The sequence below is a fragment of the Mus musculus genome, chromosome 6 (genome assembly GCF_000001635.26).
Source record: "Mus musculus strain C57BL/6J chromosome 6, GRCm38.p6 C57BL/6J".
Lineage (NCBI taxonomy): Eukaryota > Metazoa > Chordata > Mammalia > Rodentia > Muridae > Mus > Mus musculus.
In genome coordinates, this window is record NC_000072.6 from 113,365,872 (window position 1) to 113,500,938 (window position 135,067).

General features: G+C 49.7%; 10 protein-coding genes and 2 long non-coding RNA genes across 39 annotated transcripts in view; 7 read left to right on the forward strand and 5 right to left on the reverse strand.

Moving 5' to 3' along the window:
* Window positions 1-761: 761 nt before the first annotated feature.
* Tada3 (transcriptional adaptor 3) lies at window positions 762-11,967 on the reverse strand. Of its 3 annotated transcripts, none has more exons than NM_001372393.1 (10): window positions 11,619-11,967; window positions 11,021-11,074; window positions 9,969-10,193; window positions 9,138-9,388; window positions 8,908-9,013; window positions 6,594-6,735; window positions 6,407-6,510; window positions 5,068-5,177; window positions 4,351-4,536; window positions 762-1,309 (listed from the first exon to the last, which is right to left on the reverse strand). In NM_001372393.1, the coding sequence occupies exons 2-10, from the start codon at window positions 11,024-11,026 to the stop codon at window positions 1,117-1,119; spliced, it is 1,323 nt and encodes a 440-aa protein (NP_001359322.1). In that variant the 5' UTR covers window positions 11,027-11,074; window positions 11,619-11,967; the 3' UTR covers window positions 762-1,116. The 3 variants fall into 3 exon arrangements, with proteins under 3 accessions (NP_001359322.1, NP_001359321.1, NP_598693.1); NM_001372392.1 differs by having other exon boundaries at window positions 11,445-11,967; NM_133932.3 differs by lacking the exon at window positions 11,021-11,074 and having other exon boundaries at window positions 11,445-11,967.
* A 274-nt stretch (window positions 11,968-12,241) lies between these two features.
* Arpc4 (actin related protein 2/3 complex, subunit 4) lies at window positions 12,242-24,576 on the forward strand. 3 transcript variants are annotated; one of them, NM_026552.3, is made up of 6 exons: window positions 12,242-12,337; window positions 14,855-14,973; window positions 16,092-16,203; window positions 18,211-18,306; window positions 19,619-19,789; window positions 22,900-24,576. In NM_026552.3, the coding sequence occupies exons 1-6, from the start codon at window positions 12,335-12,337 to the stop codon at window positions 22,903-22,905; spliced, it is 507 nt and encodes a 168-aa protein (NP_080828.1). In that variant the 5' UTR covers window positions 12,242-12,334; the 3' UTR covers window positions 22,906-24,576. The 3 variants fall into 3 exon arrangements, with proteins under 3 accessions (NP_080828.1, NP_001163957.1, NP_001163956.1); NM_001170486.1 differs by lacking the exon at window positions 14,855-14,973; NM_001170485.1 differs by lacking the exons at window positions 14,855-14,973; window positions 16,092-16,203.
* Ttll3 (tubulin tyrosine ligase-like family, member 3) lies at window positions 23,389-48,721 on the forward strand. 2 transcript variants are annotated; one of them, NM_133923.7, is made up of 13 exons: window positions 26,592-27,025; window positions 27,232-27,323; window positions 28,821-28,989; window positions 29,127-29,224; window positions 32,059-32,187; window positions 32,899-33,013; window positions 33,796-33,900; window positions 35,431-35,626; window positions 39,428-39,576; window positions 41,305-41,548; window positions 43,034-43,469; window positions 46,918-47,188; window positions 47,992-48,721. In NM_133923.7, exons 1-13 carry the CDS (start codon window positions 26,626-26,628, stop codon window positions 48,369-48,371), a joined length of 2,784 nt encoding a protein of 927 aa, NP_598684.4. In that variant the 5' UTR covers window positions 26,592-26,625; the 3' UTR covers window positions 48,372-48,721. The 2 variants fall into 2 exon arrangements, with proteins under 2 accessions (NP_001136204.1, NP_598684.4); NM_001142732.1 differs by lacking the exons at window positions 26,592-27,025; window positions 33,796-33,900; window positions 35,431-35,626; ... (3 more) ...; window positions 46,918-47,188; window positions 47,992-48,721 and adding an exon at window positions 23,389-23,671 and having other exon boundaries at window positions 32,899-33,577.
* A 726-nt stretch (window positions 48,722-49,447) lies between these two features.
* Window positions 49,448-53,477, reverse strand: Rpusd3 (RNA pseudouridylate synthase domain containing 3). Of its 2 annotated transcripts, none has more exons than NM_001346511.1 (9): window positions 53,347-53,477; window positions 52,939-53,078; window positions 52,160-52,204; window positions 51,976-52,075; window positions 51,433-51,540; window positions 51,270-51,354; window positions 50,918-51,041; window positions 50,436-50,561; window positions 49,448-49,851 (listed from the first exon to the last, which is right to left on the reverse strand). In NM_001346511.1, exons 1-9 carry the CDS (start codon window positions 53,445-53,447, stop codon window positions 49,841-49,843), a joined length of 840 nt encoding a protein of 279 aa, NP_001333440.1. In that variant the 5' UTR covers window positions 53,448-53,477; the 3' UTR covers window positions 49,448-49,840. The 2 variants fall into 2 exon arrangements, with proteins under 2 accessions (NP_001333440.1, NP_001028376.1); NM_001033204.1 differs by having other exon boundaries at window positions 50,436-50,575; window positions 53,347-53,469.
* A 5,285-nt stretch (window positions 53,478-58,762) lies between these two features.
* Window positions 58,763-69,889, reverse strand: Cidec (cell death-inducing DFFA-like effector c). 3 transcript variants are annotated; one of them, NM_178373.4, is made up of 6 exons: window positions 69,854-69,889; window positions 68,564-68,641; window positions 67,189-67,342; window positions 62,524-62,682; window positions 62,250-62,440; window positions 58,763-59,853 (listed from the first exon to the last, which is right to left on the reverse strand). In NM_178373.4, exons 2-6 carry the CDS (start codon window positions 68,614-68,616, stop codon window positions 59,691-59,693), a joined length of 720 nt encoding a protein of 239 aa, NP_848460.1. In that variant the 5' UTR covers window positions 68,617-68,641; window positions 69,854-69,889; the 3' UTR covers window positions 58,763-59,690. The 3 variants fall into 3 exon arrangements, with proteins under 3 accessions (NP_848460.1, NP_001288224.1, NP_001359193.1); NM_001301295.1 differs by having other exon boundaries at window positions 69,843-69,889; NM_001372264.1 differs by lacking the exon at window positions 69,854-69,889 and adding an exon at window positions 68,859-68,893.
* On the forward strand, window positions 68,634-71,727 carry Gm52871. Its single transcript, XR_003956347.1, has 2 exons — window positions 68,634-69,259; window positions 71,160-71,727. It is a non-coding gene; the product is annotated as a predicted gene, 52871 (long non-coding RNA).
* A 4,918-nt stretch (window positions 71,728-76,645) lies between these two features.
* Window positions 76,646-82,358, forward strand: Jagn1 (jagunal homolog 1). 3 transcript variants are annotated; one of them, NM_001205025.1, is made up of 2 exons: window positions 76,646-76,758; window positions 81,387-82,358. In NM_001205025.1, exon 2 carries the CDS (start codon window positions 81,460-81,462, stop codon window positions 81,847-81,849), a length of 390 nt encoding a protein of 129 aa, NP_001191954.1. In that variant the 5' UTR covers window positions 76,646-76,758; window positions 81,387-81,459; the 3' UTR covers window positions 81,850-82,358. The 3 variants fall into 3 exon arrangements, with proteins under 3 accessions (NP_001191954.1, NP_001230668.1, NP_080641.1); NM_001243739.1 differs by having other exon boundaries at window positions 76,698-76,933; NM_026365.3 differs by having other exon boundaries at window positions 76,698-76,926.
* Window positions 82,359-92,827: 10,469 nt separating this feature from the next.
* Il17re (interleukin 17 receptor E) lies at window positions 92,828-104,887 on the forward strand. 6 transcript variants are annotated; one of them, XM_030255519.1, is made up of 16 exons: window positions 92,828-93,155; window positions 93,489-93,504; window positions 94,299-94,353; window positions 96,408-96,505; window positions 96,723-96,882; window positions 96,957-97,096; window positions 98,082-98,150; window positions 98,890-98,956; window positions 99,844-100,019; window positions 100,109-100,156; window positions 100,238-100,283; window positions 100,382-100,536; window positions 102,566-102,634; window positions 103,035-103,086; window positions 103,159-103,257; window positions 103,686-104,887. In XM_030255519.1, exons 7-16 carry the CDS (start codon window positions 98,139-98,141, stop codon window positions 104,270-104,272), a joined length of 1,311 nt encoding a protein of 436 aa, XP_030111379.1. In that variant the 5' UTR covers window positions 92,828-93,155; window positions 93,489-93,504; window positions 94,299-94,353; window positions 96,408-96,505; window positions 96,723-96,882; window positions 96,957-97,096; window positions 98,082-98,138; the 3' UTR covers window positions 104,273-104,887. The 6 variants fall into 6 exon arrangements, with proteins under 6 accessions (XP_030111379.1, NP_001029203.1, NP_665825.2 ...); NM_001034031.2 differs by having other exon boundaries at window positions 92,900-93,155; window positions 94,295-94,353; NM_145826.6 differs by lacking the exon at window positions 94,299-94,353 and having other exon boundaries at window positions 92,900-93,155.
* Window positions 102,082-103,733, reverse strand: Gm52872. Its single transcript, XR_003956348.1, has 2 exons — window positions 103,658-103,733; window positions 102,082-103,308 (listed from the first exon to the last, which is right to left on the reverse strand). It is a non-coding gene; the product is annotated as a predicted gene, 52872 (long non-coding RNA).
* Window positions 104,888-105,583: 696 nt separating the features above from the next.
* Window positions 105,584-117,292, forward strand: Il17rc (interleukin 17 receptor C). Of its 7 annotated transcripts, none has more exons than NM_178942.1 (18): window positions 105,584-105,916; window positions 106,200-106,221; window positions 106,360-106,512; window positions 106,756-106,818; window positions 106,907-107,016; window positions 108,290-108,401; window positions 108,682-108,726; window positions 110,528-110,667; window positions 110,864-110,923; window positions 112,993-113,047; window positions 113,118-113,299; window positions 113,380-113,430; window positions 114,259-114,304; window positions 114,435-114,556; window positions 114,887-114,946; window positions 115,313-115,364; window positions 116,412-116,507; window positions 116,626-117,292. In NM_178942.1, the coding sequence occupies exons 1-18, from the start codon at window positions 105,812-105,814 to the stop codon at window positions 117,246-117,248; spliced, it is 2,097 nt and encodes a 698-aa protein (NP_849273.1). In that variant the 5' UTR covers window positions 105,584-105,811; the 3' UTR covers window positions 117,249-117,292. The 7 variants fall into 7 exon arrangements, 6 of the variants coding, with proteins under 6 accessions (NP_849273.1, NP_598920.3, XP_006505728.1 ...); XR_001785101.1 differs by having other exon boundaries at window positions 105,589-105,916; window positions 114,230-114,304; window positions 116,626-116,885; XM_006505665.1 differs by having other exon boundaries at window positions 105,589-105,916; window positions 110,555-110,667; window positions 116,626-117,269.
* Window positions 117,293-117,484: 192 nt separating this feature from the next.
* Creld1 (cysteine-rich with EGF-like domains 1) lies at window positions 117,485-127,472 on the forward strand. Of its 2 annotated transcripts, none has more exons than NR_145485.1 (10): window positions 117,485-118,205; window positions 118,624-118,706; window positions 122,200-122,310; window positions 122,608-122,699; window positions 123,563-123,729; window positions 123,824-123,919; window positions 125,782-125,865; window positions 126,023-126,118; window positions 126,253-126,387; window positions 126,816-127,472. NR_145485.1 is itself a non-coding variant. In NM_133930.2 (10 exons), the coding sequence occupies exons 1-10, from the start codon at window positions 118,032-118,034 to the stop codon at window positions 127,028-127,030; spliced, it is 1,263 nt and encodes a 420-aa protein (NP_598691.1). In that variant the 5' UTR covers window positions 117,485-118,031; the 3' UTR covers window positions 127,031-127,472. The 2 variants fall into 2 exon arrangements, 1 of the variants encoding a protein (NP_598691.1); NM_133930.2 differs by having other exon boundaries at window positions 123,563-123,739.
* Window positions 127,473-127,766: 294 nt separating this feature from the next.
* The window catches only part of Prrt3 (proline-rich transmembrane protein 3), an 8,445-nt gene continuing 1,144 nt past the window's right edge, over window positions 127,767-135,067 (reverse strand). The window contains exons 2-4 of one of the 6 annotated variants that reach the window (XM_030255299.1): window positions 131,401-132,445; window positions 131,061-131,213; window positions 127,767-130,194 (exon numbers count right to left, since the gene is read on the reverse strand). In XM_030255299.1, coding sequence (XP_030111159.1) covers window positions 128,420-130,194; window positions 131,061-131,213; window positions 131,401-132,388 — 2,916 coding nt within the window. In that variant the 5' untranslated portion in view covers window positions 132,389-132,445 and the 3' untranslated portion in view covers window positions 127,767-128,419. Of the gene's footprint in view, window positions 130,195-131,060; window positions 131,217-131,400; window positions 132,525-135,067 lie in introns of all 6 variants that reach the window. The other 5 variants (XM_006505843.4, XM_011241275.1, NM_001289700.1 and 2 more) reach the window with 5 other exon arrangements.

Here is a 135,067-nt window from a genome sequence, read left to right on the forward strand (position 1 = left end):
TATTGGAGACTCCCAATCATAAAATGATTTTTTGTGGCTCCTTCATAACTGTTCCGGGTGAGTGGCCACAGCAGAGACCCCAAGCATGCCCCACTAAACCCTTCCACCTGCCTGTTCTTCCTACCCCACAAATAATAGATAGATACTAAACTTGCGGATGGTTTTTTTATAACTTTTTTTGTTTAAAAAATGAAACACAGCAGTCACTTTATTCTTAAGTTTGTACATTCATAACTGTAATTTTGCTACTGTCATGAATCACGATATAAATATCTGATGAGCGACTCCTGCGAAAGGGTTATTCTAGTCCCAAAAGGGTCATGACCCACAGGTTGACAACCACTGCAGTAAAAGATCCCTTAACCCAAGAGATTGTGCTAGCAATGCATAGGAGAGCCCCAATTTGGGCTTAGAAACGACACACAGGGACATCTGGGACAAGGCCATGGCCAGCTGGCTTTAGGTTTTCCTCAGTGACAGACCCTGTCTGCCACCCACAGCTGAAGAGACATCCCAGTGATAGCTGGCATGGAAGAAACACCTGAGGGAACAGGTCCTTGGTGGCCCCGTGCAGTAGCTCTGAATGCAATCCTGCCCCAGGAAACCAGGAACCCACCCTCCTACCACCAGACCCTCAGAAATTAGAGCTCAAAAATAAATGTTCCGGGTGAGTGGCCACAGCGGAGACCCCAAGCATGCCCCACTAAACCCTTCCACCTGCCTGTTCTTCCTACCCCACAAATAATAGATAGATACTAAACTTGCGGGTGGTTTTTTTATAACTTTTTTTTGTTTAAAAAATGAAACACAGCAGTCACTTTATTCTTAAGTTTGTACATTACAAAACCTCAAGGAAGAAGTCCCTGAGGAGAGGTGTGGAGACGGTAAGGGGGGAGGGGATGAGGAACAAGCCCGCTCATCTGGGGCATCAGGCGGATGCTAGGTCCAGGCAGGCGCAGTAGGGCCTTGCATACTGGCTGCACAAAGCTCAGCTGGGTGGCCTGAGAGTGTTTCAGCCCTGAGACTGTTGTCATTTGATAGGCAGCCTCTGGCCAAGGCTTCAAAGGATGTTGTGGACTTCTGCCAGGCCAGGGGGATAGCCAGCAGCAGGTCAGGCTACCCGTCTAGGAGCTTCAGGATGCTTTCCCGCTCCTTCAGGGTCTTCCAGGCCTGGTCCTTTTCCTTCTTTGTAGGGGTGCGCTTCTTCTGCCGGGCAGCCATGATCTTCCGGAAGGCATCCATGACTTCGTTGTCGGCCATGCGGACCCGCTGCCTTAGCTCCTGCCGGCTCACCTCCTCCTTTGCCAGCCTATGGGGACCGTATGTCATGGTTAAAGCCATCTCCAGGGTTTGTCCCTTCCTTTTTTTCCATACTGAGCCTCCTAATAATCCCAGTGGGGGCTGGCACTTCTTGGCCTGTTTGAATAATGACCAATGTGCATATAGATGCAGAGCCACACTGACTGCAAGGCATTATTTAAGTGCTCTGAAATGTTAATACTGCTTATAGCAGGGGCAGCATGTGGAGCACAGGGATAGCTCTATCTTCCTATCAATTTGTTCCTTTCAATTTTAGTAGTTCACTAAAACTACTCTAAAAAAATGTTTTTTTCTTTTCTTTTCTTTTTTTTTTTTTGAGAAAGTTTCAAACTGTAGCCCAGGCTGACCTGGAAATGACTCCAAAGCCTCCTCTGGCCCTGAACCTTGCCCCTGGAGGCTTCTCTTGCCTCTACCCCTCAATTGCTAAGACTGTAGGTGTGAACCTCTGACCCTAGCTTAAAAAATAAAACCTAGAAGCCAGGCATGGTGACACACACCTTTAATCCCATCACTCTGGAGGCTAAGGGAAGCAGATCTCTGATTTTCAGGCCAGCCTGGTTTATAGACCAGGACAGTCAGGGCTACACAGAGAAATACTGTCTCAAAAGAAAAAAAAAAAAAAAAAAAAAAAAAAAAAAACAACAACAACAACAAAAAAACCCAAAAACCAAAAAAACCCAAAAAAACAAAAAACCCCAAGCCCAACAACCAAACAGAAAACCCAGGAGATGGGAGAGCGCTCAGCTGTCAGTTAAGCTCATCTGTAAGACCCAGGCTTGGTTCTCAGTACTCACATGCTGGCTAACAACTCTCTCTAGTTCTGGTTCCAGAGGATTCAATGTCCTCTGTAGGTACCAGGCACTCACATGGGGTACAGACACACTTGCAGGCAAAACATCTACACACATAAAACAACAGCAACAACAACAAAAACCCCTTAAACAACGCATACACATGTACATCTAGCTAATTCTCACAACAATCTTGCAAAGGAAGATATGGTATTTCCATGAGACTGAGGCTCAAGTTGAGCATGGGTGAACAAAAGATCTGGAAAAACCAGCTTCAACTGGACCTCCAGCCCCCGCCCCCTGCATTAGCTCTTAGAATTACAGATGTGCACAGTGAACTTCAAATGGCTTTGAAAAGGTCTATCTTCAAAGGTGATCTGCCTGCTGGGCATGGATCTTAGTTTCACTGGCGGTGGAGCTGAAGGTATCCAGGAAATCGAGTTCTCCTTGCGGCTTGGGCCTAGAGTGACCCGCTCCCAGCACTGCAGCAGGGGCCATGGCTGAGCTGCAGCCTTTGGAGGGCCCCAAGCCATTCCTCGCCTCGCTCCTCATTTCTATAGCTGCACCACATCGCTCTTTCAGTTTGTCCCTAACTTTCCTGCCCTTCACATCTGTGGCTTTCTGCTTGCCCTTGAAAAGGAATATGAATTCCCTTGGACTAGCCTTGCCGCAAATCTCAGCTCAGCTCTCGATTGGATGTGACTTTCAACAAGGCTCCACTTCACTGCCTTTCATCCCTCATCTGGTAAATAGAGAGACCACCAATCACTGTCTGAGTTGTCTTTCAAATGGAAGACGGTGCAGGAGACTCTGGCACACAGAGGGTATTAAGCACACACTGCTTTCTTTATTCTCAGATGCCCTCAAAGCCCACCAGCTGCCTCTCCTTTAAATGGTGTGCCTCCTTTAGCCACCTACGAGAACACAAGTCTATTTCTCCTCCTCCTTTCTAGCCCTACTGGCACATCAGAGACCATAAGCGCTGGTCAAGTGACTGAGCTCTGCAGTGGAGGCTCTGTGGGGGCATCTGCCTGTGAGGGGCGAGGAGCCCTGCTTGAGCTCTAACAGGACAGCTCCCTGCCACCGTCCTTCACACATCACCTATACCTTGTCATCAGTACAGGGAGAGCTGAATGCGAGGTGATATAAAATGAAGTGTGATTGTTCTCTAAAACACAAGTAAGTGTGGGTGACTTAGCCAATCAAACGCACAGGTGGCCAACAACATTAGCAATTCATCTGTCGGAGCGGCAAGCATCCTGGTATTTATCATTTCCAATTTTCTCTGTGATGTGTTTTGTGTATGTTTTATGTGTACCTGTACATGTGTGTAGATGCATATGAAGGGTAGAGGTTGACACTAGATGTCTCTATCATGCTTCATCTTATTTATTTCTACTATAATCTGTCTTTCAGTCTGTCTATTGGGAGTCAGACATGCTATGGTGTGCATGTGGAGGCCAGAAGACAACGGGCAGGAGCTGGTCCCCTCTCTCTAACATCTGGATTCTAAGGACCGCACTCAGGTGCTCAGGCTTGGTGGTGAGGGCCTTCACCCACTGAGCAATCTTGCTGGCCCCTGCCTTCTCTTTTGAGACAGATCTCTCACTGGAATCTTAGGCAGACCTAGTCAGCAAGGCTGTCCAGCCAGCAAGCTCTGGGGATCCGCTTGCTCGTGCCCATCCAAGCTGGGGTTAGAGATGCGCTGTGCGGTGGCCCACTCTTAGGTGGGAGGGGAAAACTGACCTCAAGAGGTCAGCCTTGGTGGCAAGCATTTCCCCAGTGAGCTCTCTTCGATGAAATAATACCATAAAGAAAAACAAAGCACACACAAAGAGACAAAATCAGACAAAATGTGCCATGTGACCCAACACTGTGAATGTTACCAAACTATACTTAATGGGCTCAGTCACGGTTGGAGATGGCTCACTGGTTAGTGTATTACTCTCGCAGAGGGCTGGCGTTCAGTTCCCAGCACCCACGCTGGCCAGCAGCAAACACCCGTAACTCCAGCTCCAGGGCATCCTGCCACTACAGACACCTGTACTCGCACACTCAAAAGCACACACACATGATTAAAATGAAATAAATCTAAATCTGGAATCAAATCCATCCATCTGTCCATTGTGGGTGCTAGAGCCTCACCCCTGGACTTAGGATCTATCTGAGACACAACCTAGGGCACAGGACTGCTTGGTGACGTGGCGTGGCGTGGCGTGGTGTGGCACTCCTCACTCACCTCAGCAGGTCATGCTTCTTGGTGCGGTTGTGTGCACTGAGTGCTTTCAGCTCAGCTTGCCGTTTGCGCAGCTCAGCAAGGACCTCGTCCTCTGAGTCCTCCGCGGGCCGGTCCTCAGACTCCAGGAGGCCCTGGGCAATCAGCTCCTCCTTGATGCGGCTCTCCAGGGACTTGGTATGTGGCACACTGTAGATAAGGCCGGACCTGAGCTCGGAGGGCCAGCTGGCCCCCCTCAGAGGACCCCGGCTCTTCCTTTCACCTAGTGAAACCACTATAGCCACATGTGCTCCAGGCCTTGTGATATGTTGCAAACTGTGAGTTGTAATCTTTTCTATTCCCCAATTTTATGTAACTCGTAAGTATATTTTGAATACACATAGGATTACTCCTTTTCCATTTGGCATTCTGCTGTTTTCACTGTTTCATGGCACATATTTCTTGTAATGATTAACAGTTCCAAGTTATTGCACATGTAGTCTTGGCTCTTAGCCAGCGATCCCTTCAGGTGGGCACTCTGCTCAGCTCCAGTAGGAGCAGAGCTAGGGTGATCAGGTCTGGACAAAGCCTGCGTCCAGAAATGAGGCCAGCACTCCCACATGAGATCGCTGGGCTTGGTTAAAGGGTTCTCAGCGTTTCTGCTAACAAAGACACGTCTCCCCATGAAGAGACACGTGAAGCCGACAGACAAGCCTAGAGCACAGCTGGGATAGCACTCACCTGAAAGGCTTGTTCTGATTGCGCGGGGAGGTGCTCGCTCCATCTGCCCCTGACTCTTTCCCAGACATGTCAGGAATAGGGGAGTCCTCCATAGGGGAGATAATATTTTCCTGAAGAGCAGAGAGAAGTTAGGAGGAGAGTATCATAGCAGTCCTACTTCTCTGACAGGCACAGACAGTCTTCACAGGCTAGAGAGCAGCGTCTGTCATCTCTTTCATCCCACCCATGTTAAAAAGATTCCTCCAAAGCTTTGATCATTCCTTTCTGGGTTCTAGAAATTCCTCTTTTGGGGGGAGAGGCATATCTATATAAAAAGAGGGAGACACAGAAACAGTGATAGACTAGCTCAGGCTAGGAAGCCTCCACAGGCACCCAGCACTGTAGGAGCACGGTGCGGCCTGGGAGATATCCCAACACTGTGCCTTCCCCGCAGCAGCTGAGCTACACTACATTTCCCAGGCACCCCTGCAGTCAGAGGCACTTGTGGGACAGATTCTCCAAGGAGAGTGATGTCCACAGGGAAGAGTCACAGTCACATCCAGAAGGCTTCCTTCCCATACTCCTTACTCAGCTTCTGCGGGCCTGGCGCAGTCACAATACCCAGAGTGACCTTGGTCAGGATGAAAAGCCACATAAGACGGAGTCTCTGCGGGGCTAAGCCAGACTTCCCCTGGCCTCAGTCTACCCCAGGCTGTTCTCTGAGAGAAGAACTATCATAGTGTTAGAGACGAAAGAGGAAACCGAGGCTAGAGGATGTAAATGGTGTTTCTAAGCTCAGGCCTGGGCATTAAGGTGGAAACCCCAAGCGAGGCTTGAATCCGACCTTCACTTATTAGCTGTGGTCTTAAGAAAAAGTTAACTTTTCTGAACCTCAAGTTCCTCACAAGCACAGGCGTCCAGTCAGAGGAGGCATGGAATCAATCCCCTTACCCACTGCTCAGCAAAGGTGTCTGTGGAAGCCTTGTGTGGAGACTTACATCTGCTATTCCCGGCACAGGGGCATTGAGGCACGAGGACTAAAAGTTCTAGTCCATAGTGTGACTCTATCTCAAAAAGCAAAATAACAATAAAGTGCCAGCACACGAGCGCTCGTGTGTGTGTGTGTGTGTGTGTGTGTGTGTGTGTGTGTGTGTGTGTGTATGTGTGTGTGTGTGTGTGTGTATGCACGTGTGCGCATGCTCGCTCGAGCCTGTGTGTAAATGTTTTTTTGTTTTCTGAGACAGTCACATGTAACCAGATTGAACTTGAGCTAAGAGCCTCTGTCTCCCAAGTGCCACTGGGGTTACAAGCAGATGCCACCATGCCTAGCTTGTGGTTCCCAGTCAGATGGCCTGCTCACCTCCACTAGGGCCTGCAGCAGGCGCTGTGTCAGGGCTCCAAAGGGACACCCGTCTTCTGGCTGTTCATGCTGGGCCTCAGACTTCTTCAGCAGGGCATCCACATCTGGACAGGGAGAACAACAGCTGGAGGCCTGAAGCTCCGGGGCCTCAGATCCAGGCCTGGGCTGTGAGGAGGCTGAGGCTTACCTTTTGTGTCCAGTTCTGTCAGTGGTCCTATGAGGCCTTTCTTCTTGTCAGCCACAGCTGCTGCCCGAGCGCCGTCCTTCTGCTCCTCCAGCAGATCCTCCTGGGCCCAGCGCTGGGAGTAGTGTTTCCCTAGGGGGGGAATCTGCAGCAAAGAGCTCACTCAGCTCTGAGAGGTAAACACTGCCCATCTGAGACTGGAATGTGAGAGGATCTCCTGGCATGGGACTCGGTCAGGAAGCATCCGTTTATTCTTTCTTTCCTCACGGATTTGTTGCCCAAGGCCAAGGCTGGTGCCACGAAAGGCCAACAAGATCCAATCTCTCCACTCACACTCCAGTAAGGGAAACACGTATAGAAAGACTCAACACAGCTAGGCGTGGCGTACACACCTAGCCTATGATCATTCTGGAGGCTGACATAGGCTGATCAGGAGTCTGAGCCTGGGCTGAGACCCTATCTTTTCTCAAATAAACAAACAAACAAACAAGAACCAAAAATCAAAATACACCTAGAAGCTGATATGCATTAGCAAGATATAAAATAGAAGCCAGGCAGGATAGCACACCTTTAGTCCCAGTACTCGGGAGGCAGACAAACCAACCAACCAAAAACCCACAACCACCACTACCGACAACAAAAAGATACAAGGTATAAAATACTGTGTCTGTGGATCCTCTTGGTCAGCGGTAATTCCTCTAAAGAGAACTTGGGCCCAAAGCAGGGATAAGAAGAAATTATTTTCTTGTGTTCTTTAAACTTACTGCTGTCAGAATGGACTGCTTTTTCTCCACTTCTTTTATATAGGACAAGCTGACTCTGTGAGATTATAGGTGGTAGCAGTACTTTTGGTCAGGACTGAATCTGGGGCCTTGTCCATGCTAAGAAGTTGCTCTACCACTGAGCAATATGACTAACTACATCTCTGGTTGCAGATAAATGATTTTCAAATTCAGGTTAGTGCATTTAAAGCAGCCCGGGGACCATGAAAGCACCAAGTGAGACCATGTCCTTTGCTCTCCTTGGAGAAAGGACCTCAAACTTGTAAACCCATGCTGGCCTCAAACTTGCCTCAGCCTCCCGAGTGCAATGGGGGTGAGGCACTGGGCCCAGCTGCCCCTTTCTGCTGGAGAGTCTGCAGAGGCATCTTTGGGGCCTTGAGGAGTGAGGGAGTCTGCCAGGCTGAGAAGAGCTTGTGTGTAGACCCTGGTGTGAGGCCAGGGGGAGGGAACATGTCTGGTGTAGCTGATAAATGCAGCAGGAAAGAAAGATGTGGCCAAGGACAACTGGAGAGAACTGGGGTGTCACCCAGCACTGAAACACTTGGACTCCATCCTGTGGCAAACAGAAGTCAGGGGAGCCCTAGAAGTAGATCTGTGTCATACGTGCACCTGCGATGGCAGGTGTCCTGTGGTGGAGTCCCCGCCTCACAAGTTTGTCTACTTTCTTTTATGGAGCATATTTTATTTTTAAGATCAATAAAGCTAACTTGCTGGGGACAGATCTCCGCCAGTAGAGAGCTTGCTGGGAATGCAGAGAGCCCTGGCTTCTGTACCAGGACTGCATCAACTGGGCATGGTCATTACCTACCTGTAATCCCAGCACTAGGGAGTCAGAAGAAAAAGATCTTAAGTTCAGGGTAATTTGTTAGCTAACAAAGTTCAAGGCTAGCCTGGGATAAATGAAATCTAGTCTCAAAAACCAAAACCAAAACAAACAAACCAACAAAAACCAAAAAACAACAACAAACAAAATCCCCCAAAACCAAAAAAACCAACTTTTAACCCAGGTATGTTTGTGGTCCCAGACACCTGGGGGGGACCTGAAGGGCTGAGAGAGGACAATGGTTGAGTCCAGGGGTTCAAGGTCAGCCTGGGTACCATAGCAAATTCCAGTGTCTTAGAAAAGAAAACCAGAATTTAACTTTTTTTTTTTTTTCTCGAGACAGGGTTTCTCTGTGTAGCCCTGGCTGTCCTGGAACTCACTCTGTAGACCAGGCTGGCCTTGAACTCAAGAAATTTGCCTGCCTCTGCCTCCTGAGTGCTGGGATTAAAGGCGTGCGCCACCACGCCCAGCGGAACTTAACTTTTATAGTTAAAGAAAGTAAGTATCGCCCAAGTGTAAAAGCAAGGAGAGTGTTCAGAGGCTCTTTGGAGAAAGGCTAGAGGACAGAGAAAGCTGAGCCTCACTGTCTGCAGGGGTCATGGAGCAGGCAGGAGGCTGGGAAGAAAGTAGGTGATGGATGCAGGCTTTGCTGCCTAGGACCCTCAGGCGCCTTTGAGCCCTGTCGTACTGACTGTGCGGCTCAGGTTTCTACCTTATAATGTTCAGCTTCATCTTCTGGGGGCTTCAGGAGCTCCTCTAGTGTCCGTACCTCCTCACTGGTGATGTCGGCACAATAGGGCTCCACAGAGGCCCAGAACCTACAGGCAGAAGCAGACCCGGAGTGGGTGAGATGCTCCTTCAGCCTTAGCCCCGGGCCTTCCAAGCCTCCACCACAAGTCTCTGGGCCCCTCCAGCTCCCTGCTACGTGCTCAGGCCCAGAACCTGTTGGGAGCATCATTCTTGGGGATCCGAGGCACGTCGATTGGGTCATCAGTAAATTCATATTCCTGGATCTTGGGTTGGACGTTTTTGGATTTGGGTCGTCCCGGGCCAGGGCCTGGCCCATGTCCTGTCTTCCCTTCCAGTTTCTGCTTCTTGGGCTTTCCGTGTTTGGGGGGAGCACCGAGCTCGTGGTCGCGACCTAGCTTCAGGAATCGTCGGTCCCCTTTCTTATCCTGCCAGTCAGTAAGGATCTGAAACACACAAAGACAACCCCTGAGACGGAGAGAAGAGACAGGGCACTTCTTTCCCCGCCATGGATAACTGAGATCTAGAATTTGAGGTTATTAAGCAAACTACTCATATTTCAAAATGCCTGTTCTTCTCTGTGATTTTCTCACATGAATTTAACCGGAGGTCTACATTCTGATTCACTTCTGCTGCCGCCCAAGCTAGTCACAAACGGTTTGGCATGGTAGTCCTGGGGAAATCTGCTGCTGCTGGGTTTTTTGGTGGTGGTGAACAAGACTCCCAGCTAACCTTTATGTCACACTCCAAGGCACCCGGTGGTTCTGTCTATGCAACTGACTGTATCACAGTGCATCTCAGAAAGTTCCCAGGCAACTTCAGGGGCCACACGTGGGCGGTGTCCACCTACAGTCGGATAGCATCCTTGGCTAACGGTAAGCTGAACTGAGAGCTAACTATTCTGTCATGATTCCCATGTGGGTCTCTCTTCCCATCCATCCCTGGGCCTCAGCAGAGAGGGAACCTAAGGATCCATCCCATAACTTGACACAATGTCTCTAGTGGATGCCCCCCATGGACAATCACCTGGGTTTCAGCTTCCAGTACACGCAGTCTCCGGCTTGCAGAGGACAGCAGAGTCTCAAGCTCCAGCTGCAGGGTGTCCAGCTCCTCAATGCCAATGCCATCGTCCTCGGAGCGGGCCAGCACTGCCGTGTAGCGGGGACAGACCTTCAGGTGGTCCACAGACTTGAAGTCATGAAACTGCAGTGGACAGTCCTTCAGCTCGCTCATGGCCCAGGAGGTGGGACCCTGTAAAATTAGAGGGGAGAAGGCCATTGGATAGGAGACAAAGTAGCATGGGGAGAGAGACCCAACAGAGCCCTGACTGTACCCCAAGCTAGGTTGACTTCACTGAATTATGCACATAACCTTAAAAGGGGGGCCTTTTGCCATGCTTTTCATTCATTCATTCATTCATTCATTCATTCAACATAATTTCTCTGTATAACAACTCTGGCTGGCCTGGAATGAACTCTATAGACCAGGCTGGCCTTCAATTCAGAGATCACCTGCCTCTACTGGGATTAAAGGCGTGTGCCACCACTGCCTGGTTTCTTTCTTTTGACAAAGAAAGGAAAAAGACTCCAGAAGAGTATGTACACATGCCTAGACTCCTAACTGCAATTTATTGTCTTTTTTTGTTTTGGTAGCACTGAAGGGTCTCACACATCTCCAGACCCTACCTCACCCCCATTTTGGGGTGGGGGAGACAAAAATCTCATTATGTAGTCTTGAGTGGCCTGATACTCATTTGCTACATAGATCAGGATTCATAGAGCTCCCCCTCCCGACCCCCACCCCAGAAAGCACCTGCCTCTGAGTGCTGGGATAAAGATATGCACTCAGGTTGGTCTCAAACTAGCTATGTAGCCAAGGTTTTGTCTCCACCTCCCAAGAGATGGAATTTTAGGCATGTACCACACCTGATTTATACAAGCGCTTGTTCATTCTAGGCACAAATTCTCCAAACTTAATTATGTTACAGTTACATCCAGCCCCCCCCCCCTTTCATGAATTCCAGGCCTTGAACTTATGATCCACCTGCTTTAGCCTCCCAAGTCACTAGGTGTACAAACCTGCATGATTAGGCCGGCCTCCTAGTTGCAATTTGAACCGCAGAAGTCTGGAATCTGCAGCATTAAGGAAGAGGAGATACTAGTGTGCCCTGTCTTCCTATGTCCTCTGTTTCCCTACGTTGGGTCGTTTCTAGCATTCTATTTGACAGGGTTCTCCCTGCCTCCTCTTGTCTCACTCCATTCCACCTCTGCACCTTCTCTGTGTCCCTGGCTAGTTTGGAACACAGGCTGGTCAGGTGAACAGAACTAAGTTCCAGCCCATTTTCTTATGTGCGTTTCTAAACATGTTATTTAACCTGAATCTCCGGTTTTTGTTTGTTTGTTTGTTTGTTTTTCTTTTTTCCAGGACAAAAGATGATGCCTCAGTCTATTTCCCCATTAAGAAGTATAAATCTGTAAAATGGGGGCATCGAGAATTACCTACCTCCCTGGAATGTTCTGAGGATTAAGAGGTGATGCTCGTCAAGTGCCCAGTTCAGTGCCTGGCACAGAAGTGGGACTGCTTAATGGCTGGCTCCACCTGTGTGTCGCCCCAAGATCCCGCCTCCAGGGTCCTCGTCCTCTAGGGAGCCCCTAACACAACCCCCGCCTCTCCTACCTCCTCTCTGCGGCCTCCTACAGGCCCTGGGCCGCAGGAGGGGGCGGGGAGTTCAGGGCGATCGGAGCAACTGCTCCGGAACTGGCTATGGGCGGGCCCCCTGCAGTTGACGCGAGGGCGGGGACGGCCAGCCCAAGGTGGCCTGTAGGGCCGGGGTGGGGGTGGGGGTCTAAGGCCACCTACGAATCTCCGGGAGGTGGAATGCTAGGCCTGAGGAGTCCCGGGCTAGGAAGCAGCCCGGGGCTGGGGTGGGGCCCAGAGCCCAAATCTCAAGGGACTGGCTACCCGGCCGAACCCTACGGTTGCAAATGGGAGGAGCCCGGAGAGGATAGGGGAGCACCACCGGAAGAAACGTTTCTCCGGTTCGGCCTGTCCTAATTTGGTGCCCAACCTGAGGTCGGGCTGTACTATTGTCACACGGGGGGAGGCTACAACCAAAGCGACAAGCACTAAAGGCGCTGGCGGAATATGTGTAGCGATCCAAGGGGACTCGACCGCTACTGTCTCATAGCAGGTCTTCTACAAGTCCCAGAGGTCCCAGTGTGAAATCGCCCCGGAGATCTGAATATCTCTCGGCTCTCCCTCCCCGGTCCTACCCGAGATGGTCCAGCCCGGAAGTGCTGTCGGAGACTGCGGCTGCGCCTCTCTCGAAAGGGCAGGCGTCGCGGGTCCGGGCACTTCCGCACTTCCGCTTTCCGGCCCAGACAGCGCCCGCGATGGTGAGAGACCAGGGGTTGGGGTCCTCCCTGTGTTTTGCCTGTAGAGGCTGTGGGTCTGGGGGAGATGCTGCTTGCCGCTAGGGCTTGCGGCCCGAGGTTGCCCCGGGATGAGGAGGCACGGGGAGGATGGAGAGGCAAAGGGTGGGGCGAGGGCCGAGGCGAGGAGGAAGGGGCGAGCCAGGAGGCTCTCTGAGCAAGAGCAGGCCCGGAAGCTTCCAGGTTGGGAATCCCGGGCTAGAATGACCTCTCCCCGATGTTCGGAGGGGGCAGGAGACCGGGCTGCGAAGCCCGTGGTGGTGGCTTGCAGCTGAGGTAGGACCGCTCTGCGGGGCCTCCTCTCCGTCCACGGTAGAGGTTGGCTAAGTACAACCCCCTGTCCCTGCCTGCCTTCGCGGTCTCACGGGACCTCGAGGCAAGTGTCCACTTCATCTTCTTACTTCTTGGCGCTTCCTGGAAGCCTTGCCTTCCAGCTCCCAATGAAGGTTCTGTGTTGCTTGCCTGCATTCAGACTCCTTCCTAGATGTGCAGAACCGTGTTGACCTTAACGTGTGTAAATGTTGATGGCCGCTGGTCCTCCTCTTTCATGCTCGGGTTTGGGATCTGTGGGTGCTCCGTGCAGTTGTTCTCCGAAAGGTCCCAGGCTTCCCACTACTTTCTCTGGTCAGCCCTTGACGACCTGAGTTCTAAAGGCTGGACTGCTTGTTGCACGCCCGGGAATGCTCTCAGGGAAGAGACTTTGAAATTAGACCCTCTTTTTCAAAAGTCACTTTTTAAAGCTTGCTCCAGTGTTAGTCCTAACTGGTTTCATTCCTTAGCGTGAAAGCCATTTCCTGCTGACTGAGTTTTGACTTTGCGTTTTTAAGCATTCAAGTTTATTGTACAATTTCTTCAAGCCACTAAAGGGTAACTATCACAGGGCTGGTCATCTAAAATTTAGTTTTCTTTCAATGAACCTTGACAAAATAATCAGGTAGCCACAATCGAGGTAGAGAAAAGAATATTCTATCACTTTCCCAACGGTACTTGTCACCGCACACAACTAATTTTGCCTTTCCGGTTTTGCCTCTTCTTGGTTGACATAAGAGAATGCTGTGGTATGGAGCTAGAACCCACTGCTGAACTACATGACAGCTGTTTTTTAGCCTTTATCCCCTCTGTCTGATGTTTGTCTGTCCGTGATCCTGTGCTTGTCTCCGCTGCCCCACGCAGCCTGTGCCTCTTCTCTGCCACAAGTCTCACTTCCTTCTCCATCCCGTCCTCCAGAGAGCCTCTGTGCAGCGGTAGCCCTGTAACTTCCTTCTCAGAAAGTCCCAATGCTTCCTGCTACATTGAGAGAAAAACTCAGTGGAAAGCATTCTAGACTGTCTAGGGTTTTATCCCAGCCTGCCATTGCAGCCTGATCTGTGCAATTTAAAGCAGTTTTCACATACAGAAACCTTGCACTCGTTACCAGTTTGGAAAGTCTTAATGCTCTTGTGTAAATCTAGCCCTGCTTAAGTTAGTTCATTTGTTCATTTACTCTCCAGAAAATTGGTTTGACCTGATGTATAGGAGGTGCTGGGCTAGATACAACCTGACAACTGAATAGAAGTTGATGTCTGTAGACCACGAGAATTACAAACTGGTGAAGGAAAAATTTATTCCTAACGTTCTGTTGTGAATTTTATGTAAAGTGAACATACCATAAACTGTAAGAAATGCATTGAGGGGGAAGTCAAAAAGGCCACTTTGAGGAAGGAAGGGGCCTTCTCCACTGAGCTGAGCTCTGAGAGGCTGAGCTAAGCTGCGGGGAGGAAGGGCTGCAGGTGATGGATGCTCCAGCATGTGATAAGCCCTGGGGGGAGAGAAGCCTTGCCCGAGATAATGTAGCTGGTCATTGTAGCTGACCTTGTCCACTGAGAATGGACAGCTTTTACTTTTTCTCATTGTAGAACCGTCCTGATCCTGTATCTGGTCAAAACCAGTTTCTTTAGACAGTCTAGATTATTTTTAAGACTAGCTAGTTTTATATGTTGCCCTCTGTTAGCCCTTGTGATTCTCGCCCAGTTGAGCTGTTTGAGGGTAGAAGAGAGATCACTTCTGAATTCCCAGCAAGTTCAGGACATGGATTGATACACTTGTCAGTGCAGTCAGCAGATAGGGATATGGCTCCTTCTAGATCATCAGCCTTACCTAGCTCTGGCACTGGTGATGCTGTGTAATTCTGTTGTGCATGCCAGGATATTGCAGCATGTCTTGCCTGTGTGCACTTATATCTGTAGTATCCCTGTCCCCAGGCTATGACAGTCAACTATTTCTTCAAACTTTGTGAGATGCCAAGCTGGATTATCTGCTGCTGGGAACCACTCGAGATTTTGAGTGGACTGCATCTTGAAGACTGGCTGTAGTCTGTTCTGTGTGACAGCCCTGCAGGAAGCCTTCGGTACTGCCTGTTGTGTAGGAGCTGCAGTGAGGGACTGGCTTTGCTTGGCTGAGGCAGACTCTGACCCTTCCTGTGTCTTGGGTTTATTCCTGCAGACTGCCACTCTCCGCCCCTACCTTAGTGCCGTGCGGGCCACGCTGCAGGCTGCTCTCTGCCTGGAGAACTTCTCCTCCCAGGTCGTGGAACGACACAACAAGCCAGAGGTCGAAGTCAGGTAGGGAACGAGGTCAGAGTGGGGCCGAGAAGAACATCCCCCAAGAATAAGCCCTGCCCAAGGGGGCCAGGGATCTATGCTTTTGCACTGTCAGGCTACCTTGAGTGACATTGGTCTTGTTGCCAGATGAATAGTTCCTCCTGATTTGGTTAATTCCAAAGCAGGGTCATAGGGCTCCCATTCAGAACCTATGGGAGACCTACCCCAGAGTGTGACCTTTAGAGCAGAGCTCTGGGGACGTGTCTCCAAAAGCGTGACAGCCACCGGCAGCCCCAGAAGGTCACAGGATTTAGATCCCAGAGATGATGCCGCTAAACTTTATTAATGTAAGGATCGAGACTTTTTTTTACTTTTGATCTTTAATATGTCTGACAACTTAGACCTTTTTACACTCCATATTTTGAAAGCAGTCTTCTCTTGACTGGTTTTTATTTCATAAATAAGTATTCTTCCTCTTTGAAATTTCACCTGGCAAGGAGATGATAGAACACTGCTAATCCCAGCACATGGGAGGCTGAGGCAATAGAATCACAGGGACAGGGCTAGCCTCAGCTACACAGTGGATCCTCTCTCAAGAAACCAAAAGCTGCAGCGGGGGTAAATCTGCGGTGTACATAGTTGTGATAAGCCACGCCCCCACATTAGATGATAAAGGTAGTAAACCCAGGTCCTTGGGACAGGCTAGGCACACACTTTACAACTGAACCGTATCTCCAACTCCAATGTAATTTATATGACTCAAACTATTGTAGCGTTAGGATGGACTGCTGCCATTTGAGAGACATGGTATGCTGCGTGCTATTACTTGATATACATGGTTTTCACTGGACATTTTATTTATTTTTAAAGATTTATTATTATATGTAAGTACACTGTAGCTATCTTCAGATGCACCAGAAGAGGGCGGCAGATCTCATTACAGATGGTTGTGAGTCACCATGTGGTTGCTGGGATTTGAACTCAGGACCTTTGACAGAGCAGTCCGTGCTCTAACCGCTGAGCCATCTCTCCAGCCCCGCTGGGCATTCTCCAACAGTGACAGTTCATAGAGCACAGGTACCTTTAGAACTACACAGAGTCAATGGCACCAGCTTGATTCTCTGCCTCTGTGGTTTTAGGAGTAGCAAAGAACTGCTATTACAGCCTGTCACCATCAGCAGGAATGAGAAGGAAAAGGTTCTTATTGAAGGCTCCATCAACTCTGTCCGGGTCAGCATTGCTGTGAAGCAGGTGAGTCACCAGGGATCCCATTGGAATGAATGGTCAGAGAGCTAGATTCAGAGCCTGCTTCCAGGAATTCCCTTGGGATTATGGGCACTAGCAAACAGAGCCAAGCAAGGTGGCACATACCTATAATCCTAGCCCTTGGAAGGCTGAGACTGAGGAGGGACAGCCCAAGACCAGCCTGGGCTACTTGGTGAGTCCCTACCTAAAAAACAAAACAAAAAGTTGGTCAGTAGAAAATAATGCCAACAGCCCTTATCATAGGCCTGGCAAGGCCATGGGGGTCAGTTAGGTGTTGGAGCAGAGAAGGTTTCTAACAGGTGATGGCTGTGTGCTCTTAGGGCAGTTCCAGCACTGGTTTGATAGTCAGTTTCTGAAATTGCCACACAACACATGCATATACAGAATTCTCAAAAAAAAAAAAAAAAAAAAAAAAAAAGAGAAAAGAAAAGAAAAAAGAAAGAAACCAGACTATCCAATTCTAGCTTTTCTTTCAGAAACAGCTGTGTAAGCCAGCAGTGTGTGGGATGATACACCCAGAGTCAGGAAAGAAAATGCCAACAACTGTCAGACTTAAAGATCTGCCTAATAATAATTGCCCAGACAAATGTCACTGCATTTGCTTTGTGTATTTTCTTTTTCTTTCTTTTTTTTTTTTTTTTTCGAGACAGGGTTTCTCTGTGTAGCCCTGGCTGTCCTGGAACTCACTCTGTAGACCAGGCTGGTCTTGAAATCAGAAATCCGCCTGCCTCTGCCTCCCACGTGCTGGGATTAAAGGCATGCACCACCACGCCCAGCATGCTTTGTGTATTTTTTCTAGAAGTTTTCTAGTTGGAGGACCTACTTATAGGTCTTCTGTCCATCTTGAGTTAGTTTTTCTATGTGGTGTAAGCTTAGGGTCTATCGTCATTCTTTCACATTGGAACACTCCGTTGTCAGAACAATTTGTTGGAGAAATTGTTGCCATTGTGTGGCGTTGGTGCTTTTGTTGGAAATCAGGTGACTATAAATATTTGAGTTTCATTCTGAGCTTTCTGTTCAGTTCTAACTCATATATGTATACGATAGAATTTCCATTTTCTAGCACTTGGGAGGCAGAGGCAGGCAGATCTCTGAGTTTGAGGCCAGCCTGGTCTATAGAGTGAGTTCCAGGAGAGCCAGGGCTACACAGAGAAACCCTGCCACAAAAAAACAAGAAACAAAACAAAAAAACCCCAAATAACAAAGAAAGGAAGGAAGGAAGGAAGGAAAGAAGGAAAGAAAGAAGGAAAAAAGAAAAAGAATTTCCATTTCTCCGAGTTTCCTCAAGCAGTGTTCCCCACAGGTCTACCACATAGGTCCAGGGCCTTTTTGTCTCTGTAGCGCTTGAATGGTTATTTAAAGTTTGTTTTAAATTAAGAGCTATATCCTTTTTCCACTTTGGAAAGAAACTATGTATCCTAAATGGGAAAAGAGTATCATTTTCCCCTTCCCTGCTGACAACTCTCAAAATTGTAGGCAAAACAAAACAATGTTACAAAACTCAAGTTAGTGACTTCTTGCCTAAGAGAGCTCAGGGTTAAAAAAGGAAGGCAGAGTAAGCAGGGCGGCCAAGCAGGGCGGCCTCTGCGGGGTCTGAACCCAGACTCAGACGTAATTGGAAGAGTTGATTTTTGGGGTTGTTGGATTTTAGTAATGTTGAAGCAGACACTCTTGATCCTGTGTGCCACCAGTGCTAAGAAAGGCCACTAGTGACCTGAGGGTGTTCAGGAAACGTGGAAAACAGGTGTGGACTCCATTGGAGCTGATGAAAGGCCGTGTAAGAGCTCAGTAATACTGGCTAAGGTAGAGTGGGGAGGTCTTCCTTTCGACAGCAGCAGATGTTGTAATTCAAAGATCAGCAGCCTTTGTTCCTATGGAACCTTTCCGCAGCTACTGCTAACTTGGGGAGGCAATGGCGCCAGCAAACCCAGGCTCGGGTGGTTTGGACGCTCACGCTGACTTTCAGAACTGTCTTCTCTTTGCTGTCGCCAGGCCGATGAAATTGAGAAGATTTTATGCCATAAATTCATGCGCTTCATGATGATGCGAGCAGAGAACTTCTTTATCCTTCGAAGGAAACCTGTGGAGGTGAGACCTGTGCTCTGGTTCTTTGTAATTCCCAGGGTTCTGTTTGTGGGTGGACCCAGCGTGTTTGATTTTTGTAGTATTGGGGGTGGATCCCCAGGCCTCGCACTGCCGGGCAAGTTACTGTGCTACACCCTGGGTCTGTAGGATTGCAGCCCGTGGGCTGCTGCTTCTCCAGCTTAGGGTTTCGCTGCCTGGGCTGAGTCAGCCTGGACCGGATAGCAGGGATGTCTCCCAGGAGAAGCCCAGAAGGTGGGTCTACAGCGCCCTCCTCCTCCTCGAACCTTGGGCCCAGTCACAGACAAAACAGTGATTGCAGAATCCTTCCTGACGTGGTGTGGTGGGCATGCTTGCACTCTCACTGTGGAGGGGGCTAAGGCAGAAGACTCGGGAGTTAGAGGCCATTCTGGGCACATTGACATGGGGTGGTGTGGGGGGTGGGGGGAGACAACCAAAAAAGCAAGACAAAAGCTTTCCTACCAACTGAAGTCCAGCCGCTCAGTGCCACAGTGAACAGTGACTTGCTTGTTGTCTGCCTTTGTAAGTAAAGGCAGTGACAGCTACATAAGCTTCCTGCCAAGTCTCCCTGGTGACCTGGCAGCCACCATGTTAGAGCAACAGAGACCATCACACAGCACACCCAGTGTGTTGCCTTAGGTGCTCTGCACCCTGCTCTCTGTCCTCACTCTAGCCTCGGGGCTCACTCTTCCTCACACCTCCTCCTGAAGCAAACTCCCAGTCCCACCCTTCCCCAGGTCAGCTCTCCTGTGGTTTTCACTGTTGAATTGGGGTCTTTAAGATTTATGCTCCCTTTATTCCCTTGGCTCATTCCAAATGCAGGCCTGTTTGTGTGGCGGGGACATCTAGCCTGACACACAATTTTGTTTTTCTTCTTTTTTTTTAAGGTTTATTTATTATAAATAAGTATACTATTACTGTCTTCAGAGACACCAGAAGAGGGCGTCAGATCTCAATACAGGTGGTTGTGAGCTACCATGTGGTTGCTGGGAATTGAACTCAGGACCTTTGGAAGAGCAGTCAGTGCTCCTACCTGCTGAGCCATCTCACCAGCCCTCTGACACTCGATTTTGAACTGGGTTCAGTTGCTTGTGTCCAGCAGGTGCACAAGTGCACACTTACCCATGCTCTACCTCCTCCCCCCACCCCAGCACCACACCCAGTGGATTGCTGGCTCAGGAGAAAATGGTAGAAGCCAATTGGAAGCCTGTGAGTGGGGAAAAGATGTGACAAGGAGGTGTCCCTACGGAGCTAATTTTATCTTATCTTTCCCTTCCCCGATGACTTCCCTCCCTAGGGATATGACATCAGCTTTCTCATCACCAACTTCCACACGGAGCAGATGTACAAACACAAGCTGGTGGACTTTGTAATCCACTTCATGGAGGAGATCGACAAGGAGATCAGTGAGATGAAGCTGTCGGTCAATGCCCGGGCTCGTATCGTAGCTGAGGAGTTCCTCAAGAATGTGAGTAGAGCCCCCCTCCCCTCGTGATGCCATTGCGGAAGAAGCTATGGGTTCTGGAATGTGGTGGCACTGCCAAGATAGTCCTGAGTCTCCTCAGACCCCGAGCACAAGGCCAGAGACTTCACCCTAGAGAATCAGAAGGCATTTTCTTTCTATTTCTCCAAGACTGGGAGGGAAGTCACTGGTGGAAATTCTAGTTCTATACAGTCTCTATCTGTCCTAGTTCAAACCCCCAAGTAAGGAAGATAAAGTGCCTTGTGACTCTTCTGAGACCAAAGGACAGCCCACTTCTCAAACAGTCTTCAATATTTGTCTTCAGGGTCTGTTTTCAGGCTCACTACTGTGGTTTCTCAGTGTGTTTCCCATTCCTCGTGGCTTGTGGCCATCTAACTAACTGAAAGACATGCAGTGCTCAGCAGAGGACAGATTGTTTACACTGTGGAGCTGGTAGCATAGTTTTGTCTAGAGATTCAGGGCATGCCCTTGCCTTTCTAACAATCTCCAGTTTGTTGATGTATCCCACTCAGGGCTGGCTGATTCTCCATGGTAAAGTTAGTGTTTATTCCTACTTGTGCATGCAGACCCAGCCCAGGGGAGCACAGAAGCCTAAAAGTGGAAATGACCCCCACTTCCCCTGGGGTTTAATTATCCTGTGGGTGGCCAGCACACAAGGCAGTGTTGTTTATACTCATAAATCAGACCAAGTGTGGGCCTGGCTCCCTGGTTCCAGGGCCCTCCCTGAACCGCTCAGCGAAGCCTGGTTACTTTGCTGTGGCACGAGAGTGCTGCTAATACACACCTTTCAGGGAACTGAGCATTACGACCACAGAGTGCTAAATACGGTGATAGGAAAATACTTACTTAACTGCATGAATAAACATTCTAAAATATTTTTAGAAAACATAGAGCCTGTCTATGTTGAGGGCTTTCTAACATTCAAAGATGCAGTAGCAATAGATGAATACAATTTTTTTTTAAAGAATAAAATTGTCATCTTTAAATGCAAGTTCTAGAAAATATAGGGTTTTTGTTTTGGAAGGGGTTGGTTTTTCCTTTGTTTGGTTTTGTTTTTTTCAACCCAGAGTTTCTCTGCAGCCCTGGCTTTCCTGGAACTCTCTGTAGGCAAGGCTGGCCTTGAACTCAGAGATCTGCCTGTCTTTGTCTCCCAAGTGCTGGACTAAGGAGTGTGCACCCATACTTGGCAAGAAGAAAGTTTTAATGGGCTTTAATTTTAATTTTAATTTTTTTACTTTTAATAAGAATGTTGTTTTTGAATGTTTATCAGCTAGTTCTGATTGTTTATTTCTGCATTTATTTTTCTTTGAGATAGCATTACATTCTACAGCACAGGCTGGCCTCAAGCTCACTGCACCCTTCTTGCCTCGGCCTCTGAAGTGCTAGGACTACATGTCTGAGCCACTATAACTGGCTTTCTGATTGTTAAAAAGCAAGATTGGCTAAGGGAATAAAGGCTCTTGTTAACCTTGGTTTTTAAATAAATAAAGAATGAATGAATGAATGAATGAATGAATGAATGAATGAATAAATATCACAGAGTAATTGCTACATAAACTTCCAGGTATGGAAATGCCAGTTTCAGCACAGTTCATAAAGGCCTCAAGGTTCATTTGACTAAGGGGAGATAGTGCTTGTCCCACTTTAGTATTTGGCTTAAATTACTCAATCACTTAAAATTTGTGTGTGTGTGAGGAGAGACAGACAGACAGACAGAGAGACCACCGACCACAGATCCAGAACAGGGTATCCAGTCCCCTGAAGCTGGAGCTGTAGGAGCTGATATTGATGCTGGGAACTGACCCTCTGGAGGACCAGAGGGAGCACTGCTTACTAAGCCGTTTCTCCAGCCCCTAGAACTTAATATTTATTGTCTTAGGCTCTGGAAGTGAAGTTGCCTAGCCAATGTCCAACTAGTAACTGGAAGAAGGGGAATGCAAAGCGGGATTTCTGGTTTAAGCATCTACAATGCGGTCATAGCATCTGGTGGCACTGCAGTCTCTCAGCAGGTGGTGCGTGTGGCCATGGAGGCTCAGCACCTCATGAGTACACTTCCTCTGAAAAGGGCTGCCATCAGACAGCTGCAGCCTCTTACTGCATCATTGTCCTGCTTTTTCTTCTGCGGTTTGGAGTTGAATTGAGCTGAGGGCTTTGCGTGTTCTGCCCAAGCCCTGCAGCTGGTCTCTGTCCCCAGCTTGCTTTTTATTTATATTTTGCATTCAAATCTCACCGTGTAGTCCCAGGAGTCCTCGAATTTGCAGTCATCTCGCCTGAACCTCTGTAGCTGGGATTTGCAGGCTTATATGGCCAGGTCAGAACAAATTGTTCACATAAACCCCCAAATTTGGATTTCATAGTGGCATCTGTTGTCTTCATAGTTAGCAACTAATTCATAGCTTTGAACATCATGTGGCCCAGTCTTGGGCTATGCTCAGTCATTGAGCAGTCCCTGGTTTACAGTGTCCAGGGTTGCTCTTGGCACCATGGGGCTACCTGAAGGCAAAAGGCATTTTCTTCCTCTTTCCTTCCCCATCTCTTCCTGGGAGGAAGGCAGGAAAACAAGTAGCCTAGGCTGCCCCTGAATTCTCTTTGGCTGAGGATGGCCTTGAATTCCTGATATGTGTGCCTCTACTTTCCTGGGTGCTAAGATTGTGTGTACTGCCACGGGGATCAGAAAGCTCTTCTAGGGCCTGCTCTGGCTTGACAGTTACCCAAAGTTTAACATAAAGGTAACCTAAACCCTTGTCCCTCTCTCCTTGACTCCCTGAGCCCTGTAGCCTCTCACATATGGGCCTTATCTAAAGCAGCTTCAGTTGCTAGGCAAGCTACAGGGAAGCCCTTAGCACTTAATTTTTTCTGCTCTAATTTTGTGTTTCAGGCTAGTGTCTTCAGATCACTGCTAAAGTCCGGCCAGGTTAAGAGCTCATAGGGTGCTAGAAATGATTTGGTGGCTCAGGGCACTTGTTGCTCTTTTGGAGGACCTGGGTTTGGTTCATAAAGTGCCAAAGGCTGATCCAGCTCTCAGAGACCCGAACAGCAGCAGCTCACCAGGATGTAATAACCCCACACTCATTGCCTGTCATTCTCTTTGACAGTTTTAAAACATCTAGCTGGATCTCGCAGCCTTCCCCTCGGCCTCCCTGTGTCTCTGCGTCTGCAAAGGTGTCCTGGAGTCACTCCCCGGAGCAGCGGTGCAGCAGCAGCAGCCGGAAGCTGGGTTGGGTGGGCATTGGATGTGGGAGGTGGGTGTGGTGTGCTTGCTAGCTGTGCAGAAAGGCAGCAGTGGGCCTGCCCCATAGCCACATGTGTCTGCTCTGGCTAGTTTCTGATGCTCAGTCCCCTGGACCGGGACAGACTTTTTTTTTAAACGTCTTGAAACCTAAACTCTGTGCTTGTAGAAGACTGTAACCTTTTTGTCTTTTTTTTTTTTTTTTTAAACAAACAAAAAAACCAACCTCCAGCTCCAGTGGCTGTGACTGGCCCCAGTGATTGTACCTTATTGGTCGCTGTGGTCTGGGCGGGCCTGGAGCCAGAAGGCGACTATTTTTCCCGAGCCACCCCCGGTGGGGAAAGAGGGAAATTTCAGACTACAGTTTTTTTCCCTTGCTGTCTTACAAGCCTCCTTAGGCCTAGTAGAGAGGCGGTATGGACCCTCTACTAGCCTCCTGAGTCCTGCCTGAAGATGCCCACTGCACTGGTTGGGAACAAGGGCTGAATCTATGATTGCCGGGCAGGCCTAGGAGCGGGGGCCCAGAAGCCAGGCAAACTTCTGGCCGTAGGGGCCACCCGGTGTCCATCCGACCCCTTCCAGCTGAGAGGCCCAAGGTTTGCCCGTCTGGGTGCAGGGCCTGTGCTGCAGGTCCAGAGGTGAGTCCTGCCTGCTCGGGCTCCTCTGCTCCCATGCTCGCTGTCTCGGATTCTGATGAACTCCCCTCCCCCCTAATTAAAGTCTCTTCCTGCCCCTTCGGGGCTGCATGAGGTCTGTGCTCTGTGTGGGTGTGTGAAAGGATGCGTGTTTTGATGCCTTGGAGCCTTGTGGCTGGCATTTGGGTCTGGAGCAGCCCACCAGACAATTTTGTCATCGATCCCGGCCAAGGGCCCCAACTCGGAGCACTTCACTACAGCCAAGCACCGTCATTCTGAAGGCGGTTTCTGCCCAGACAGAGATGCGGTGCTTCCACAGCCTGCTTCCATTCTAGCTTTCGGGGACCCCAGGAACCATGATCCTACTTTGTGGATAAGAAGAGTCATTTCCCACGCTACCTAACCTTGTTAGTCTGACTGGTGCCTCAGCAGGTGTTGGGGGTAACTCGGTATTGAACATGCTGGGAACTTCCGTTGGATAGTGCTCACTCCTCAAGTAAGCAGTCCTTTCTCTCGCTGTGTCCTGATACTTGGAGACCTGTGAACTCTATGCCATTATCCCTGTCACACAGGGGCTAGGTGAAGTAGTTGATCTCTCTACCTTCTGTTTAACTTGTGTATGCTGGCCATCTGTACTGACATCCAGTCCTACTTTGACAAAACTCAGTTCCAGGAAAAATGAGGTCTGTCTGCAGACAGGCCGATGAGAGTGGTGTACCTAGTTGGAAGAGGGGGGTATGGGGCTTACAGGAGAGGTTGTCAGGGAAAGCTTAGAAAATATTTGGCCTTGAGCCAGGTATGGTGGCTCACACTTGTAATTCTAGCTCTTGGAAATTGGAGACAGGAGGACTTTTGAGTTCTAGGCCATACTGGAAGTACACTGTCTCAAAATAAAGAGTATATGTGAGAGAGGAAGGGTGCTTTTTGGATAGGCAACAGAATATTTGCTGGGGTTTGGGGAGTTTCCCTGTGTTGGGATTGAACCCAGGGTCTTGAGCATACCGTGCAAACCTACCACCAGGCTATATCACCAACCGCCAGAAGGGTCTTTTGAAAAGATCAAGTAAAGGAAGGAGGGGTGGGGACTGCTTGACTGGTTACCATGCCTTTATGACACTACCTCTGTGACCTGCCTTATTGAATTAGTTTGGTCCTTTGCGGTACCTGGCTTTCTTTATTCTAGTTTTGTAGTTACTGTTAGAGGTACTCCTGGTGAAGGTGGGAGATCAGGAGGAAATGGCAGCTGGTCACTCAACCCTCAAAAGACATCCTTATTCTGGTGAGCCAGCTAAAATCCTCCTTTGTCATGGATTATCTCCCAAGGTCCAAAGTCCCTAAAACCAGATTTGCACGCTGAGAACAGACCAGATTGCTGCCAACCAACCAATTCTCCTGGGAAATTCCATTAACTAGGCAATATCTGTGATTGGGTTTGGCTGGACAGGCCGGGGTCGGGGAACCACCTTCACTCCAAAGGCACATTTGCTGACAGCTGGCTTCTTGGACTGCTTGAATAGACACTGGTAGAATTGACCTCTAAAACTCCATTTGATGCTTCTGAGCCTCCTTCCCCCCCAACACACACACAGCAAGCTCAAGTGGCTGAACATGTAGCTCAGTTGCTAGACTGCCATGAATTCTATCCCAACACAGGCATGGGCGCAGTCTAGTTGAAAGTCTGCCTAGGGTAAATGAGACCCTGTCTCAAAGGTGTTGGAATCAGAACTCTGGACTGGGCTTGGCTGTGCTGAGACAAGTTTTGTACTGACTTGGAGTCCTGATGTTTACATTTTCTGTGAGTTCCTTGGTCACTTACAGACTTGGCCAGAGTGAAGCATAACTTCTGCGTCTTTCCATTTCTTCAGTTGGTAAAAGTGATTTATTTTTACTTTTTCCAGTTAGTGGAAGAGGCGGAATGTGCTCTGACCCTTATCTTTGTCATCCTATACACAACCTTGGCTTTATTATTTATCCCCAAAGACTTTACGCCACCTGCAGCCAGGCCTGCAAGGCTTATCTGCTGCCCTTACCAGGTCCAAGCCTCACCAGCTGCCTTTAATTTCTCCAAGAAAGATTCCCAGCCTCTAGTTGGCATGATGGTACACACCTTTAATCCCAGTAGAGACAGGCAAATCTCTCTACAGACTGAGTTCCTGGACAGATGAGACTACAGAGAGATCTTGTTTTGAAAACTAAAAAGAAAAAGATCCTTCGCCACTATGGGGCAGTTGCTGAGACTCTATAAACATTCACTGCTAGAATGTGCTTCCATCTCTTTCCTTGGTGGTTCCTATCGCCTTTGCATTTCTGCCTTCAGCTTAACTGAGAGGATATGCCTGACTACCTTACCTTCAAGAAGACCTTTCCCAGTTTCAGCTCACTGCTTTTCCCCTGTGCTTAAACCAACACCTTTTCTTTTCTTTTCTTTTCTTTTCTTTTCGAGACAGGGTTTCCCTGTATAGCCTTGGCTGTCCTGGAACTTACTTTGTAGACCAGGCTGGCCTCGAACTCAGAAATCCACCTGCCTCTGCCTCCCAAGTGCTGGGATTAAAGGCGTGCACCACCACCGCCCGACTTTTTATTTCTTTTGCTGGCTTTCTCCACACTCTGTAAGCTCTGTGAGATTGGGGTCCACTTGACAGCCCTTACCCCGGAGCCTCAGTGTGTGAGCCAAAGCACAGATAAGGAGCTCTGATGGTTTGCCCGAGTGCTTGGTTCTTCCATCCTCAGTGCCTGGCAAATCAAGAGTATGTGGCAAGTAAGGTCCAGAGCCAAGATCACTACGAAAAAAACCTTATTCGACTTCCCTAAGGCCACCACGCAGCTATCGAGGCCTCCACAGAGTCTGATTGTGCCTGGGCAACAGTCTCCTAGGAGACGGGAAACAAGAGGACGGGGCCCGAGAGGGCGCCAGGGCTGAGGCGCACTGTGGGGCACTGCGAGCTGGCTAAAGGCGCATGCAGGGTGTCAGCTCGGCGCTTCTCCTGAGCGCGGGGCAGCTGGGGCCCGGGGCCGCCTGGTACCGCCAGGAGGGCAGCTCCGAGTGTAGCTGGCTCCGGAGGTCGCAGCCATCCGAGCTCCGCACCAATTTCTCGTCCCGCTGGCCCTGGCCGCGCAACTCCGAGTCCCGGCGGTCTGAGAGGCTACAATGGCCTGGTCCCGCCTCCGCCAAGCCGGAGGTGGCGAGCTGTGGCGACAGCCGTCGGGATTACAGCTCATTGCCTGCGCGCCACCTAAGCAGCGCTCGCGAGTCGTCCATGCCCGGTGCTCTGGGCACTGTGAACCCCCAACCCGTCCGCACCCTGGTCCCCCCGACCCTGGATGAGCCCCTTCCTGATGCCCTACGGCCGCCTGATGGTGAGGCGCAGAGTGGCCCACCACCCCTGACACCCTATCGGCTTCAGGCAGAGGCCGCGAGGGTGGAAGGGATGGGGAATCTGCAATGCATTGGAGGTTGGGCGTCTGGATATAGGGTGGGGACAAGGGAGGGCGGGCACCTGAAGTCAGAGAAGTCCCTGGGCCAAGCCTCTAGCTTTGTGTTCCTGCTCTGCATCTCTCTGCAGATTCCCTACTCCTCTGGCGAGGACTCACCAAGGGACCTAACCACATGGGCCGACTCAGAAACGCCAAAATCCACGTAGAGAGAGCCGTCAAGGTTGGAGGGGATGGAGTGGTGGTGGTGGTGGTGGTGGCGGCGGCTACACTTACTAGTTTGTCATATCCTTAAAAAATAAATCCATAAAAGACAAACACCCACACACCCCTCTGCATTTGTATGCTTCTGTAAGTGACCCCCACCTCCATCCTCAGCCTTTCCTCAGAGCCATAGTCTTGGCTGAATTGTCACTACTCGGGGATCTTCTCCCTATCTCCCTCAGCCCCTTTCCCTGCCTTCTATCCCATTCCCACTGAGAAATTACTATCATCTTCTACCCTGGTGCCCAGCCAAGTCCTTGAAACCATTAAACTGCTTTCTCCTATTGGAATATTTATTACCTTGTGTTACAAATGGGCCCCACATCCCACCCCTGGCTGAATGGCTGGCTGGCTGGCCACACTGGTTTCCCTTGCTTGCTCCTTGGTCTCTGCCTCTTAAGATTTTCCAGATGTTCATGATCCCCTGGGTCCCTCTCCACAGGCCTCTCTCCTTGAGCTTGGGAGTCCAAGGTCACACTATGCCCTGTACTACTCTTTTTTTGCCTCCAACCCCCTCTGCTCTCCAACCCTGGAGATCCAGCCATCGGTTGGATGTCTCAACCCAGACAGCATGCAACCAGAAATCCATTCTTCCAGTCTCTTCCATCCATCAGCAGACTTATCCAACATCCACACCTCCAAAATTAGTCTCAGGACTAGCACCTCCTCCCCAGTGTTCAGGGTTCCCCCTTCATTCTGACTCCTGCAGTCCTTCAGACCATGGCAGCCTTCTGAGCCCCTGGGGCTGCCCCCCTCCTGCATGGATTCTCTATACAGTTGCGTGCAAACTTCCCAAGTCTCTACTTACTTCCTCCCTTATCCTGCTGTCTCTTTCCTCTTACATAAGATGTGAGGCCAAATGTTTGGGTCCCTGGGGCCCTCCACAGTCCAGTCACACTCCCTGTAATCTTGGGAGCTCTTATTTTTTCAGACTTCACTCTCCTTGGCCTCTCAGTTCCTTCTGACTTCCTGCTCGCCTTGGGACCTTGGCACATGCCACCTCACTCTGCTTGAACTGCCGTTTGCTCGGCTCTGCGTTCAATGGCTCGCTCCCAGTTTGCCTTGACCATGTATTCCTCTGGAAGCTGGGAGTAGCAGTATTAGAATGTATGCTTAACATGTACAAGGCCCTGGTCTCAGTTCCCAGCACCAAAACAGAAAGGAAGACATCTCTGCTCTGTCCCTTGACTAGGGTGTGATCTTGGAGAAAATGTTTAGCCTCTGTGTGCCCCCAGCATGTAATGAAAATGCAAACTGTTCCTAGTGGTGCATGTAACTGCTTCCCACATAACAGGTGCTCAGGAACTATAAGCTATGTGTGTTTCTTTTTCTCTTTGTTTATAAGCTGCCTCCTACTGGGATACCAAAATTCCCTGAAGGCAGACATCCTGTCTGGTTCACCATTGCCTCCCAATATGTCTGATGCTGAAGCAAGTTACTGCCTCTCACCTTACAGCAGAAGAAGATCTTTATGATTCATGGCCGATACCCAGTGATCCGGTGTCTCTTGCGTCAGAGGGGCTGGGTAGAGAAGAAGATGGTGCATCCCCCAGGCACAGCCCTGCCAGCACCCCAGAAGGATCTCGATAGCTCCATGCTGGGTGATAGCGATGCCACGGAGGATGGTGAGTAGGTCCCTTCTTATCCACGAGCTGTCCTTCTTAGTCCCTCTCCTTTGCTTCCCACTGGTCCAGGGTTGAGACCTTAAAGGGCTGTGGGGCATAGACACAGTTCCTCCACCAGTCATCCTTCACGTCCGCAGAGGATGAGGAAGAGAACGAAATGTTTCGGGAGTCGCAGCTGTTGGACTTGGATGGTTTCCTGGAATTTGATGACCTAGATGGGATACATGCTTTGATGGTGAGGACTCTGGGGGTCAGTAAGTAGAAGACGGGGGTTGATGGCGGGAAGCTTCTACTCAGAAAAAGAACATCTAGTTGAGTGCTCTTCCTTCTCTGGACCCCAGCTTCCAGTCTTGAGAAAACAGACTGCTTCTCTAATGGTTGGCTACCTCTGGGACTCAGATAGGATGAACTCATCCTTAAGGTGGCACTGACGGTGTTCCCCACCAAGTACAGACTACTCTGCTTATCTCTATCCTTTGCCCTTGGCAAATGAAGGCTGTAAGAAGTGGCTTTAAAAGCCACAAGACAAGCAGAGGTGACATACATCCTTCAATAAAGGGCAGGCCTGAGTTCAGGCTCCAGAACCCATGTAACACACCCCATGTGGTGGTGGTGTAGAGCTTGCAGTTTCAGTGCTGGGGAGGCAGACACTGGCAGACCCCTACAGCTCGCTGGCCAGCCCACAGAGTGCCCTGCATAAGCTCCAGCCCAGTGAGAGACCCTTTGCAAAAACAAGATGGGTCAAGAGTACTGGCTGCTCTTCCAGAGATTCGGTTCTCAGCATCCACATGATGGCTCACAACTGTCTATAACTCCAGTTCCAAGGAATCTGACACCCTCTCCTGGCCTCCCCGGGAACTGCGTGAATTTCATACACAGACATACTTGCAGGCAAGCCGCATGCCTGAAATAAAAACAAATACACTCTTAAAAACCAATCCAAACCAAAGAAAAAAGCCAAGATGGATGGGGGATCCAAGGTTGTATTCAGGCCTACACATGCGCACACACACACACACACACACACACACACACACACACACACACACTCATTCCTATTCCTATACACGGAAATAACCACATAACCACTTGAGAGATGCTGGTGAGCTAGAAGGTATGGATGGTGAGGAGAGGCTACTTGATCTCTGAGCTTGACCCCACCCAGACTAAGTGAACTAAAGGAAATTGCTATTTCTAAGCTGGGCCGAGGTGTGGTGGCGCACACCTTTAATCCCAGCACTTGGGAGGCAGAGGCAGTTAGATTTCTAAGTTTGAGGCCAGCCTGGCCTCTTTCTTGCTATTTCTTTTTCTTTTCTTTTCTCTTAGCCACCCTCAGCCCCATTTCTCTCTGTGTTACATGTGTATATGTGAGTATGGGCCTGCCCATGCTGCAGCCACATGTGGAGGGCAGAGGACTCTCTCCTTCCATCATGGCTGCCGGGCATCAGTCTAGGTATTAGGTCTTGGCCGCATTATGTGCTGAGCTAGCGAGCTGGCTGCAATCATTTTCTTTCTGTTTCTGTAATAAAATACCCTGACTAAAGAAACGTGGCATAGAAAGTTTAACTCCTAGTTCCAGGTTACAGTCAGCCATCGCAAGGTCCCAGGCAGGTGTTGGTGGTGTATATCTTTAATCACAGCACTTGAGAGGCAAAGTCCAGCCTGGTTCACAGAGCGAATTCCAGGATGATCAGGACTACATACACAGAGAAAGCTTGTCTAAAAAACAAATGAATAAATAATCTTTGTTAAAAAAACAAAAAGGCAGCAGGGCGGTGGTGGCACATGCCTTTAATCCCAGCACTTGGGAGGCAGAGGCAGATGGATTTCTGAATTCGAGGCCAGCCTGGTCTACAGAGTGAGTTCCAGGACAGCCAGGGCTACAAAGAGAAACCCTGTCTCAAAAAACAAACAAACAAAAAAGGGCAGGGTCCCACTGTACTGCTGAGTTCAGGCTGACCTTGAACTCGAGGTCGTCCTTCCTCAGCCTCCCAACTGCTGTAGTTACAGGCAAGCACCACCACACCCATTTTGAATCTTGTTCTCTAAGTGTCTTCTGAGTCAGTTCCTTCATTCCTCTAAGGTGGGGTTAATGCATTCCACAGGTGACAGCACTGAAACACAGGAGTGACAGACCCCACAAATACCCACAGACCTCAGCTCACCAAGACACAATACAAATTGCCAGCACACAGCCTTTTCCTGTCAATTTATTTATTTATTTATTTATTTATTTATTTATTATTTATTATTTAAAGACAGGGTTTCTCTGTGTAGCTCTGGATGTCCTGGAACTCACTCTGTTGACCAGGCCAGCCTGATCCTCAGAGCCACACCTTCCTCTTCCTTCCAAGTGGCAGGATCATAGGTGTGTGCCATCACACCCCATATGACACAGCCTTTCTTGACACAAAGAGATGATGGCGCAGTGTGGTATACTGTAGTCTAGCACTTGGAAGGCTAAAGCAGGAATATCATGAGTTAGAGGCTAGCCTGGGCTACCTAGTGAGTTTGAGGCTTCCATGGCCTACATAGCAAGAGCCTGTCTCTAAAAATAAAGAACAGAGCCTGGCTAATAATCAAACTGTGTCCGAGAGTTGTAAAAAGGAGGAAGGATGGAAAGGTTAGGTCTGTGGAGAACCTTTGTCCATACTGTGTGCTCATTGGTCAGAGTCACTGTCCTTCCTTTGGGAAAAATCACTGATGGTCTCAGAACGAGGCATTGTGGTGTGCAGCTTACTCACTGCCTTGGGATCCCAAGCCAAGTGGAGGTTGGAAAGATGGGCTGCAATCATTTCCTTTCTGTTTCTGTAATAAAATACCCTGACCAAAGAAACTTGGCATAGAAAGTTTAACTCCTAGTTCCAGGTTACAGTCAGCCATCGCAAGGTCCCAGCGTTCATCTGCTCACCCCACATATGCTCTGGAGCACATGACTTCTCATGAGGTGTTCAGGGATGGGATTGTCCAGAGGACACCATGGACACCTCCTCTCCTTTCTATGCAGCAGGGCAGGGAGAAGCTTCCCCCCCCAGCCTCCCTGTTTCCATCTCCTCCCCTTCTCTCCAGTCCCGCATGGTTCGAAATGAGACCCCCTACCTCATCTGGACCACTCGGCGGGATGTGCTGGATTGTCGCTTCCTTTCCAAGGATCAGATGATAAACCATTATGCCCGTGCAGGCTCCTTCACCACAAAGGTAGGCATCCCAGGGAGTCCAGGGGAAGCCCCGGCTCCTGCTGGACTTGTCAGTCGGAGAAGACTCTTCAGAGAGAACGCAGATGTTCTTAGGTTCACGTCTAGTTCTCAGACTCCATCTGACACATGTTGCCATGACTGTGTGCTCATTTCCCATGGAATCTGTCAGGAACAAAGGGGGCCTGGCTTTCTGGACAGAGCACATCTGTCTGCTGGCTTTATTGAGTTTTCCTGGGGTTTCTTAGTTAGCAGCTCCACCTCTCCAAGCCTCCACTTCCTCATGTGAGAGTTCCAGCACAGCCTGGTGTCTAAGGTTGTGCTAAGGAGGAAAGCATTCCCCAGCATTTCCTGTGTCAGCAGTTCTCAACCTTGGAGTAGCATCCTGTGCATTAGGTCTTCACATTCCGACTCATAACAGTAGCAAATTACAGTTAGGAAGTGGCAATGAACATGATTTTTATGTTAGGGGTCCACCACGACACCAACTGTATATAAAAGGCTGACGTGTTAGGAAGGTTGAGAGCCACTGAACTATAAAGGCTTCCTGGGTAGCCTGGATGGGAAAGAGTGGGTAGAGGGACCAGGGGCCATCCCAGCTGGGCAAACCTGGCAATGGAAATCAAGTCAGGCCTAGCAAGTGGGTTCTTCCGTTTCCCTGAGTGTCTGGACACTCTGTGGGTCTCCCCCGGTGCTTCAGCAGCTGTCTCCATAGGTGGGCCTTTGTCTCAACCTCCGGAATCTGCCGTGGTTTGATGAGGCCGATGCTGACTCTTTCTTCCCACGATGCTACCGATTGGGGGCAGAGGATGACAAGAAAGCCTTCATAGGTAAGGGGACTCCAATCCCAGGCCTGGCTCCCTCATGCTGTCTGTCCCACAGGGGAAAAGAGCAAGCCTCCCCTTGTGGCCTCTGTAACCCCAGCCCTTTCCTCCTACCAATGGGTCTTCCATTCATAAGCCAACCTTGGCATTCAGAGAAGCCTAGGGAGCCAGGCTTGTACCCTGTAGCGGGTTCTAGAGGTGGGTGGGTTGGTTCTGTCTGGAGTCTAGATAAGTTGCTGGCTGGACCAGGTTCTACAAAAGGCAATGGGTCTCTAAGGCAAAGTAAGTTCCTGTTTCAACATGGGTTCTGAGTTCAGAATTTGGATCCAGATCAGATGACAGCTTTTAAATCATGTCCCAAACCTGAGATGGAATTTAGGCCATGGTCTGATTCTCAGGTTAGAATAAGTATCAGAAATGGACAAAGAGGGCCATGTGTGGTAGTGATACCTGTAATCCCCACAGTGGGGAGAAGCAGAGGTCACAAATCAGCTTTGAGATCAGCTTGTCTTCATAGTGAGTTCCAAGGCAGCTTGAAACTGCAAGACCCTGTCAAATTAAATCAAATTTAAAAAGAAAAGAAGAAATGAAACTGGTCCAGGCCACTGCTAAAGGCAGGCTGGTCACATTGTGGGTCTGATGTTTAATAGACAGGATAGGAGTCAGGTGCTAGAGTGAGACAGGTAGATGAGGTTCTGGATCCAAATGGGGCAAGTCATGGTGAGGTTCCAGAACCAGGAGAGGCCTGGAGCCTGGGGGCTGAGCAGGGTATCCCTGCCTGGGAGCAGAGGACTTCTGGCTGACAGCTGCCCGCAACGTCCTCAAGCTGGTGGTGAAGTTGGAAGAGAAGTCACAGTCCATCTCCATCCAGGCAAGAGAGGAAGAGGCCCCAGGTGAGTGCTCTGGTTCCCTCCACTCCCACAGGTATGTGCGCAGCCATCCTCTCATTCCCTCATCTACATGTTTAGGACTTATGGCCAGACTACAGCCTTTGCCTCCAGCGCTTCTGCCCCTCTTCCCATCTGTGAACATCACTCACCCTGTTCACCCAGCCCCCTGTGTACCCAGCCACTGTCAGTTCATTCTCTTAGTTGTCTTCCCCAGGCTAACCCCTGCCTGCCCCTTCAATTGCCTACCATGTTATTTCCGTCTGTCCACTCCCACCTTCTTCCTGCCCTCACTCAGGTCCATCTAACCCATCTTCCTGTCTGCTTGTCCATCCTCTGTCTACCACCTATCATCCTGAAATCTACCCTTGAACTTACCCCACAGCTGTCATTTGTTAATGGCTCAGCCCTTTAATAGGTCTGATTGGGCACTTTAGAGAGGCAGGCTGAGACCTCATGGCCCCATCCCTGCCTGTGAGAACCATTTCATGATCTCTGGGGAGGACGCACAGGAACACAGCAATGTACAGATATCCCCCAAGAACCCCTGTGCCTGTACAGAGGGGACACCTGGGAGGGGAGGGGGCATAGGAATCCTCTACATGCTGGTCCAACCTGTATGTTCCCCCCCCCCTCTGGAGTAGTGGGGCTCCATGGCCAAGGGACTCTGGGAAGGAATGGGCAGCTTTACTGGAAGGAAAAAAGTCCTTGACCCTTCTAAAGGAACTCCCATATGCACTTGATTGCTGTCATTTGACCTAGGTAGATTAGGTACCAAAGACTGTTATGTGCCAGCACCTGGGCCACAGGGGACCCTCTGGGGCCAGAGACCCTACACTTGAACTTCTGTGTGCTGAGCTCAAGTATGGGTCAGGCAGTTGGGCAGTTGGGGGCTTGGTCGCATGTCAGTTTTTAAATAGGCAAAAAGGCTGAGCCAAGGTCATGAGCTGGCACCGGGTCCTCTGAGCTAGGGTTGGTGCGTCCTTTCCCGCTGCGTGATCCGTTGCACATGTACATGAGCACTTTGGGGCTTGTGGGCTGTAGATATCCGCTAGGATTCTGCGAGAGGGGATGGATTTCAGGTACCCAGCGGGGTGTGGGTCGCTATGTCAGATTTGGCTTCACGTGTACCTGGATTCACCTAGGTCAAGGCTTACAAGCACACTGTAGGGCCAAGATGTGTCAGGGAGCCCAGGGATATAGAGCCACAGTGGGTGCCAGGGTAGGTGACTCTCAAACCCTTGGCGCCATTCGCACCATCGCCTCAGCAGAGTGTGAGATGGCGCCATTCGCACCGACGCCTCAGCGGTGTGCGAGGTACAGGCACAGTGGAGGGCGAGGATGAGATGCTAGGGTTGCAGGGGAATTTAGAGCAGGTTCAGGTGACTGCGGGGCATGTCCCAGGGTGGCTGGGGATCGAGTTCCCTCTGGGCCTCAGGTAAGTGATAGGCTTCAGGTCAGCAAAGGGCAATGAATGGTGCGTGTCACATTTCCTGCTTTGAAATGGGTTGTTTACTGGTCCTTCTATCCCTACAGAAGATACACAGCCCAAGAAACAGGAAAAGAAGCTAGTGACCGTGTCCTCAGACTTTGTCGATGAGGCTCTGAGTGCATGCCAGGAGCACCTTAGCAGCATAGCCCACAAAGACATTGACAAGGACCCCAACTCCCCGCTCTACCTCAGCCCCGATGATTGGTCCCAGTTCCTTCAGCGCTACTACCAAATAGTTCAGTAAGTTTCCTACAGGGCAGGGCTCTGCGCATGAGCCAGGGTTACAGTCAGACCTTTGGAGGAAGATCTAATGTAGCCCAAGCCCTCCCACCCCGCCCCCTTTTCTATCCTGGATGATTCTACTCAGGAGCCCTCAGAGGCTCTCACTGACTATCAGCGAGAACAGTCCACTTCTTCCACCTCAGCGTAGGCTCAAGCTTGGGTTGTCAGTAGACCTAAATTCCAGTTCTTTTCTTTACATCCCCCGAGCTCCATGACTCCGGAAACATCCCTGAGCTTCCCAGACAGACTTTTTCAATAGCTTGTACTGTGAGGTCAGCTGAGGCTTGTGCTGTCCACTCAAAATAGGAACCGTAGACATTTAGATTTGATCCTGAGACCATTTACCACTGCCTGACACAGGATGCTAATCCCCATAGGAAGGAAGTAGACATCACAAGACAGGGGGGTTGTGCTCAATCACATTTGGTTTTTTTTTTTTTTTTTTTTGTTTTGTTTTTCGAGACGGGGTTTCTCTGTGTAGCCCAGGCTGTCCTGGAACTCACTTTGTAGACCAGGCTGGCCTCGAACTCAGAGATCCGCCTGCCTCTGCCTCCCAAGTGCTGGGATTAAAGGCGTGCGCCACCACGCCCGGCTTCAATCACATTTGGAAGACATTGGATTAAACAGTGAATTTAGCAAGTTTCCTCGATGCAGAATTCAGAATCTTTTAGTGTGAACGAGAGGGCTGGGAAGAACATGGGTGACGTTTCACTTTGGGCAAAGGCGCTTTGAGTAGCAGAAGGCAGGAGGCGGGGGCAGGATCTGGCAGCCAGAGAATGTGGCAAGCACTTGGTGTTCCTATCAGTGTGCCAGGCTCCAGAGCCAATGCTCTAGGAGGGTCACGGCCCTCGGGTGGGAGGCCTGCCTGCAGCCAGCTAGGTGGAAGCACTAAGGGTCTCAAGTAGGGCGGTGTTAACGGAATGAAACACATTGAAGGGTCTTTGGATAAATGATGGACTCAGGAGACCCACAGCTGCAGCAAACAACTAGGATCTTTATAAATAGCAGAAGATGACAGGGTTACCTAGGTTACCTTAAACTTTCCCCTTAGTGCCAGGAAGCATAAAGCCACTTATCATTTTCACAGTGATGGGGTAGAAGTCAGGGCCCCAGGTTTAGGCAAGTGCTTTACTAAGTGAGCTATACCCTAGTCCCAAGGTAAGCTTTCTTTTCTTTTAATTGGTGTGCATGAGAGTGAAGGTGTGCTATGGGGATCAGAGGACAACCTTGTGAGGTTGTTTCTCTCCTGTGTTAACACGAGTGAACTCAGGTTGTCGGGCTTCTCTCTCTCTCTCTCTCTCTCTCTCTCTCTCTCTCTCTCTCTAGTATAGAAGAGAGTTTATTCAGGGCCTGGGGAGGGGAGTTAAGAGGGTAGAAGAGACAGAGAAAGGCAGAGAGAGGAAGAGAGTAGAGAAGTAGAGGCCGGCCATGAACACGAGGAGAGAGAGGGGAAGGGAATGGGAAAGGAGGGGGGAAGGGAAGAGTCCAAGAGGGCAAGAGAGAAGCAAGAGGGAAGCAAGAGAACAAGAGCTATTTTTTGAGAACAGGTCTCACCCTGTAGCTCTGCCTGTTCTGGAACTCGCTCTGTAGACCACGCTGGCTATGAACTCTGCCTCCCAAGTGCTGGGATTAAAGGCATGTGCTACCACTGCCTGGCTGGGCTCAGCTTTCTTAAACTAAGAGTTATCAAAGATCATTTTTATTTCCAGTGTAGAGGCTGTTGAGAATCTCCCAAAAGTCAGAGTCACATAAAACCCTCAGAAAGCAAATAAGAGCAGACAGGGTGGCTGGCATTCAGGCGACTGAGGCAGGGAGATCACTGAAAGTTCAAGACCAGCTTGGGCTAATAGCAAGCTCTTATCTCACACAAACCCTTCCCCCAAAAGTTCCCACAGGTGTACTCAGGCAAGTGACTCCTTTAGCAACACATTAGCACTTTCTCATCCATTTTTTAAAAAAGGTTTATTTATTTATTTTATGTATATGAGTGCACCATTGTTCTCTTCAGAGACACCAGAGAAGAAGGCATTAGATCCCATCACAGTTGGTTGTGAGCCACCATGTGGTTGCTGGGATTTGAACTCAGGACTTCTGGAAGAGCAATCAGTGCTCTTAACCACTGAGCCATCTCTCCAGCTATCTCTGCTGTTTTGAAACAAGCCCATGCGAAGCTTGGCAGTTTAGTCCCAGCACTCAGAAGGCAGAGGCAGGCGGATCTCTGAATTTGAGGCCACCCTGGTCTACAGAGTGTGTTTGGGGACAACCAGGGCTACACAGAGAAACCCTGTCTGGAAAAACTAAAACCAACCAAAAGTACAAGCCCCAGTGAACTGGAGGGACACCTGGCACTTGGGAGCACGAACTGTTTTTTCAGAGACCTGCATTTGTTTCCCAGCCCCCACACAGGCAGCTCACAGTCATGTGTAACTCCAGTTCCAAGAGGCCTACTGCCTCTGGAGTCTGTAGGCGTGCGCACACGCACGCACGCACGCACACACACACATGCACACACAATTTAAAGTAATAAAAATAAAAAACGACCATTCCTTACCAACCTTTTATGAAGGTAACTTTCATAAAAAAATGGTTTTGTTACCCCTAAATATAAAATCACACTGAATGGAGATTTTTAAATTCCCTGGACTCTTGTCACTCCTAAGTGACAGTTTCCCAGAGCCTCTGTGCAGGTTTACTGTAGGAAGGCTCATCAGGAGCTAGGGACTGTCCCCCAGGGCCCTCTGAGCCCCTTTGTCTGTAGGGAGTGTTCCCCGGAGCCCTCTGCACCCCTTTGTCTGTAGGGAGTGTCCCCAGAGCCCTCTGCACCCCTTTGTCTGGTCACTTTTGTTCTTGATGTTTCTCATAAGAAGAAAGCTACGGTGGAGGTCAAGGTGGTAAAGTGAGGTTAGCACCCAGGGGAGGCAGCCATCTGGGACAGTGTATGAATTATAGCTGAGGATACTCTCCATCCTGTAGGGAACAGGGTCCCCCCTTTCCTGTGAACCCCTGTATGCCAAATTCTTCCCAGCTTACACAGTCAAACCATTCAGTCGACAGACTTGGCGAGCACCTGCTGAGTGGCGGGTGGTGTGGGAGAGGGAGATACAGCAGAGGGCAAACCCCACAGAAGCTGGCCCTGCTGGCTCAGCTTGCAGCCCAGAGGACATGTGTGCTCAGCCTAGCTGGCCTTGGTCTCAAGCCCTGGCTCCACACAGTAGAAAGGCCAGTAGGCGAGGGCAGGCAGTAACTGGACAAATGGATGTGTGGTGTGGGAGGGTGTGTGGTGGGAGAGAAATCCTGGTGAGGCCTGAGCAGACTTAGGCTAAGAAGGGACTGACCTTCGGCCAGCCTTAAGTCCAGATTAGGAGGGCCGGCCTCTGAAAGCACCTTAGGGTGCTCAGTCATTCCACCTGGTGTGTAGCCTTGGGAAGGTCCCTTAATGCCCCCAGCTTCAGCTAGCATTTCCCCAAGAAAGGCTAGTTAATAATTCCCTAGAAGGCTACTGAGAGGATGAACCAGAACAATGGGAAGTCCTCGCCAGGGTGCTGGGCTCAGTGAGTGCTGCCTGTCCTCATTAGGAATGAAGGAGGCATGGAGAATTGGGGTGGGGTATGGTCTGGATAGGTTAGGTGTCTCAGGGGCAGGCATGAGCAAGGCAGGTTAGAGCACAGCTGGGGTCGGGTGGGACTGTGTCTCCTAGTTTCCTATCCTCTCATCTGGCCCCAGGCCCCACCCTCCCCAAGTCCCACTGTCTCCACACAGTGAAGGGGCAGAGCTCAGATACCTGGAGGTCCAAGTCCAGCGCTGTGAAGACATCCTACAGCAGCTTCAGAACGTGGTACCCCAGTTAGACATGGAGGGGGATCGGAACATCTGGATCGTGAAGCCCGGAGCCAAGTCCCGAGGCCGAGGTGGGGGAACAACCTCTTCTTCCAGTCTCAGTACCTTTATCTACTACTAGAAGCCAAGGAGGCTAATCTGTCCCACTACGGGTTTGAATCTCAGCTCTATTAATAGTATGCTTGTGTGACGTTGAACAAGTCAGTTTGCCTCTCTGAATCTCAGTTTTCTCAGTTGTGAAATGGGGATGGCACCAGGGCGTTCCTGGCAGCTAAAGTCTAAAAGCGGCTCATGCCTCCTGTTCAGCACAGGGCTGGATCAGGTGGCCACCCCACCCACATGGCTGCTCTGCCTCTCACTTCCGGTAAGATGTTCTCTGGTCCTTGCCTTTATTCAATCACATCAGTGCATCCACTGCGTGCACAGGGAGGCCAGCATCAGCCCCACCTTTTTAAAGACTGAAGAGGGCTTCCCAAGAAATAGACAGGAAACTTGTAATGGTATTCTTCATTGAAAAGTCTGCATGTGAGTGAAGTGTCATAAAGCGAGCAAACACGGTGTAGCTCCACTTCCAGGAGATCCACAAAACAGACATATGGAAAACACTCATACACATGAGACAGAAACCTAAGGAAAAGGGAAAGTGGATCTGTGCCCCGGCCCTTGATTATAATCCCAAGAGGAAGCAAAAGCATCATTCAAGGCTAGCCTTGGCTACACAATAAGCATAAGGCCAGCCTGGACTACATAAGACCCTGCCACAAAATAAGTAAAAGGAGGGGGAAAAAGGAGTGGGAAAGCAAGCTGGGTGTGGTGGCGCAAGCCTTTAATCCCAGCACTGGGGAGGCAAGGAGGGAGAGGAGGAGAGAGGGAGAGAGGCAGGGCCAGCCTGGTTTATATACTGAGTTCTAAGATAGCCAGAGCTACATAGTGAGACCTTGTCTCAGGAAGAAGTAGAGAGAAGGGAAATGAGAAAAGCATAAAGAAGGAAAAAGGATACATGTGCCCTTGGCTGTGTGAAAGCTGTAGCCAGAGTTGGTTGCACAGGTAATGAGTAACAGGTGAGGTGTCCCCTGCCGAGCTTCATCCCACAGCGTCGCCAAGCTCCGTAGGAGCCCATGAGAGCAAACACAGACAGGTGTGGAACCCAGAAAGCTCCAGAGGGTCTGCCACGGCAGCCAGCTCCACCTTGGGTGCCTTCCCGTTCCCTGGTCTCCTAATTACCGCAGGAAAGGAATGGACGACCCAGTCAGCACTATCTAGATGTTTCTACATTGTGTGTGCACAAGAATATCAGAGGACAACTTACACTGTGCAGGTTCTGGGAACCGAAGTCAGGTGATCAGCCTTGGTGACAAGTGCCTTCACCCACTGAGCCATCTTGCTCTTTATTTTTTAATTTTATGTGTACGTGCTTTGCCTGCTTGTATTTATGTGCACGGTGTGTGTGCTCGCTGCCCGTGGAGACCAGGAGAGGGCGCCAGAGCCCCCATGGAGTTATGCCACATGAATGCTGGGTTCCTCTGCAAGAACAGCAAGTGCTCGTAATGCCGAGCCAGCTCTCCAGCCCCCAACCCCCAGTTACAGTTTTACTGTAGATAGCAAAACAGAGTGTATTAAACGATAATTAGAAAATTATTTAAGTGCTTTGCTTTGCTAGAGGGAAGATGGTTCTGACTTGGGACAGGGGAAGCCTTAAGGTTCAGCTGGATTCTGTGTGGATGAGGGACACCCGCGGTCCTTTGTCACTTCTGACCACAGCCTGAGCTCTTGGTCCCTGACTGCCTGGTTCCCCCCAGGGATTATGTGCATGAACCGCCTGGATGAGATGCTGAAGCTGGTGGACTGCAACCCCATGCTCATGAAGGATGGCAAGTGGATCGTGCAGAAGTACATTGAGCGGCCCCTGCTTATCTTCGGCACCAAGTTTGACCTGAGACAGTGGTTCCTGGTGACTGACTGGAACCCACTCACCGTGTGGTTCTACCGAGACAGCTACATTCGCTTCTCCACACAGCCCTTCTCCCTGAAGAACCTGGACAAGTGAGTCCACCCTCCTCCCCTGACTATCCAGTCTAGTGTGGAGGTCAGCAGATGAACAGAACAGTGAACTCTTAGATCCAGGCTAGATTTCAGACCACAGACTGCAGGCAGTGAAGCAGGCTTTACACACACACACACTCACACTCACACACACCATCACACCATCCTTCCACCCTGTAGGAGCTTGTAGAGTGCCCTTGGGATATAGGAATAAACAAAACAAGATTCCAGATCTCAAGGGCTTACATCTTAGCAATGCGCCTGAGTAACTATGGCTAACAGGCTAGAAGGGTCGTTCTCAACCTTTCTCATGCTTCCACTCTTTAATATAGTTCCTCATGTTGTGGTGACCCCTGACTATAATTTCTTTTTTGTTGCTACTAATTTTGCTGCTGTTGCGAATTATAATATAAATATCTGTGTTTTCTGATGGTCTTAGGTGACCCCTGTGAAAAGGTGTCACAACCCAGAGGTTGAGAACCACTGGGGTAGAAGGTGATCCATGTTACAAAGAAAATAGAGCTCTAGGTAAAAGGCAGACTAAGATGAACTTGAGAGAGGAAAGGCAGCTTGTGGTTTGTTTGTGGGATAAGAAGAAACCTGGGTTCAAATTTCATCCCTGCAGCATCAAGCTGAGTGCCTCTGGAGAAGTGAAAAACTACTTAAGCCTCTGTTCCTAGCAGGGCACAGTGGTCCAGGTCTGTGATCCCAGCACTTGGGAAGCTGAGTCAGGAGGATTTTGAGTTTAAGGACAGACTGGGCTATATAGTGAGAGTCCACTCTCAAGATGAAACAAGCCAGGTACATTAACTGTAATCCCAGAACTTGGGAGACCAAGACAGCCAAATTCAAGCCAGGTACATTAGTGGCTACCTGTGATGCCAGCACTTGGAAGGTGGAGGCAGGGTAGACTGTCATCCTCAGCTACCTGGTGAATTCAAATCTGGCCTGGGCTATGTGAAACCATCTCAAAGAAGAAGGGCGGCCTGTTTCCACATCTGGAGACCAGAACAGCAGTACAACGTAGCTGTTTATAATTAAGTGCTTCACATGCCATTAGTGTTCTTGCTTGGTTGTATCACAGTCCTCTCTAAAACACAATGAAGTGGTGGATTGTTGTCATTTTAGAGACGTGAGGTAGAACAGGTTAAATGGTTTGCCTGGGATCTCCCAGCTAGTCACTGGTGAAGCTGGGGTTTGACCACCCTTTCATGATTCAGGGTCATTCTCTCCTGATCTTTTCCCTGCCACACACGGAGTGAACTGGGAGCAGGCTCAAAGCACAAGGCCCATCTGCAACACTTGAGTGTTCTGAGTCCTGGCCTTAGGCAAATGGGGTGGGAGTTGGGCAGGGCACACTATTGATCTTTCAACAGAGGCCCAGCTCAGTTAAGCTCACTAAAATGGCCAACCCAGGACTTTGTCTGAAGCCCTGAAGTTGGTGCAGGGCTCCAGGCCTGAGTCAGACTCTCTGTCCTGTTCTAGCTCTGTGCACCTGTGTAACAACTCCATCCAGAGACACTTGGAGGCTTCCTGTCACCGGCACCCGATGCTGCCCCCAGATAACATGTGGTCCAGCCAGAGGTTTCAGGCCCACTTGCAGGAGGTAGATGCCCCAAAGGCCTGGTCCAGCGTCATCGTGCCAGGCATGAAGGCTGCTGTGATCCATGCCCTGCAGACCTCCCAAGATAACGTGCAGTGCCGGAAGGCCAGCTTTGAGCTCTATGGGGCAGACTTTGTGTTTGGGGAAGACTTCCAGCCCTGGTTGATTGAAATCAATGCCAGCCCCACCATGGCACCTTCCACGGCTGTCACTGCCCGCCTCTGTGCCGGTGTGCAGGCAGATACCCTGCGTGTGGTCATCGACCGGCGCCTGGACCGCAGCTGTGATACGGGAGCCTTTGAGCTCATCTATAAGCAGGTAAGATGCTCCAGCACCTCCCACAAGCAGCCTCACGGTCCTGGGATCTGGTGTGAGACATAGCTCAAGACCTGGGTTTCTATCCTGACCCCCACAGGTGTCTTAAAACAGACACTTCCTCTGGTCTGACTCATCTGTGAACTGGAGGTTACAGTCAGGTCTGAGGGTCATTAATGCTGAGTCCATATTCATAGATATTTTCAGAGGCTCTGCGACCTCCTCAGCCTCCAATTGCAATTCCAAGCCTCTAGGTAGCCTCATTTCCTGTATAGTAAGACTGCAACTGGCTCCTCCTTAGTGTGCTGTGAGAACAGAGTGGTTTGATCTGCCTCGGGGCTTTGCTGGGGAACCTAGACAGAAGACAGGAAGGACAGCTTCAACTCCTACTGTGCCTGCCCAGTAAGGCTGAAGGGAACCCCATCAACTGCAAGGCCTGTCGAGAGTCCGTTACTCGTGTCTGTTGTTAGAATAATTATTATAGTAGTCCTCTTTTTCCAGAAACAGATTTGATCTTGCTTATTTATAATAAGTATAGGAATTTTTTTTAATCAGCCAAAAACATTGTTTTTTGTTGTTGTTGTTGTTGTTGTTGTTTTGTTTTGTTTTGTTTTTGAGACAGGGACTTACTCTGGATAGCCTAGACTGGCCAGGAACTTACACTGTTGCCCAGGCTAACCTAAAACTCATGGCATTTTCTCCTGCTTCAAGCTTCCCAAGTACTAAGATTATAGGGAAGAGTCATGACACCCAGCTTGGAAATAAACTAACTAACCAAGCCCCATTCTCCCCAGTGTTGCAGTCTCCCAGCAGTTTATCAGAGTTCTAAATCCACCAATGAGGAGTCAGTCAATAGGCCAAAGCCCTCTGGGGGCTCTAGAGACACCTCAGGGGCATGCTTTGTAAATATCCCAGGCTTTCCGGTCCTAGATGATGATGCAGATTAGCCATCACAGCTAGACTTGTAGGACTCAGCTTTCTCCCTCCTAGTATTCAGGAGGCAGCAAAAGGGGTTACTTTGAGTTCAAGGGAAGTTTGGGTTACACAGTGAGTTCCAGGCTAGCCTGGGCTTTCGAGTGAGACCCTATTTCAAAACAACAATCATACAAATGCAACTTTAAAAGAATGTTTTTAAGAGTTTCTGAACTCTGAGAGCAATTTTTAAGTAGGAGTCTTCCAGCTAGGATGAAGGCCTAGGTCTGCTACAGGAAAGTAGAATACTGACCACATGACCTGAGTCCAAACCCATAGACTGCTCCTCGGACCCTTTGGAGAGTCAAATGACCTTTTTACAAGTGCCACCTAAGACCATCCTGTATATCATATATTTACATTACAATTCAAACTGGAGAAAAATTACAATTATGGAGTAGCAATGAAAATAATTTTATGGTTGGGGGGGTCATCACGAGATGAGGATCTGTATTCAAGCCTTAGAAAGGCTGAGAACCACAGTGTTAGAATAACATGCTGACAAGAGGGTGTAGTTTCTGTTAAGGACATTATCTCTAGGTGTTAGGGATGGAATTCAGGGCCCTGCACGCTAGGCATGTGTAGTACTATTGGGTAGTAGCTCCAGTTTTAAAAACCATAAAGAAGGAAATATAAGCAGGTGTACATATACACCTGTAATACACAAGTTCACAGCAAGGCTGGCTTACATAGCCAATGTCAATTCAGCTGGGACTTTACAGTGAGACCCCGTAACAAACAAACAGCGCCATTGTGGAAGAGGGCAGAGGAAAGGGAAAGATGCAGTCCTTGCCATTCAAAATCGACCGGAATTCTCACAAGGCATCAAACACATACCTGAAACCCCAGCACTGTGGCAGGAGGATCGGGAGTTTAAGGTCACCCTTGGCTATATAGTGAGCTTGAAGCCAACCTGAGCTACATGAACCCTTGTTTCAGAATAAACAAAAACCTGCATGGCTGGATGCCTGGGAAGATTGAGCCCGGCCTTTTTCCGATGTCCTTTGTCCGCAGACATCTTTTATTACTGATCAGTTTCTGAGGCCAGTATGCACCTAGGGTGGGCACACTAGTAGCTTTGTCTCTCTGATCTCCTTTGATCTAGGACAGCTACACTCTTTACTCCTTGGCATCCTACCTCTGGAGGCCAGGCTGGCCAGCCAGGAGCTCTGTCCCACATTCTGTCTTATCTGATTGTCTCCTTGTGCTGTTCAGCTCAGTCTGTTTTCTGACTCTCCTATAAAGTAGGAAATAGGTTAACAACTTGATGAGGTTCAGGGTAGACATTTTTGGCAAAACCCCAAAGCCCCCTTCTCCCACTTAAGTGATGATGATGCTGGACACCTCATTGGACTGTCACAAGGCACACCTGGCAGACTCTCTCCTAATTCCTGATGCCAAATTTGACCTTGGGCTAAGGTGGCTGTCATCCTTTTATTATTATTAGTATTATTATTATTATTATTATTATTATTATTATTATTATTATTATTATTATTATATTACTTAGTGTGTTTGAGTTTGTATATGTGTGTGTTTGCACATGCCATGACACACAAGTGGAGGTCTGGAGGTCAGAGGACAACCTGTGAGAGTCGGTTCTCCCCTTCTACTTCATGGGTCTTGGGGACTGAATTCAGCAAGTACCTTTATCTACCTCAACACTGTCCCCTGCCCCCAAATTACTAATTACTTTGTCTATCAGTCCATTTTCTGTTGCTAACAACATAGGCCATGGACCAGTGGTTGCAACCCCTTTGGGAGTCAAATGATCCTTTTACAGGGGTCTCCTAAGACCAACCTGAATGTCAGATAGTTATGGTTCATAACTAGCAAAATTACCACTATAAAATGGCAATGACATAAATTGATGGTTGGGTGTCACCATGCCATCAGGAACTGTGTTAAAGGGTCACAGTATTAGGAAAGTTGAGAACCACTGCCATAGACAGGGTAAGTTATAAAGAAAGTTGGGTTAGAGAGATGGCTCAGCAGTTTTAACTGCTCTTAAAGAGGACCCAAGTTCAGGTCTCAGCACCCATGCCTGGAGGTTCACTATGTATGGCCTATAACTTTTCATATCCTTAGAAAGATACTCTGACCTTAGAGGCCTCACTGAGGACAGCGAGGTTCAATGCCTCCCTCTTCTTGGTATTCACAATGGAAATTTCATCTCCACATAGGAAGTCATGGCTCAGTTCTGTCCATCTCTGGCTGCCCACGGCATGAAACCACTCGCAGTCTAACACAGGGCAGAGGCTGCCTTGCTTGTCTGCATGGCTGTGGGTCTCTGCTTTGCTGGCTCCCTAGGGCTCTGTGACCGTAGGTCCTCTAAATCTCTGGAAGATAGGAGGAGCTTCCTGCTTCTCAGATGTGCCCCTTAACCAGACACCCCGGAAATTGGTTCCATATATCTGTGCCTTGGGCCCTGATTTCCAGCACTAGTGTCTGAGACGGCCTTGTTCTCTCCTGTCCACAGCCTGCTGTGGAGGTGCCTCAGTACGTGGGTATCCGGCTCCTAGTGGAGGGCTCTACCATCAAGAAGCCCGTGCCCGTGGGTCATCGGCGGACAGGGGTCCGCTCATCACTCCCTCATCTGCTGACCCAGCAAGGCTCTGGGGAAAGCAAGGACTCAGGCTCCCCTACCCACAGGTCAGCTTCTAGGAAAAATGCTAGGGCCGAGAGCCTGGAGCACACCGAGAAGCCGGAACCTGCGGCCGTCGCCTCTGTCTCCGGAAAGGGGAAGAAAGGCAAGGCAAAAAGTGCCACGGCCCCTGTCTGCCTCACCCTCCAGAAGTGGGAGCCCCCAAACATCAGGGTGGGCCACATTTTCAACAGGTCACACACAGCCTGAGGCCTGGCCTAATACCACATTCCCCGAATACCCCCATCCTCCCAAGGCCATTGCTACCTGCTCTCCAAGCCCCTCCCACAAGGCCATTGCTACCTGCTCTCCAAGCCCCTCCCATAAGGCCATTGCTACCTGCTCTCCAAGCTCCTCCCAAGTGTCTGGACTTACCCTCCTGTCAGAAGACAGTGAGTGATAGCAAGCATCAGACTGCTCACCAAGTGTTTTTAAATATACAAGCAAATGAGTATTCCAAAGTAGTCACCCTGCCAGGCAGTTAGACCACAAGATGCCAGGTCTTGGTCCTGGAGTGCGTGTCCCGGGAGTCCAGACCTCTGCTGCTGCCTTAGCCAGCTTTGCCCTCACTCTTCTCTGGAGAAAGGCACTGCCACCATGCCCTTCCTGCGCCCCCTTAGCCCTCACAACACCCTAGTGAGGTAGGTGTTATTGTCCCCATTTTCCAGCCGAGGTAGCAGGAAGTTTAAGGACGTTGCCCGAGGTTGCACAGCTCAGAAGGGGCAGAGCTGGGATGCAGACCCAGGTCTGTTGGACCCCCAACCCTGTGTTCTTCCCACTGCCTCTGGAGGAGCTGGGAGGGGCTCTGTCTGCCCACACCTCCCACTCCCCCACCTCTGCACATACCCGGTGGGACAGCTGGTCAGGCTGGAACCCAGCCCAGCCCTCAACGCTTCTCTTCTCCCACAGCCCCTTTCCACTTCCCTAGCCTCCATTCCAAGGCCTGGCTGCCTTCTCCCCGTGTGCACCGACCCCAGGGCCGGGTCCTCAGACTCCAACATGACCAGCTGGTGGGCTCTAAGGCTCTGTCAACCACAGGCAAGGCCTTGATGACTCTTCCTACTGCCAAGGTTCTGATGTCCTTCCCACCTCACCCTGATCTCAAGCTGGCACCTAGCATGCTGAAACCAGGAAAGGTGGGCTTCGAGCTGTGCTGCACAACCTGGCGGGTAGTGCTGAGTGGTGGGATCGGGGAAGAAGGGCACAGACAGAGGGCAGCACCCAGACCAAGCAGCGCACCAGGGAAGGGCTTATCTTCCACAGAACCCTGTTCCAAGACAGAGACCTGATCATCTCTCTCTTCCTCCCCTCCTTTACGCCGAGGCTGCTATTCCCCAGCACCTTCGAGGCCCCCACTTTGGAAGTGCCTCGTGGCCTCTGCCCTTTGAAGCCGGACTTCTTCCTAGCACCCACAGGAAAGTCAAGGGCAAAGGCAAGTTCAAGGCCAGACTCGGCAGCACACCCAGGGCTGAGGCATACCCCAAGAAGAGGCTGAGCCTCCCTAATCCCTTCACTCTTACTTTGGCGTCCCAAAACCTGAGGCTCATAGGGGCTGCGAGGCTAGAGAAACCACTGCTCTGATCTTCACTGGCCTATTCTGGATCCAGCATCAAATTAAAAAAAAAAAAAAGCAAGTAAAGTTCTCTGGGCTTGGCTTGGATAATTGAGGCAAGGCTCTATCAAAGGCCCACAATCCCCTAGTGATGGGCATTAGCCTTCTCTTCGGGAAGTCTTAGGGTGTGGGGGGATTTGAGGGGAGAGAGCCTGCCCTATACAGTAGAGGAGACCGAGTCTGAGCAAGGAGACATGGTTTGCAAATAGTAGTGTGGGGAAGGCCAGTCATCAAGGATACCTTCCTCCCAAGGACAAGTTGGACTGGTAGAATGGCTTAGACCATTAGGACAAGATATGGACTTTCCCTAAACCTCAGCCCTTCTCTAGAGGGTATAGGTCTGTTTCTTCCCTCCATGAGGGGGGTAGTCAAGCCACCTAAAACTGGAAGACCAAGAAACAAACCCAAGTGAACCATGGCATTTCCTACCTGTGGAGGGTTGGCTGGTCCTCCACAGCAGTGTCTACCTGTAGCCTGTGAACATGTTGTGAGTGGAGAAGGGTGTTGAAGTTCAGTGAGCTATGTTCTTCAAAGTAAGAAGAGCTCACGCCTGTACAGTGGTGCGTGCCTGTCATCCCAGCACTCGGGAGGCAGAGGCAGGCAAATCTCTGAGCTCCAGCCCAGCCAGGGATCCCTGGTCAGACCTGGTCTCAAAACCAAGCAAACCTCCTCCTGGCCAGGAGAACAGCAGATGCCACCTCCTGACCTGGCCACCGTTCTCTTGAGCAGAGAGCACAGTCCTTGGTAAACATCTGCTTTCTCATTTCTGGTAAACCAGACCAGGAGGTAGAACTTTTATTAAGTCCAGAGAGAAGTCACCTGCCCAGTGCCACACAGCAATCACGTGGCCTCTCTGGGATTTGATCTTAGTTTGTCAGACCAAGGAGCCCAGGGGCCTTGGCTGTGCTCAGCACCAACTCCACTCGCCTTATTCTTCCTATTTTCCATCTGGGGTCAGGCACAGTCTACTGTTGAGAGAGCCGAAGGCACTGCAGGGTCCGAGAGAAGTAAGGGGGCAGGGGTGCCAGAAGTTCACTAGGGGGGTCCCTGGATCCGGTGCCTGGGAGGAGGAGGCGGTGAAGGTGCAGGTGCAAAGGCATCTGGGCCACTTGGGAAGGACTTAGGCGGAGGTGTCTGAGCAGGGCTTCATCCAGGACCTGGGATGGGAAAGACGGTGGCCATCTAAGTTCTAGCCAGAGGGAGCATTCCGCTCTCATGGACACGGAGGGAGACCGGCAGGACCTCCCTGATCTGTAACTGCAGTAATGTTTTTTTTTCTACAGACAGGCAGAGTTTTCTTCAGCTTCTTTTGTGTTTAGTGAAGCCATGTGATTAAGCCTCTGGCCAATGGGATGTGAGAAGTGGTACACAGACCTGGTCCTCAAAGCCCCAACTCATACAAACCTCCAGTCTCCCCTTCTGGCCAGAAAGCAATAGTCTTAGTCCCAAGTGGCTGCCTAGAGCCAGGCCCACTTCTGCTGCACTCCCATTCACTGGACTCAACACGAGGAAGAAATGATGCACAAACGCTCGAAAGGATGGTGGAACGTGAGGACCTGTAATGTCAGCTTCCACCACCTCCAGCTCATGGACAAGAGGCCTGAGCCATGCAGCAACCGCAGGGACACAGGTGGCCCTAGACACCAAGCCAGCTGCCTCCTAGTCTAAATGTGCATGATATCTGGGAGACACAGTTCCCCCCAAACCCACAGAGAGCAGGCATATGGGACAGGGGACCTACCTGTCTCTGGGGCTTGGTGGTCTCGGCTGGCCACAGAAAGCGCTGGCCCAGAACGGTGCCCACACGAGCAGCATAAGTGTGGTCCCCAAGAATTGGACAGAGCTGTAGAGCCATGTGTACCTGCAGCTGATTGGGGAAGACTGAAAAGGTGGGTGGGTGGGGGGGAGGTTGGGAGGCAGTTGCTTGTCCTGGCTGTGCAGTACTGCCCCCATCCCTAGAAGTAAGATGAAATGACCTCGGCCTCCAGAGAGGATCATGAGAAGGTAAGAGCAATGGCAGCTGGCAACCTGCCCAGCCTGAGGGTTCAACCCTACGCAACTGAAGCAATAAGGATGTGTGCTGAGTGCCAGATTGTGGGTGTGCACCTAAAACTGCTGCCTCCCGCTGAGCCCATTCACATACCCCTGGGGTCCACCACATGCTCCCTGACTGTTGTCAAGCACTGTCTTCCTCACGGGTCTCATAACCCGCAGCAGACCCACCTGTCAGTGGCTGCAGCTGGACCAGGGCACAGCCACGGCCTGTGGCCATCACATGGAAACGGCTGAGGGTCCTTTTGACACCTTCCTGGATGTCCTTTCGAGATGGGGACATCACTGGGACTGCCTAGGGTACCAGTCAAGAATGACTTAACACATCCCTAGGACTTTGTTGAGCACCACCCCCCACCCCCTGCTGCCAGTTGCCAGTTGATGTAGGACAGGGCCTCCACAATGGCAGCAGCCATTTGCCTGTTAGGAGACAGCAAAACTAGCCACCCCAGGTGCACAGCCTGGACTCCTCTGTAAGGCAAAAACCGAAGGGACACCACTTCCCTGGTGGTCTCTGACTTACAAGATCAACGTCATTCATTTGTTCCATCTTCAGAGGCATGCAGACTGTCCCCTCTGAAGGCTCAGGGATGCCATCAGTGACAGCACTAAGAAAGGGAAAGGAGGTCTCAGAGCAGCCTGGTGGGACCTTCCCTCAGTCCTGGGAGTGACCCTGCACCTCTCACCAGTAGGTGGCTGTGGGTCTCTGTGCTCTCCTTGAGTGGATAAAGAACTTCTGCAGGCGGCTTGCTGTCTGGGGACAGCTGGAGAGGAGCACAAGTCCGGAGGCCTCCCTGGAAGAAGGGGACAAATCACATAAAGCCTCTTGGTCTTGAAAACGAGCTCTAGATGGCTGCTCTTGCAGAGGACCAGCATTGAGCACCCGCATGGTGGCTCACAACTATCTGCGATTCCAATTCGAGATCAGATGCCGCCTTCTGGCCTCTGAGGGCACCAGATACACACTGTGGTGCATAGACATACATGCAGGCTAAACACACTATACACAATAAGGATAACCCCCATCCCCAACTAAAGGCTGGACAGAAACACCAGGACTAGAATCCAGACCTGAGAAACAAGTCATAAGGCCTTTTCTCTCTCCCTCAAGAGAGAGAGCCGAATGCGCTAAGAGTTAACACCAATGTCCAGGGCCTACCATGTATCAGGCATTTGAATAAGACTTTTACTTACAGTGGGTGTAACATACACCCCACACTATCACTTACTTCCCAGGTGCTCGCACAACCTGGAGCTCCTGGTGTTCGAGCCCCAGGGCCTGGCTCAGCTGCGGCAGCACAGATAGCAGCGTCAGCTCTCCTGGTCTCCCTGGGAGGGAAGAGGACAAGCTGCCAGCGTGCCATCCAACCATCTCTACCCCAGCCTTGCCCTCCTCCCTGCCCATGCCCATACCTGTCACAGGCAGACCCTGTGGCTTGTTCAGTGTCACCAGAGGTCCTGAAACAGTTCATGGATGTCAGCAAAAGCAGGGAAGCATGTCTGCATGCAGCCTCGGGGGTGGGGTTGGGGGTGGGGGTTATACAATCCAACCCCACTTTAAATAGCACTTCCTAATCCCTGTACCTCGGAGCCTTCATACCTGCAGTTCCAGGCTTCCATTCCCATTGGCTCCAACATACCTCAGTATAATGTGTGCCCCTCCTACAGTCCTTGACTGTTGCGGGTGGAGGGGGGCTCAAACACCAAGTCAGCCTCAAATTCACTACACAGCTAAGTCTGGTCCTGAACTCCTGATTCTCCTTGCCTCTACCTCCCAAGTTCTGGAATTACAAGTGTGGTTACCACGCCAGCAGCGATTGCTCAGTAATTCTCACATTAGGACGCTGGATCTCGCAAGGCAGGGGCCATATTTATCCCAGAACTGTGAAGCCCCTCACTGCTACATGAACATACAGTCGTGAAGCAACATGTGGGTGCTGACTGCTGGTCCTCTCTGCAAGAGCAGCCATCTAGCCCTCTTATGAAACCAAGAGGCATGCCGCTTACAGAGGCCAGCTATAACTAACCCCAAAGCTTTTTCTGATAGTTAACTTCTGTTACAGCTGCTCTCAGAACACAGGGAGGAGTGAGGTATACACCTCTCCTCGTGATGGTGAGGCTAGGAAGAATGTGACTGCTGGCCTGGCTCCTGCAGCAACAGGGGAGGCACAGGAGCAGCAGGCTCCCCTCACCTTTCTGATCCACCACAGCTGCCCTCAGGACATGAGCCAGCTCCTCCAGGCCGAGGTTCTCCGTCCTCAGCAGCCCCGGGAAGGGCTGGTCCTCGACTAGGTCCTTGTGCTTGCTGGAGCGGTGAGGTTGAGACGGACGCCTGAGAAACATGGTAGAAGCCTGTACCTCCCTCCCTTGCTCACCCTGCCTAGTCCAGCCTCTTCTTAGAACTCCCGGGCTCAGCAGACAGGAGTCCACCTACCCCCCAAGACTTTACCAAAGAGGCACCAAGGCTCAAAGGTCCAATGACCTAGTGCCGGGTCTCACAACATAGTCCGGCTTAGAACCAAGTACTGATCTGAATTTCATGCCTGCCCTCTCCTTGATCTAGTCTCTCCCCATACACGGAAGTGGAGTGTTATAATCACCGGGCCTCGGTGCCGAAGCCGGCATCCCTCTGCCGTGCGCAAGACCCCAGCTCCGGCCGCCAGATCATAGAGACATAACGCAAAACTCTCAGGGCTCCCATTGCCGGGGACCAAGCACAGTACGCATGCGTGTCCACGGACAGCTCAACCCCACCTCCCGTACATCCTCCGTGCGTAGATTGGTCAGGCAGGCTGTCAATCAAGGCAGAGGGCGCTCAGACGAGCGAGAATCCGGGCTTTGCCTCCCCTGTAGAAGAAAAAGTGCCATTTAGGGTTCTGGCTTTTGGGAAAACTGAGGCACGAGGCGGGTTATTTACTCAAAGTAGAGGACGTGTCTTAGAATAAAAAGGGTCGAGAAGACTGTCGTTTCAATTTTGGGGAACCTTAATCTGAAACCCTCCCTTGTAAAACCGAGGGAGAAGAAAGGTGAAGACCGGTATGCAGCCTTTCGGTCAGTACACCTGTCTGAAATTGTAACAGCCTGTGACATAAAAGGTCCCAAAGCTGTGGCTCAGGTGGTAGAGAGGCTACACAAGGTCCTGGGTTCAATTCCCAGCACCGTGTATGTAGGTCACAAAGAACAAGATCACAGATACTGGGTTGGAGACCAGCCTGGGAGATGCGCAAGGCCCCTCTATGAAAAGAAAATCAAGGTAGGCTGGGTGTGGTGGCGCATGCCTGGAACAGAGGCAAGTAGTTAGCTGAGTTTGAGACAAGCCTGGTCTACACAAAGAAAACCAGTCTAAAAAGAAAAAGAAAGAAAAAGAAACGAAAGCTGTGAGTTCCACCCTGGCCAGTATGTCTCAAAAACAAAATACACGGGCGTAAAATGAAACAAAATGGAGACTGGTTAAGATTGCCTGTTGTTGCCGGGCATGGTGGTGCACGCCTTTAATCCCAGCACTCAGGATGCAGAGGCAGGCGGATTTCTGAGTTCGAGGCCAGCCTGGGCTACAAAATGAGTTCCAGGACAGTCAGAGCTATACAGAGAAACCCTGTCTCAAAAAAACAAAACAAAACAGAACAAACAACAGGATTGCCTGTTGTTTTCAGCACCCACAGCCTTGGACTCAAAACCTCCTTTAACACCTGTCCAAACACACAGACATATGTACATAATTAGCAATAAAATAGACCAGACCTTTAATTCCAGTATCGGTCTACATAACCCTGTCTCAAAAAAAAATACAAAAGATAGTAACAATTTTATGCGCATAATAAAAACAGTGAAATAGAAATAATGACTGAAAATAAAAAGAAAGTCTCTTTTTGTTTGTTTGTTTTGTTTTTCGAGACAGGGTTTCTCTGTATATCCCTGGCTGTTCTGGAACTCACTTTGTAGACCAGATTAGACTGGCTTCGAACTCAGAAATCCGCCTGCCTCTGCCTCCCAAGTGCTGGGATTAAAGGCATGTGCCACCAGGCCTGGCGAAAGTGTCTCTTTTTAAAAAGCAGTGGGGTATAGTGGCACACACCTTTAATCCCACCACCGAGGCAAGAGCAAGAGGATCTGTCACCAAGCTCCCAGGCCTGAGAGCCTTCCTGAAAGGACTCCAGTACTAGCCTGTGGATTCTGGTGGGGGAATCAGAGGGGTGCGATGCTCCTTCCCTCCCTTCATTTAGAGGGGGAGGCTGCCTCCTGCACAGCTCTCACCCCAGGTGTGACCTCCCAAGTTCAGCTGGGAGAAAGTTAACCTCCAAATTCATATCAATGGTATTTGGAGACCAGCGTGATTAGTGTTAGACAAGAATGTGAAGGGGGTGTTCCCCATGATGGCTTAGCTTTCTAGGGAGGAGAGGAGAGAAAAGAAACCCTCTCCCTCAATGTGGGTCTGCTCCCTCCATGTTAGGGTGCACCAGAAAGGGCCCTACATATGCTAGGTACATGCTGGCTTCATGTTCTTGGACTCTGCAGCCTCTAGAACAGTGACCCAGACAAACTCTGCGTGTGTGTATTTTCTTTTTATTTACATGTAAGTGTCTGTCTGTCTGTAAGTATATGCCACATGTATACAAGTGCCCCAAAAGGCCGAAAAAGGACATTGGATCCTCCAGAACTGGTGCTATGGGCAGTCGTGAGCTTCCCACGGGCACTGAGAATGGAACTCAGCAGCAAGTGTCCTCAAACCAAGTCATGTCCCCCACCCAACAAAGATAAGCATGTTATCAACTTTCCGAGATGGTGGTTTGCTATCCTTCCTTCATCGCGGCTGACGGATCTCCCCACACTTGCTAGGCAAGCTCGCTATGACCGAGCTGCAGACTGGGTTCAGGTGTTTTGTTATAGCAATGGAAAACAGACGTAGGTGGAAGGCATAATGACTGTGAGGATGTGCAGCCAGCCCTGACTGGTGGCACTGTGGTGTTCCAGAGATGAACTGAGCTCACTATCCCAGTCTTCCAAGCACTCAGACCTGAGCGACCATTCACACACATCCCCTGTGATGACTAAAGAAACATAATATGGAGCCAGGCATCCGGTAAAGGCCACGGACCTGTTGCTCTGGAATGCCTGGGAGATCCTGGTGGCCTGCGGGGGAGGTGTCTTTGCATCTGTAAAACCTGCAACTTGGGAAAGGGATGGCGTGGTCTTTTATTACTATGTAGCAGGAAAGTAAGGAACAGCTGAGGGAAGTGAAACATTCTCCGGCCCAGCTGTGGCTTCCATCGGCAGTTGTTTTGCACACCTTTCTGACGTCTACCTTAAAACCCCACCCTAGCCAGGCGTGGTGGCTCAAGCCTTTAATCCCAGCACTCGGGAGGCAGAGGCAGGCAGATTTCTGAGTTCAAGGCCAGCCTGGTCTACAAAGTGAGTTCCAGGACAGCCAGGGCGATACAGAGAAACCCTGTCTGGAAAAAACAAAAAAAAAACAAAAACCAAAAAAAGGTAACTGACGAAGATGAGCAATTATTTTTCTTTGGAACTGTTTAATATTTTATTTATGGTGAGTGTGTGTGTGCATATACAATGTGTATACACACACACACACACACACACACACACACACACACACACACTTGTGGCAGTCACCAGACTTTTTTTTTTTTCTCAAGACAGGGTTTCTCTGTTTAGCTCTGGCAGTCCTGGAACTTGCTCTGTAGACCAGGCTGACCTTGAACCTTGCCTCCGTCTTCCAAGTGCTGGGATCAAAGGCATATACCACGACCACCACCACCACCCCATGAGTTAGAGAACAACCTTTCTTTCTTCCTTTCTTTCTCTCTTTCTTTCTTTCTTTCTTTCTTCCTTTCTTTCTCTCTTAGATTTATTTAGTTTTATAACTCCCGTCGGCCCCACTTCCTCCAGTCAATTCCACTCACTCCATCCCAAAGATTTATTTATTATATGTCAGTACACCGTAGCTGTCTTCAGACACACCAGAAGAGGGCGTCAGATCTCATCACGGGTGGTTGTGAGCCACCACGTGGTTTCTGGGATTTGAACTCAGGACCTCTAGAAGAGCAGTCAGTGCTCTTAACTGCTGAGCCATCTCGCCAGCCCAGAGGGTTCTCTCAATAGTCAGCGACCTCCTTATAACATGGTTCTGGGAACCAAACCCAGGTCATGAGGCTTGGCAGCAAGCACCTTTACCTGATAATCTCTGTAGCCACACTCTGTAATAATCTTTTTTTTTTAATTTTTAATTTTCTGTTGATGAATGTTTTGTCTGCCTGGATGCAGGCATTCCATGTGTGAGCCCGATGAGGGTGTGAGATCGCCTGGAACTGGAGTTACAGGTAGTTGTGAGCCTCTGTGAGCGTGCTGGGAATGGAACCCAGCCCTCTGGTAGAACAACCAGTGAGTTTAACCACTGAGCCATCTCTCCAGCCCCCTGTATGAAATCTTAAAAGTTTTGGTTCTTTTTGTTTTTTTTTTTTGAGACAGAGTCACCCTACATAGCCCCAACTGACCTGGAACATGCTATATAGACCAGGCTGTCCTCAACCGTGCATCAATCCTCCTGCCTGTTTCCTGTAGATTATACACTGGGATTACATCATAGAAATACAAGTGGCTCTCCTGTCTGGCGTCACGTGGAGTGTGTAACTGCTCTGTCATAGGCCCATTGGTATTCCAGAGGACTTCTGGGAGGTCTCCTGTGCATCTCAGAAGCAGCCTGAGCAAGGACTAAGGTCAGACTAGGCAAAGTACGCAGGTATAATCCCAGCACTGGGGTGGTGGAGGTGAATATCGAGGATCAGGAATTCACAGTCATCTTTAGCTACATAAAATCTGAGGCTGGCCTGGGCTATGTGGTGTGTGTCTATATCTATATCTCTATGTATATATACTCACTGGCATATGTGTGTACATACATATAATCCAGTGAGATGGCTCAGCCAGTAAAGATGATTGCTTCCAAGTCTGACAACCTGAGTTTGATCCCCAGAATTCACCTGGTTGGAGGAGAGAAGCAACTCCCAAAAGCTGCTCTTTGACCTTCGCACATGTGCATGGCATGGGTACACCAATACATATAAAATACAAAAAATATTTGGGTTGCCTTGTGTGTTTTTAACATTTTTATTATATTTATTTGTGTGTGTGTGTGTATGAATAGAAGGAGCGGGAGAGAGGATGGTTCATGGCCCACTCAGCTAAGCTGACCTTCCTGTCAATGGTATCTAGCCCCAGGAAAGTGTCCCCACTTGGGCCAGTGGCTGGTCTGGAGGCTATAGCTCCTTTGCTCTTTGGAGGTCTCCCTCCCTGCCCCGTGGCAGGCTGCCCTCTCTTGTTCAGGCAAATATCATTTAGAAACGGACACACACATGGATTCCATGGTCTGCCCAAATAGCAAACGTGGCAGTGGCAGCCTTCAAAAACCAACTACAGATTCTTATTCTTAGCCATTGATTGATTGATTGACTGATTAATTGATTGATTGCATCTTGTCTCACAATGTCAGACCTTCTATATTAAAAATGACTGGGAGTGAGGATGTAGCCCAGTTGGTAGAGCTACATCCTGGCATGCTGGTGGCCCTGCCTGCAACCCACAGTGCCACACGAGTTGGCTGTGATAGTTCACACCTGTAATGCTAGCACTTAGGAGATGGAAGCAAGAGGATCAGAAGTTCAAGGTCCTTCACTGCAGAACAAATGTGAAGCCAGTCTGAGCTATGTGAGACTGCATCTAAAAGAACAAACAGGCCACTGGTACAGCTCGGCACGTAAAAGCTATGCAAGTCTGCCAACCTGAGTTCAATCCCTGGAATGCACAGTGGAACAAAGTTGTCCTCTGACCTTCATACCTACACCATGGTAGTGGCATGCCGCTACCATGCACACGTGCACACACACACACAGAGGCATGCACATACCCGCACACACACACCAATGATAAGTGCTATCTCCTGTAAACGCTGTCTCCTATACATCTTGGTAAATGGTTCCACACAAAGAACACAGGCAGCGATGAGGTATCAGCATAAATAGTTTACTGCAGACTCTAATACCATTCACTCATTCGTGGAAAAATGAGAACAAGAGAGGCAGCTGCATGCCTTTCCCAGGAGAACAGGAACTGTGTCCATTCAGGCAATGAGAGGCTAAGCCGCGGTTTCACCCAAGTCCAGCTTGGTGAATCTATGAGCTTTTAGGTTACTTACAGGAGGGGCCTGGGTGACTCAGAATCATCTGCATTCCCTAAGGTCCCTCCCTGGCACAGGTGAGGACCCCCCAGATCTGCATCCCTGGCACAGGTGAGGACCCCCCAGATCTGCATCCCTGGCATGCCGGCTTTAGTTAATCTCCACCTCTAACACTCTCTCGCACACCTCATGATCATGTGCAGCTGGGGGCTAGGAGGGAGTGATCAGAGTCCCAGGTGAGAGACCCCCGAAGCCCCCACCTCCTTTTCTTCTACTACAGAGTGCTAACCACTCTGGCACCATGGTCATAGACATAGTTGGTGCTGTGGCATGCTGCTCGCTTGGTTGTCTTGATTCAGGCCAAGGTATGATGGGGGCCACCATAATAATGTCTACTGCATGATGAGTGTGGGCAGCCAGGACCGGGGATGGTGGGGTGCACCAGAGAGGGAGTGGCACGGAAGACGGCACAAGTGGACACAGGGGCAGACTTTGTGCCTGCCAGGGCTAAGTGTTAGTCCTCTAAGCTACCTGAGACAGAAAGGAAGGAACTGGGCCAGGCTAGGAAGTCCTCCTGTGACCAGCCCACCCCAGGGCTCCAGCCCTTCCTGCAATTTCCTTGGTGCTGTGCTGTGAGGGAGGCGCAGGCAGGTGAGAAGCTGTCTGGCTGCCAGGCTCATGGGTGCTGCTAGCCGAGCGCAGGGTCCCCGGTCACATCCATGGCCCAAGGAAGGCCTCTGAGGACTCGGGTCTTCATTGCAGCATCTTCAGACAGGCTGGGAGGAGGGAGGAGGGCTTGGCCTTGGCAGGCTGTTCTTCCTCGGTGGCATCCAGGAACTGCTGCATGTAGCTGGAGGTGCCAAGCAGCATGTGACCGGTGGCCTGCATGCTGAAGAGGGTCCAGCGGAGCATCTCCCTAGGAGATAGCAAGGCGTTCAGAACACTCCCACTCTCTCCCCAAAGGTTTTCTCTGTCTTTTGATGCTGGCTTGAAGCAAGTGGCTTTGAGTTAGCTTCCTTCCTTCCTTCCTTCCTTCCTTCCTCTTTCCTTATCTTTTTTTTTTTTTTTTTTTTTTTGAGATACAGTCTCACACTGTAGCACAGGCTAGCTACGAACTCATTATGTAGCCCAGACTGGCTTTGAACTCACAGTAATCCTCCTGCCCCAGTCTTCTGAATGCTGTTACAACTATGCACCATCACATAAGCCTAACTCTTTTGGTTTGGGTTTGTTTTTTGATTTGGCTATTTTTTTTAAAGATAAAATTTGGAAATATAGTTAGCCTTAGAGTCAATAATCTTTCTGCCTCGGCCTCCCAAGTGCTAGGTTTACAGAGATTCCCCACCATCCAGGGCTTAAGTATGCTTTCCCCTTTAGGAAGATCTAAGCATCATGGCAGTGGGATGACAGAAACACTTCCTAGTACAGACAGAAACTGGGGCCAGGCTACAGCAGTCCTCCCACACACAGCCCTGCCCCTCCTCAGGGGCCGGCTTTTCAGGACCCCTGCTTTTCTCTGTGCTTAATGCAAGTTCTAAAAACAAAGCCTTTTCTTTATCTTTTCTCTTCTTCTTTGAGACAGGGTTTATCAGTGTAGCCCAGGCTATCCCTCTATAGACTAGCCTGGCACACCAGGCTTTTTATTTTCTTGTGATAATTTGTTTCTTTCTCTCTCTCTCTCTCTCTCTCTCTCTCTCTCTCTCTCTCTCTCTCTTGCTGGAGATGGAACTCAAGGCTTTACTCAAGTAAAACCAGCTAATCTACCATTGAACTGTAGCCTCTGCTTTCTTCTTACTATCTTATTTTGAGACAACATCTTACTAAGTTGCCTAGGTTAGCCTTGGACTCACTCTATAGCCTGGGCAAGCCTCTAGCTTGCAATCCTCTTGTCTCACTGAGTTGCTGGTGTTATAGGCCTGTGCCCCAAATCTGGCATATTCTACAAACGAGTGAACCTTGAAAACAGAATTGTTGTGGGAAAAGCCAGTCATGAAAAGACCAACACTGTTTGGTCCTGTATCTATGAGGTATCTAGGCTAGATCAACAGAGGAACAGAAAGTAGAATAAAGGTTAGCAAGGTCTCTGGAGAGGACTGAGAATGATTGTTTACTGTGTACAGCTTCTGCTGCCTGGTACCAAGGTTCTGGAAAGGAAGACAAGGCTTGCACAAACGGTCAGTTATATCACGCTGCGGGCTGAGACACTTAAAGTGGCCACAACAGAAAAGTTTAGGATGTGCATATTTTAGCACATTTTTTCTTTTTCTTTTTCTTTTTCTTTTTCTTTTTCTTTTTCTTTTCCTTTTCCTTTTCCTTTTTCTTTCTTTTTTCTTTTTCTTTTCTCTCTCTCTCTCTCTCTCTCTCTCTCTCTCTCTCTCTCTCTCTCTCTCTCTCTCTCTCTCTCTCTCTCCTTCCTTCTTTCTCTTCTTTTCTCTTCTCTTCTTTTCTTTTCTTTTTGAGATGAGGTCTCATTGTGTATCCTTAACTGACCTGGAATTTGATATGTAGACCAGGCTACTCTAGAACTCACAGAAATTCACCTGACTCTGCCTCCTGAATGCAGGGATTAAAGTCGTGCACTACACCACTTGGTCCTTAGCACTTTTTTTTTTAAACAATCACATTAATACCACTAAGTCACTCAGCTGACCACAGCTTGACAGTGCCTTTTATTTTGTGTGCATCTGTGTGCAGTACCCATAGGTGCCAGAAGAGGGCAACAGATCCCTTGGAGCTGCAGACACGTGGTTATGAGCAGTTTTGAGCAGGGCTGACATGAGGGCTGGAAACTCTTAATGGCTGAGCCATCTCTCCACTGGTGTTTGTTTTGTGGTGTTTTGGTTTGTTTTGGCTTTGAGACAAGGTCCTATCTGATCCAGGCGTCCCTTGAATTCCTGATCCTCTACTTCCAAAGTACTGGGATTGTAGTTAGGTTTTCGCTTTTAACAATGATTAGTTGTGGAAACAGATCAGGATATGAGTGTGTGCTTGGTACTCGCGAGGCCCTGGGCTCTACCCTCAGCACACTCAGGAGGGTTCCTCAGTCAGCTACTATGCAAAGTTTACGTTTGGGGGTGAAAAAAATGTACTTTGCTAAACTAGAAAGAAGCCTTAAAACTACTCCCCCCCCCCACCCCCCACATACCCTAATGCAAATCAAGCCACTTAGATCCCTGCACAGACGGGGCTGTCATTCTTTGTTAGCCCCAGCGTCCACCCAGCCCCTGAGAGAGTTTTGCTTTGGGCAGACAGGTCAGGCCTCTTGTCTTAGCGTTTCTCCCAACCGGTCCCTGTGTGTCCCAACCCACTCACTTCACGATGCGCTTGGCCTTGTAGCAGTGCAGGTCATAGGAAAGCGAGTATGTGTCATAGAGGGTTGCCTTCACGTTCAGGCAGCCAATAAAGTCCTGAGGGTTCAGCTTGTACAGGTCGAAGGTTACCCGGGCCACATCGATCTTCTTAGTTGGCTTCTGGGAAAGGGCTAGCTGGGCTCTCTTCTTGCGCTGCAAGACAAGCCCGTGTAAGCTCACCTCTGGAACATCTCCCGAGCTCTCGACATTCACCCCTGCCCCGGGAAGGCCGTCACCTGTTCTGATGGGGGCTTCCACTTCTGCCCCTTCAGCAGGACCATGAACATGGTATCTTTTGCCAGGGCTTGGAAGTATTCTTCTGTCTCCACGATTGTGCCATCTTCCTCCAGCACCAGGGAGAAGGGCTTGTCTTTAAGTTTCAAGATGTCCTGGACCTGGAAGAAGGTTAGTGACTTTTCTGCCATGCCTATGGAGCAGCAGTGCTGAGAGGCAAAGACTTCCGCCAAAGCACCCAGCTGCCAGAGAAAGACCAAGGAAGCTGGGTCTTACTAAGACACTTAGGTTGGCCTGGACCTCACCATGTAGCACAGGCAGGGGCTGCTGTCTGTTTCTCTCTTCCTGCCTCAGCCTCTCAGGTAACTTGGATTGCAGGCCTACACCACCAGGCCAGTTAAACAGTACTTTAATGTTGTTGATCGTTTCCTTTGTTTTGTTTTTAAGACCATGTAGCCATGGCTGGCCTGAAACTCTGTGGACCAGGCTGGCCTGGAACTCACAGAGATCCACCTGCCTCTGTCTCCCGAGTGTTTGGGATTAAAGGCTGTGTGCCACCATACCTGGCCAGCATTTAAAATTTTTGTTTTTAATTATGTGTATACGTATGTATGCGGGTGGGTTTTTGCATCCATGTCACATGGCCTGAAACTAGAGTTACAGGTGACTGTGAGCTACCCAATGTGGGTGCTGGGAACTGAACCGGGCTCCCTTACATGGGCAGTGCATGCTTTTAACCACCAAGTACTGACATGGCTGGCCCCCAAACTGCACTATTTAAAAGAATTCAGTTTGGTGAAGTATGAAGGATGGTATACACCCATAATCTTAATACTCAAAAGGCAGAGACAGGGGAATCTCAGCTAGCTCAAGGCTAGCTGGTCTGTACATAAGGATGAATGCCAGCCACTACTGCATAGCAAGACCACCCTGTCTCTAGAAAATAGGGGTGTGGGAGTGGGGAAGGAAGGAAGGAAGGAAGGGAGGGAGGGAGAGAGGGAGGGAGGGAGGGAGGGAGGGAGAGAGAGAGAGAGAGAGAGAGAGAGAAGGAAAGAGAGAGAGAGAGAGAGGAAGTTTCTGACTGGGTTTGGGAGAATCTGAATACTAATAAACAAACACAAACAACCTGTTACTGTCATTATATCCCATTAAAGTAGGAATGTCTAGATTTCTTTTGGTATAAATAAAGTAGTAAATTTAAAGTATGAGATCGACTTCTATATTTGCTTGATATTGAGTACATTTTAGAAAACAGTTAATTCTAATAAAGTAGCAAAAAAAAATTAAAGTTAAAAAACAGTTAACAGACTGAGGAAAATAACCTTACACAGAGAAGCCCAACTGTACCACCCTATTCCAACAATCCAATTAAATGGCACAGGACAAATACAAAAACTGATATATATGCCTGTAAGCATAATTCTCTTTTTTATCTTCTTTCTTTCTTTCTGTGTTTATTTGTGGGATGAGGAATTGAGCTGAGGTTTTCTTTAGGAAAAGTATTCTCCCTACTAAGCAACATCCTCAGATATCAACTTAAAAATTACTTCTTAAAGATTTATTTTATCTGCATTCGTAGTGTTTTGCCTGCATGTGTGTCTGTGTTTCACATGCATGGGGTGACCTTGGAGGCCAGATGAGGGTGTCAGGTCCCCTGAAACCAGACCATGGCAGGGGTGGGAATTGAACCTGTGTCCTCTGAAAGAGCAGTCCTGGCTTTTAACCACTAAGCTATTGTTCCACCCCAACAACTTACTTGTAATCTTGTTCCTGCCAAGGCTATATAGATCGTGAGCTGGGGAAACAGGCCATTCAAAACCAAGGGACAGGAAGTAAAATAGCTGTCTTGCTATCTTTAAAAGCTAGTGAGATGGCTCAGCAGGAAAGGGTGCTGGCAATGCAAATGTTAACATTTGGGTTCAATACCTGGAGCCCACAGTGGAAGGAGAGAACTGACTCCCGAAAGTTGCCCTCTGACCGCCACATGTGCCCTGAGGTACTGGCATGTGGTACTCACGCTTAACCATAGACATACACACACTAGTGATTTTAAATATAACCCTGTCCAGAATTTATATTTGGGGAACAATCGGTGATGCTGCAGCAGGGTCTCAGGATGAGCTTTCCTGTGTTACAGTGCTTCCTCATTTTGAGGGCCGATGAGCATGCAGGAGAATACCCTCTTGTATAGACAAGGGAAGGATCCAGACATCATGGCAGCAGATTGGCTATTTATTTTCTAATGATCCAGCAAATGTTTTGTATGCTTCTTACAGATTTTATTAGTTTGATTTGCTTCATATTCGTTTTTTTAAAAATCCTCCACAGCTCGTTCTCTCTGCCTCTCTCTCTCTCTCTCTCTCTCTCTCTGTGTGTGTGTGTGTGTGTGTAGAATGCCTACTCAGCATGAACAAAGCCCTGGGTGACTTCACCCAGCACCCTAGCACCCCAGCACCCCAGCACCCCAGCACCCCAGCATCCCAGTATCCCATGAACCAGGCAACTAGGCAGTAGCACAGGCCGATCACCCCAGCATTCAGGAGGTAGAAGGCAGCAGGATGAAAAGTCACATGTCAACTACGTAGTGAGGTTGAGTTCAACTTCATGGAATCCTATCTCAAACAAACAAACAACAATAAAAACGTCCTCTAGATGGGACTGGTGACTCATGCCTTTGTAATCTTGGAAACCTGATGCAAGGTGGAGTACTAGAAGTTCCAGGCTAGCCTGGATTACATAGTGAGTTCCAAGGAAGTCTGAGCTAAAGACTGAAGCCCTGCCTAAGTGCCTACAGGCAAACCAAGAAACTAACTTAAATAAGCAAAAGGAATGTAAGTGCCAGTGAGATGGCTCAGCAGGTAAAGGTGCTTAGAGCCAAGCTTGCTGGCCTGGATTCAATCTCAGACCCACATGATGGAAAGAGAAAAACCAACTTCCATACTCCGATGTCTATCTGTGTCCCGTGACATGCACGCGTGCACACACACACACACACACACACACACACACACACACACACACACACACAAAACAAGTGGCTAATCATTAAAAAGTAAAATTTAAATTCCTCCAGTAGCACGCAGAGAGCATTGCTGACTTAACAGTCCAGGTGAGGCTCCTAGCTCATCCATGCTAACTAACTGTGCTCCTCCCAGGAGCAGACTTGTGAGATCTTTGGAATGACATGGCTACATGGTAACCACATCTCCAATGCTCTCCCCTCCACTCTGTCCACACCTTTGTGCTGCCAAACACGGAATCAAAGTCCAGGGGGCTGACATCCTCCAAGCCCCGGCAGTAAGAGTCCCTTATGACCTGTCTATGTTACAGAGTCCCCCAGGGCTCCCTGTGTTCCCTGGCAATGGAACCCTAACTAGGAGGTCTCAAATTCTACAACTCTAAGCCTTTCTTAAAGTACCCACTGACAAGGAAAACCCCCAGCCTTAGCCATGACCCAATGTCTGGGGTGGGGGGTATGGATGTAAAGTGTTGGAAGGGGATATGATAAGAAGACCCTAATGATGGAAGTGGTCCCTGGAGCCAAGAGTAAGCCAGTCCTTTTGATTCAAGGCAGGTTCAGCTACATGTCTCATAGACAAAAAAAAAAAAAAAAAAAAAAAATCAGTTCCTAGGAAGAGCAGAGTAAATTTGCATGAATGTGTTAGAAACCTCTACGCTCTCTGCATGCTAAATTGATTGTAACTGAAAACCTACTTCAAACGTTTGGCTTGTGTGGGGCACCTGGACCTGCAGATGTAAGGGTTCCAGCCCCATGCAGCTAATACTAATGGGTCGACACAACAGGTAGAAGCAAAATTAGAAGGGGGTAGGGGCAGGGAGAGGCATGATGGGAACAGGGCCCTGCTCTCCAGACTGCATGCTTCTCCTAGTACCGCAGCTGGCAGCCCTGGGTTTCCACTAATCAGGGAGTACTAATTTTTCAAAGAAAGGCTTTCCTGGAAGTTCCAGCTTGGGAGAGACAGATGCAGGGAAAGTAGTGTGGGGGCGGGTAGGAGATGCAGACCGGAAGCACTGAAATCCTGTTTCCTCAACTCCTGACACTTCTGGAAGGTTGTTTTTATGTTTTGTGTAGTTTTACTGTGTGTGAGTGAAAGGGATGTTGGGGTGTGTGTGTGTGTGTGTGTGTGTGTCAAGTCCTGGGCTCTCAGGCATGACACACCATACCTGGCTCATTTTCCAAGTGTAATAGGAAAAAGAACTGAGAGCCTTTTCATGAAGAAAATACCACCCAGCCACTATTAGCGTGTAAGACAGCAAAGTACTGCCCTCCCTCTGTCACTTGACCATGTCACCTCTCTGTCACACACACAGCTCTCCAGGCACGTAATGCCAACCCTCCAGCGCTGACATCAGAAAGGAACCTTTTTTTTTTTCGAGACAGGGTTTCTCTGTGTAGCCCTGGCTGTCCTGCAACTCACTCTGTAGACCAGGCTGGCCTTGAACGCAGAAATCCGCCTGCCTCTGCCTCCCAAGTGCTAGGATTAAAGGCATGTACCACCACCGCCCAGTGAAAGGAAGCTTTCTTAAGAAAACAACACACGCACATGCGCATGCACGCACACACAAGCCTGAAAGACTGAAGTGGTTAGCAGTGTCAACTCTCAGGCCTGAGGAGAGCCGATGCAGAGTACAGGCAAATTCCTTACCTTGTTCAGGAGGTCCTCCAAGCTGTGAGCCATGATGCCTTTGCGAACCTTCCGATCTGCGGTGCTAACACGACAGGGCCTGGCCCTCGGGGTCTCCCGGCTGGGCTTAGACACCAGCTGTTGGGTCACCACTGCCGTGCTCACTGCCACATGCCTGGGGACATTAGTTTGAACATCAGATGACCTGCCTGCTGCCCACCCCTGCCTACTGAGCTCACATCTGACCCTTCCCTCCAGCCAATCATGGCCCCTCCAGGTGGCTTTCTCAAAGCCCATCTGAGGGTGTGCTTCCAATTTGGATGGGCAGGAAAATCAGCAGAAATCTTGCTTAAATCAGACTCACTTCTGTGGCTGTGAGTTGAGCCCAAGGGTTTCTATGTCTAACAAGTCCCCAAACTGTCAGTGTTGTCTGGTTCTTGGACTAGCCACATTCCCCTCTGGGCTACTCTGCTCTGTGGCCTTGTTCAGTTCGCTGTAAAGTTGGGTAAAATGGGGGAGGCAGCCTATAGAGTATTTTTGGACACTCGGATCCATGGGGTAGAAAAAAAGGAGCAGAGAGGATGTGAGTCTGGGGCTTTCTGGGTTCAAGTTCAAAGTTTGTCTTTGCTACAGAGTTGCTAGGCGACAGGTGACAGAATGCTCAGCTTGCCAGTTTCCCCATCTATTGACTTGACATATTAGCCCCCACTCCCCAGTGTAGGCATGAGGCTCCTGGGAGATCAGCAATGAAGGTGCCCAGTGCAGAGCCTGGCCCTCTCTACTCCAGATATGACAGGAACCACAATGGTGGCACTCGAGAAGAGTGTAACCTGGCACTTGTCCAGACTGCAGGCTTGGACACCACTGTAGGCAGCTCAGATCTAAATCAGATCTGTCACGGCTTATGGTAAGATTTTTTTTTTTTTTGCTTGTTTTGTTTTAATGGATTCTCTGCTTGCTTGTCTGTTTTTGAGATAGTATCTCACTATGTAGCTCTAGTTGACCTGGAACTTTCTATGCATACTACACTGTCCTCAGATTCACCAAGATCCACTTGCCTTTGCTCCCCAAGTGCCAGGATTCAAATTATATGCCAGCCACGATGCCTGCCCGTATCTGTGTTTCCACTACACACCCACATGACTTTGTTTCTCTGAGACAGGGTAGCCTCTGTAGCCCTGGCTAACCTGGAACTGGAGATCAAGCTGACCTTGAACTCACAAAGATCTTCCTGCCTCTGCCTCCTGAGTGCTGGGGTTAAAAGCATAACCGCCCCCCCCCACACACACAGCCACAGCCAGCCCCTAAATGGCTTTTATACCCATTAAAAGTTTAAGAAGTTCTAACTGATGGCTCCTTGGTTTCCCCCTTCCTTTCTGTTCCTGGCTCCCCTCACCTGGACAGCGACCTGGGGTACAGGAGGCTGAGAGACTTCATGGCGTAGTCCATCCTTGTCAGTTGGATTGTGTTGGACCTAGAACACAGGCAGAAGCTTATCTGGTTAGCGAGAAGGGAGGGGTCCTTCTCTTTCTTTCTTTGACCCAATGCGCCCCAACCGCCACGCAGCAACCCTCTGCCCCAGTCTCTCATCTGACCACCCATTTCCCCGGAGTCCACAGTAACTACGACTGAGCCAGCGTCCACCACCCCCACCCACTCCCCAGCTGCTCCCCAGCCTCAGCCTCACTCACTCCATTGTTTCTCCGACCCAAGCTGTGGTCACACTGAGTGGAGAAGCTGAAGTCAGTGCTAAAGAGGCCCGCACTGATTTGTCCCTGTCTCAGGGGACAGAGTCCGCTTCACGCTGGCAGGAGGTGAGTCACACCTCCTGGTGCTGTGAGGGACCTGAAAGTCACCTATAGTCCAGAAACTCCACGGGCAGCCAGACGGTGGAGCCTGCTTTGCCCCATGGGCCCTTGAGCAATAGAGCCCTCCTGAGGTTTAGTGCTGGCCAAGAGAACGTTTCTACTGAAGACCATCTAGGTTTGTGCTCTCCAGTACCATAGCTGCTACCCACACTGAGCCCTTGGCAACATGACTGATGTGACAAAGGAGCTGACTCTGCACTTCTATGGAGCCTTAACTAATTTAGGTAACTACTATGGTTTGTAACTCAAGGTATCAGTCTGGGCATCCCAGCTCTGGTTGGGGTGGTATTGGGCTCACATGCCTGTTTTCCTCCCTGTAGTGCTGTTCTCTGGTTCTTGCCTGCTGGGGCTGTAAGGCCCTGCACAGCCAGTCTCTTTACCTGTGGTACAGCTTGTGTCATACTCAGGACTCCACACAGGCCACCTAGAAGTCCCAGGTTCCCCGTTGCCGCCTCAGGAAAACCTTCCCCAATAACTGGCAGAAGGACCCTCCATCCTGCCCACCCCCTGTCCATGTCTCTGAAGCTCCTGTGTCCTTGATGCCTCTGTTTTCAGCCCTTAGCACAAGGAGCAGAGAAGAACCCAGGAGTGGGCAGGGGACAGAACTGCGACCTCAGCCATGACAAAGCAGTCAAAGTACTCTTCGATTCTGATTAACGCAGGTTCTCCTTGGGTCACCCCTATAGAGTCCCCTCACCACAACCCAACACTACCCAAGCATACTTGTTCCAACCATGTCCCTTATATACCCACCACGGCAATCCCCCACCATCTGCTCTCTAGTAGCCATATACCCCAGCTCCTCACCTCCCCCTCACCTCCCAGCCTCCTGGCAATACCGCGTGGCCAGGCACAGCCCAGGCTTCCCTCCATTTTATTTCTGTCTCCTGTGAAGCCACTCCCCTAGCCCCCAGCCCCAGCTGGGGAAAAGAGCATGGGGAATGAGTTCGAAACTTTCCCCTAGGGATTTTAAGTCAGACTGGCTTCCAGAAGGCCCTGAAACGGGGAAGAAGGCATGTTTCGAAAGCTTTAGAAGAGGTACTGCCCATGGCACTAGGCAAGAGGGCACAGAAGCAATGGATGTGGCTTATGGTCTGAGTTCCGCCCCCACACAGGCTGTCTGTGCTCACACGAGCTGCCTTTTGTTCTCCCCTCTGTGTCAGGAGTAACGTTCATGTTGAAGTCAGGTATGGTGGCTCAGAGCTGTCATCATGATACTTGGTAGGCTGTGGCGTGAGAAGGGCCATGAGTTGAAAACTCTCATGCTATAGAGTTGGCCCTGTCTCACAACCCAAAAACACACATAATAAACATTTGTGCTGGGCAGTGGTGGTGCATGCCTTTAATCCCAGCACTTGGGAGGCAGAAGCAGGCAGATTTCTGAGTTTGAAGCCAGCCCGATCTACAGAGTGAGTTCCAGAACAGCCAGGGCTACACAGAGAAACCCTGTCTTGAAAAAAAAACAAAACAAAACAAAAACTAATACAAATAAAAATAGAAAAACATTTGTAACTTAGGTGCTCAGTGGATAAAAGTGATTGTTGTTGCTAATATGCTATATGTAATAAATAAAATCAGCAATTATGACAAGGTGAAATGTGTAATATCAAAATAAAAATATCTTGTTAAGAGAGGTAGCTCATGCCTGTAATGCCTACAACCCCAGCACTTGGGAAGCCAAGACAGGAAGACTGCTATAGATGAAGCTAGCCTGGGCTACAGAGTGGCAACCTGGCATGAAAAAGGGGGTGGGAAATCACAAAAGTTGGGTATAATGAAATATATGACTCAAGAGACAGAAAGATAATCTCTAATTCAAGACAAGCCTGAGCTATAAAGTCTCAAAAAAAAAAAAAAGAGTATAAAATCTATAATCATTTGTTACAGATACTACTACTAAGAAAAATAAAATTTAGGCCAGCAAGATGACCCATTGAGTCAACACACACACACACACACACACACACACACACACACACATGTCTACATCAAAATCTCTACAAAAACATTATTCCAGGGGTTGGAGATCTGTCTCAGTGGTCAAAAGCACTGGATACCTCCATAGAGGACCCAGTTTCTATTACCAACACCCATATGGCGACTCACAATTGTTTGTAACTCTAGTTCCAGGGATCTGTCACCTCGTCAGGCCTCCGTGGACACTGCATGCATATGGTGTAAAACACTATACACCAGAGAGCCGGGACTAAAGGTGTGTGCCACCAAACTGGTTAAGACGAGTACTTTATAAATGCCTACACATCCGTAGGCACAGCTGATCAGGAAGCTGATTCTAAGGCAGCAACACGAAGCTAGAGCTGTACAGCCTTTCTGTCCTGTAGTCACCTGTCCGGTGGGGACTCACTGGCTCTCACGAGATGCATTATTTAGAGCTAAGCCAATCCCTGGAAGAGGCGACATTCCTTCATCGAGTACTTTCAGTGTGTGCCACGCTAGGGGCTGACAATACATCAGAAAGCAAGACGGCCTTAGCCCACACCTGGAGGAGCTGGGCTGGAAACAGAAGCAAATGCACGAATGAGCAATGGGAGCCAGGAGTGGTGATGTACACCCCTCTCTCTCACCCGGAGCCTCCAGAGGCTGACGCACAAACATCACCAGTCTAAGACCAGCCTGGGCCACACAGTGAAAGGTCTTACCTCAAAGAAAAAAAAAAAGTTTTGTTTATTTATTCGTTGTTTCATGTTGTTTCTTTCTTTGTTTCCTAATAAGCAAGTTCTGGGAAGAAAACAAAAAATGAAAACAATGTAGTTGGCGTGGTGGCTCAGGCCTGGGATCCCAGCACTTGGGAGGCAGAGGCAAGCTGACTGTTTTGTGTTTAAGGTCCCTCCTGGGCTACAGAATGAGTTGCAGTTATGGTTTTATTTTTTTTTGAGTCAACACATACACACAAATATGTCTACCTCAAAACCTCTACAAAAATGTTCATATTATTACAGGGGTTGGAGAGCTGTCTCAGTGGTCAAGAGCACTGAACACCTCTATAGAGGACCCAGTTTCACACTATACACCAGACTGTGAACAGACACCAAGACCTAGGCAACTCTTATAAGGACAACATTTAATTGGGACTGGCTTACAGATTCAGAGGTTCAGTTCATTATCAACAAAGCAAAAACATGGCAGCATCCAGGCAGACATGGTACAGGAGGAGTTGAGAGTTCTACATCTCCATCTGAAGGCTTATAGAAGAAGACTGGCTTCCACGCAGCTAGGATGAGTATCTTAAAGGCTACACCCACAGTGACACACTTCTGTCAATAAGGCCATACCTAATAGTGCCACTCCCTGAACCAAACATATTCAAACCACCACAGACCTTGATGTTCAAAACAGCACGAGGGCCATCAAAATGGCTCTGTGGGTACTTACAAATTCGATGAATTCAATCATTGGGACCTACATAATGGAAAGAACTTACTCCTGCGAGTCACCTTCTGACCTTCCCACAAGCCCCGTGTGTATGTGTCACATATATTAAATAAATTAGTATAAAAGATACAAATTAAACCCCACAAACAAACAACAACAAATCCAACATGTTAGGACAACAAATGTTGGGAGAACGGAATGGCTTATTGACCCAGAGAGGTGAGAGGAGCTGTACTCCAACAGGTGAGCAGACATTGACTGTCCTGGGGGGTGGGGTCGGGGAAATGATACCATCAGAGTCCAAAGAAAGCCATGTAGGCCTGTTATTCCCTCACTTGGGAGATGGTAGAGGCAGGAGGATCATCTCATCTATACAGAAAGTGAGCTCTGGGCTAGCCTAGGTTACATGAGACCCTGTCTCAAAAAAAAAAAAAAAAAAAAAAAAAAAAAAAAAAAAAGGAAAAGATGTGGTGCAATAGATTTGAGATTGGAACACGAATAGCTCAACCCTCAGACAGACAGCATAGCCAGGAGAAAGTCCAAGTGAAACAGTTCCGCAAGGAAGTTCTAGGCAAAGGGTCAGGCCCCTCCCTTCCACATTCACGCCCCAAACATTTATTAAACATTCCATGTGTACTTGGTGTCTCTTGACAGATAGGCCAGAGGCTGACTCAAGAAACTGGCGCACTATGTTTATCACAGGAGGCACGGGGGTTTAAAGAAAAAAAGCAGAAAAAGACTTCCTATGATGGACCACTAGCCTGAGGGGATTCATCCGAGTGCTTTTGGGTAAAGACCCTTTGAGTCTCACTGACATTAATCTCTCTGTAAATACTCCTTGAAAGTTTACACACCATCAGGCACGCTGAGACACAGGGACACGGGTCTCAGTTCTGGTCCCTGCCTTTGAAACTTACAGAGGGGAGGGAAAGCACCAGGCGCACCATGGGAAGATCTTTCAAGACACTTCCGGGTAGAGAAGTACCCGGGCTGTGACTCAGCTGAAGGTGCAGCCATGCAATATAAGCTTGAAAAGGACTGTTAATCCCAGCGCCTGGAAGGCAGAGGCAGGCAGGTCTCCAGGAGCTCAGGTCTAGCCCCATCTTCAGAGTGAGTTCCAGGGTTATATAGAGAGTTTGTAGCTCTACAAAAGGAAAGAAGGAGAGAGGGGGGGGGAGGAGAGGAAGAGGAGGAGGAGAGGAAGAGGAGGAGGAGGAGGAGGAGGAGAAGGAAGAAGAAGAAGAAGAAGAAGAAGAAGAAGAAGAAGAAGAAGAAGAAGAAGAAGAAGAAGAAGAAGAAGAAGAAGAAGAAGAAGAAGAAGAAGAAGAAGAAGAAGAAAAAGAAGAAGAAGACGACGACGACTTGACAGGGGCTGGGAGATAGCTCACAGATAGAGTAGAGCTTTACAGAGGACCTAGGTTTGGCTCCAGCACCCATATAGTGGTTCACAACTATCTGTAATTCCAGTTCTACTGGATCTGACACCCTCTTCTGTCCTCTTAGGGCACCAGGCATCCACAGGGTGCACGTGTGGATATATACAAGCAAAAAATTCATAAAATAATAAATCATATTTTAAAAGCTTGATACATTCAACTGTGCACAAGATGCATGCCTGATGTCAGAGGAGGAGGTCAGAAGAGGGCATCGACTCCACTGGAACCAGAGTTATAGATGGTGTGGACCACCAGGATGGGAATGGTGCTTGGGTTGGCTGTAAGAATAGCTAAGGCTCTTAATGGCTGAGACAGCTTGTCTAGCCCCTGATACTTGTTTTAAAGAAATTTTCTTTTAGTTTTGAATTAATAAATGTTGGAAAATTGGAAACGTAGTGAGAAACTCCATGTTGTATTTCTTCTTGTAGCTTTTCAGCAATATTTTATTTTATTATCTTATTATATTTTTTGTTTGAATCCTGATTTGAATTATGTGCCTAAATAATGTTATAAGAAAGAGTAGTTCTAAGGCCTTATATTATTTTCATGGAAGGATTGCAGAGTATTTGGCTTGTACTATGTCATTGCCCAAAAAGGCTTAGTGTTGTTTTTTCCTGAAGAAGAAAGCTAACTTACCATATCCAATGCTGACTCTGCCCTTTGTCTATAGAAATATTGATTTGCCATCTGGAGTTTCCAATGTTTATCTATAACTGATTAAAATTGGCAGAACATGGAGTTTTCTATCAATTTCCAGACAAATTCTTCACATTTTCTGGCTTCTGAAATCCTTCCTTCCACAAGTGTTCTACAACTATGCACCAAACAACCAAAACCAATAACACTGAGTCCTGGGGGAATCCAGGAGGCATTTTGGAGATAGTCGTAGTTATCTAATCCCCACTGGGGTTCAGTTTGGGAGTATGTTTGCTGACATCAACTTGTATACGGCTCACAAATGATGTTAGAGCTGTGAGATAGTTCCTTCACGATGCATCCTTGGCTCCTCCTTACATTGAGACCGCCCCAGGAGCTGAGCAAGCTGAAAGATCATAGAACTTCATGTAATTTTTGTGAGGTGAGTCCTTTTGGGGTGCTGCATAGACTCTGAAGGTGAGCAGGCCCAGGCTGGCAGGCCCCACAGCTCTCTGAATTACCCTGAGGACACTGCTGGCAGCCTCGGCTCTGGCAGGGTGCCTCAGCCATATTTCAACTCTAAGATCTTCCAAGTTCAGCTCTAAAGCCACTGGGTTATTTCTTGCTTCTGCTACTGAAGTAGACTTCACCTTTCTCCCCTCCAGCCCAGTCTCCATACAGCAACTAGATATGTTCAGATAGGTAGGTAGGTAGGTAGGTAGGTAGGTAGGTAGGTAGGTAGGTAGAAGAGATCTTACTGTATTGCCTAGGCTGACCTCAAACTCATGCTTCAACTTCCCAAGTGCTGTGATCACAGGCATACACTCCTATGCCCAGTACAGCCATTTGTTTGCCTTAAAAAATAAAAATCAATTTAAAAAAATCTTATGTGTGTTTGGGTATTTGACCTGCGTGTAGGTCTGTATACAGTATGAATGCAGTGCCCACCTAGGCCAGAAGAGGGTGCTAGAGACTCTGGAACTGGAGTTTCAGTGAGTTGTGAGCTGTAGGTGTTGGGAGCCAAACCCCAAAGGGGTGGTGAGATGGATCAGTGGCTAAGAGCGATTGTTCTTGAAAAGGACCTGAGTTGGATTTCCAGAGCCTGCATGGTAGCTCACAACAAGCGCTCCAGTTCCAGGGCATTTGGGGGTTTGACGGCCTCTCCTGACTTCCCCTGGCACCCGACATGCATTCGCTGTATAACACATCCGGCAAGGAGAACACTCTGTGAGTTCAAGGCTACCCACATAGCAAATGCCAGGACATAGTGAGACTCTGTCTCAATAAAACAAACAATCTGGGTCCTTAGCAAAAACAGTAGGTACTCTTAACCACTGTTAATAACTCTCCAGTTATTAATTATTTAATTAATTTATTGGCAAACGTTCAACACAGGCCAGGCTGGCCTCAATGAACTCCTCCTGTTCCTGCCTCCACCTTTCACGTTGAGGAGATTACAAATATTCACAGCCATCTTTGTTCCAGTTAGCCCTCAGGACGCAGGGTCTCAGACTATGGAGAGCATTGCAGGGAGGAAGAGATGCCTCTTTACTGCTTCAGCCTCTGAGTGACGCCTCTCAGCATTGACCACCCTATACTTTTCGTTGTATAACGTCTTTGCTCTGGACCCTAACCCCAAGGTTGTGTGGAGCTTCAGGAAATATAGATGTGCAACAAGCCACTGGGCAAAGATGCCAAGTCTAGTTAGGTATGGTTTAAGACTATAATCACGCCTTGGGAGATTGAAGCAAAAAAGACCGTCAAGAGTTCGAGGCCAGCATGAAGCACATGAAGCCCTGTCTCAAGAATTACAACTTAAGGTCTGGGTCAGCCGTTAAGAGGTCAATAGAACTAGGTTTAAATCCCAGCACTCACAGTATAGCTAGCAAATCTATCCTATGTCCTCTTCCAGCCTCTGCAGGCACAAAAACCACACGTGGTGCATAGACAGACAGACAAAACACCCATACACAAGTAATTATTTTAAATGCTTTAAATGAAGTTAAAAGGGGTTTGCTGGGGGCTTGGTTGCTCGGCATCAGCGGCCTGGGGTTCGGTTCTGCACGATGGGATCTCTGGGCAGGTCAGTGAACCATTTCTAGGGACTGTTAATTCCGCAATCGCTCTACTCTGGCAAAGAACCTCAGAAAGGCCAAGAACGCATGCGCGAAGAAGGAACCACAGAGTCAGTCCTCCCAGGATAGAGAGGCCGGAAGTTCTCCCGGAGCTCCACGCCGTGTAGTGAAAGCCGGGCCGAGGTAGCAGGGAAGGGGTTCGCAGGGTGCTTGGCTGGGTGTGTGAGCAGAGGGTCGGCGTTAGGGGCCTTAGTTCTGTACAATGGCGTCTCGGGCAGGCCCGCGAGCGGCCGGCACCGACGGCAGCGACTTTCAGCACCGGGAGCGCGTCGCCATGCACTACCAGATGAGGTACGAGGTGAGCCAGGCGTACCGAGGCCTTTCCCGGCGGAGCCTGCAGATCCTGGGAAGAAGCGACGCCAGTGGTCCTCACGCTGTCGCCCCCCAGCCAGTTGTCGTGTACCCGCCAGGTCCCCTGCTCTAACGACCTCTGCTCTGTTTCCAGGCCGGGGAAACCCCGTGGCCCACCTTGGTCCGACTTATTCTTTGAGGGGATCCAGCCTGCACAGGCTCGTGGTTCGGTGCTGGCCCCCTGGGTGACCTTGGGAACGCCACTGCCACTTTTCTTTTTCAAGTCTAGATCCCACGGTAGCGTCCAGGCTGATCTCGAACTCACAGCCTTCTCTTTAGTCTCCTGAGTGCTTCTGGCTTTTCAGGGATGCACTTGGCCTGAGAACTCCTTAACATTTTTAAAGATTTTTATTTTTAATTTCGTGTGTGTGTGTGTGTGTGTGTGTATTTGTGCACGTGAGAGCAACTGCTCGCAGAATCCAGTAGAGGGCGTTGGAGCTGGAGTTACACATGGCATTTGGAGTCTACCCGAGGTTGGTGCTGAGAGCCAAGCCCAGAAAGGTGGCAAGCCATGTCTCTAACCACACGTCAGAAGTGATTTTGGAAGCTAGAGTTGTGGTTCATGAACCCAAACCGCCTCCACTGCAGCGAGCCTACTCTCCAGCTCCAACTCGGGTTATTTCCAATTGGAGTCTCAGTTTTCACATTTTTAGAGGGAGAAAATTTCATGATTTTTAGGTTTTGGTGAGGAATTAGCAAGTCGTTTGTGTAAAGGCACAGCATAGGAGTGTGGTGGCTGCTAAACTTGGGGCTGTCTGGATGTGGGTGGTAAAAGGTGACCCTGTCCATCCTGAGGTTTAGGAATACGTCCATATAAGGAGATCTTTCTACGTTCCTTTATTTGTTTGATAAACTCTTACAGGCTATCTATCCATCCTGTCTGTATTGTGTTCTGCACTGAGTCTTTCTTTCCCTCACCTGCCTCTGTCCTTCCTTTAGTGGTTTTTCGAGATGGGGTTTCTCCTTGTAATTCCAGGCTTTCTTGGAACTCACTTTGTAGACCAGGCTGGCATCAAACTCAGAGACCCACCTACCTCTGCCTGATAAGATTAAAGGCGTGTGACACCACCTGTAGACCCTATCTTTATGGAAGATGTCACATGAAGTTTACAAAGAGTTTCAATGCAGTCAAGTCTTTTTTTTTTTTTTCTTCAATTATAAAGTCCTTTTTATTAGTCAAAATCACAATCACCTTGATTAAAAGGGCAGAATATTCCACCCTCAGCAGAAAAACAACACAGTGATAGAAAACCTCCCCAAACCCTCCCACACCCCAATTAAAAACTAGAAAAAATGTCTGCCCTCTGGGCCTGCGATGCCATGGTAGTCTGACTCCTTCAGGGCACTGCCATGGAGTGGGCAGGCCCCCACAGCACCCTCCATTTCACCTTGGGGAAAGGAGGGGTGCTGACGGCCATGGACGTTAGGATAGAGATCCAGTGGGACCAGTCCCCAAGCATGCACTTCCTTCCTTTCCCCCAGGGCCTGGGACCAAAGGGTGCAGTCAAGCCTTAAGCTTATTGTGCACATGGGATTGAATTAGCTATCTGTTGACGGCCAACTCTGACAGTTGTGTTCAGTGATCCAAGGTGGGGATGTGGGGTTGGCAGTGATGTAATACAGGCACACACACTCACACACTTGGTAGATGATGCAATCTCCAACAAGCTCCAACAACTTCACATGTATGCATACACACACATACATTTGGTAGACGAAGCAAAGCTCGAACAGCCCTTTCACCTACAGCTTATGTATCCCAGCCAAATCTTTGAATCACGATGTGGTTACATTCTATTTTTCCTTAAGTGAATGATTACAATGAAGTTTCCCAATACCCTTGCACGATCAAGTGTTTTACATATTATGGGTGAAAAAAAAATTATTCCCAAGAACCCACATGCATTCGTAACTAAGCAACCTGTTATAGATTAACCAAGTGTGAGCAAGCAGTTGTCTCAGCCAGTTTCTCTTCCTGGCAGGCTGCAGTTTGTAATTACAAAGAAAGAGTCAATTATTATTTATCTTAAAAAAATAATCTTATAAAAATCTTAAAAGAATCATAAATCTACAGTTTTATATAAGAAACAATCAGTCATTTCTACTTTAAATCCTCAGGGTGCAGATCTATTCATTAACAAATTTTCTTCCACAAAAAAAAAATTTTTTTTTCTTATTAAATCCTATCAGGAAGCTGAGGGCAAAAATGGGTACAAGAAATTAATCATCTTGATCACCAACCCAGCGTTAGCAAGAGAGGCAGGTCAGCTAGAGCTGGCTGGGTTGTCATTGTTCTTGTTCTCTGACCTTAAAAAACAACCCTCGCTCAATATTTAAAAGTGTACCTTTCTAAGTTGTAACCCAAGATTTTCTAGATCAAAGCCACTAACTAAAACATCTTAACCTAACTTTACTAACAACCTACATCTCCACATTCTTTCTAAGGGTGGTGGACGTCACTCACAGTCTCCATCTCTAAGTCCTTTCTGAGAGTGATGGATGGATCATTAATTTGCTCCAGCAGCAAATTAAAGTGCCTGCTTGAAAAAGATCAATCGCTATTTGTGTCCTGCTAAGGACACTGCCTCGTGAGGGCCTGGAAACCCCCTTAGAGTTTTCATACAACCCATAGATTAGGGGTGACGTGATGACTGAGGACTCGCAGAGAGATGCTGCGTAACAGCATGAAGTCCCCAGGGCACACCTTCCTCAGCCCTCCGCCTCTCGCAGGCACACGCATCCTGGTTGTGCTGACCAGTGGGCCATATTCTATTAGTTCTAAAGCCATTTGTTGTTCATCTTTACACAGGCCTCGATAGTCATCGCCAGGAAAATTTCCACCAAACCATGCTGTGCCTAAATATGCCTAAAAAGACTCCTTGGGGTCAGACTCCTGAAGTTTGAGATATCACCAGATACAGAGTTGTTATCTCATGAAGATTATTAACTCTACTTGGGCGGGGGTGGTGGGGGGTGGGGGGTGGTGGCGAAGAGACCCCCCTCCCCCCCTTGCAATGGCTCAGCTGTAAGAGTACTTGCTGTTCTGTCAGAGGACCTAAATTCAGTTCCTAGCACTCCCATCAGAAGGCTCACAACCATCTGTAACTCCAGGTCCAGGGCTTTTGATGCCTCCTTCTGGCCTCCCACAGCAGAGGCGTGGATGTGGTGCACACATACACATAAGATACATTTTTTAAAAGAAAAAGCCAAGCCGGGCATGGTGGCGCTCGCATTTAATCCCAGCACTTGGGAGGCAAAGGCGGGCGAATTTCTGAGTTTGAGGCCAGCCTGGTCTACAGAGTGAGTTCCAGGACAGTCAGGGCTACACAGAGAAACCCTGTCTCAGGAAAAAAAAAAATAATAAGAAAGAAAGAAAAGGAAGGAAGGAAGGAAAGGAAGGAAGGAAGGAAGGAAGGAAGGAAGGAAGGAAGGAAGGAAGGAAGGAAGGAAGAGTGAGTCAAACTGGATCCTGCCTTGAAGGAGCTTGAGTGCCAGAGTGATTTCTTTTCTCCTTGCCTCCCACGTTTCCTAAGGTGAATTACTGCCTCCTTAAGTCCACTGAGTTTTTCAGCTGGTGCTTTACCTCTGTGCAAGAGGATGACAAGCTCTCTGGACCCTTGGCCCCTTCCTACTGGAGACCTTGTAACCCAAGGTCTTGTCTTGCACACCTAGAGGTGAAACCTTGCTCTTGAGATTGAAAAGGATACGCTTGAGACCTAGGGAATTTAGATTAAGAGAGACATGCTTCCTTCACGTGACAGCTGTAGCTGGAGAAATAGGAGCTGTGTTCCTTGTTGCTACAAGGCCTCCTGGCCTTTGTTTCTGTGATGCAGAGCTATCATTTAAACCACAGCCCAGAATTCTTGTCATGGCTTTGTGAGATGGTGTCTTGCTATGTGGTCCAGGCCAACCTCCAATTTGGAATCTTCTGTCTCAGCCTACCAGGGGCCGCTGCTGCTCTTCAGTCTGAAGTGTCCTCGCCTTGTCTTTGCAGTTATCTGTCACTGCCTCTCCTGTGTCTTGCCACTTGATTTCTTGAAACACAGATACATAAACCCCTGTGTTTTGTGCCTGCATGTTTTTGCCTCTGCATAGAATGCTCTCTCCACTCGTCTAGAACCCAGGCCGAAATGCTTTCTCCTGTACACAGACAGCCTTCCCTCCCTGGCCTCCACCTTATGCTACAGTGATTACTCCCAGGATAGCTTAGGCTCTGTGTGTTTACCTGAGCTTTACACTTCATTTTCTAATTACTTTCTTCTCTATCCCTTGGACCCAGCCTCTGTTTGAGGCTGTATCACTCACACTGTATCCATGTGTCCTGTACACATGCCTGGAATACGGTTGGTGGTCAGAGCACTTGGAATGAAAGTTGCTTCTCCCTTTGCTCTGTCTTACAGTGTGACCCTCAAGTACGAAATCAAGAAGCTGATCTACGTGCATCTCGTCATATGGCTGCTGTTGGTGGCCAAGATGAGCGTGGGACACCTGAGGCTCTTGTCACATGATCAGGTGGCCATGCCCTATCAGTGGGAATATCCGTATTTGTTGAGCATTGTGCCCTCTGTCTTGGGCCTGCTCTCCTTCCCTCGGAACAACATTAGCTACCTGGTGCTCTCCATGATCAGCATGGGGCTCTTCTCCATCGCTCCCCTCATTTATGGCAGCATGGAGATGTTCCCTGCGGCACAGCAACTCTACCGCCATGGCAAGGCCTATCGCTTCCTGTTTGGTTTTTCTGCTGTCTCTGTCATGTACCTGGTGTTGGTACTGGCAGTCCAAGTTCATGCCTGGCAACTGTACTACAGCAAAAAACTCTTAGACTCTTGGTTCACCAGCACACAGGAGAAGAAACGGAAATGAAGCCTGCTTGATAAACTGCTCTGAGGGGTAAAACCTAGGTCTCCCATTGAGCAGCGTGAAGGGAGCTGTCCAGACTCTCCATCGATTGTGGCATCTGTGATGTTGGCACCTAGTGCACACTAGGCTCAGATTTTGGCCTAGAGTTCTGTTACCATCTGCTGAGGTGGCAAAGCTGTTGTATTTAATTTATGCTTGACTAGCTGCAGCTGGGTGACCAATGGCTGTGACACACTTTACCTGGTTGAACTTGAGGCCCTTTAGAGTTTGGGTTTTCCAGACTGAGCCTTATCCTTGCCTTCTCTTGGCCGTACTCCCTCCTTCCATTCGTCACCTCTTCACCACCAGTACTAGAAGAAATATGGAATAAATCAGTACATGAAAGCAGACTTCAGTCTGTGGGTCATGGGCAAGCAACATTTGGGAAGTTGCTCCCCTATGGGCTGTTCTGTTTACTGCAAACCATTTTAAATAAAAAGAACCTCAATAAATAAAGTTAAGACTGTCCTGTGCCTCGTGTTGGAGATTTGATTGTTTTTCAGAGTTGTATGGAGCTGCCTGTGGAGAAGAGAGCTGGGGTGAGGATCTAAGTCAGCTGCAGCCCTCTAGCTTTTAGGTAAGAACTACCCGGGGTGAGGGGCACCGGAGGTGTGCTTCAGGAGTTAAGAGCACTGGCTGCTCTTACAGAGGACCCAGGTTGGGTTCTCAGCACCCACGTGGTGGCTCAAAACCATTTCTAACTACTGTCCCAGGGTATTTTATGCCCTCTTCCTGCCTCTGGAGATACTTAATGGGCATGAAGTATGAAGACAAACTTGCAGGCAGAACACTCATACACAGAAAATAAGGCAATTTAGCTCTGGCTGTCCTGGAACCCACTATGTAGAGGAGACTACTGAACTCAAACTCACAAACTCCTGCCTTTGCCTGCCTATTACAGTGATTAAAAAGTTAATCCTTTCTGTGTCTAAAACTGTATAGTAATATCCAAAATGATTTTTAAGAATCTGCTTGTAGCCGGGTGGTGGTGGCGGCATACTCCTTTAATCCCAGCACCCGGGAGGCAGAGGCGTGCAGATTTCTGACTTCGAGGCCAGCCTGATCTACAGAGTGAGTTCCAGGACAGCCAGGACTACACAGAGAAACCCTGTCTTGAAAAACCCAAAAAAAAAAAAAAAAATCTGCTTGTAGGGACTATATTAGTTCCCACTAACTGACAGGTAACACGAGGCAAAGAAAGAAAAAAGGGATTGGGGTTCTTTGTCGGCTTTCTGTCCATGGTTCGTTGGCCTGCTTATTAGGGGCATGTGCAAAAGAAACTGCTCACCCTGTGGAAGCCAGAAAATGAAAAAAAGACACGATCCTACTGCAGACCACCAGCGATAGAGCCTCCATCAGCCCCACTTGAAGCTTCCTCCACTTCCACAAATGCCTCAGACTGGCAAGGAGATTGCAGTCTTGGGGATTGTGCAGTGAACACAACACCTAATTGTGTGAGATAGTCACAACTGAGATAAAGTTAACAGCTACACCTAGAAGTGTCACAGTAAGTAGGGCTGTCCATTTGCACTTGGACTTCGTTAGGCCTGGATGATATATCTGTGTCTGCAGAGATCTGACCTCTACAGTTGTAATTCTTTTGTTCTGGAAATGTGTTGGGTGTATGGTCTGCAGAGCCTTCTCCAGATGGATCTTTTGTATGTGGGGGAGGGGGCGGTGGTTCAAGGTGGTTTCTTTTTTTCTTTATTATATATATATGAGCACACTGTAGCTGTCTTCAGGCACACCAGAAGAGGGCATCAGATCCCATTACAGATGGTTGTGAGCCACCATGTGGTTGCTGGGAATTGAACTCAGGACCTCTGAAAAAGCAGTCAGTGCTCTTAACCACTGAGCCATCTCTCCAGCCCTCAAGATGTTTTCTTCGTAGCCCTGGCTGACCTGGAACTCAGAGGTCCGCCTGCCTCTGCCTCTCAGGTGTTGTGACTATAGGCATGTGCCACCTTGCTTGGGTCGTACAGATAACTTCAAAGATAACTTCTGCCTCAAGCCTACTGCTGTTCCTAAGTCCAGTGTTGACAGGCGCACAGCTCTGGATCATTATCCACCCCTCAAGCTTTAAGTCCTTCTCGTTGCCTTCACCTTTTTCCAAGGTTTCTGGAGGTGAGGCTTCTCAGAGGTACAGTGCTTGTCTAGCATGCACTAGGGCCCTAAGTTTGATTCCCCAAGCACCAAGAAGTAAAAACAAACCTCTACTCTTAAACTCCTTTAATAATCTTTAAGATACCATTTAGGTGGAAATTCTGGAGTCTTCCCATTCCTCAGTTCAAATAACAACTTGTTTGTCTGGCTGTTTTCTCTTCCCTCCTCTATTAGACAAGGACTAACATAGCCCAGAATGGCCTTGGACTATTCCTAAGTGCTAGGATTACAGACATGGGTATCACACCTGGCTTATATTACTTGTTTGTATGTCTTCCATTCCCTTGCTCAGTACTCTGCACATTAGTGTCCACTCTGAGCTTACTGAACAAATTAACTTGTCCTTTTATGGACCAAAGTGTGTATGTCCCAGAGAACACAGCTGGACGGAAGCAGGAAGAAGCACTTGGAAGGCCATGGACAAGGGAGTTTGCCATGAGTTCAGCCGAGGTACACACCTCTAATTCTCAAATGACTGAGATGCAAACATTTGCTAAAACTGGGGTGCAAATTCCTAGTCAAGGAGCTAAAAACTATATTTGGTTATTAAAATGGTGTTTTATACACAGCCTTTGAGTATCTTGAAAATTCATTATGAAACTTGTCAAAATTTAAAAGTAGCTGTCATGGAAACCTCCATTTATGTTAGTTTTGTGCCTGGAATTATGTTTTTCTAGCCTTTTTCTATCAGTTTTTTCCTGCTTCATGGTTATGGTGTTCACAAATGAGGCCTCCTGTTGATGTAGTCAAAAGGAGCTGTTTGGATTAGAAAATTCATCTGGGTGTAGTGACACATGTCTGTTATTCTAATCTTTGGAAGGCTGAGGCAGGAGAAATACTGTGAGTTTAGTTTGCCTGAGCTACATAATCGAAACCAATCTCAAAAAACAAGATTGGTTAAAGTGTGGGTTAAATTATCAACCACAGGACTAAGACCAGCCACCTGTCACACAGGTTGCTTGAAAGCTCTAACAGGCGAAGTTTGAAGGTATTCTAAAAAGTTCTTAAATTTTTAAAATTTATTTTTCTATACATAGGTGTTTTGCCAGCATGTATGTTTGTTTACCACTTGGGTACTTGGTCCCTGAAAAAGCCAGAAGAAGGCATCGGATCTCCCAAAGCTAGCATTAGAGAACCACCATGCGGGTGCTGGGTACTAAACCCAAATCTTGTAGAAGAGCAGCCAGAGCTCTTAACCACTGCAGCTTCCCTCCAGACCTTGTGAAGGCTTTTTATGGACTCAGTAACACCATATGCGTGTCAAAAGTGGTGGTTGCTTGATCTTTACAAGCAAGACAGGAGAGTGAAGGAGTTGGAGAGACTCTTGAGCGATGGTCCAGAACCAAGAAAGGCTTGTGTGCTGCCAGGAATGATTAGTAGGCTGAGATCCTAGCCAGAGATTTTACTATCTTTGTTGGTTTTATTACATTTTATTGCCATCCTAGGAATCAAGTAGGGCTTCATACTTATTAGGTAGGCACTCTATCAACTGAGCCACATTCTTATATTCTACCCTTCATTTGACACACCGTAGCCCAGATTGTCCTTAAACTCAGCAGTCTCTGGCTTCTGTGGTGCTGGGATTATAGGTGTTTCCACCCCTAGCTGAACCTGTTTTTGATGAGATGCATGGGCATTGTGGACTTTCCCGTAGCTGTGAGGCTGAAAGAAATGGGAATGAATTACCCAGAACACAGAGATTTACATATCAAGATGCCTTTCCTGGATCAACAGTGCTGTGCTTGCCTCTCAGTCTGTCCACCTGTTTTAGGAGTGATTTCTCTTTCCTTCTCCTCTTCTCTCCCCTCCTTTCCCCTCCTTCTTTCTGACAGGATCTCTGTATAGAGTCCTCCTGCCTCTGTCTTTGAAATAGCGTGTAGGTGTTTATCACCATGCCCAGCTAAGAATGATTTCTCAGAATGCTGGAAGTTGATCCCTTCTAAAAGAACATAAGGGAATAGTTCACATTCTTGGTTCACATTATCCTGGCTGGTGCCCCGACAGCGGGGACAGAGCCAGCAGACCTTGGGAAATGGCCATTTCAGGAAGATCCTGTTGCTGCTACTCATGGCCTATCCAAGTCTATGCATAGGAAAGACTAACAAGAAAAATGGCTGCCAGGTGTCCCCTACCCCCAATAGTATACTCTCACCAAGCATGCATGCTTCAGGGCTTGCCAAAACTTCCTGAACCCCTGGCTTGGTTCCCAAATAAGATCATTTGAGCATGAAGTCTTGGCCAGCTGCTTTAGACTCCTAAGAACACAGGGCTTTTATGCTGACATCCCTGCTGCCTTCACCCCTGTTGCCTCCTATTCCAGCTACCTCAATTCTAACTCTCCCTGTTGACAGTTGCCAATCTCCTCTCCTAGAACTATGCCCACCCATCACTCACCGTGATAAGATTCCTTTCCGTTTCTTTGTTCTTTCCAGGTCTGGCTGCTTGCCCTCCTCTCCTCCCTTCCCATGGTCTTGTGAAAACCCAGGATAGTCTCAAACTCACTGTGCAGTCAAGGACAACTCAAGCTCTTGTTCCTCCTGCCTCCATCTCCCAAATCCTGGGATTGCAAGCTTATGCCTCCACACTCCACTTTCTAATCTCTTTCCTTACATATTTATTCCACCAACTTCATCACATTGCTACATCTGGAACTTTGTGCAAGATGAGATCAGAAGCCCTCTGGATTCTTGTAATGTGTTCTGCCAGGAGAAACAGGAGACATGGTGTGTTCTGCCTCTCCATTTCTTTGCTGTGTATGTTTTTGGCTGAGTCTCATAGTCTTCCTGAGTGTTCCCTTTCTAAAACCAGTCGTTGGCCTGACTGTAAGGGTTGTGATGCTAGTAACACACGGTAAAGGAGCAAGGGGCGTGATCCAAACCCAGATAGCTCAGTAGGAATTGATCTCATCCTTTCCCACTTTGGACTAGGCTCCAACCACACCAAATATGTAAACCAGCAAAACAATAACTTCAGGCTTCCTTTTGCCACTTTTTGCTACTTATTTATTAATTGATTGATTTGACAGTGTCTCACTATGTAGCCCTAGCTGCCCTGTGGCTAGGTAGACCAGACTTAATCTCATACACAGAGATCTACCTGCTTCTGCCTCTAGAGTGCTAGGATGAAAGGCATATGTCACCACTCCTGGCCTCCCTAATTCCTTCTCTATGGACTTCTCTTCTTGACCTTTACTTCTTACTCCCTCCCTCCCTCTTCCCTTCCCTTTTGTCTGTATTTCTTTATTGTTTCCACTTCTTTCTGCTTCTCCTAGCACACTTTAGACACTATCAGGAATCAACTAACTAAATATTTTTATCTTGAAAGACAGGTCAGACTCCTGGATGTATACCCAAAGGATGCTCAATTCTTCTACAAGGACAGTTGCTGAACTATGTTCTTAAAGCTTTATTAATAATAACCAGAAACTGGAAACAACCTAGATGTCCCTCAACCAAAGAATGGATAAAGAAAATATGGTAAATTTGCACAATGGAGGGTTACTGAGCTGTTAAAAACAATGACTTCATGGAATTTTCAAAGAAATAGATGGAACTATAAAAGACTGTCCTGAGTGAGGTAACCCAGACCAGGAAAACAAACATTGTATGGACTTACTTATAAATGGATATTAGCTGTAAAGTGTAGCTTTGCCTATATACACCTACAGTCCACAGACAAGAGGGCTAAGTAACAAGGAAGGCTCAAGGGGGTTGGTACATGGATCTCCCTGAGGAGGGGAAATAGAATATATTTTGCCAGTGTACTAGAGGTGAGTGGGGATGGGAAAAGAGGAATCAGGCAGAGGGTAGGGATGGAGGGAGAGAATACTGGGAAAGATGAGACTGGAACTGGGGGACATTTTGGGGGTGATGTGGAGCCTGGCACAGTGGAAACTCTCTGAAATCTACAAGAGTGACCCTGGCATGGACTCCTGTAATGGGAGCTTGGCAATATCATCCTGAACTGACCATATTCTATAACCAGGCAAGGCTTTTTCAGTAGTGGGACTGGGACATCAACCCAGCCACAAAACCTTCGAACTACAATCTCTTCTGCCTGCCAGGTCTGCTGGGGTAATAGTGGCACAGAACAAGTTGGTCCAATAACTGGTCTGACTTGAGACCTATGCCATGAGAGGAAGCCCACACCTGACACTGTGTGGATGGCTAAGAACCAGAGGCTGGACAGCCCAGAGATCCAGGATAGAAACAAACATGACTGGAGAAAAAGTCAGTGACACGATTCCTAATGATATTCTGCTACACTCATCGATCCATGTCCAGCCCAAGTGTCATCAGAGAAGTGTCACGCAGCAACTGATGGGTGCAGATGCAGAGACCCATAGCCAAACACCAGGTGGATCCAGGGGAACCCCACAGAAGAGCAGGAGGAAGGATCAGGGGAGCCAGAGGGGTCAAGGACATCATAAGAATATGGCCCACATAATCAACTAAGCAGGGCTCATAGGGGTTCATGGAGACTGAAGTGACAACCCTGAGCTCTGTGTGGGTCTTAGCTAGGTCCTCTGCATATACCTTATGGGTGTGTAGCTTGGTGTTCTTACATGACTCCTAACATGGGAGTAGAGGATGTCTCTGACTCTTACCTGCTCTTGGGACCCCTTTCTTCCTGCTGGGTTGCCTCATCCAGGCTTGATATGAGGGTTTGCACCTAGTCTTACCATAGCTTGTTATGCTATAGAGGGAATCTTTTGTGCACTGTATGGATGTTTCACCTGTCAATAAAAATGCTGTTGGCCTATTAGCTTAGGCAAGAAATAGGAAGGTGGCCGGGCAGTGGTGGCGCACGCCTTTAATCCCAGCACTCGGGAGGCAGAGGCAGGCAGATTTCTGAGTTCGAGGCCAGCCTGGTCTACAAGGTGAGTTCCAGGACAGCCAGGGCTACACACACAGAGAAACCCTGTCTCGAAACACCAAAAAAAAAAAAAAAAAAAAAGGAACCTCGTGGCGTGGCTGGAGAGATGGCTCAGTGGTTAAGAGCCACACATGCAAACAAAACACAAATGCACATGAAATAAAATAATTTTTGTTTTTTAAAAAAAATAAAGAACCTTAAAAGTTAAAAAAAAGCGTACAGGAACTTTGGAGAGGTAGAACTGGAGGAAAGCTTTGGGCACTGCACTTAGTTAGCAAGATCACCTTTTCTGCTCTCTAGCCCTCGCTGGCTTGGCTGCAGAGGTCGGCTCTGCATAAGGCCTCTCTGTCAGCAGACCCTGTAAGGTGAGGAAGAGACTGCAGGCTGACAGCCGGTTGGGAGGGCCCCGCACAAGTGCAGCTTCCTGGGCTACAGACTTTGACCTTGACCAAATCACTTTCCCTTCTGCTTCCTTATTTCTCTCCTTATGAAATTAAACAAAATTTTCTCACTTACCAGCCTCACAGGTGTTTAGAGGGACCAGAGACTGCTGTTTCTTGGTGAACTGGAAGCAGATAAGCTACTTAGATGAAATGTATCATAATTGATGTTCATTTAGCTGTAGCGCACCTGCTTCCTGACAGTCACTGCTAGGCACTGGGGAAGAACATGTGAGAATCTCTCCTCTTATTTAAGCGCAAGGATTAAACCCAGGGCCTTGCATACACTGAGCAAGTGCTTTGCCACTGCAGTTATACCCAGCCTTCCTTTTACTTCCTCTTAAAAATACTATTTTATAGTTGGGAGTAATGGCTCATACTTTTAATCCCAGCACTCAGGAGGCAGAAGCAGGTAGATTTCTGTGAGTCTAAAGCCAGCCTGATCTATACTGAGTTCCAGTAAAGCCAGCCTGCATAGGAAGACCCTGTCTTGAAAAACAAAAACAAAAACAAAATAATTTTTTGAAATTGTCATTGTAGTATCCTCCTCTGCTTTCCATTCTCCAACTCCTCCACTTCACCCCCCTCTGCTCTTAAACTCATGGCCTCTTTGTTTGTTTGTTTGTTTGTTTGTTGAGATGGGATTTCTTTGTGTAGCCCTGGCTGTCCTGAAACTCACTCTGTAGACCAGGCTGGCCTTAAACTTAGAGATCTGTCTGCTTTTGCCTCTCAAATGCTGGGACTAAAAGCATGTGCCACCCCCCCGCATGGCCTCTTTTTATTTAATTGTCATACACTCACACACACTTTGAGATAAGACATTAAGTTGCACAGGCTGGTCTTGAACTCACTCTGGATCAGGCAAGCATTCAATATGTGATCCCTTTGCCTCAGCGTCTCAAGTACCTGGGATTACAGGCCAGAGCCACTCTCTGGAGAGGTGGACCTGTGGATAAGGGCACTTGCTCACTTGCTCTTGCAGACAACTCAGGTTCTGTTCCAGCATCTACATGATGGCTCACAACGATCCATAAGTCCAATTCCAATGGATCTGACACCCTCTTCTGACCTCTACAGGCACAGGCACCACACACACGGTCCATAAGTACACTTAGATAAAATGTTCATACACACACACACATATATGTAATTTTTTTTTTTTTTTTTTGGTTTTTCGAGACAGGGTTTCTCTGTGTAGCCCTGGCTGTCCTAGAACTCACTCTGTAGACCAGGCTGGCCTCGAACTCAGAAATCCGCCTGCCTCTGCCTCCCGAGTGCTGGGATTAAAGGCATGCGCCACCATGCCCAGCATATGTAATCTTTTAAATTAAAACTTTTAATTAAAACCTCTGCTAGTCATTACCCCCCCACACACGCACCTTTTTGGTCTATTTTGCTCTCTGTAGCTGAGAATGACCTTGTACTTTACCTCCCTAAAGAACAAACCAAGGACTCCAGTGCATGCTAGCCAAGCAATCTGCCAGCTGAAGCATGTGCTGCAGTCCCTAGTAAATGCAATTTTAAAAATTATATTTATCTGTCTGCATGTCATGGCATGTGTGTAGCGGTCAGAGGACAGCTCACAGGAGTTGGTTCTCTTCTACCATGTGAGTCCCGGGGACCCAGCTCAGGTTAAGACACCGCCATCTTATCTTTCTGTGCCTTCTCATTTTGCTACCCTCCCACCAGCTTTACATTTTAATGCATGCAAAGCTAGAGGAGACTTTTAGGGTAACAGGTAGATTGGAGACTGCAGATAAGAGCCAATAGATTTAGGATTGCCAAAAGAAGGCCTTGGCTATGCTACTGAAGGGTAGCCCAGACTGTGTCTCAGAGACACGATGTTGGAGCTGGGAGGAAGCTTTGCTGGGAGAGTGCTGGTCCAGCATGAAATCCTGGATTCAGTCTGTAGCACTGAAGAACTGGACACAGGGGTTCATGCCAGGAATCTCAGCACTTGGGGAGTGGAGGTAGGCGGACCTGGCAGGCAAGGATATCTTTGGGCTACATAGAGAATTTGAGGCCAACCTAGGACATATGAAACACTGTCATGATAATAACAATCATGGGAGTGGTGAGAAGGTTCGGTGTGTAAAGTGTTTGCTGCATAAGCATGAAGACCTGAGTTCCGATTCACAGCACCCACAATGCCGGGCCCTGGCAGAATGTAGCTGTAGCTCCAGCACTGAGTAGAGAAGACAGGTGCGTCCCAGGAGCTTGCTAGTCCACCAGCCTCGCTGCAACCGCAAGCGAAGAGCCAGGTTCAGTGACAGGTCCTGTCTCAAAACAAGTCGGACACCAAGCAGGGACCAATTCATTTCATGAATGCAAAAGCAAGAGGAGACTTTCAGAGTAATAGGTAAATTGGAGGCTGCAGATATGAGCCAGTAGATTTAGGACTGCCTCTGGTGTCAGCCTCTGGCCTCCGCATGAACCTGCATGGACAAGCACACCTGCCCACCTAAATGCCCACCATGACACACACGCACACCTAAGTTTTTAAAAAAATTTAATTTTAAAACAGAGACAAGGAGGACAATGGTGGTGTGTGCCTTTAGACCCAACACCGCACTTGGGAGGCAAAGATGGATTTCTAAGTTCAAGGCCAGCCTGGTCTATAGAGTGAGTTCCAGGACAGCCAGAACTACACAGAGAAACCCTGTCCTGAGGGTGTGTGTGTGTTTGTGTGTGTGTGTGTGTGTGTGTGTGTGTGTGAGAGAGAGAGAGAGAGAGAGAGAGAGAGAGAGAGGCCCCCATGGACATGCCCTGAACTTTCCTCCCCTCGGGCATTGCCAAGGAAGGAGAGGGCTGCTGCAGCTCAAGTGCTCCATGGTAAGAGGAAACTGTAAGATGATGGGGATGGGGAGGGTCCCCACAAAGCCTGGAGCCGTGTCAGCCTTTTTCCTGCACCGGAAACCACAGGAAACCAGGTCAGTGCGTGGGGCTGCTCCCTCTGCTCCAGAGCTCGGCTGTCAGCTCTGGGGCTTCCTGAACAAGCCGTATCATTTAGTTGGTCTTCAAAGATGGAGAGCACTTTGACAGCTGGAAAGGGCTAGTGGGCACAGAGAGAAGGCTGGGCTTTAGTGGGAAGACAGCCGGGTGGGGAGCCCAAGTGCATGTGGGGTACGCAGGAGGCTTATTTGTGTTTTATAATGTTTACTCATTTTTGACTTCAGCAAATGATGCCCCAACCACTTCTTTATCGTCAGCATTCAGCGTAGACAAATGGAGAGTAACTGTTCATTTCTCAAAGAGAAGGATGTGGAACTGTCTGTGGCAGAGTATACTAATGTAATATGTGTGTCAGATCGGCAGTATTTGAGGTGCAGGAGGGGTTAAGAAATGGGTGCACCTCCACAACAAGGTGCAGGTCCCTTTCCTGTTAACTGTGCCACACCAAGAGCCTCCTGTGACTCCAGGGCAGTAAGGCTTTTTACAGAGCAAGCAAGTGTTCCTCAGTGCCCTGGCTCAGGAGAAGGAATGTGACCAAGCCTGCTGGTTAGGATCAAGGAGGAGCTTCGGGGCAGGGTGGATCTAGGGCAGGGTTAGGTGAGAGCGCCTGCTGGTACTGTGTGCTTCTCACAGCTCCAGGGCCAGGCCCTGCTGCCCTCTTGCAGACAGGAAAGACATGGTCTCTGCGCCCGGATCCTACAGAAGCTCATGGGGAGCCCCAGACTGGCAGCCTTGCTCCTGTCTCTCCCGCTACTGCTCATCGGCCTCGCTGTGTCTGCTCGGGTTGCCTGCCCCTGCCTGCGGAGTTGGACCAGCCACTGTCTCCTGGCCTACCGTGTGGTAAGGTCCTGCTGCCAAGTGAAGGGGCACTTGCTTGGCACAGACTAGAACCCCTCTTTCTCTTGCCTGCCCTTTCCTACCTCTGAAATCCTGGGCTCTTAGTGGCAGCCTCAGTGTGTCCTCTATGTGGTCTTGAAGGGATGGCTAAGGTTCTGGTGAGCAGAGGTCCTAGGCAGGGTGGGACTGAGAGAAAAACAGCTGGATGGATGGACTGAGCTGAGGGTCTCAGACCCAGATGGTTGGATGCAGAGTGCAGGGAGAATGCACCTTATGCGACTCCCTTCTAATGACTCCTCTCTCCTTTCTTTTCCCTTCTGGGCCCTGTATCTTCAGGATAAACGTTTTGCTGGTAAGTCTTATTTCCTGTCCTGCTCCTCTTCCCTGGGCTCCCCAGTGGTCCAGGACCCAGAGAGCCATCCTTGGCAGTTTTGGTTCCCAACCCAAGGAGTCTGCTATCAGTAAGAAAGTGCAGGACTAGTCTAGATTCCTCAGATTCTATAAATCCTTAGGCAGAGCTCTTCACTCCTCTATCTGACCTTGGCTTCTGAGCACCAGAGTGGAGGAGAAATGACTAGAAGATGAGGGCCGTGTTGCTTCCTGCCAATGGGGAAGATAAAATGAGCAACATGGTTAATCTCCAGGCATCCACCCAAGTGGCTCTTCCTATCACTGGCCCCTCACTCTATCAGGAACAATACTCTTTTATACTTTATGATACATTCAACTTTACCAAGCTTTCCCAGATGCATTGCATTACTTAAGACTCTTGATGAATGAGCAGTCTGGCACCTGGGTCTAATAACTTTCTCAAGATCATACTCAAAAGATTTATCAAAGCTCAGCCCTAAATTCAGTTGGAAGGAGGTAAGAGGGACCTCCTTAGACCCAACTGTTTCTCTTTTTGTTTTTGTTTTGAGACAGGGTCTCACTATGTAATACCAAAGCTTCCATCCTTTAATCCTCCTGTCTCAGCCTAAGCAATGGGCTTACAGCCATGTGTCTCTATGCTGACTTTCCTTTCTCTGACACAGGAAGTTTTGCTCAAACCCCCTGCCCTACTGTCCTAGCCACAAAGCCTTGGCACTGGTCTTGCTGTTTGTGTCTGGTTTCTGGTTTGTGTCTGGTGTCTCATTCTTCAGGTAGGAAGAGCAGCTTTGAGCCATTCCCAGTGGAGGTATGGATTAGGGACAGTTGAAGGGTAAGTACCTGGGCTGACACAGTGTCTGTTGTCATATTGGAACAGGTTTTTGTCTTGTTAACCTCAACAGGGACTTAGAGCATCCTAAAAAGTACATCACAACAAATACTTTTGAGACAACTGTATCATTGTGGAGGTGCCATCTCCACAAAGGGCATCTATCTCCAAAACTGTGTGTTCTATGGACCTGCTGTTGTTACTTGGCATCTGTAAAGTGGGATCAATTTACCCTGCTGTTTCATTGCCTCACTTGGTACACACCGAACAAACAGCAGTTATAAGGGGGTAGAGAGATGGCTCAGTGATTAAGAGCACTCAATGCTCTTGCAGAAAAGAGTTCAATTCCCAGGATCCACATCAGGCAGCTCGAAACTCCACCTCCAGGGAACCTGATGTTTCTGGCCTTCAAGCACCTGCGCTCATTCGCTCATTAGCACCCACCTATACACAGGCACACACACATGCACATAATTAAACATAAAGTCACAAAACGTTAGTTTAAATTTTTTATCATTAGAAATGATGCTACCATGCCTTTAATCCCAGCACTCAGGAGAAAGAGGTAAGCGAAACTGCATTAGTTTGAGGCTAGCCTGGTCTACAAAGTGAGTCCAAGACAGCCAAGGCTGTTTACACTGAGAAATCCTGTCTCAAAAAAAAAAAAAAAAAAGACAGAAATCATGCTACAGCTACAGCCAGACACTGGTGGCACAGGCCAGCACTCAGGAGGCAGAGGCAGGAAGATATCTAAGTTCATAGTTAACCTGGTCTGTAGAGTAAGTTCTAGGACAGCTAAAGCTACATAGAGAAACCCTGTCTTGAAAAACAAAACAAAACAAAACAAAACAAAACAAAACAAAACAAAATCATGCTACAGTGAATACCTACCTTTGTGGAAGTGTGTGTGTATCTTTTTTTTTTCTACTTAAGAATTTTTAAATTGTTTTATTTAAAGTGTCTCATTGAGGCTAGAGAGATGGCTTTTTATAATTTTATAATTGTTATAAACACTTGTGCTCTTCCAGAGGCTCTAGACTTGATTCCCAGCACCCACATGGTGGCTTACCTCTAACTCTACAGTTCCAGAGAGTCCAGTGTCTTCTTCTGATCTCAGTAGACACCAGGCATGCACATGGTGCACATACATGTGTGCAGGCAAAACATCCATATGTGTAAAATAAAATAAATAAACCTAAAATTGTATAAAGAAAAGAAATTCCTTTTATTTATTATTTTAAAATCTCATAACGCATACACTCTATCTTGATCAAACCCACCTACAGTTTCCCTCTCCCACTTCCCCTGAATAACTCCCAAAACATCCCTGTCCCATATTCATATCTTTTTAAAAAAGCATTTATGTTTTGTGTAGTAATGTTTTCCTGTATGTGTGTGTGTGTGTGTGTGTATGTATATATTACATCCATGTAGTGCCCATGGGAGCATCAGATACCCCCAGCACTGGAGTTATAGATGGTTGAGAGCCACCACGTGGGTGCTAGGAACCAATTCTGGATCTTCTAAGAACAGCAAGTGTCACATGTGTCCCTCCACGTTTTGAGACAGAGGCTCACTGTGTAGTCCTGACTCACTTGGAACTTGCCAAGTACACCAGGCTGGCCTCAAAGTCAAGGGCTCTGCCCGTCTCTGCCTCCTGATACAAGTATAAAACCACACCTTGCTCTGTTGTTTCATAATTCACTGAGTCCAATCAGCGGGGCTGCCTACTGGGTATTGACTGATCTTGCTGGCTTGACCTTGCACAGGTCTTGCGCAGGTGATCACCCTGCAGCGAGTGAACACAACCTTCATAGTGTGTCTAGAAGACTTGAGAGGACTCCTCCTCTTTTTCTGCCTCTTACATTCTTTCTACCTTTTCTTCTGTGTTCTCTGAGCCTCAATACTTTTTCACTGAATTATAATTTTTGCCACCAAGAATCTGAATATCATTTCTTTCCTTGATTTATAATAAATTTCTACCCAATATTGGATCAAGTCTCAGGAAAGACAGAGGCCATGAATACCCAGATAAGAAGTTTGTTTCCCTCCTACAGGCCTTCAGTGGGGCTGGTTCCCTCTCTTGGTGAGGAAATCTAAAAGTCCTCCTAAATTTGAAGACTATTGGAGGCACAGGACACCAGCATCCTTCCAGGTACCCTGTAATGTATGGCTCTACCCTATGGTTCCAACCCCTTTCTTTTTTGCCCTTTACTTTTTCTCCATCGACAAAAGGGAGTTTGAAAATGTAAACATTACACAGCAAGGGCAACTGAGGCCAAAAGAACTTGAGCAATTGGCCTGTGGCCTCTCAAGTTCCAAGGCAGACTTCCTGGCTCCTGGCTTAACACCACTTTGTTCTCTGCTTGCAGAGGAAGCTGCTAGGCAGCCCTTCCCTGTCTGAGGAAAGCCATCGAATTTCCATCCCCTCCTCAGCCATCTCCCACAGAGGCCAACGCACCAAAAGGGCCCAGCCTTCAGCTGCAGAAGGAAGAGAACATCTCCCTGAAGCAGGGTCACAAAAGTGTGGAGGTAGGCATGATGGGTGACCGGAGATGGTTTCATCCTTACCTGAGCCAGGGTCACCGAGTCTTCCTTCTCCCTAGGACCTGAATTCTCCTTTGATTTGCTGCCCGAGGTGCAGGCTGTTCGGGTGACTATTCCTGCAGGCCCCAAGGCCAGTGTGCGCCTTTGTTATCAGTGGGCACTGGAATGTGAAGACTTGAGTAGCCCTTTTGATACCCAGGTATGTAGTGCCTTGACAGATGGCACAATTCCTGAGCAAAGAGACTATCTTACAATTCCTAAGTAAATGGGGGGAGGGGGGAAACTAAGGCCCGGACAGAGAGTAATTGCTCAAAACTTATATCATGAGGTATATAGTATTAAAACTTTAATTTGACTAGACAGAAAAGTTGTGGGCTATGTTACTTGAGAGGAGAGACCAGAAAGAAGTAAGTATGGTATATACTCCCAGGGAGAGAATCCTTAGAGACTAGGGCTGCCCAGTTGGTGGAGTGCTTGCCTACCGTGCATGGCCTCTGGCATTGTACAGATGGGGTGGGAGGTAGAAATAGGAGAATCAAGAGTTCAAGGTTATTATTGGAGATACAATGAGTCTGAGGTCAGCTTTGGGGTACATGAGCCCCTGCCTTAAGAAAAACAACAACAAAAGCTTTGTTATTTTCTCAAGAGGTTGTTTCCCTAGTAACTTGACAAAATGGCCACATGCATCTTGGTACTCGTCTCTCGTACCTTTTGTGTAGCCCTCAGGAAATTATATCCCCTAACCCCCCCAGACCAGGTCCTAGCAGCCCACTACAACCTCCAATCATCACAGATGCTGCTGTGCATAGCTTGGCCTCATGTGCAAAGACCGAAGCCATATCCTAGAGTCTTTCCGTCTCTTCTTGTCTACAATGGCTATACCTTCTAACTCCGTGGTGATGCTAGCTAGCCTTTAGTAGAGTTGATGCTTCTAACACCCTACATGGCATATAACTGGAACTCAAGAATAGTATATTCCCTTCCCTAACCCCACTCCTCATAAAATATCCCAAGCAAATGGCCAGAGTATAGAACCAAGATCCTATGAGAAAAAGAAGTAAGTTTTATATAGTGGGAAAATAAGGTATATTGTCTGAGGTCTTAGCTTCCTCCTACTTGGTCTACAATATCCATGCTTTGTCTTAGGTGTCTCTTTTTCTCTTCTTTTGTGGTTTTATCAACAGAAAATTGTGTCTGGAGGCCACACTGTAGACCTGCCTTATGAATTCCTTCTGCCCTGCATGTGCATAGAGGTGAGAATAAGGGAATTTGGGCTAATCATGGCTATTTGCATAGTCATATCTCCAGTAAATCAATTTACAAAGGACCAGGGATGGATGGAAAGACAGCAAGCCTTACAGCACCAAAGAGAAACTCCAACGGGACCATGGCTGCTTAGGAACTGGTGCAGTCTTGGCTGTGAGCCACAGACGCTCAGAGGTGGGAGGGTCCTAGGCAGTTCCACCTCAGCCCTGCCTGGATGTTCTTGAGAGTCAAGGTTGCATATTCCTCTCAAAGCCACGCCCTCTCTAGCCCTCCGTTGTAGTCCTCCATCTTTCCTTATAAGTCTTAAGATAAAGATGTTTTGGACATCACTGGGCTAAGAGGAGTCCTGAAAGAAGGATAGAGACCCAGGGAGGCAAGAAACTGCCAGAGACGACGACAGCACGTGGACTCTCAGGGAGTCCAGAATGAGGAATGACACAGGGCACTGGGTACGGTGAGAAAGCCCAGAATGGGTGTCAGCAAAGCCTAAAATTGAGAGATGTGGCCCACAGGAGTTCTCTGTTGCTGGGAATAGTTCTCTTTGGAGTCCAGAGGACACCGCCGTATTCGCTGCTGTTTCCTCGGCTCTAGAGCCCTAACTCCACAGAGCTCCCTGATTGATTAGTGTCCTGAGGCTCAGGGTACTTCACCATAGTGAGCTAGAGCCAGAACTAATGATGTTGGAAAAGCTATTTCCTTGATGCTCTCTATGCTTTGTCTTCCCAGGCCTCCTACCTGCAAGAGGACACTGTGAGGCGCAAAAAGTGTCCCTTCCAGAGCTGGCCTGAAGCTTGTGAGTGTTGTATTAATCCTGATGCAGGATGAGTGTTCTCCTTCCACCCTCCCTCCCTCCCCGACCTGTGTGTGTGTGTGTGTGTGTGTGTGTGTGTGTGAGAGAGAGAGAGAGAGAGAGAGAGAGAGAGAGAGAGCAGATGGCATGAGCACATTTCTTTGGGGGGAGCAGTGTCTAGCCATCAACCTGCAGATGAGCTCCCTAAGTGCTGAGCGTTGTGAATGGAGGAGTCTCACCCAGGGAGTGGTGAGTGAAAGGACCACCTAGAGACCTAGGCTCACTTCCCAGTTTTGCCATAGATTATCCCCAGATTCCCCCCTTTCCTTCATCAGTAAAATCCCAAACTATTGATGAGGCTTGAAGGAACTATTTTTCAGCAAAGTGGCTGGTATTGTCTAGAGTGCTGTGTGCACAGCACCGACCTTAAGAGAAAAACACTCAGATACAGGTAACAAAGCCTAGTCCTCAGGCAGGGTTATCTTCAAGGGCTGTCTGCAGGACGTCGTCATGGGGAAGGAGGAGCTTGAGACACTGTTGTGAGCAGAGAGGGTCTCAGGGGTGCCCTCGCCTGAGCTGAGCTCAGGAAATGGACAGGATTCAGAAAGAAGAGTCAGGGAAGAAGGCATTTAGCTTCTGAGAGGAGCCCGCACAGATTTTGAGTACGGGATGTTTTGAGTACAGTGTGGAGACCTGGAATGGAAAGGGAAAGGCAAGAAGGCCAGGTAGAAAGGTAGGTAGGGAAAGTGGAGGCATGCTCACCTGCTGAGCACCTTTGCGCAGGACTTGTGCTGGAACTTTGGTATTTTCTCCTGATGCCCTGGAGAGGGGTTGGGGAGATGGAGCTACAGCTGGGCTATGGCTTCATCCTTGGACCTGCCACCTCCCAGATGGCTCAGACTTCTGGCAGTCAATACGCTTCACTGACTACAGCCAGCACAATCAGATGGTCATGGCTCTGACACTCCGCTGCCCACTGAAACTGGAGGCCTCCCTCTGCTGGAGGCAGGACCCACTCACACCCTGCGAAACCCTTCCCAACGCCACAGCACAGGAGTCAGAAGGAGTAAGGGCAGCCACCTCCCTCCAGGACTGAGATGGGCAGGGGCAGGGCCCAGGGACCTTCTCCCTGACTAAGTCCCCTCTCCCTAACAGTGGTATATCCTGGAGAATGTGGACTTGCACCCCCAGCTCTGCTTTAAGGTACAACCATGGGCAGGGGGCTGGCCGTGGGAGAAGGGGTGGGACTGAACCCTGCTGACCTGCTATGCCTGTGTTTCTCAGTTCTCATTTGAAAACAGCAGCCACGTTGAATGTCCCCACCAGAGTGGTGAGTCAGTAGGAAATCCCCCCTCCCACATCTCACCCCCACTCGCCTGTGACCTCCAGGTCCAGAACTACCCAGCTCTGATCACCTCCCACAAACAGGCTCTCTCCCATCCTGGACTGTGAGCATGGATACCCAGGCCCAGCAGCTGACGCTTCACTTTTCTTCGAGGACATATGCCACCTTCAGTGCTGCCTGGAGTGACCCAGGTTTGGGGCCGGATACCCCCATGCCTCCTGTGTACAGCATCAGCCAGGTAGGGCCTAGCTAGGGTTTGCTTCCCACCAGGTCCTCTTGGCCAATGCGTATCCCTAGCCTTCCTGTTACTTCAGTGAGGCAGACCCTGCCTGCGTGGGTGGAGCCACAAAGCCCCCATCCCGGCATCTGTCATAGATTATTTTCTTGATTAACCTTGGATGACTAGCCCTCTGTCAATCTGTGGGACCTTCAGGAGGGAGTTCCTAAGCCTTTCAGTGCCTCAGTTTACAGAGAGAGCAGTGTCCCTTCTTCAGCTACTCTCCAGCCCACTGACGCCACTGCTGCATTTTGTGTGTGTGGTGTACGCATACGCATGTGTAGGTGTGCAAACCTGTGGGTGTAAACACAGAGACCAGAGGTCTTCTATTCATCTCTCTACATTATTCCTTTGAGACCAGGTCTCTCAGTGAACTTGGAGCTTGCTGTTTTCAGCTACGTTGGCTGTCCTGGGATTCACCTGTCTCTGACCCAGTGCTGAGGTTGCATGGATATATGGCTGTGCTTGGCTTCCCTGCACCTCCGGGCAGGGCTTCTCTATGTAGCCCTGGGTGTCCTGGAACTCAGTCTGTAGACTCAGAGATCCGCCTGCCTCTGCCTCCCAAGTGCTGGGATTAAAGGTGTGCACTACCACCACCACCACCACCACCACCACCATCACCACCACCGAGCTCTTTAAAAAAAAAAAACCAAAAACAAAAACAAAACAAACAACTCTGGATACTTAGGGTTTAAATTCAAGTGCTCATGTTTGCATAGACAATGCACCCACCAAGTCATTTTCTCAGCCCCACATTGTATATTGATGCTACCCCTCACCCCAGCTGTCCTCCCCAGGTCTCATGCCTCTCCCACGCACTAGTATAGAAGTTCACCAACTCTCTAGAGACCTCTAGAAGCTGAAGCACTCACTGTACAGTACTGCACTGGTGCCGCTCCACTGTGTGGGCTAAGAATAGGTTGACTCGAAAAACTAAAAAAAAAAAAAAATAATAATAATAGGTTAACTAGATGACTTTGTTCTGTGTATCTGATTTAAAAACCACAATCAGATTCACTCACAAACCCACAGTGATAAGCTGACCAAGCACGCAGTGCTCTCTACATACAGTTCTCTCTCAAAGGCTCCCTTGCAGCTAGGCTATTGCTTTGAGCTCTGTGGGCTCCCAAACAGACAGAGAGTAGCAAACACGTAATGATGAGTATCTACCAGCCTGAGACTGGAGTCAAGCATGTAAGGGGTGCAGAGTAGAGGCAGGTGGTGCTCCTGAAGGGTGGGGTTGGCTGGTCAGTCTTGTAACTAACTTATGGAAAACAGAGTGGAGTCACATCTCATCTGTGGACAGACAGCAATCGGTTCTCTCCGGTTCAATACACATTTCCCGGGCGCCTACTCTGCTCACCCTGCATTATGCACTAGGAAGTATAAGAAGAACATACAGAACAGGCTTCGGCCTCCATTTACCCATGTATATAAATACATACATATATCTCAGCTTAGTATATATGTGTGTGTGTATATCTATTTATGTAAGTTATAATTATATACACAACAATTATATATAAGTTTATTAAAGTATCCATATACATATTGCCATTTGATGCTCCCAGTAACCCACTAAAGATTATTGGCCCCCGCCTCCCATCTGCAAATAAAGAGTCTGCATCCAAGGCCACAGAAAGGACACAAACCCAGAATTAGAAAAGCTATAGTCGAGCCTCCGCCCAGCCTGCAGCCTCCGAAGCTTATTCTCCCCAGTGGACAAGACGCCTCTTCAGCTGTGTGGGTGAAGGGATGCACACAGGACACAGACAATGGCTGTGTCTCCCTCCATCCTCATGGTGGCACTCTGTGTGTGTTAACTCAGCCAAAGCAGCTACTATCTGAGGAAAGTCAGTGGTAGTTGGGGTGGCTGGGGAAGTTTTCTGGAAGTGTCACTGTGCCCTCTAATAGATTGGCTAGGTGAGTAGGTGAGACGCTATCAGATTTGCATGTATGGGGACAACCATTCTACTTTTTGTCCCCACAGACCCAGGGCTCAGTCCCAGTGACGCTAGACCTCATCATCCCCTTCCTGAGGCAGGAGAATTGCATCCTGGTAAGAAATCCTACCCTTACTCCTCACAGACCCCCAGCACAGAGTCCATTAAAGTGTTTGGTTTGCCCAAGTATTTTAAACTGGAATTAGCCATCACTAGTTATATGCTGTCTTAAAAACAAAACACTTATAGTTTGCCTTCCCATTAAAAAAAAAGAGGAAACTGAGTATTGCATGTCCACAGTGAGGTGTGGTGGCAAGGCCCAGCGCTCATTGGTGGCTGACTATTTCAGCTGGTCTGAGCTCTCCAGCCCAGGCCAGCTGTGGGAGCACCTGTGGTCTCACTGGCATGTGTATTAGACACAAAACTAGAGCTGCAGGAATTCCCAAGCCAGCGGGGACCCCTTCCCTGGGAGGAGGGGGTACGCTAGCTCACATGAGTGGGGCCCTGTGTCCTCAGGTGTGGAGGTCAGATGTCCATTTTGCCTGGAAGCACGTCTTGTGTCCTGATGGTGAGTTCTTGAGTGAGGAGGGGGGGAGCATGGGCACTCGAGAGATGGCTCGCCTTTACCTGCTTGATTCAGTCTCCCATAGACACCTCGGGCTCTTGATCCTGGCACTGCTGGCTCTCACCGCTCTAGTGGGTGTAGTTCTGGTCCTCCTCGGCCGGCGCCTACTGCCAGGTAAAATCACCTTTGGTCGTGGGAGATTCAGATGGTCCCAGCACTTTTTGACTGAGAGAGGGCCAAAGCACAGGCTGCTATGCTACTCTTAGGCCCCCTAGTGGGAAGGAATGGTTAAGGCAGGGCAAAGGGCTGTGGGTGCAGTTTGTCTGTGTACCACCATCCACCCTGCTGCAAAAGGCGGTGTTGGGGACGACAGGGCTATTTACTCTGCAGCCTGCTGTGCGTTAAAACCTTCACAGTTTCCTCAGCAGTTTGGGGAACTGACTCATTGCAATAAATCCTCATAAAGGACACATTGTGCATGCAGGACACCCTAGAATGTAGGCCAGAGTCCCCAAGGGGAGGGCTACGCTGGCTGTCCTCGCTACTCCCCCTCCTCTCCCAAGACGCCCCTTACCCTACTCAGCTGTTGCTCCGGTCCCTAGGCTCCGGTCGAACAAGGCCAGTTTTACTCCTACATGCAGCGGACTCAGAGGCACAGCGACGCCTGGTGGGAGCTTTGGCCGAACTGCTGCGGACGGCGCTGGGAGGTGGACGCGACGTGATCGTGGATCTCTGGGAAGGGACGCACGTAGCACGCATTGGACCACTGCCGTGGCTTTGGGCAGCGCGGGAGCGCGTGGCGCGGGAGCAGGGCACAGTGCTGCTCCTGTGGAACTGTGCGGGTCCCAGCACCGCCTGCAGCGGTGACCCGCAGGCTGCGTCCCTTCGCACCTTGTTGTGCGCTGCTCCACGTCCGCTGCTGCTCGCCTACTTCAGTCGCCTCTGCGCCAAAGGTGACATCCCCCGGCCGCTGCGCGCTCTGCCACGCTACCGCCTGCTTCGTGACCTGCCGCGCCTGCTGAGAGCACTGGATGCTCAGCCTGCCACCCTAGCCTCCAGCTGGAGTCACCTTGGGGCTAAGCGGTGCTTGAAAAACCGTCTGGAGCAGTGTCACCTGCTGGAACTTGAGGCTGCCAAAGATGACTACCAAGGCTCAACCAATAGTCCCTGTGGTTTCAGCTGTCTGTAGCCTCAGCCTGTGTAGCAACAGCAGGAACTCCAGAATGAGGCCTCACACATGTACTCTTTGGGGGTGCTTCTTGTCCCCCAAACCGTAAGACTCACCTTAAGTCCCACACTTGACCAACCTCCCTCACATTTGCTCCCTCTTAGAGTTCCTGAGAGGAACTTGGGCTTTCCTGATAGGTCCTCAGCCCTTTCTGAGAAGGAGGGACGATTTTTCCATTTCTTTTCAAAACTGAAAAAAAAAAAAAAAAAAAAAAAGACAACCATCTGCATCGAGCACTCCAGTTCAGGCTGGAGGGCTAGGCCAGGATTGGAAAGCAGGGCCTAAGTGTCAAGCGCTTGAAGGGGGTGGGGGCGGGGGGAGGTGCTCTGCTCGGCAGAGTTGAGAGAAACCCCGTCAGCCAGGAGTCCCTCACCTTCCCCAGAGGGAGGCCTCGTCCAGAGGTAGTTTGATTTGTTTGTTTGTTTGTTTGAGACTGAAGCCCACTGTGTAGCCCTTGATGGCCTGGAACAAAGAGGTTTATCTACCTGCCTCTGTCTCCGGAGTGCTAGGATTAGAAGCCTACATCACCCAATTGGTAAGAGAGATGAATAAAAGCAAACGTAGTAGACACATTAAGGAACAGTGTGCTGCTCTTGTGTGCCTGGGCCAGTCAGGAAGCCTGCCCTAAGCTTGTTCTAGAACAGCTCACCAGCCCAAGTCCTTTCATTCCCACAAGCATTGCCTGTGAAAGGCAAGGGGGACCCAGTGCCTCCTGGATCCTCTCCTCACTATGATTCTTCCAAGAGCAAAGGAAAACCGGAAGCTAGGCAGCATGGCCATCGCTCTCCTCCAGTGCCAGCAACAGCTCGACAGAACTCAGCCCAGTAAGGGGTCTCCCGGGCCTCACTGCCCCTCCGTCTCCCCTGAACCTGGGCCAGGCAGTGGGGAGCTCACTTTCTGGTGCCCTTTGACAGCAGCCCGTTGTCTTCAGAGCTCCTGTTTCACGAGGGTCACTGTCACTGAGACCCAGGGAAGAACCTGAGCATAGTAAGAGGGGACCCAGTGGACCTTAGGATCCCAGGGTCATACAGGAAGTGGAAACACCCGGCATGCCACAAGCCTGGGGTCTTTCTGACCAGATCGATCAGAATCTTTGTTTTTTGGTGAGATCCGGGGTAGGAGTTCCTTTACACAGTAGTGAGTCCAGCTGTGCTGCCTTCCCAGGGCTCCTCCCAGCCAGGTACCAGCCAAGGAGGAGGAGGAGAAGCCACCACCCAGGTCCAAAGCTGCTGGCTCCTAAGCCTGGAGTTGGTGGGAGGGACGGGACAGGGCGGGGCGGGAACAGCCACTGCCTGCTGGGAGCCAAATCGAAAGCACTCCAGCTGAAACTGGGCCTGGAGTCCAGGCTCACTGGAGTGGGGAAGCATGGCTGGAGAGGAATTCTAGCCCTTGCTCTCTCCCAGGGACACGGGGCTGATTGTCAGCAGGGGCGAGGGGTCTGCCCCCCCTTGGGGGGGCAGGACGGGGCCTCAGGCCTGGGTGCTGTCCGGCACCTGGAAGATGCCTGTGTCCTGGTTCCTGCTGTCCTTGGCACTGGGCCGAAACCCTGTGGTCGTCTCTCTGGAGAGACTGATGGAGCCTCAGGACACTGCACGCTGCTCTCTAGTGAGTCTGGGACTATGGGAGGCTGGGAAAGGCTCAGAGTTAGAGTTCAGTCTCTGCCTCATCACAGCCCGAGTCTGGCTCCTGTCACTGCCTCTATCAGAACTGCCCTGTCTGGTCTGTCTGGTGCTGATGGGGGAAGAGAAGATGGAAAGGGGACAAGAATTGGTCTTTTCTTCAGGGAAGGGCTTAGGACAAGGAGCGCTGGAAGGAGATAGGCAGTGGCTAGGGGGCTGTCAAGCAAGGAAAGGCGCTTGAATTGAATTGACTTTTTCTTCCTTCCCAGGGCCTCTCCTGCCACCTCTGGGGTAAGTATTGCTACTTGAAAAGAATGACTTCCAGGCGAGCTGAAGGGAAGCAACTGCTGGCGCTCAGCCTGGAAGCTCCCCTGCCCTCTGCAGGTATCACAAACCAAACCAGCTTCCACCCCACCCCTTCACACCCAGATGGTGACGTGCTCTGCCTGCCTGGAAGCCTCCAGTCTGCCCCAGGCCCTGTGCTAGTGCCTACCCGCCTGCAGACGGAGCTGGTGCTGAGGTGTCCACAGAAGACAGATTGCGCCCTCTGTGTCCGTGTGGTGGTCCACTTGGCCGTGCATGGTAAGTGAGGAAGCCCGCCCGTAACTGAGTGCACACATAAGCCTGTCTGGGGAAGGCATGAGGATTGCAGACTCTGGGGACATCTGCAATGTCTAAGATACTGGTCCAGGTACCTCCAGGCCAGCCTGCTCTCCCCCAGGCCTCTGCTTATGCGCCATGGCATCTATGCAAGGGAATCTAAGCCCGAACCAGCCCAGAGCAGATGCCCGACTTGGGCTTTGCTCTCTTCTCTGCTTCTTGCAGGGCACTGGGCAGAGCCTGAAGAAGCTGGAAAGTCTGATTCAGAACTCCAGGAGTCTAGGAACGGTGAGGAGCCAGCTGGCCCAACTACTGCTTCTAGTCAGGGTCTTTCCCGTGGCCCATGGCCTGGCTGACCCCTGCTTGTTGCTCTCAGCCTCTCTCCAGGCCCAGGTGGTGCTCTCCTTCCAGGCCTACCCCATCGCCCGCTGTGCCCTGCTGGAGGTCCAGGTGCCCGCTGACCTGGTGCAGCCTGGTCAGTCCGTGGTATGTGAAGGGCTCCTCCTGAGGAGAAGAGCCACCTCCAGAATCCCAGATTCCCTTAACAATCTCGTGCACTGTTTCCTTAAGTCTTGGGTCTGATCTGAGCAGTGAGGCCTCTTGGCTTTTTTTGTGGTGGTTTTTCTGTCTATAAAATGAGGGTAAGGACACTCCTGGCTCACGTGTGACTGGGTGAGAAGTCACTAAGCAGTCCTCTGGGACAATCTTATTTCATCTTCTCACAGGCGGCACATGAGGCTTCCGGGTGCTTCCATCTCTGCCAACACTTGGCATTTAAAATTTAAAATTTTAGCCATTCTGCCATATATGTCATGGTTTATACCTGGAAATTTGTGTGTGCATGTGTGTGGCAGCAGTATTTATACTTCTAAATTACATTTATTTATTTATTTATTTAGTGTGTGTGTGTGTGTGTGTGTACTGGGGGTTCATATAGAGGGCAGAGGACAAGGTACAGAGTCAGTTTTGCCCTTTTTATCATGAGGGTCCTTGTGATTGAACTCAGGCTGCCAGGCTTGGTGACAACCACTCCAATGAGGCCACACCTACTCCAACAGGGCCACACCTAGTAGTGCCACTCCATGGGCCGAGCATATAGAAACCACCACACGTGCTTACTTGCAATTTATAACTTCCTTCATGAAATGTCCTTTGAAACTTTTGATGGCTATAAAATAAGAACAAAGACCTGGGAATGTAGCACAGTGGTAGAGTTCTTGGCTAACATGCTTCATTCAGGCCTTGGGTTTGACACCCAGCAAACACACACACACACACACACACACACACACACACACACACACACACACACACACACACACACACACACACACACATGGGCATGTGTGCACGCACACATGCACACAATTTTTTTTTAGCCTGCCTAGTTTATGTCACAGAGCAGCCATGAGCACCTCTGATGTGTGCCTGCGGGGGCTGCTCCACGCTTGCGTTGGCGTATCTAATCAGCTTCCCTCTGACCAAGTGGTCTATGACAGCAGGTGTAGGCAGCAACTCAGATAGCCTGGTTAATCCCAGGCCTGCCAATACAGCTGTAGGAGATACGTGCTTTAGAACTGGGAAGCTGTTCAAAAGAAAGAAACTATAGTGATAGATTTCAAGCTAGATAGTATAGATGCAGTCATTGGCTGGAAATGGGGCCAGTAGGTAGGCAGAGTGGTCTACTCACATGAGCCCAAGACCTTGGCCTGCATTCTGAGCCCTTCACCTCCAGCCATCCACCACCCTCTCCTCATAGGGTTCTGCGGTATTTGACTGTTTCGAGGCTAGTCTTGGGGCTGAGGTACAGATCTGGTCCTACACGAAGCCCAGGTACCAGAAAGAGCTCAACCTCACACAGCAGCTGCCTGGTGAGTCACCCCAAAGTCCTGGTTCCCCAGTCTGCAGTCCCTTTGGTCACTCCCCATCTTTCTGGTCCCATCATTTTCAGGCAAGGTTCTGAGCTGACACCCTCCTCAGTCAATTTCGTGTGCTTCTAGCCCCTGGGATAGGTGCTCTGTGCCCTGTGTAAGCGTGGGTGGTCTTCAGGGGACAGGCAGCCCCTCTCAGGATCTCCCCATGGTTTGCACTGCTTCCCTTTTTGCCTTGGTCCCCATCCCCACTGGACGTTTTTCTGTGATCTCTCCCCAGACTGCAGGGGTCTTGAAGTCCGGGACAGCATCCAGAGCTGCTGGGGTAGGGGCCAGGGACAGTGGGCTGGGTGGGGGAGGGCAGGATCTGGAGTTTACACAATTGGATGCTTGGGGTTGACATCAGCCTCAGAGATGCCAGGTTCCAAAAGTCACAGGACATGTTCTATCATTCATTCATTCATTCATTCATTCATTTGCTCATTCCACATGAACTGCAGAATTGCTTCATCTATGTATGTCAGGCACTAGAAATATTACAAATGCTCATTGATCCCAGGAACATCTAGTGGCCCAAAGCACTGTTAAGATTCTGGTGCCTCTCCTGACTGACCAGAGTGGGTAAACTATTAAACCTGAAACAGCGACCAAAAAATGAGGAGATTTTGATGTTACTTTTGTTTTGTATTTTCTTTTAAAGAGAATTTCTCATGCATATGTAGCATATATTTTAAAAAGATATAAGTACAATGATTTTTTTTTTTGAGACAGGGTTTCACTGTGCAGCTCTGGCACTATAAAGACCAGGTTGGTCTCATACTCACACAGACCCACCTCCCTCTCCGCCTTCCAAGGGCTGGGATTGAATGTGCACCATCGTGTCGGGCAAAGTGCTCTGGTTTTAATGTCTAGTTCAGTGAAGTGATTGTGTAGTTAGGTTGTTTTTGCCTTGTTTTGCTGTTTTGGTTTTGACAGGCTCTTGCTATGTTGTCCATGCTGGGCTTGAACTTGCAATCTTCCTGCCTCAGCCTCCCAAGCAGCCAGGGTTGCAGGTGGGCTTCGCCACATCTGGCTCCGTTGGGTTAGTGCTTAATGACTTCTACAGCTAGCACAAGGTGAAGGTGTGCGACAGGTTTTAAACTATTAAATAGTCCCCTTTCTTCTCTTCAACTCCATTTTCTTTTTTTGGCATTCCTCTTTGGCACTCCATACAAATCACTAGACACCAGAGCTTTGAAAACACACACCAGGCATCTCCTCTTGTCACTCAGTGGTGAGTGCCTTCCTTATTCAACAACGATTGACTGAGTAATTACTCCGTACCAGACATAGTTATAGACTAGAAGTAAATTGATAAGCAAACCTGATAAAACTTCCCGTCTTTATGGAAATGGGAATTGGGATTAGAAAAGGGTTGAGGGAAGATCCAGTAAACTCCTGGGATATATACAGTATATTCCTGTAGAATATACAGTATATTAGATGGTGACAAGTTATGGAGAATATTCAAGAGAGGGGGATGGGAAGGATGGGAGTTCCAGTAGTGAGACAGCCTCACTGTAATGAAGGATATGAAGAAAAAACCCTGTATTTGAGAGACAGAGTCACATAGGAAGAGAACAGCCTGTGCAAAGGCTGTAGGGCAGGAGCAAGGCAAAGTGTGCTTAAGGAATGTGAAGGCATCTCATGTGTTTGCAGCAAAGTATTCAAGATAGAGGTACTAACATATTAGGTTTGAGAGGTCTCAGAAGCTAGCCTGGTTAAGGTTCGTGGAAGCTGTTGTAAAGACTAGCTTATATTGGGATTACTATGTGGGGGCATAAGCAGAGTCTAGGGACAGTGATTGCATTAAGGAGGTAGCAGGATTCTACTGGCTGCAGAAGAGGAGCTGTCCCCAAGAAGCAAGCTGGAGCCTCTATGGGCTTGGCTCTGGGCTTGTGTCTGGGGACAAAGCCCAGTCTGAGATGGAGATACAGTCTGTCCTCCAAGGGCCTCCTAGTCCAAACCCTTCCAGGGGTTTGATGGAATCTCTAACGGGGCAGTTGGTGAGTATGGCCCAGGCTTAGCTGTGCAGAGGGGGTGAAGAGAGTCTGAACTTCCCCATCTCTCTCTGCTTTTCCCACTAGTCCTGCCCTGGCTCAATGTGTCTACAGATGGTGACAATGTCCTTCTGACACTGGATGTCTCTGAGGAGCAGGACTTTAGCTTCTTACTGTACCTGCGTCCAGTCCCGGATGCTCTCAAATCCTTGTGGTACAAAAACCTGGTGAGGCTTCTCCTCTAGACCCATGCTCTCCCTGTGCTGATGCCCATGCTAAGGATGTCGGCAAACTGTCAAAGGGGACACACCCAGAGCAGAGGACCTTAGCAGTGGGGAGGGTCTGTCTGTCCTTGGACTTTGGGCCTCCCCACTTCCTCTTTCTTAGCTTCTCTTAACCCACTTCTGTCTACTCATCCCACAGACTGGACCTCAGAACATTACTTTAAACCACACAGACCTGGTTCCCTGCCTCTGCATTCAGGTAAGAGCAGAATTCATCTGTACATGGGAGACAGGCTAGGGAGGCACGGAGGGATGGCCTCCAATCCTCTGGGACCACTGTCCTCCATACTCTGAGATAGAGAGCACGGCCCCTTCGGGTGGCTGTCTCATTGCTCTTGCTGTCCTATGCCTTCTGCTTGTTATGTGTCCGGAACCCTGTTCCTGGTGCTCCATCCACAAGACTGTTCCCTGTGGCTCGTGGCCCACCCAGATATCCTTTCTTCCTTGCAGCTTTTCCCTGCTCCTCTATTCCCTCGTTGTGTTCCTTGGGAGGGTAGGACGCATGCTATATACTTAGAGGAGCTTCATCCTTCTTGCCATGTTCTAGCTGGATGACCTTGGACAAGACACTGCTCTCTGAGCCTGCTCCTTATCTGTAGTCTGGATAAACTGTACCATTATAGGGCTATTGTAAAGAAGGGTGCCACATCTAGATTTAATATGTTGACAGCAGCCACTCCCTCTGATTGCACATTAAATTAGTCATCGAATCCCGATCACTTGACCTCTGGCATTTGAACCCCTCATCCTGTCTCTTCTCTCTATTTTCAGTTCCTTTTGGACCTGTCTAACCCCTCCTTTGGGCTGTCAATAATCTCCACTTCCTCCCTCCCTTCCCAGTACCTTCCTGTCTTCCCCGCAATGAGTCTTTCCCAGTGGACTTTCTCCTAAGCCCCCCTCTATGAGAGGCTTGTGATACCCAGCCCAGCTGCTCTCCAGGCCCCACCCACCCCGCCTGTGCTCAGCTGGTTCCCACCACCTCTTCCGTGTAATCAATCTTCCTAGATCACATCACCTCGTGACCAAAGCTTCTCCAGTACCCTGGCCTTTCCTTGTTCTGAATCCCCCGTCTCTCTCTGGCTTTTCTTCTCCACGTGCCACTACCTCTAACCTTTGGCTTCTGTTTAATTTTTTGTGTGTGTATATAAGATGCTCCGTGAACACTTGGAAGTGAGTAACTGACTAACATTTACATACTTCAACCTTACTGAGCCTGTGACTTCTTTGAAGGAAAGCAAATCATATCTCATTCAAATATAGTAACATTGCCAGAGCCCTGGACAGAGCCTGGCATACAGTGGTGCTCAGCCAGAGCCCTGGACAGAGCCTGGCATACAGTGGTGCTCAGTCAGAGCCCTGGACAGAGCCTGGCATACAGTGGTGCTCAGCCAGAGCCCTGGACAGAGCCTGGCATACAGTGGGTGTGAATTGTTGACTGCACAGATGAATGAACAAATGCCCAGTGCCAAACAGTGGTGAGACGCATGGCACATGTTCAGGAACTGTTTGCTGAGATTCGGCTCTCTGTATCACCATGTTCCGTGCCCACTACTCTCAAACATTTGATAAACAAATTAATATATTTTCTCATGGCATAGGTCTAAGCACATAGTAGATACTCTAAAAAAAAAAATCCAGCACAGTATTTGATACATAGTAGATATTTACAAAATGTTTGTGAAATGAATCAAAATTAATAACCTAAGGTTCCTTGTGTATCCCGTACTGCTAACACACATTGTAGGCACTCATAATACACATAGTAGGCACTCATTGACAGTTGAGTGAAAATCCAGGTGTCATGGTGCATGCTTTTGTTTGTTTGTTTGTTTGTTTGTTCTTTCAAGACAGGATTTCTGCCTCGAACTCAGAAATCCTCCTGCCTCTGCCTGGGATTAAAGGCATGAGCCACCACTGCCCGGCTTTGGTGCATGCTTTTAATCCCAGCATTCAGGAGGTGAGTCTCTGCGAGTTCCAACCAGACAGGGCTATATAGTGAGATTCTGCCTCAAAAAACAAACAAACAAAACAAAAACAACAACAAATAACAACCCCCCCAGAAGTTGAGAGAAGATGTACATTTCAGTGTTTACAGAGAAAATCTATATTCCCTTCTCCAGAACTCTGTAAGAGTAAGAAGCCCGGTGAGCGCTTATGAAACCTGCCTCAGTGAACCCCTCCTAGTACCCAGCAGAGGGTCTGATGTGCAATCATGGATGGTTGGCCCGGTCAAGGTCACCTAGTAGGCTCTCTCTTTTCTTTTCCCAGGTGTGGTCGCTAGAGCCAGACTCTGAGAGGGTCGAATTCTGCCCCTTCCGGGAAGGTGAGCTAGTCTCCTAAGGCAGGGGGTATGGGAAGGTGGACGACTTATTGACCCTGGCCCTCCGCTGCAGATCCCGGTGCACACAGGAACCTCTGGCACATAGCCAGGCTGCGGGTACTGTCCCCAGGGGTATGGCAGCTAGATGCGCCTTGCTGTCTGCCGGGCAAGGTAACACTGTGCTGGCAGGCACCAGACCAGAGTCCCTGCCAGCCACTTGTGCCACCAGTGCCCCAGAAGAACGCCACTGTGAATGTAAGTGAGGTCAAAGGTTGGAGAGAGTGTGTGGGACGCCAGCGTTTCCCTTCACCTCACTCATTCCCTGTTTTCCACAGGAGCCACAAGATTTCCAGTTGGTGGCAGGCCACCCCAACCTCTGTGTCCAGGTCAGAACAGTAATGACAGCATTGGGCTTCGGGTGGGGCCCTGCACCGGTTCTCCTTCCCAAGCTACAGCCCCCACACGTGTTCCTGGGCACTGTGCACCCAAACACACTCACCATACATGGACACATTAATAATGAAAATTAGAGCATTTTTAAATTCAAAAACAAAAGCATTCATTCAAGATTTAACTGGGCACAGAGGCTCATGCCTACATTCCCAGCACTTGGGAGACTGAGGCAGGAGGATATGTGGGCTCCCCTGGGTTTGAGGCCACCTGGTCTGAGCTAGTCAGTGAGTACCAGGCCAGCCTAGGCTACAGCACGATACTGTTTCGAGACAAATATTGAGTATCGACTATGTGCCGGTCGCTTTGAGATTGAGCTGTCCATGAGCAAAGCTGGCAAATGTCCCTGTCCTCACAGAACCTATTTCTCATCAAGGAAAGCGAACAGTGTGCTTTAAGGACGCATGTTAACGTGCAATCACATGCTATGGGAAGAGGCGAAGGAACGGAGGCTGTGATCCTCAGTGGGTGACTAGGTGAGGGAGAGAGTCTCCTGTTTGAGGTGTCAGATGTGGAGATGTTTTAAGTGCAGACAGAGCTTAAGGTTGTAAATTCAGTCAGCACAGGCGTCCTCCCTCCCAAAGCCTGGTCTGAGAAATGGGTGACTCCTAATCCTGCAGCCTGAACTCAGCTCTGCCGAACCTCAGGTCCAGAGTGCAGAGCCGGCCTGATGGTCTTCCTCTTGCCTGCACCCTCCCTCTTGGACTTCCTGACCCTGGCTCTTGCTTTTCCTAGCGCTCCTAACTCTGGCTCCTTCTAAGCAGGTGAGCACCTGGGAGAAGGTTCAGCTGCAAGCGTGCTTGTGGGCTGGTGAGTGGGGCAGGGCCACTGCCATGGGGGGCACCTTGGAGGAGCTGCCTCCCGGGGGGTAAAGGTCGGGGGATGGGAGGAAGGCAAAGCCCAAGTGGGTCTTACTAGAGTGGCCTCTCCCTCCTCCCAGACTCCTTGGGGCCCTTCAAGGATGATATGCTGTTAGTGGAGATGAAAACCGGCCTCAACAACACATCAGTCTGTGCCTTGGAACCCAGTGGCTGTACACCACTGCCCAGCATGGCCTCCACGGTGAGGACGAAGGAACCGTCGCTAGATGCTTCCAGACGCATCTCATGCACGGCCTCATATTCTTACTTCTCTTCTCAGTCACTGTATCCCACCTTACTTTACTCTATCATTCTCTGCCAGGGCCAGTACTGCTTCTGGGAATACAGTGCGGGGGGGGGGGGGGTTGGGGGGGCGACGTATTCGCGTGCCCTTGCTTGTGTGTACGCACACACATTCCTTCTCAGTGGCTTTGTAAGTCTCTTAGCTCCTCTTGACAAACAGCCCTGCTCTACTGCAGCACCTTACATGCTGCCCCGGGTGACAGCCCCTCCCACTCCTTTGCCTTGGCAGAGAGCTGCTCGCCTGGGAGAGGAGTTGCTGCAAGACTTCCGATCACACCAGTGTATGCAGGTGAGTTGGTGACAGAACTTGCCCTGGTGCCTGCGTGTGTCTGCTTGCTCTCTGACTAGCCTAGGTAGGTAAAGGGTAGGCGATATCATGCCTGTCCCACAGGTGCTCACTCTGACTAGAGCCCAGTTAAATGATACACACCCCCAGTCAGTGCTAGGTTCTAGAAAGAGCTTTGAGGAAGAATCTGGCAAGGCCCCATTTGGCACAGAGGTCAGCTTGGGCACAGTTTGAGCAAAAGCAGAGGTATCCACTGGGGCCTGCCCTGGGCAAGGAAGTATGCATCGCTGAGGCTAGGAATGTGAATAAGCTGGCCAGAAATGATTCGCCGTTGAACACCAAGCCAGGGACTGTGGTTGTGTCTTACAGCTGTGGAACGATGACAACATGGGATCGCTATGGGCCTGCCCCATGGACAAGTGTGAGTACGAGGGGAACTGTTCTTCTTGTGTGCCAGCAGCTGACTCTGACAGGGACCTCAGTGCTGAGGCAACATGTGATGCTTCGCCAGGCTCAAATAAGTCACAGCAGCATTCCTTTCAACCAGTCAAAAACCACAGAGAGGGAGAAAGATGGCTCAGCTGGTAAAGACATTTGCCACCAAATCTGAAAAAAAACCTGAGTTCCCTGAGACCAACATGAATGGACTCTCTTGAGTTGTCCTCTGACCTTCACACAAGCTCTATGGCATGTGTGCCCCTCAAGGGTGGGGTTGGAGGAGGGACAGGGATAAAAACACACTTTTAGGGATCCCAGAATCACTAAAAAGACATAGCCTGCCCACAGCAACAGAAATCTAAAAGGACAGGGCCAGTATGAGCTGTTGACTGTTTGCGATCTTACAGTAATAGTTATGGGTTCAGTGCAGTGAATGAGCGCAGCCAGGACCTGGTTTAGGTGGATGAAGGGTTCAGGGGAAAGGTCCTAGACACACCGGGAAGCCTCTGCTAGTTGAGAGGAGTCAAGCTGCAGTTTTAAGACTGTGAAGTACATTTTTGAGAGTTTCCAAAGCTGTCAGTGTGGTTAGAGGGTCTTGGGAAGAAGATGGGAGGCCCAATAGGGTGTAGGATTTTATGTCCCCAGCAACACCAGCTCCCTCAAGGGCTAGAATAAACCTATTTTAAACAGATCTTGGTGGTTCCCCATAGAGTGAATGGACTGTAAGCGGAAAGATAGGGGCTATTGCAATCATGCAAGACAGCAAAATTAAGGGCCTGTAACCCTAGGCTTCAGGGGCAATATCAGCTGCAATCTGAATGCACTTGATGCTGTTGTCCATATTTACAGGCATGGAAACGGAGGCAGGTCACAGAGACACATGGAGCTTTTTCAGTGCGTGGGCTCTGACAAATGCGACTTTGGGGCAGATCACTTCATGTATATAGACTCATTTTTTTTCTCCTCCGATAAGGTGGAGTAAAAGATAAAGGTTTCTTACTAGCCCATTATTTTCCCCTGTCTATTCCAGACATCCACAGGCGCTGGGTCCTAGTATGGCTGGCCTGCCTACTCTTGGCTGCGGCGCTTTTCTTCTTCCTCCTTCTAAAAAAGGACCGCAGGAAAGGTGAGTGCTTTCCTGTCCTGGTTTCCCAAGGACAGTCTCAAACAGTGGCGCTGGGGCTCAATTGGGTGGAGGGAAGGCAGGTCCGGGCTCACCCTCACAGGCTCCACTATCCCTGTAGCGGCCCGTGGCTCCCGCACGGCCTTGCTCCTCCACTCCGCCGACGGAGCGGGCTACGAGCGTCTGGTGGGAGCACTGGCGTCCGCGTTGAGCCAGATGCCACTGCGCGTGGCCGTGGACCTGTGGAGCCGCCGCGAGCTGAGCGCGCACGGAGCCCTAGCCTGGTTCCACCACCAGCGACGCCGTATCCTGCAGGAGGGTGGCGTGGTAATCCTTCTCTTCTCGCCCGCGGCCGTGGCGCAGTGTCAGCAGTGGCTGCAGCTCCAGACAGTGGAGCCCGGGCCGCATGACGCCCTCGCCGCCTGGCTCAGCTGCGTGCTACCCGATTTCCTGCAAGGCCGGGCGACCGGCCGCTACGTCGGGGTCTACTTCGACGGGCTGCTGCACCCAGACTCTGTGCCCTCCCCGTTCCGCGTCGCCCCGCTCTTCTCCCTGCCCTCGCAGCTGCCGGCTTTCCTGGATGCACTGCAGGGAGGCTGCTCCACTTCCGCGGGGCGACCCGCGGACCGGGTGGAACGAGTGACCCAGGCGCTGCGGTCCGCCCTGGACAGCTGTACTTCTAGCTCGGAAGCCCCAGGCTGCTGCGAGGAATGGGACCTGGGACCCTGCACTACACTAGAATAAAAGCCGATACAGTATTCCTAACCAAGTAGCACTCGTGTATCTGTTCCGAGGACCCGCTAACAGAGCCTTTAACCCCGCTGCCCTTTAAAGCCCGGACAGGTGCAGCCCGGAGCCGCTTCTGGTTGGCTAGTGTAGGGTGACGCCATGGCACATGGCTTTCCATAATTGGCTGGGAGAAGGCCCCGCCCTCCGGACTGCGGCGTTGAAGAAGGGTGTACTTTTTACGGAGGCGGTGGCTTTGAGGCGACTCGGCCCACAGCGCCCGGGGCGGAGGCGGGGACTTTTTTTTTTTTTTTTTCCCTCCTCCTCTAAGGTCTAGCAGGGTTTGGATCCTCCCAGTCCTGTTTCAGGCTGTGCCTCCATCTCCCAAAGAGGCTCTGAACTTGACCCCTTCTCTTCATATCCGGATCCGGGCTCCTCCTCCAGGACCGCCCATCCGCCTTTCTCTCGGAATATTTTGGGATCCAACCCTCTCTCTAATTTTGGCCCCTAATAACTCACTGAGACCCTAAAACAATGGGCTGACGCTTATTCTTTTGCCCGCGATCCCGGCCACCTCCCCCTACGGTAACGGAGAAATAATTTCTCTGCTGGAATCGTAGATTAGGCTCTTTCACCCCTTCCAGCGCCTCTGCTTCCACTACCCCAGTTTATCCTCGTTTTGTAATTACGTAGGTCTGGGGCTCTGAGCCCCAAGGCGCCTCGCTTTCCTCCCTTACAGCCTGGCTTCTCCAGTGAACCCTCCCCCTGCCCTCTATCTGCACGTCCCCAGCCTGGGAAAAGATGGCTCCACTGCCCCCAAGGGGCCTGGTCCCATCTCTGCTCTGGTGCTTGAGCCTGTTTCTGAGCCTCCCAGGACCTGTCTGGCTCCAACCCTCTCCTCCTCCCCATCCTTCTCCCCGAGCTGAGCCCCATCCGTGTCATACCTGCCGGGCACTGGTGGACAACTTCAACAAGGTGGGTGCACTAATAGCCACGAGGGAGGGGCCCATTATTGGAGAGCAGGGAGCTCTCTCTGCAAATCTGCATGGTGTCTAGTCCCAGTGTGGGTTGCTGGCTTTAACTGTATGGCATTTGGGTAAGGTGTGTCACAGTGCCTCAGTTTTCTGGTCAATAACATAAAATAATGAAATGTTAGAATGTTAGGCCGGGAGTGCCGGCACATTCCTTTAGTCCCAGCACTGGGGAGGCAGAGGCAGGTGGATCTCTGAGTTCCAGGGCATCCTGGTCTACAGACCAAGTTCCAGGACAGCCAGGACTATGCAGAGAAACCTTGTTTCAGAAACAACAACAAAACAAAAAACAAACTAATAAAAAATCCAAATGAATGTGTCTAGCTCTGTACTTAGATATTCCTAATTTCTTCCATATGCAGGGCCTGGAGAGAACCATCCGGGACAACTTCGGGGGTGGAAACACGGCCTGGGAGGAAGAGAAGTTGTCCAAATACAAAGACAGGTAAGAAGGTGGGGGCAGGGTATCTACCCCAACTCTGGGTTTCTGTTGATGATGTTGGATAGATTCTCTGCGGAAGCATTTCGCTCCCCAGATCCTGAACATTTACAGTACAGCAGATAAGGAAACCAAGCCCCATCTTCGAGAAACTTGCTTTTTTAGTAGAGTAGACACAAACAGTACACACAACCTGTCAGGTGAAGAACAAGAATGTGGGTAGACCACAGGTGGGTGGGATGTGTTCAGGATGGTCCGTTTGAACAGTAGGGGGGCCGACCTTCTGTTTCTCCCAAAGGTGGCTGGAGCAGAGTGAGCAGAAGGTTCTAGAGAGGAGTTTAGATGTCCTGAATGGGAGGCCAGAAAGGACACTGGATTTCCTGGAACTGGAGTTAGAGGAATTGGGAGCCACTATGTCTGTGGTGGGAACTGAATAATTGCTGAGCCATCTCTCCAGGTCTTAAGTGAAGAGATCACTCACACTCACAAAGTACAAGAAGCCAGGGGAGCATGGAGGGAGTGGGGAGAGCAGCTAGGGAGTGGGGAGAGGGGCTTCTTTAGTCTAGGTATAAAGGCAGCATGGACTAGCAAGACATTCAGTGGTGCATACAGAGCTAGTTGAAATCTGAGCATCCTTTGGAGATCATCAGTTGACATGATAGATTCCTTATGGAGCACGAGAGAGAGTACTATTGACTGGGTGAGGTGTGCAGGTGTTTTCTTTTTTTTTTTTTTCTTATTTTGGTTTTTCGAGACAGGGTTTCTCTGTGTAGCCCTGGCTGTCCTGGAACTCACTATGTAGACCAGGCTGGCCTCGAACTCAGAAATCCGCCTGCCTCTGCCTCCCAAGTGCTGGGATTACAGGCGTGTGCCCCCACTGCTCAGCTGCAGGTGTTTTCTAACTGCAGAGAGGCCATGAGCAGGGGTGGGGTCAGGCCAGGTCTCTGAACATGGTGGGGTGAGATGTGCCCTGGACACCCAGATAGCTTCCATCTTATTCCAAAGCTCGAGGGACAGGTAGGCCTAGAGACAGGGACTGAAGAGGCCCTCTAGATTGTCAAGGTGACACAAAAGGAGGGGTCGTGAAGAGTCCCAGTTTAGGCCGCTGGTGGGGTCTTGCTGTTTTCACGAATGCTAGGGTTGCTCTTCTCTCCACGCTACAGCTCCCTCACCTGATCCTTGGTACTGTGGTTGGATGATGGTTCCCACTAGGGAGAAAAATTTATTTTTCTGCAACTCTGGCCCTTTCTTTCCCTCAATTTCCTCACTTAGGAAGGCAGTAGTACCAAGAGTACTTCTGCTGTATAATGGCTTCCGGGTTCTTCTGTCTTTTCCTTTAAAAGTTTTATTCTATTACGTATTTTTTTCCACTTTTGATACTAGGTCTTACTGTATGTCATGGCTGGCCTTGAACTCACAGAGGTCCGCCTCTCTTTGCCTCCACAGTGCTGGGACTACAAGTGTGTGCCACCACACTTAGCTTCTTCCTAATGTTTTGTCCTTTGTTTCCTCTGTGTGTGTGTGATTGTGGACACATGTGCACACCTCTCAGGAGTCACTTCTTCCTCCTCCTGCTTGAATCCTGGGGATCGAACTCAGGTTCTCAGGCTCAGTCTTGGTGTGAATGCCTGGATCTCTTGAGCCATCTTAGTAATCCCCCATTTCTTTCCTTTCTCCTCTTTCTTGGTTTATTTTGCTAAATTGGCTCCTCTAGTATTCCACTGTGTCAGACCATTTTAAATACGTGATATGTTACAACATGTTTGTTTTTAATATTTTTAATTCTTTCATTTTTTGAGATTGTAGTATAATTAAACTAATTTTTATGTTATATATTTGTGTGTGTATACATGTGTGTGTGTGTGCAGGTACACGTGTATATATATGCTCACAAGTCTTTTCCCATTTATTTATTTTCAAGACAGGGTTTCTCTGTGTATCCCTGGCTGTCCTGGAACTTACTCTGTAGACCAGGCTGGCCTCGAACTCAGAGATCCACCTGCCTCTGCCTCCCAAGTGCTGGGATCAAAGGTGTGCGCCACCACGCCCAGCAAAATTCTGGTTTTGAGATATGATCTCCTACGAACTGACCTTGAACTCCTAATCTTCTTGCCAATACTTCCCAAGTGATGAGACCACAGGTGTGAGCAACTACATCTTGTTTATATATTAATTTCTTAAATTGTAAAATACACATAAAAGAATGTAACAGGCTGGGAATGTAGCTGAGTTGCTAGAGGGTTTCCCTCACGTGCACAGTACCCTGGGCTCCTTCCCCAGCACCTAATACAACCAGGCTCGGTGGTGCACACCTGCGATTCTAGTACTTGGGAGACAGAGGCAGAAGCAGGAGGTTAAAGTTGTACACAGCTACATAGTACTGGCTTCTAACTCAGTGATCCTCCTGCCTTAGCCTCTGGAATGCTGGGATTACAGATATATGCCATCACTTTTGGCTTTAGAACATATTCATCACCCAGAAAGAAATCTTATTCGCATTAAGCTGCTTGCTCGTCTGCATCATTCCTTCCCACAAGCTCCTGGCAACTCTAATATGCTCTCATCAAGCAGAAACTTGTGTGGCTTATCTGATTGCTTTGATATCCTGTGGCACGCAGCCTTTTATGTCTGGCTTCCTTCACTTAGGGTAATGTTTCCCACAGCTCATCCCCATTGTGCGGTATGTGCTGGGCTGTACGTCATTCCTTTTATGACTAAATAATTTACCTTTGAATGGGCCTGCTACTTTTTCTTTCGTTGGTTAACGGGACAGTTGAGTTGTTGTCTGCCCTTTGCTTGTTATGAACTTTGCGACTGTGAGCATTTGTGTGCAAGGGTTGAACACCTGTTTCCCATTTGTTTGGCCTCTGTGCCCAGGAGAGGAATTGCTGAGTCATGGTGGCTCCTTAGAGCTGATTGCACCATCTCCCATGCAGTGCAGTCGGGAATCTGGTTTTTCTACATCCCTTGCCTGCACTTGAAAGATCATATATTTGCAGGGGGTGTGGGGATCCTTTTTCAACCTCTGAGCTACCCCTTCCAGCCCAGTGGTGTGATTTCAGTCCTGTCTTCTCAGCGCGACCATCCCTGCTAGCCCAGGTCAGATGCAGGAACTGAGGACTCAGGATTCACCTGCAGAAGTGTTAACTGTTTCTGCTTGACAGAAGGAAAACACAGAAGTGTGCCCAACATGGTGGTGCACAGTGGGATGTAGCAGTAGGAGAGTTCTAGGCCATCCTTGTTGAAGTAGTGAGAACCTGATTACAACCAAGGGGTCAGGGGTGAGAAACGAAAACAAGACTTCATGACGTGCCCAAATCACACAGACAGCCTCGTCTCGGACCTAGGTCTGTCTGATTTCCAGAGCCATTAGCCTGGCTGTCACTAATGCTCCATGGCCCTTCCTTGGTAGTGTCACGTATGGGGGTCAGGGGGTGGAGAGCGACCTGAGGAGCCGGTGGGCAGACCATGTTCTTATCACCCTGTCCTGTGTACTCAGTGAGACCCGCCTGGTGGAGGTGCTGGAGGGCGTGTGCAGCAGGTCAGACTTCGAGTGCCACCGCCTGCTCGAGCTGAGCGAGGAGCTGGTGGAAAACTGGTGGTTTCACAGGTGAGGAGTGGGAGGGGTTACAGATATGCCCCGGTGATGTGGCTTTGACTTGGCCAAGAAGCAGTTGCATGGCAGCTTGGTTTGGAGCCTTCCCAATCCAGATCTGAGGAGTTGCCCCTGGGTACCAGGCCCTCACACTGAGCCTCTTTACTCCTCTGCCCAAAGGGCCTTCCTTGGTCAAGGGGTTCCCAGGACACATGCCCAAGTTGAGCTGAATTCCAGCTTCAGGGAGGGCAGGAGCAGGCAGCCACTCCCACAGCACCCTCGCCTTTCAGCCTTTCTGCCCCTTTCTCACAGGCAGCAGGAAGCCCCCGACCTCTTCCAGTGGCTCTGTTCCGATTCCCTGAAGCTCTGCTGCCCCTCTGGCACCTTTGGGCCCTCCTGCCTGCGTGAGTCTTTCTTGATCCTCTTTGGGAGTGGGAGGGGCTGGCGGAGGCCGGGAAGCTAGGCCACACTGGGTGAGTTCAGCTTGCTCCCTTAAGATCTCCAGACCCCTGCTCTGGCCTGTCCTACAGGGCTAGCCTGAGCCAGGTGCAGTGTGGCTGTAGTTGTTATTAAATAAATGATGCCTCACCTCTGCTTCCTTCATTCACATGTCTGGTCAGACTGGGAAGGGGCAAGCACATGCCCCAAAGCCCCCATTATCCCTGTCTGTCTATTTCCACAATACCTAGTCAAGAGCTGAACTTGGTACAGTCCAGTCTAATTAATTTATGCCCAGGCTTTGAACTTGTAATCCTTCTCAATCAGCATTCTGGGTGTTGGAATTGCAGGCATGTGCCACCATGCCAAGCGCCTAGCCTGCATTAGAGCTATTGCTCCTGTGAACAAGGTGAAGGGTTAGTTGCTGGGATGACGGATTTAGTCTTTAGAAAAGATGTGGAGGTACAGGCCTGTAATGCTAGTATTTAGGAGGCTGAGGCTAGAGGATTTTCAGTCTATTCAGATAAATTCTCTGGACTTCCTGAAGATTGTGTCTCAAGCACAAACACACACTCGTGTATGTGTGTGTCTTTGTGCGTGCATGAAAAATAACTGAGTATGAGACCTCTCAAAAGAGAAAAAAAAGAAAAAGGAGGCAAATAAGAATAAGGTTTACCCAATTGTTTTACAATAGGCTATTACATATAGCTTCTGTGTGAATAATAAAGTTACTTTTTCTTTTTAGAAATATTTAGAACCAACATAGAAAATAGTCTCTTGGATGACAAAGTTGTGTATAAGATCTCACCCAACTGATGTCTGCCCACAGCATGTCCTGGGGGCACAGAGAGGCCCTGCGGTGGCTACGGGCAGTGTGAAGGGGAAGGGACTCGAGGGGGCAGCGGGCACTGTGACTGCCAAGCCGGCTATGGGGGCGAGGCCTGTGGCCAGTGTGGCCTTGGCTACTTTGAGGCGGAGCGCAACAGCAGCCATCTGGTATGTTCGGGTAGGTAGCCAGAAGCTGTGGTGTAGGGCGGGAAGAGCCGGGATACCTGCCTGCCCATCTTCACCCTGTCTGCTTTTTACCCAGCGTGTTTTGGTCCTTGTGCCCGCTGCACGGGACCTGAGGAATCCCATTGTCTGCAGTGCAAGAAAGGCTGGGCCCTGCATCACCTCAAGTGTGTAGGTAAGTGGGGGGAACATGGCGGGAGGGCAGGTTTTATTCCCTATGTACACATATGCCTGCCTACACCAGTACAGGCTCCTTCATATGGGACCCTCAGCCTGGCTGGCTGGCAGCAAGCTAGATGTTTATAAAGCAGAAAGACCTGCATGCTGTGGAAGAGTCATGTCCACACCCAGCTCAGTGCAGGGCACTGATGAACCAGGAGTACCTTAGAAGAGGTGCTTCTTTGGCCAGATCTTTTGTTTTGGTTTCTCTATGTAGCCCAGGCTGTTCTGGAACTTGCTCTGTAGGCCTGGCTGGCCTTGAAATCAGGGATCAAGCTGCCTCTGCCACCCACGTGCTGGGATTAAAGGGGGACATCACCATGTGGAGCAAAACAAATCTTACAAAAACAAAGCAACAACAACAAACATCTAGAGTGGGATTTAAAGTGATGACCCGGCAGTTAAAGGCGCTTGCTGCCAAGGCTGAAGCCCGGAGTTCAGTCCCTGAGACACACATGCTGAAAGGAGAAAACCAACCGCAGCAAAGTTGTCCCCTGATTTCCACGTGTGTGCTGTGGCATGAGTGTGCCCACACTCGTACACGTACATGCATGCAAATAAGAAGTAATTTTTTTTTTTTCTTAAAGAATGACAGGGCCTGGCGTGGTGGCACACGCCTTTAGCCCCAGCACTCGGGAGGCAGAGGCAGGCGGATTTCTGAGTTCGAGGCCAGCCTGGTCTACAGAGTGAGTTCCAGGACAGCCAGGGCTATACAGAGAAACCTTGTCTTGAAAAACCAAAAAAAAAAAAAAAAAATTGACAGGAATTTAAAGCCAGGCATGGTAATGCCTGCCTAGGATTTAGCTCTGGGGTGGTAGCGACAGGAAGATGAGGAGACAAGGTCACCCTTGGGGACTGTAGTTTCATGACAGCCTGGACTGCATGAGACCCTACACACCCAGCAGGTGGTAGCACGTGCATTTAATCCCAGCACTTGGGAGGCAGAGGCAGGGGGATCTCAGGGGAGTTTGAGGCCAGCCTGGGCTACAGAGTGAGTTCTAAGATAGTCAAGGTTGCAAAGTGAAACACTGTTTCAAACAAACAAACAAACAAAAACCACACCCCCCTTTTCTTCTGATGTGAGTGGTCCAGCTTAGCAGTGAAGCTGTCTAGTCAGGCCCTCAGGGACCCAGGTCCCCTCTGCCTATGGTGGTCCCCTTGGATGGCTGATGCTGAGTCACAGCCACCTCCTGCTTCAGGTCTCAGCACTCAGGAAGTGAGAAGGGGCTGACTGGTTTTTGTTTTTGTTTTTTTGGTTTGGTTTTTCGAGACAGGGTTTCTCTGTGTAGCCCTGGCTGTCCTGGGACTCACTCTGTAGACCAGGCTGGCCTCAAACTCAGAAATCCACCTGACTCTGCCTCCCACGTGCTGGGGATTAAAGGCGTGCGTCACCACTGTCCAGCAGGGTTGACTGTTTTTTAATTTAATTTTTAAAGATTTATTTGTTTATTTATTATATGTAAGTACACTGTAGCTGTCTTCAGACACTCCATTACGGATGGTTTTGAGCCACCATGTGGTTGTTGGGATTTGAACTCAGGGACCTTTGGAAGAACAGTCAGTGCTCTTACCCGCTGAGCCATCTCACCAGCCCAAGGGCTGTTTTTAAGTAACATCTCCATCCCAGGCAGAGGGCTGCACCTAGCCGCAGGGCTCGAGTGTCTGACAGGATAGCGCTAATCCAGCTGCCCTTACTTAAGAGTTGGTAGTCGGCCTGCAGCATCTACCACATTTGCGATCATAGACAAGTCCACTCCTGGACAGTCCTGCCGTAATTCCTCTGCAAAGGGACACTCCCAACCTTTGCCCTCTCCACAGACATCGATGAGTGTGGTACAGAGCAAGCCACCTGTGGAGCTGACCAGTTCTGTGTGAACACAGAAGGATCCTACGAGTGCCGAGGTCAGTGTCGGCTGCCCAAGGGAGAGGCTGGAATGGAAGAGAGGGACAGGAGGTGGTGCTTCAGGCCTTTCCCTCCGAACTTCTGCTATTCAGGCTCCAGAGCCTGAGATTGGGGCGGGGGGGGGGGCACCCCTCACTTCTGCCCTCTCTTTTTCAGACTGTGCAAAGGCCTGCCTGGGCTGTATGGGAGCAGGGCCAGGGCGCTGCAAAAAGTGCAGCCGTGGCTACCAGCAGGTGGGCTCCAAGTGCCTAGGTGAGTCTTCTGCCAAAAGGGGCTGGAGTATGGGGGAGGCAAGGGAAGGAAGGATGCACACTGAGACCGTGGGGAGCTGTGCGGGGAGCCTGTGGCAGTCAGCACCCTGACCTGTTCCCCTCCCCCACCCCCAGATGTGGATGAGTGTGAGACTGTGGTGTGTCCAGGAGAGAATGAGAAGTGTGAAAACACGGAGGGAGGCTACCGCTGTGTCTGTGCTGAGGGCTACAGACAGGAGGACGGCATCTGCGTGAAGGAGCAGGTCCCGGGTAAGCAGGGTGGGAGGCTGGACTGCTCCTGAGGGAGAGCAGACAAGCTCCTCCTCCGGGCCCCACCCCACTGCTACCCAGCCCCCAGAGAGGCTGCCCTGAGACTCAGTCCCTGTGCATCCTCAAGGTCGGCTTTTGGTGGTCTCACCTCCGCGTAGAAAGAGAATTAGATTTGGCAGCAAACTCCACCTATCCCAAGTTTTCTGATGTTCCCAGGGACCGTCCTTCAAAGCTTTGAGCAGTCCCTTCACCTCCCAGCTTCCTTCGAGCTTAGTGAGGTAGCTCCTGCAAGGCTTTCTCAGTAGTGAATGCTGCTTGTGCTTGGTGAGCTAGGCGGGCCCGGGCAGCCGTGATCAGGCGTGTGGGAGGTGTGGGCAGCTCCGGGAACTGCCAGGAAGGAGGCAGTGACAGGCGCACCTCCTCTGCAGAGTCGGCGGGCTTCTTTGCGGAGATGACGGAGGATGAAATGGTGGTTCTGCAGCAGATGTTCTTTGGTGTAATCATCTGTGCGCTGGCCACGCTTGCTGCCAAGGGTGACTTGGTGTTCACTGCCATCTTCATTGGAGCTGTGGCAGCCATGACTGGGTACTGGTTGTCAGAGCGGAGTGACCGTGTGCTGGAGGGCTTCATCAAGGGTAGATAATCCCTGCCGCCACTCACAGGATTTCCTCCCACCCAGGCTGCTCCTAGAGGTTATTTCTCTCTCCCTATGGATACCTGGGACAGCATAGTTTCTCTTTGAGACTGGGGTAAACACCCTTTTACCTGCCTTACTGAGCAGCCCAGGACCCCAGTGGCCCCAGGGGGTTGAAAAAGAGGTCCTGAAGCAGATGCCACGAGATCCTAGCCTAGGACACTGGCAGGCCTCACCGTGTATGAATCCCAAGACAGTTTCTCCCCAGGGAGGTTGCAGGTGGGCTTTGGCCCCTGACCCGGATGAGAGGTGTCCCCTCAGGGGTGGGCCCCCATAGGCCCCTTGCCAGGTGCATGCTGCCAGCTCCAGCTGTGTATTCACCGCCCACGCCCTAGCCATCGACTTATTTATTCATCTCAGGAAATAAAGGACGGTCTTGAAAATGGGAAAAGCTTCAGTCTTAACAACCCACCACTGCCACTAAAGTGAAGTTTTCTACAGCCCTGGGGAATCATGGGCTGCCATGTTAGAGAAGTGCTGGAAAGGGGCTGGGGAGACAGGGAGGCTGTTAGGAGCAGTTGCTGCCCTTGCAGAGAGACTCCAGGTTCAATTCCCCGCACCCATGCAGTGCCTCACAGCCATCCAGCCTCCAGTCCTAAGGGACTGGACTCAGTCTCTGACCTTGGGTACCAAGCACACACATGGTGCACATAGACATGCAGGCAAAACATTCATACACATAAAATAAATCTACAAAAAACAATGTTTTTAAATAAAAACCAGCAAGAAATGGAGGAAGGGGAAAGATGACAGAGGAACCAGCTTAGGAGTCGGTCTTCCTGGGTTGAACCCCAGCTGTTCTCATTTCCGGAAGTGGGCAGGATACTTTCCGATTAGGCCTTATATGGGGTTTGCAGGAGGTGGGGACTCCACAACAGACGGGTTTTTAGTGAGATAGGGGTGGCTGTACCTACCAAAGCCAGAGGTCTCTGCTGTGAGGAGAGACCCTGGCTTGACCAGAGCGAGGCATGAGCCCAATCGGAAGGGTTTTTATTTCTTTGGCACAAAGAGGACAGTCAGTCTGGACAAGTGAGGTGCATCTCTCCACACTGAGAGGGTCAGGGGTACCTGGCCCCTGGCCCCCATGATCAAATCCATGCACATCCACCCTGTGTTCCGTGTAACTCACGGCCTCTGTGCAAAATATCTGCTGAAAAAAATAGAGATATTAAAAAAACAAAAACAAAAAACGAGTTGGGTAAATTCAAGCCCGGCTGTACCCGGGAGCTGCAGTCTGGTGGAGGCCCGGGAGGGCCAATTTTTCAAATGCTCAACTGTCTTGGCTCAGCCTCTTCTTGTGGACATTGAGGAGAGGGTACAGGTTCTCTCCGTAGGTGCTTAGAGCTCTATAGTGTCACTAGAGGCGCTGTGAGACTCGCTGGACTTGCAACGCGACTGGCCCTCGCCCTGAGGCTCCCCCGCCCGGGCAGGAGCAGGGACTGGGGTAGGTGGTGGCAGCAGCTGCACGGTGCTGGGCAGTTCATCTAGGGGCAGGCTGTCCACGGATGACAGCCCGTGACGCCACGGGTTCCAGCTGATCTTCAGCGAGCCCTTGGAGAAACTGTCCAGGGAGCTGCCCGAAGTCCCCGCGGCCGCCGCGCCGACGGGCGGCTCCATCACGTGCTGCGGGAGCGACGTGCGCAAGCACACCTCGGTGAGCGAGCGGCAGCGGCCTCGGAGCAATGATGTGCCCGCGCCGTCGAGCTCGGCATCGGGCTGGCTGCCGCGGCGAGGCCGCAGGGCGCCCCCTGTCGGCGAGGAGGCCAAGCCACGGAGACCACAGCGTTGGAACACACTCTCTCGAACCAAGTGCTCCCGGAAGAGCGCGGCGTCGATGCTGCGGCTCAAATTGATAGGTGACGGTGGCCGCAGATCCAGCTCGCTCAGCGACGGTGCGGGCCCCACACTGCCCCGGGACATCCTCTGGCCACCTGGACGACCGCGACCCAGCGATGCAGCCGAACCCCAGGGTCCAGAACCAGGAGTGACAGGAAGCCCAGCTTCCCCAGCAGCGTTGCGGATGAGACTTTTGCTGATGTCCAGGCCGCCTGTGCCCAGGCCACTGGGCCCCGCATAGCAGTTATTGGGTCTCTCGGGAACTTCGCTCTTCCCTGTAGGCGCGGGGCACGCCAGACGCAGCAGCTTAGCCCAGCAAGCGTGCTCCGTGGGCGGCCTGGGACGAGTGGCAGCCAGGGCAGCTAGCGCCAGGGCCAGTGCCCAGGTCAATTCCAGCAGGCGCAGCCAGAAGTGCACGCCCCACCAAGCCCAGGAGAAGCGACCCTCCCGGCCAGGCCCTGGGTACAGCCAGAGAGAGGCCGCCAACTGCAGACCACTGGCCAACAGCCCCAGTGAGCCCGCCACAGCCAACAGCCGGGGCCCTGGACTGGCATCCCAGCCCCGAGGGCCTTCCAGCAGGCGTCGACGGCACAGGCAGAGTGTGCCCAGAGCCACTGAGGCGCCCCAGGCGCAAGATAAGCCTTGTGTTAGAAGGTTGAGCACAGGGCTGGTGGAGAACAGGTCTGTAGCCAGCAAACATGTGCCATGCACCGGTGCCACAATTCCCAGCAGCAGCGGCTTCTGCAGAGGCTGTGGCAGACCAGCACCCAAGCCCAGCAGGGTGAGTGCTGCCAGTGCAGTGAGTAGCAAGGGGAAGGGCAAGTTGTATAGCACCAGACCTGCACGTACTCCCAGTCGCGCCTGAGAGCCATAAGGATCCGTGAGCATGTAGGCAGATCGCAGCCCTGAAGCCACCAATACCAGCGCGGCAGCCACTAGTGCTAATCGGGGTCCCGCTAGGGCGGCTGCCACTGTGACCAATGCCAATAATGCTGGAAGCAGGAAAAGCACCCCCACCCCATACACATGAAGCTCCCAGGAGAAACTCAGCACCCGCCGAAGGGGTCCCCAACGCAGGGGAGGTGCGGTGGCATTGGCTGGGGGGCTAGAAGCTGGGATGGGGACTATGGAGCTGGCTGAGGGCTCCGGAGGGAGTGGCTGGCCCAGAGCTCTCTGTGTGGTGACTCTAACGAGACCACGCCGAGATGTCGAGGGGGCCTGGACAGGGGGTGCTGGAGGGTGGCTTTGTGGGCGACCCGGCCAATCCTCGGCTTCATCTGAAATAATAACAACATTAAAAGGGTCCCTCGGGAAGTGCTGTTGAGAGTGGGGGAGGGGTGGAGGTACATGCTTGTAATAGGAGGCAGGGCAGGAGGATCAGGACTTCAAAGCCATCTCCAGCAACCACAATGAGTTCAACATCAGTCTAGGCTACCTGAGACCCCCATCTCAAACAAACAAGAAACAACACAACAGAACCCCAAACAAACACAAAAGTGCTTTTGATTTTTCCATATTCAAAAGTATAGTTGGTAAATTAATTTTCCAAGGTTGTCTGTCAAATGGCGATAATAGCACCTGCCACAGTCATTGGGTCATGGTGAGGGCACATGTCTATCTTGGTTCCCATCAAAGACAAGACAGATGTAAATTTCCTTTCCTTCCTTCCTTTTTTTTTTTTTGTGGTAGTAGTGATGGTGCCGGGGATTAAACCCAGGATCTTTCATATGCCAGGCAATAACTCTACCACTAAGTTGCGTCTCCAACCCTTTGTATTTTTGATTTTGAAACAGGGTCTTAATGAGCTGCTCACACCCAGCCTTGAACTCAGTATGTATGTAGTTCAGGCAGGCCTCAAACTTGTGATCCTCTTGTCTCAGCATCCAGGGTGCTGGGGTTCCCGAGGGGATGGGGTATGACTGTACAAGATGGGTCTACGTTGCACAGAAGAACATTCGAGCTCAAAAGAGCCGATGTCTTGTCCTGGAGTTTCCAGGGAACATTGGTTTGCTTTGTTCGGCGACTCAGAGGTCCTAACCTATTCCTTTCAGCGGGTGCTTTTCTCTATTTAGCCCTGGCCCCTGCCCCATCACTAAGCACAGGTTCTTGGTTTCTCTCCCCTCACCCCTAGCCGTGGCCTCACCTGGCTGCAGGGCCCTCACAGGGCTCTCTGTTCCATTTGCAGCTTGAGCAGAATTTGGAAGGTCAGGGATGAAGGACTTGGGGGTTCCTGGGGCCTCCATCGCTCCTCTCACACGTTGTGGGGAGATGGGGTCGGCTCCATTCAGCGAGGATACTGCTGAAATGGCAATAGTCATTACCTTGTCTGACCTTCCCATACTCCCCCAAATCCTGCCCCTCAGGAGGAAGGCTCCATCACTCCAATTTGTCCAAAGGAGGGAAATGACATGCAGAATTACATCTATCTGCCTTGGACCACTGGTCCTCACAACCCCACTCAGCCCCCTCATGCTGATACCTACCTGGTCTTAGGTGCCCATCAGAAGTGTCTGAGGCTGAAGGTGGTATAGGCTGGGGTGCTGGGGAATCTTGTCCTCCAAGGAGATCGGTCTGTTCTGGTTGGGGTCCCAGAGAGCTGACTTCCCAGGTATCCCCAGCTCCAGTTTTGGGGGGTTCAGCTGGCAGCCCCTCAGGAAGAGGAAGGCTTCTGACCAATGCCAGGTCGAGCTGGGCTCCAGGCTCTGGGGTGGATTCCACTTTAACTGGGGGTGTTGAGCCGACCCCAGGGACTACTGGATCCTGCTGGGTGAGTAGGGGACCCTGGACAGCCTCCTGGAAGCCCTGTTCATGTCCCCCCTGCTTCCCCAACACCAGCGTCCTCACAGCATCTGTCTCGGGTACCGGAGTGTGGGAAGAGCCCTGGAAGTCCCAGGGGGAAGCCTGTGTGATGTGGGTCTCGGCTTTGACCATTATTAGCTCCTCGTTCCTAGCTGGCTGCTGCCCTGCTGTGCCTCCAGGCTTCTGGGAGGCAGTGGAAAGTATGGCTGCCGAGAGTAGGGAGCTGGGAGTTGTAGTGACAAGAGTGAGACGAGGTGCTCGCACAGGGTGGGGTTCTGGTGCCTCAGGCTCCAGAAGCTCCTGTGAGTCAGGAGGTCCTGTCCAGCCTTGGGAGGTGAATGCTCGGGCCAGCTGGAGGTCATCAGCTCTTAGTAGTCTTTCACCTTGGACCCCAGGGGCTGCCTTGGGCCCATGCAGGGCTGGTCCTAGGTAAGGGTCTGCGGGCTTCTTGGGCCCCTCAGCACGGGCCTGAGGGTCACCGCTGTGCCAGGAACTCTCATTTCTCAGCTTCTCCCAGAAGAGGTCAAAGGTCTGTGACTCTGATGGGATCATGTGAGGTTCTGAGTTCTCCAGGGGCCTGGGAAGGCCTCTGCCCAAGGCAGGGCCAGCCCCCAGGCATGGCAGCAGCAACAGCAGAAGAGGAGATGTGCAGGCCTGTGGGCTGGGGGCCATGGTCTAATTCAATGCCTGAGTGTAGAGCCCTTGACTTCTAGGCTTCACTGGACCCGTCTACAAAAGCGGAGAAAGGAAAGATAAAGCAGAGGGAGATGGCGTGAGGGTTGAAGGGTCCCATGACTTCCTCCAGGGGCTGGTGGGAAAGAAGAGAAGCATCAAACAACAGTGTCAGCCCGGCTTTTAAAGTTTTAAAAAACTGGGTCTCTGCTCACATCACTTCCTTTGCTTTCAAAACTTTCTGACTCCCCACTGCTCTTGGGAGAGAATGCAAGTTCTATTCCTGGCTTTCCGAGACTGCGGCCAGGCCAGCTGACTCAGCCTCTGTCCTGACACCAGGTTCTGTTCCCTCGGGATGGAATGCCTTCTATACCTGACAATTTCATTTATTAAATAACTTATTTAGCTTATCTTATATGCACTGATTGGTGTGAGGGTATAGGATCCCCTGGAACTGGAGTTACAGACATTTGTCATTTGCCATGTAGGTGCTGGGAATTGAACCTGGGTCCTCTGGAAGGGCAGCCAGTGCTTGTAACCACTGGGCTATCTCTCCAGTCCCAAGATTTTATTTTTTGAGACAGGGTCTATATAGCCATGGCTGACCTGAACTATGTAGACCAAGATGGCATAGAACTAATGGAGATCTACTTGTCTCTGCCTTCTGAGTGCTGTGATTAAAGGTGTGTGTGCTAACAGGCCCAGCCTTTTAGTTGTATATACTAAGTATATTTTATATATGATATACATATATATGTACCTATGCACATATGTGTGTGTGTGTATATATATATATATATATATGTGTGTATATATATATATATATATATGTGTGTGTGTGTGTGTGTGTGTGTGTGTGTGTGTGTGTATACACACACACATATGACAGGAGTAGTTGTATATGTTAAGTGCAGTGCCTGCCATTGCCAGGGGAGAGTGTTGGATTCCCCAGGGGCTGAGTTACAGGCATCTGGGAGACACCTAACCCCAGTGCTGGATACTCTGCAAGAGCAGGAAGTGCTACTTGCTCTGGCTGGCTAAGCCATCTCTCCAGTCCCTGAAAACAGATTTTACGTTTTTAAAATCACATTTAGGTGTTTAATTAAGGGGGGATGTTTGCCACAGCAAGTGCTTGGAGGGCAGGACAACCTGTGGGAGTCAGTTCTCTCCTTCCACGTGGTTCCCAGGGATCAAACTCAGGCCATCGGGCTTTGTGGCAAACCTCTTTAGCTGCTAAGCCTTCTTGCCTGCCCTCAAATTAGATTTATCAACATCCAGCTCTCATAAAAGCGAAAGAGGAACATGCCCCTGCATTTGCGGAGGGCCCTGAGTTAGATTCCTGGCATCTTGTCTCCTGGGTGAGTTACTTTGCTTCTCAGCATCGTGGTTTTAACTTTTATCTCTAAAATGAAGCTAACAAGAGTGTCTACCTCAAGGGGATTCATATGACGCATAACTAATGAGACACATGAAGGTCAGACCCACAGGAGGAACTTGATAGCAGGGCTCTATCTCCTTAGCCTTTGTCTGGAAAGCTTTCTTCCCTCATAAGCCCTTCTCTAGTTCAACACATAAATTGAACAGACCTTGGGATATAGCGCTGAGCAAGATTGAGAAGACTGCCCCCTCCCCACTGTGGAGAGATATAAGTAAGATGGACAATAAATGATTTTAACCTAACGGCCAGTGAGAAGGCTCAGTGGATAAAGGGGCTTGCTGCCAAGCCTGATGACCTCAGAGTTCAATCCTTGATCAGGACCCACATGGTGGAAAGAGAAAACTGATTCCCTTGGGTTGTTTTCTGATCTCCAAATAGGCATGCATGTACACACACAGACACTCACTCAGACACATACACACACACACACACGATACATATAATTTTTTAAAAATGTTAAAGTTCAGATCCTTAGCAGAGTCAGGAGGATCTCTGTGATCTACCTAGCAAGTTGCAGGCCAGCCTGAGAACTATGAAATGAGACTCCCTAAAATTATAAAGTTTAGCTTTGAAGAAAATACAGTGTGGTTAGATGATAACAGAGGAGAGTCTCCACAGGGGTGCCAGGAGAGCCTGTCTGAGGAGAGAGACACTTAAGCAAAGGCAGAATGGTAAGAGAGCCAAGCATTTGACGCTCTGAGGGGAAAGCCTTTGGCAGCGGCAATAGCATATACAAAGACTCAGGAGCAGGCGTGAACTCAGTGAGTTCAGAACACCTCTTTTGGGGTGGCTGGTGGTCAGCAGGCAGGGGCTAGTCAGCAAGGGCTCCTGTGAACCATCACGTGGATTGGAGAGCTCCGACAGGAGGCGGTCTGAGAAGCAGTGTTTTTTAAAGGGAAAGAGGTCGGCATCATGTCCAGGGACAATTGGAGGGTAGTTCGTATTAGCCTAGACACTCCTCTCCAGGGATGCCTTCTGTTCCTGGCTCTCCCTATCCGGAGCAAAGCTCCCTTGTATATCATCTCCTGTCTGCCGCTGGCCTGGGGCTCCTGTCTTTTTCCTTTACACCTCCAGCCCCTGTACAATCCGGGCCCAGGTAGATATATTCCCAAGAGGTCCCTATTCCTAAGTCCATCCTTAAGTAGGCCAGGGAGGTAGGAGGGATCAGCAGTGGCCAGCCAGCTGAGGGCCAGCTGTGTTAGGGGCAGGTGCTGTGTCCTTTTCCTCTTGGACACAGCCAC

Coding starts and splice junctions, on each gene's coding strand:
- Tada3 (NM_001372393.1), bottom strand. Junction 5,178..6,406: donor TGCTGCAGGCCCTAGTGGAG/GTGAGCAGGCCA, acceptor TCTGCTCTTCAG/GAAAATATTATCTCCCCTAT. Junction 1,310..4,350: donor AAGAAGCATGACCTGCTGAG/GTGAGTGAGGAG, acceptor CGGTCCCCATAG/GCTGGCAAAGGAGGAGGTGA.
- Arpc4 (NM_026552.3), top strand. Junction 16,204..18,210: donor TCAGCATTGCTGTGAAGCAG/GTGAGTCACCAG, acceptor TGCTGTCGCCAG/GCCGATGAAATTGAGAAGAT. Junction 18,307..19,618: donor TTCGAAGGAAACCTGTGGAG/GTGAGACCTGTG, acceptor TTCCCTCCCTAG/GGATATGACATCAGCTTTCT.
- Ttll3 (NM_133923.7), top strand. CDS start 26,626: ATGCAGGGTGTCAGCTCGGCGCTTCTCCTGAGCGCGGGGCAGCTGGGG. Junction 27,324..28,820: donor ACGTAGAGAGAGCCGTCAAG/GTTGGAGGGGAT, acceptor CTCACCTTACAG/CAGAAGAAGATCTTTATGAT. Junction 29,225..32,058: donor ATGGGATACATGCTTTGATG/GTGAGGACTCTG, acceptor CCTTCTCTCCAG/TCCCGCATGGTTCGAAATGA.
- Rpusd3 (NM_001033204.1), bottom strand. CDS start 53,447: ATGGGAGCCCTGAGAGTTTTGCGTTATGTCTCTATGATCTGGCGGCCG. Junction 52,205..52,938: donor AGCTGTGGTGGATCAGAAAG/GTGAGGGGAGCC, acceptor GAACTGTTTCAG/GACCTCTGGTGACACTGAAC. Junction 51,541..51,975: donor GTTGTGCGAGCACCTGGGAA/GTAAGTGATAGT, acceptor CCCTTCTTCCAG/GGAGGCCTCCGGACTTGTGC.
- Cidec (NM_001372264.1), bottom strand. Junction 67,343..68,563: donor TACCCCAGGTCGCTGTCCAG/GTGAGGGGAGCC, acceptor TAATGTCCCCAG/GCATGTGGCAGTGAGCACGG. Junction 62,441..62,523: donor GGAAGCCCCCATCAGAACAG/GTGACGGCCTTC, acceptor CTTGTCTTGCAG/CGCAAGAAGAGAGCCCAGCT.
- Jagn1 (NM_026365.3), top strand. CDS start 76,838: ATGGCGTCTCGGGCAGGCCCGCGAGCGGCCGGCACCGACGGCAGCGAC. Junction 76,927..81,386: donor GCCATGCACTACCAGATGAG/GTACGAGGTGAG, acceptor TCTGTCTTACAG/TGTGACCCTCAAGTACGAAA.
- Il17re (NM_145826.6), top strand. CDS start 93,024: ATGGGGAGCCCCAGACTGGCAGCCTTGCTCCTGTCTCTCCCGCTACTG. Junction 100,020..100,108: donor CAGCACAGGAGTCAGAAGGA/GTAAGGGCAGCC, acceptor TCTCCCTAACAG/TGGTATATCCTGGAGAATGT. Junction 102,635..103,034: donor GGCAGGAGAATTGCATCCTG/GTAAGAAATCCT, acceptor CTGTGTCCTCAG/GTGTGGAGGTCAGATGTCCA.
- Il17rc (NM_178942.1), top strand. CDS start 105,812: ATGCCTGTGTCCTGGTTCCTGCTGTCCTTGGCACTGGGCCGAAACCCT. Junction 108,727..110,527: donor CAGCATCCAGAGCTGCTGGG/GTAGGGGCCAGG, acceptor TTTTCCCACTAG/TCCTGCCCTGGCTCAATGTG. Junction 114,947..115,312: donor GATCACACCAGTGTATGCAG/GTGAGTTGGTGA, acceptor TGTGTCTTACAG/CTGTGGAACGATGACAACAT.
- Creld1 (NM_133930.2), top strand. CDS start 118,032: ATGGCTCCACTGCCCCCAAGGGGCCTGGTCCCATCTCTGCTCTGGTGC. Junction 126,119..126,252: donor GGTGGGCTCCAAGTGCCTAG/GTGAGTCTTCTG, acceptor CCCCACCCCCAG/ATGTGGATGAGTGTGAGACT. Junction 126,388..126,815: donor CGTGAAGGAGCAGGTCCCGG/GTAAGCAGGGTG, acceptor CCTCCTCTGCAG/AGTCGGCGGGCTTCTTTGCG.